Source organism: Mesoplodon densirostris, chromosome 5 (genome assembly GCF_025265405.1).
Source record: "Mesoplodon densirostris isolate mMesDen1 chromosome 5, mMesDen1 primary haplotype, whole genome shotgun sequence".
Classification (NCBI taxonomy): domain Eukaryota; kingdom Metazoa; phylum Chordata; class Mammalia; order Artiodactyla; family Ziphiidae; genus Mesoplodon; species Mesoplodon densirostris.
This window is the reverse complement of record NC_082665.1, coordinates 133,240,244-133,384,422: the sequence shown is the minus strand read 5'-3', so window position 1 is coordinate 133,384,422 and position 144,179 is coordinate 133,240,244. Positions and strand designations below refer to the sequence as shown.

General features: G+C 38.3%; 1 protein-coding gene across 3 annotated transcripts; it reads left to right on the top strand.

Annotated features, from left to right (window-relative positions):
• Positions 1–31,141: 31,141 nt before the first annotated feature.
• Positions 31,142–130,211, top strand: MME (membrane metalloendopeptidase). 3 transcript variants are annotated; one of them, XR_009532653.1, is made up of 24 exons: positions 31,142–31,262; positions 36,269–36,438; positions 37,169–37,204; positions 64,382–64,543; positions 66,231–66,311; positions 66,398–66,493; positions 66,613–66,731; positions 68,680–68,745; positions 76,912–77,046; positions 79,012–79,113; positions 80,785–80,921; positions 81,031–81,124; positions 82,277–82,405; positions 83,173–83,271; positions 86,091–86,171; positions 87,752–87,855; positions 106,607–106,665; positions 112,555–112,674; positions 114,385–114,518; positions 114,626–114,691; positions 117,659–117,754; positions 118,098–118,174; positions 127,678–127,806; positions 128,739–128,828. XR_009532653.1 is itself a non-coding variant. In XM_060100186.1 (23 exons), the coding sequence occupies exons 2-23, from the start codon at positions 36,279–36,281 to the stop codon at positions 128,836–128,838; spliced, it is 2,253 nt and encodes a 750-aa protein (XP_059956169.1). In that variant the 5' UTR covers positions 31,142–31,262; positions 36,269–36,278; the 3' UTR covers positions 128,839–130,211. The 3 variants fall into 3 exon arrangements, 2 of the variants coding, with proteins under 2 accessions (XP_059956169.1, XP_059956170.1); XM_060100186.1 differs by lacking the exon at positions 127,678–127,806 and having other exon boundaries at positions 128,739–130,211; XM_060100187.1 differs by lacking the exons at positions 31,142–31,262; positions 127,678–127,806 and adding an exon at positions 31,464–31,531 and having other exon boundaries at positions 128,739–130,211.
• The last annotated feature ends 13,968 nt before the right edge of the window (positions 130,212–144,179 follow it).

Genomic DNA, 144,179 nt, shown 5'->3' with positions numbered 1-144,179 from the left:
ACAGTGTCCAGTTCTAAATAAATATTTGTGAGTGAATAGATAAACTAATGAATGGGAATGTAATCATAACCAATAAAATATAAATATAGCATGCTAAAACTAGAAAAATAGAAAGGAGAAACATGTCTTCGCCATTTCTTCACACTTTTAAAGCACTTTGCCAGAAAGGTACCAAAAATCAAACTAAACATTTCACTTAATAAGTTAGAAAATTGAAACCCAAGAATAGAAAATAATTTTAAAAGATGACACCAGGAATGAATGGAAAATAAACACATAAAGAATAAGTTGGTGGGCCTCCCTGGTGGCGCAGTGGTTAAGAGTCCGCCTGCCGATGCAGGGGATACGGGTTCGTGCCCCGGTCTGGGAGGATCCCATATGCCGCGGAGCGGCTGGGCCCGTGAGCCATGGCCGCTGGGCCTGCGCATCCGGAGCCTGTGCTCCGCAACGGGAGAGGCCACAACAGTGAGAGGCCCACATACCGCAAAAAGAAAAAAAAAAAAAAAAGAATAAGTTGGTAAACAAAACCATAACCTGACTCTTTGAAAATGCCACAGAATGAACTATTGTTTAAACCTCAACAGGAAAAAGATTGAAAACAAAACTCTATATTGATATATTTGAAACATCTCAATATTTTGTAAATAGTAAGTGTAATTTTCCAGTAAAACACCCATTTCCAAAATTACTCCAAAAAGGGGAAGAAAATATGAATTTGTCAAAGCACTACCCTCTCCAAAAGATACAGCTTCCAGATGATTTCATAACTGAGTTATTTCAAATCCTCAAGGAATAAATAATTCTTCTGCTTTCTAAGTGTTTCCAGATCTAGAAAAAGAACGATCACTTCCAAGTATATTTTATGAGGTTAACATATTGATACCAAAACCTGGCTAGAGAATGATATTAAAATAGCTAATACTCAAAACGACCTTTTAGTATAACAAGCACTATTTAACTGTTCTAGGAAGATAAATCCATTTAATTCTCACAAAATGCTTATGAGATAGATGCATATTATCACCCTTTGCAAATAAGAAAACTTAGACACAGAGATGTTAAGTAACTTCTCGAAGATCTCACAATTAGTAAATGGTGGAACTGGAATGCAAGCCAGGTAACTTGGTTCTAGAAAACAAGCTATTAACCATTACACTTCCTGCCTTCCATAGAAAACAAACTACAGCCCTACCTCATTTATGAATAAAGATGCCACCATCTGAGATAAATTACTAGCAAGTTTAATTCAAAAGTATATTAAATGGTAAAAGAAGAAAACAAACATATATCATGACCAAAGTAGGATTTATATAAGAAAATCAAAGGTCAAGAGTATAAAAACAATTTATATAATTCTTAAATTCTAGGTAAATTAAAATTGTATGTAATCATTCAATCAGAAAAGAGAACAAAATAAATCATATATGAAAGAAGCAAAAATTATTTTTGTTCTTTCACACACATATATGAAAGAAGCAAAAATTATCATTATTAAAAGAAAATATAGGGAACACAAGAAAACAAAATGAAAAAAAGTTAATAATATGAAAATTCAGTAAAGAGGTTGTTGAATAGATTTGACTAGGGGGCAACTAGACCCAGAGTCTCAAAGCAGGAGTTGTTAATCAGTTGATCACTTTCTTGAATGATAAGGATAGGATAGAAGGTGACCATAAATACAATATATGCCACCTAAAATTACTTTGGGCACTCAGTCAGAGGTTACTGACTTAAGGAATAGACCTTCATTCATACTTGCCCTTTGGGAAGCTGGGGCAAAAATAATGTTCTGAGAGATTGCAGCAAAAGTATGTAATTTTGTGTACGTAAAACAGCCTCTTTGATCTGCAAATGTCCCTTTGGGCTAGCTAAAAGCTGAAACCACGTTATAAAGATCCTTCTCTTTAGCTAGAAGCATTCTTAATGTGTTAAGTGAAATGCCTATGGTCATGATGGTTTACTAAGGCATTTCTACCGTAGTGCAGGTAATTTAGAGCAAGTATGTTGGCCTCTTTGGTCTTCAGTTTGCCCATTTGTAAAATGAGAGGGGTTGAACAAGATAATCTAAGATTTTTTCCAGCCCTAACATTCCATGATTCTAAAGCCCTCTCAGATCCTTCCCAGAGGGCAGGTACTGATGGCTGTAATGGAAGGAAAGTCCTGAGGTCCTGATGATATTAAGAGAGAACAAAACAAGGGTGGGATGGGGAGGAGACTTGACGCAAGGAGGGCTAAAGACAAATCCAAGTGTTTCAGAACTTTGTCTAAGGTATGCCTCATAAAAGGATAATTTTTCATGTAACATATAAAAAAATAGATGTGTCAGCCATACAAGTAAAAAGTATCATGCATTCTTAATTCAGCTTTGTTCTGAGATATGAAGTCATGGAGGTGACTCTATTAAATACTATAACAACCATTTATTTCTAAGATCCTGTTACTAATTTCTAGTGTGGGTTTTTTCCCCCATACCAAGAAATTCCCTGGCACCAGCTAGGTGTCTGTAAATTTAACTCAATTCTGACATTGTGTACCTGGAGATAGCATCAGATTCCATAGTTAAGAGCTCAGTCCCACAAGACTGCCCTCCATTTTAGGTGCCAATAGCAAGTCCAAATTATTACCTGTGTTTCTAATGAACTGGGTATAAATCAGAGTTTCCCATGACCCCCCTCCTTGTGTTCAACTAATTTGCTACAGTGACTCACAGAACTCAGGAAACCAGTTTACTCACTAGATTACTAGTTTATTTTAAAAGGATATAATTCAGGAAGAGCCAGATGGAAGAGGTCCACAGGGCAAGGTATGAGGAAAGGATGAGGAGCTTCGATGCCTTCTCTGAGCACTACTCTCCCCAAATCTCCATGTGTTCACAAGCCCAGAACCTCTCCAAACCCTGTTATTTGGGTTTTTTATGGAGACCTCATTACCTAGGCATGATCAATGAAATCTTTGGCCATTGGTTATTAAACTCAGTCTCCAGCATCACCCACTTCCCCAGAAGTCAGGGGTGGAAGTGGGACTGAAAGTTCCAACTCCGGAGTTGGTTTCTCAGGCAACAAGCTTCCATCCTTCAGTGACTAGGGCCTTTCCAAAAGTCACCTCATTAACAAAGATACCTTTATTATGCTCCTCACTTTGGAAATTCCGAGGGTTTTAGTAGTTCTGTGCCAGATAGAAACAAAGATCAAATATGTATTTCTTACTAAAAAATCAGAATATCACAACTACAAACTTGTATTTGTTACAGGTATATAGAAATGCAGTTGATTTTTTAATATTTACTTTTTATGTGTCTTATCCTTACTAAACACATTTATTAATTCTAACAATTTATCTGTAGGTTCTTTTAGATTTTCTAGGTACATATTACATTTGAGAATAACAACAGTTATATTTGTTGCTTTCTAAAACTTGTAACATTTTTATTTCTTCATTCTGCCTTATTGCCCTAGTTAGGATTTTTTTGTTTCATGTTAAATTGAAATGGTGGTAGATGGCATCCTTGTCATATACTGTAATTCTTTTGTACAGTTAATTTTTATACAATTAGCATTTATTTAGATTTACCTATTTACCTTTGTCTTGCACAACATTCCTTCCTGCCTTTCTGAGCTTTCACCTGCATACTTTTCCATACTTTAACATTTCTTTTGGTATGGATCTGTTGGTAACAAATTCCTTGAGTTTTTCTTCCTTTTTGAAGAACCTATTCTTTCAAAACTTTGAAGACTATCTTTCTGTTGCCTTTGGGCTTCCTTTTTTTTTTTTTTTAACGATGTTGGGGGTAGGAGTTTATTAATTAATTAATTTATTTTTGCTGTGTTGGGTCTTCGTTTCTGTGCAAGGACTTTCTCCAGTTGTGGCAAGCAGGGGCCACTCTTCATCACGGTGCGCGGGCCTCTCACTCTCACGGCCTCTCTTGTTGTGGAGCACAGGCTCCAGACGCGCAGGCTCAGTAGTTGTGGCTCACGGGCCTAGTTGCTCCACGGCATGTGGGATCCTCCCAGACCAGGGCTCGAACCCATGTCCCCTGCATTAGCAGGCAGATTCTCAACCACTGCACCACCAGGGAAGCCCTTCCATTCTTCATGTTGAAAATTTAGCTCTCAGCCTAACTGGTCAAGAGAGTTAGTCCCTAGTTACCTGTGAGAAGCAAGCATAAATCTTTGTGGAGAAAGATAATATATTTACAGGCTTGGAATTATATCACAAAATTTTTGTATACAGTCTCCAGCACTCAATCAAAACTAACCAGGCATCTGAGAAGAAAAGAGAACAGAAACAAAACTTTGGAGAAACAGTGGACAAAACTGACAAAACTACAGGTAAAATCCTGCTTCCTCAGCCCCCACTGCTCCTCTGTTAACTGCTTTTGAGATTTTTCTCCTTGACTTTGGCTCTCAACATGGTCACTCTGACGTACCTGGTTATGATTTTCTTCTTTTTTTCTTTTCTTTTTAAATTTAGCTTCAGCTTTCTAAATCTGTGAATGATATCTTTTATCAGTTTGGGAAAATTCTCAGCCACTATCTCCACATAATGTTTCTACCCTACTTGCTCTCCTCCTCTGGGACTTCAGTTACAAGTATGTTAGATCCTCTCAATGTATTCTGTATCCTCCTGCCTTTTACTTCCTTTTCTTTATTGCCCATCCCTTTGTCTCCCGGTGTTTCATTCTGGGTATTTTTTGGTTTTTGCTTTGTTTTGTTTTATTTTACTTTTCTGACTTAGGTTCAAGGTCATTAATCCTATACTTATCTTCAACTTAGTTCCTTATTTTATTTTATTTTTTTTTTCTTTTTGCGGTATGCGGGCCTCTCACTGTCGTGGCCTCTCCCGTTGCGGAGCACAGGCTCCGGACGCGCAGGCCCAGCGGCCATGGCTCACGGGCCCAGCCGCTACGTGGCATATGGGATCCTCCCAGATCGGGGCACGAACCCGTATCCCCTGCATCGGCAGGCGGACTCTCAACCACTGCACCACCAGGGAGGCCCTTCCTTATTTTTTAAAGTTTCCAGTTGTGTGTCAAAATGCTCATGCTTCTCTTTTATGTCTTGTATCATAATAAGCATAATTATTTTAAAATCTATTTCTGATAATTCCAGTATCTATTTCTTCTCAATCACTTCTATTAGAGGTCTACTGTTTATGGAAAGTTTTGTTTCTGTTCTCTTTTTCACTCGTGTGCTTGGTTATTTTTGATTGAATGCTGAAAATTTGTATATAAAAAATTGTGAAATAATTCGAAGCATAGTATAATATTATTTTTCTCCACAGAGGATTTAGATTTGCTTCTTTACTGGTGAGGTAATAACAATCTTGGTTTACCTTAATCCAATTTAAGGGATAGATAGATGTGTTTTACACTGGACTTCAGTTCCTGGAATAAAAACAGATTATTTTTGTACACTCTGATCCTTAAGGTGTGGCCCTTTGGGTCTCAACCCAAAGCACAGAGACATTTACTGTTTTGTTTGTTTGTTTGTTTTCTTTTGACAGGTGCTAGCCTCCATTTTTTTCTGTCTAGCTGTACAAAACTGTTAAAAGTACTGCTCAGTCTCAGGCTCTCAGACATCTCTTCAAGAATTGACATATGACCCTAGAGGAAAAGTGCTCCAAATTGAGGGCTCACTTCCTAGGTTACCTTTTTCTCCTGGATCTTGACCCTGTGACTTTTCACTATTTTATTATATTATCTTCCTTTGTTTTTCTGTTGTTCACAGTGGGAATTTTGTTCTGAATTATGCAGTCTGCTATTATTGATAAATTTATTGATAAATTTTTCTTAACCATAATATAGCTGGATAAAAGTTACTGACTGAGTGATCACAGAAGTACCTTATACATTTTATATTAAAAGAGGTAGAAGGATTTTAAAATTATATTTCTAGTTCTCCAAAGTATAATTCAGGTAGAAACATTTATTTTTCAGGCAGGAAAACATGACCCTGTGTTCATTATGCGATTGATTTTGTTATGCCAACTGATCTCAGCAAATTTTACACTGTATCATCTTCTTACAAGGGATACAATAATTGTTGTCAGGCAAAGGCAACCATACTACAAAATAATATTTAACAGAAAGTCATTTAGAAACACATTGTATCATATGATGACCTTTCTGTCAGTGAGATATTTAGAATGTAGCAGTTAAATGTATAGCCTTTGGCAACAAAAACACCTGTGTTTGAGTTCTAGGCCCATCATTTGCTGGGGCAAATTAATTTCTCCAATCCTAATTTTCTTATTTGTAAAATGGGATTCATAATGCTATGTACCAAATCAGGAATATCTTGAGGATAAAGAAACCACTATTTAGAAATGAATTATTTAGCATAGTGCTTGGCATATGGTAAATTTTAATAAAGATATTTATTATTAGCCATTATACTAGATCACAGTTTTCCAACCTTGGCTCTATTGACATTTTGGGCTGGATAACTCTTTTTCTGTGCAGATATCCTATATATAGTAAAATTTTCAGAGGTATCTTGACCTCTATTCACCAGATGCCAGCAATATCCCCTCAGTGGGACAACCAAAGATGTCTCCAGACATTGTCAAATGTTGCCTGGAAAACAAAAATTTCCTGTTTAAGAACCTCTGTGCTAGAAAATCATGTATATACAATTAGTCATCCTATTTAAGTGGGAAAAATGCTAAATTTGAAATTAGAATATCTGAATTAATATCCTAGATTTTCCCATCATTAATCTATGAACTTCAGAAAATTCCTTAATTTCTCCCATCTGAGCTTCCCCCCTGTTTCTATATACACACATATGCATATATATGTTCATATGTTATATAAATGTGTGCAAATATATGTAGCTATTTAATATACATGGCAGTTCTTTTTATCCTTAAAAGGATCATACATGAACAAACTGTGAAAAATAGCTTTGTAAACTTTCTCAATATTTCATTAGCTTGGTAAAGAAGAAAATAATAATTGCATACCTCCAGTTTTGAGACTTATAGAAACAGAAAACTGGGCATCACCTGTCTTTTACAGTGAAGTAGAATCTTACTGAGAAGTTAGGTCAATTCAGTGGGTAGACAAAAATTAGGAAGAGACAAAATTACCCTTGAAAACCCATTAGAAAGGTGCTAAATTGGAAACCTTTTAATGACCTCTTAGTAATTAAAATATATCCAATGTTTAGTTCATATTGGAATAGATATCTGTTTCTTTAATTGAGTACCAGATGAAGTGTTTGGAGGCACATTTTTTTTTTAGAGGCACATTTTTTTTTAAACTATGTTTAACAACTGTATTAACCCTCCAATTAGCAAAACACTCAATGATGGGAGGCATAAGCGACAGGCTAAAGAAAAAAAAAAAAACAGGCTAAAGTTTGCGTCTCATTTCTCTTGTTCATTCTGAGACAGATATACTCAATTGCATGGCATGATGAGGATCATCACACACTGGTTGTGTATTCATTATTCATTTAACCACACATATCATGTCGAATTTAAGTAACTCAGTTGTATTGATGGGACTCTGAATACTCTTCCATTCCTTTGCCTTTAAACATACTGTTACCTTTACCTGGAAGATCTTTCTCCTCAGTCTACTTAGTGAGCTTCTACGTATCTGGATTAGTTTCCTAGGGCATCTTTAACAAAGTACCACCACTGGCAGCTTAAAACAATCAGAAGTTTATTGTCTTACAGCTCTGGAGGGCAGAAGTCCAAAAGCAAGGTGTAGGTAGGACCAGGCTCCCTCTAAAACTTGTAAGGGAGAATTCATTCTTGCCTCTTCTAACTTCTGGTATTTGTTAGCAACCCTTGGCATTCCTTGGCTTGTAGATGCACCACTCCATTCTCTTCCTTGATTTGTTGCATGGTTGCCTTCTCCCTGTGTGACTCTGCTCTGAGTCTCTTCTCTTTTTATAAGGATACTGAGCATATTAGATTAAGGCTCACTCTACTCTAATATGATCACATCTTAACTAATTGTACCTTCAATGACCCTATTTCCAAATAAATTCACATTCTGAGGTTTCAAGAAAGACATGAATTTGGGAGGAACACTATTAAGCACAGTAGAGTAGCGTTTGGCAGTTTCCTCAAAGATAATCCCTGTGAATTCCTTTTTGTTTTTTTAAATTGACGACTTTGGGCCTTCTTTCATCAGCATACTCAGGTAGCTGCAGCAACTGTTTCTCATTATCACTCTCTCCCCTACCAGACTGAGACTCTTAAGGAGAGAGAACACATTCTGTTTATTTTTATATCTTAAGCACCTACTATATACACTAGCACATGTATGTCCTTAATAAATGTTTGTGAAATGAAATGAATGAATTACCCTTCACCTAGATCCTGAAGACCCTCCAGATAATAAGACAGGTGGAACTGTTGTCCTTTAAATCTCAGCTAAGGTAAAGTAGAATGGAATATAGTAATACACAACTTTCAACAAAGTACAGGCTATAATTATCCTTAATTCATTATAAAATCTATGTCAATAAAGTGAAATTTTGTCTCTTTATCTGTTACTACATAACAAAAAATAGCATAACAGAGTCTCACAAAATTTGAAGGGGCATTGTCTAACTTAAAACATGAGCTATATGACATAAACAAAATCTACTTTGTAGAGCCCTGGGAGGTGCTTTATTTATTTATTTGTTTTATTTAATTTTTTAATTTTTTAATTAATTAATTAATTTTTAAATTTTATTTATTTATTTATGGCTGTGTTGGGTCTTCGTTTCTATGCGAGGGCTTTCTCTAGTTGTGGCAAGTGGGGGCCACTCCTCATCATGGTGCGTGGGCCTCTCACTATCGTGGCCTCTCTTGTTGCGGAGCACAGGCTCCAGACGCGCAGGCTCAGTAATTGTGGCTCACGGGGCCAGCTGCTCCGTGGCATGTGGGATCTTCCCAGGCCAGGGCTCGAACCCGTGTGTCCTGCATTGGCAGGCGGACTCTCAACCACTGCGCCACCAGGGAAGCCCCCTGGGAGGTGCTTTAAATAGACAGGCAGTCATTGTCCAGAGCAGCCAAAGCTGAGGTAAAGTGAGGGCAGTGACTAATTAGAAGAAGCATTCCGTACATAATAAGACACTGTGGTCATAAAAGAACAGTGTTTTCAAATTTGAACCAAACTGTACTGATATGGGCTGATGTTCGAAATTACTGTTGTTGCTGTATATGGAGCTGCTTTCACACAGGCAGCTTCATACGTACGTATAGTGTCTTCCAGGATGAATAAGGAGGGATTGAATTTTTTAAGCCATTTGGGAGCCTCTAGCTGGTTCACTTAACAGAATCAAGGACTGTTAGACCAGGAAAGTATGTTAGATATCATATAGTCCAACTTTCATTTTGTAGAAGTGAAACTGAGGCTCACAGCTTAAATAAATACCTGAGTCTCAAAAATCAACTTTTAAAGACTATTTAAGATGGAAAATAAACATTTCCCAGTATTTATTTCTTAAAGAAGTATATAAAATTATGACATAATCTCATTTATAAAATAATGTATATGAACATAGAAAAAGAGTAGAGGATGTATAGTAAAAGCATACACAAACACAGATGATTATTGTCTTCTTTACATTTTCTGATGTTTCCTATTTCCTATAAATAAATAACATGAGCTGCTGTGGTTGATCCCAAGGCTGGGCTTCCTAAAGTTGTTTGCTCACCTCTCCTTGCTCACCCATTGCCAATAGTGAAGGCACCTCCATGTAAAACTTAGTTTTCTGTGGAGCACAGTTTTAAAGTAATTAGGATAAACTTTAAAGCAGTTTTTCCCAAATTTCAGTCATTTGTATATCATGTTAGTGAGTTTGACATATCTGAGTACCAACTGAATATTACTTACCTTATTGAAAGTTTTTTAAAATTATTTTTGAACAGACACTTTAGCAACAAGATATAAGGATACCAAACAGGCACATGAGAGGTTATTCAAAGTCACTAGTCCTTAAAGAAATGTAAATTGAAACCACAATGAGACACACTACACACCTGTTCCAATGGCTAAAATTAAAAGATTGACCATACCAGTGCTGGCAAGGATGTGAACCAAACGGAACTCTCATACATTACTGGTGAGAATAAAGAAAGCTCAAACCACTTGGAAAACAGTTTGGCAGTTTGTTAAAAAGTTAAATATGACTACCATATCCAGCCATTGGACTCCTAGGTATTTATCCAAGAGAAATGAAAGCATATGTTCATATAAAGACTTGTACATTAATTTTCATAGCAGCTTTATTTGTAATAGCCTAAGTAGGAAACAACACAAATGCTAATGGATAAACAAACTGTGGTGTATCCATACAATGGAACACTACTCAACAATAAAAAAGAATGAACTTTTGCTATTACATGGATGAATATAAGAATAACTATATTAAGTGAAAAAGCCATATGAAAAAGAGTATACTTTTATAAATCTAACTAACTACATATATATGTGTGTGTGTATATATATATATATATATATATATATATATATATATGTAATGATTACATTTACATAAAATTATAGAAAGTGAAAACTATCATATAGTGACAGAGAGCCAAAAATTGTTGCCTGACCATGAGAGAAAGTTAGGGGAGGGCAGGAGAGAAAGATTATCAAGGGGCAGGAGGAATTTTTGGAGAAGGATGGATACATTTATTATCTTGATTGTGGTGATTCTTTCATGGATATGTACATATGTCAAAAGTTATCAAATTGTACACTTAAGTATGTGCAATGAATTATATGTCAACTAACATTTATCATGGTGTTGAAGCCAAAATAATTCCCCCCCAAACTTGTATACTGTAAGCTTGTCTGATACAGTATCTTTGGTGTTATTAATCAGCTACTTTTTTTGAACTCTCTATACTTATAACCACCTTTTCCATTCTAGTTGGACTACCACTCACTTAACAGAACAAGTTTTACTAAATTTAGCTTAGCTGAGTGACATTTGAGACCACAGAATTTTACAGCAGTAGGGAGTAATTGAAAGTTTTTGAACAGCTGAGGAGTGAAATAATCTGAGCTTCTGTTTAAAATAATCAACCAGGGAGTAAAGTGAACAATAAATTGGGATAAAGAAAAGATGAAATTGTGCACTTGTAAGGATAATGATTAAAATGTTAGTATAATAATTCAGAAAAAAATAAGAACATTCATGCTGGTTAATGTTGGCTTTGGGAATGGCACATAGGGGATTCAAGAGATCCTGTGGAGATAAAAATGTTAGTACTTGGAAACTTCCTGTATGGGTAGTAACATAGAAGTCATTAAAGATCACTTGGATGTGTCAAGCCTAGATGAACTTGGACAATGTTGATTCTATAAAATGTATGGGTTCACAAAAGCATGGGTATGTGAAGTGTCCTGCAGATGGAAGGATAGGTGGGTCTACCACTCAGGAAATACACTGGACAAACTGATGTAGACTTGATAGTTGTCTGTCATGAGATCATAGCTGAGATAATGAGAATGGATAAAAATAATCAAGGAAGAAATGGTAGAGAGAGATTGGTTCAAGATGGTGGAGTAGAAGGACATGCGCTCACTCCCACTTGTGAGAGCATTGGAATCACAGTTAATCACTTAACAATCATCAAAGGAAGACACTGGAACTACCAGAAAAGATACGCCACATCCAAAGACAAAGGAGAAGCCGCAATGAGATGGTACGAGGGGCGCAATCACAATAAAATCAAATCCTATAACCACTGGGTGGGTGACTCACAACTGGAGAACAATTATACCACAGAAGTCCACTAACTGGAGTGAAGGTTCTGAGCCCCACATCAGGCTTCCCAACCTGGGGGTCCAGCAATGGGAGGAGGAATTCCCAGAGAATCAGACTTGGAAGCCTAGCAGGATTTGATTGCAGGACTTCGACAGGACTGGGGGAAACTTGAGACTCCACTCTTGGAGGGCACACACAAAGTAGTATGAGCATCAGAACCCAGGGGAAAGGAGCAGTGACCCCACAGGAGACTGAACTAGACCTACCTGCTAGTGTTGGAGGGTCTCCTGCAGAGATAGAGGATGGCTGTGGCTCACGACAGGGACAAGGACACTGGCAGCAGAAGTTCTGGGAAGAAGATGGTGGAGTAGAAGGACGTGCACTCACTCCCTCTTGTGAGAGCACCGGAATCACAACTAACTTCTGAACAGTCATCAATAGGAAGACACTGGGGCCTCCCTGGTGGCGCAAGTGGTTGAGAGTCCGCCTGCCGATGCAGGGGATACGGGTTCGTGCCCCGGTCTGGGAGGATCCCATATGCCGCGGAGCGGCTGGGCCCGTGAGCCATGGCCGCTGAGCCTGCGCGTCCGGAGCCTGCGCGTCCGGAGCCTGTGCTCCGCAATGGGGGAGGCCACAACAGTGAGAGGCCCGCATACCGCAAAAAAAAAAAAAAAAAAAAAAATAGGAAGACACTGGAACTCACCAAAAAAGATACCCCACATCCAAAGACAAAGGAGACACCACAGTGAGATGGTAAGAGGGGCGCAGTCACAATAAAATCAAATCCCATAACTTCTGGGTGGGTGACTCACAAACTGGAGAACACTTATACCACAGAAGTCCACCCACTGGAGTGAAGGTTCTGAGCCCCATGTCAGGCTTCCCAACCTGAGGGTCTGGCAATGGGAGGAGGAATTCCAGGAGAATCAGACTTTGAAGGCTAGCAGGGTTTAATTGCAGGACTTCAACAGAACTGGGGGAAACAGAGACTCCACTCTTGGAGGGCACACACAAAGTAGTGTGCGGATCGGGACCCAGGGGAAAGAGCAGTGACCCCAGGGGAGATTGAACCAGACCTACCTGCTAGTGTTGGAGGGTCTCCTGCAGAGTGGGGGTTGGCTGTGTCTCACTGTGAGGACCAGGACACTGGCAGCAGAGGTTCTGGGAAGTACTCCTCAGCATGAGCCCTCCCAGAGTCTGCCATTAGCCCCATCAAAGAGCCCAGGTAGGCTCCAGTGTTGGGTCGCCTTATACCAAACAACCAACAGGGAGGGAACACAGCCCCACCCATCAGCAGACAAGTGGATTAAAGTTTTACTGAGCTCTGCCTGCCAGAGCAACACCCAGCTCTACCCACCACCACTCCCTTCCATCAGGAAACTTGCACAAGCCTATTAGATAGCATCATCCATCAGAGGGCAGACAGCAGAAGCAAGAAGAACTACAATCCTGCATCCTATGTAACAAAAACCACATTCACGGAAAGATAGACAAGATGAAAAGGCAGAGGGCTATGTACCAGTTGAAGGAAGAAGATAAAATCCTAGAAAAACAACTAAATGAAATGGAGATAGGCAACCTTCCAGAAAAATAATTCAGAGTAATGATAGTGAAGATGATCCAAGACCTTGGAAAAAGAATGGAGGCAAAGATCGAGAAGATGCAAGAAATGTTTAACAAAGACCTAGAAGAATTAAAGAACAAAGACCTAGAAGAATTAAAGAACAAACAAATAGAGATGAACAACACAATAACTGAAATGAAAGTTACACTAGAAGAAATCAATAGCAGAATAACTGAGGCAGAAGAATGGATAAGTGACCTGGAAGACAGAATGGTGGAATTCACTGCCGTGGAACAGAATAAAGAAAAAAGAATGAAAATAAATGAAGAGAGCCTACGAGACCTCTGGGATAACATTAAAGGCAACAACATTCACATTATAGGGTTCCCAGAAGGAGAAGAGGGAGAGAAAAGACCAGAGAAAATATTTGAAGAGATTATAGTCGAAAACTTCCCTAACATGGGAAAGGAAATAGCCACCCAAGTCCAAGAAGTGAAGAGAGTCCCAGGCAGGATAAACGCAAGGAGAAATATGCTGAGACACATAGTAATCAAACTGAAAAAAATTAAAGACAAAGAAAAATTATTGAAAGCAACAAGGGAAAAATAAACAAACAAAAAAAAAAACATACAAGGGAACTCCCATAAGGTTAACAGCAGATTTCTCAGCAAAAACTCTACAAGCCAGAAGGGAGGGGCATGATATATTTAAAGTGATGAAAGGGAAGAACCTACAACCAAGATGACTCTACCCAGCAAGGATCTCATTCATATTCTAAAGACAAATCAAAAGCAAAACCTAAGAGAATTCACCACCACAAAACCAGCTCTACAACAAATGCTAAAGGAACTTCTCTAAGTGGGAAACACAAAAGAAGAAAAGGATCTTCAAAAACAAACCCATAACAATTAAGAAAATGTTAATAGGAATATACATATCAATAATTTCCTTAAACGTGAATGGATTAAATGCTCCAACCAAAAGACACAGGCTCGCTGAATGGATACAAAAACAAGATCCATATATATGCTGTCTACAAGAGACCCACTTCAGACCTAGGGACACATACAGACTGAAAATGAGGGGATGGAAAAAGATATTCAATGCAAATGGAAATCAAAAGAAAGCTTAGTAGCAATACTCACATCAGATAAAATAGACTTTAAAATAAGGACTGTTGCAAGAGACAAAGAAGGCCACTGCATAATGATCAAGGGATCAATCCAAGAAGAAGATATAACAATTATAAATATATATGCATGCAACATAGGAGCACCTCAATACGTAAGACAACTGCTAACAGCTATAAAAGAGGAAATCGACAGTAACACAATAATAATGGGGGACTATTACTATTAATAGTGGGGGACTTTAACACCTCACTTACACCAATGGACAGATCAGCCAAACAGAAAATTAATAAGGAAACACAGCTTTAAATGACACAATAGATGAGATAGTTTTAATTGATATTTATAAAACATTCTATCCAAAAACAGCAGATTACACTTTATTCTCAAGTGCTCATGGAACATTCTCCAGGATAGATCACATCTTGGGTCAGAACTCAAGCCTTGGTAAATTTAAGAAAATTGAGTTCATATCAAGCATCTTTTCTGACCACAACGCTATGAGATTAGAAATCAATTACAGGAAAAAAATGTAAAAAACACAAATACATGGAGGCTAAACAGTATGTTACTAAATAACCAAGAGATTACTGAAGAAATCAAAGAGGAAATGAAAAAATACCTAGAGACAAATGACAAGGAAAACATGACGATCTTAGAACTGCTTTTGCTGCATCTATGGGATGCAGCAAAAGCAGTTCTAACAGGGAAGTTTATAGCAATACAAGCCTATCTCAAGAAACAAGAAAAATCTCAAGTAAACAATCTAACCTTACACCTAAAGGAACTAGAGAAAGAACCAACAAAACCTAAAGTTAGTAGAAAGAAAGAAATCATAAAGATCAGAGCAGAAATAAATGAAATAGAAACAAAGAAAACAATAGCAAAGATCAATAAACTAAAAGCTAGTTCTTTGAGAAGATAAACAAAATTGATAAACCATTAGCCAGACTCATCAAGAAAAAGAGGGAGAGGACTCAAATCAATAAAATTAGAAATAAAAAAGGAGAAGTTACAACAGACACCACAGAAATACAAAGCATCATAAGAGACTACTACAAGCAACTCTATGCCAATAATATGGACAACCTGGAAGAAATGGACAAATTCTTGGAAAGGTATAACCTTCCAAGACTGAGCCAGGAAGAAATAGAAAATATGAACAGACCAATCACAAGTAATGAAATTGAAACTGTGATGAAAAATCTTACAACAAACAAAAGTCCAGGACCAGAAGGCTTCACAGGTGAATTCTATCAAACATTTAGAGAAGAGCTAACATCCATCCTTCTCAAACTCTTCCAAAAAATTGCAGAGGAAAGGAAACACCCAAACTCATTCTATGAGGCCGCCATCACCCTGATACCAAAACCAGACAAACATACTACAAAAAAAGAAAATTACAGACCAATATCACTGATGAATATAGATGCAAAAATCCTCAAGAAAATACTAGCAAACAGAATCCAACAACACATTAAAAGGATCATACGCCGTGATCAAGTGGGATTTATCCCAGGAATGCAAGGATTCTTCAATATATGCAAATCAATCAATGTGATACACCATATTAACAAACTGAAGAATAAAAACCATGTGATCATCTCAATATATGCAGAAAAAACCTATGACAAAATTCAACACCCAATTATGATAAAAACTCTTCAGAAAGTGGGCATAGAGGGAACCTACCTCAACATAATAAAGGTCATATATGATAAACCCACAGCAAACATCATTCTCAATGGTGAAAAACTGAAAGCATTTCATCTAAGATCAGGAACAAGGCAAGGATGTCCACTCTTGTTACTATTATTCAACGTAGTTTTGGAAGTCCCAGCCACAGCCATAAGAGAGGAAAAAGAAATAAAAGGAATACAAATTGGAAAAGAAGAAGTAAAACTGTCACTGTTTCCAGATGACATGCTACTATCCATAGAGAATCCTAAATATGCCACCAGAAAACTACTACAGGTAATCAATGAATCTGGTAAAGTTTCAGGATACAAAACTAACGCACAGAAATCTCTTGCATTCCTATACACTAATGATGAAAAGGCTGAAAGAGAAATTAAGGAAATACTCCCATTTACTATTGCAACAAAAAGAATAAAATACCTAGGAATAAACCTACCTAGGGAGACAAAAGACCTGTATGCAGAAAACTATAAGACACTGATGAAGGAAAGTAAAGTTGATACAAACAGATGGAGAGATATACCATGTTCTTGGATTGGAAGAATCAATATGTCAAAATGACTATACTACCCAAAGCAATCTACAGGTTCAGTGCAATCCCTATCAAATTGCCAATGGCATTTTTTAAAGAACTAGACAAAAAATCTTAAACTTTGTATGGAGACACCCGAATAGCCAAAGCAATGTTGAGAAAGAAAAATGGAGCTGGAGGAATAAGGCTCCCTGACTTCAGACGATAATACAAAGCTACAGTAATCAAGACAATATGATACTGGTACAAGAACAGAAATATAGATCAATGGAACAGGATAGAAAGCCCAGAGATAAACCTGCACACCTATGGTCAACTTATCCATGACAAAAGAGGCAAGGATTTACACTGGAGAAAAGACAGTCTCTTCAATAAGTGGTGCTGGGAAAACTGGACAGCTACATGTAAAAGAATGAAATTAGAGCATCCCTAACACCATACACAAAAATAAGCTCAAAATGGATTAATGACCTAAATGTAAGATGGGACACCATAAAACTCTTAGAGGGAAGAACACTCTTTGACATAAATCACAGCAAGATCTTTTTTGACCCACCTCCTAGAGTAATGGAAATAAAAACAAAAATAAACAAATGGGACCTAATGAAACAAAAGCTTTTGCACAGCAAAGGAAACTATAAACAAGATGAAAAGACAGCCCTCAGAATGGGAGAAAATATTTTCAAATGAATCAACAGACAAAGGATTAATCTCCAAAATATATAAACAGCCCATGCAGCTCAATATTTAAAAAACAAACAACCCAATCAGACATGGGCAGAAGACCTAAATAGACATTTCTCCAAAGAAGACATAAAGATGGCCAAGAAGCACATGAAAAGCTGCTCAACATCACTAATTACTAGAGAAATGCAAATCAGAACTAAAATGAGGTATCACCACTTCACACCAGTTAGAATGGGCATCATCAGAAAATCTACAAACAACAAATGCTGGAGAGGGTGTGGAGAAAAGGGAACCCTCTTTCACTGTTGGTGGGAATGTAAATTGATGCAGCCACTATGGAGAACAGTATGGAGGTTCCTTAAAAAAGTAAGAATAGAATTACCATATGACCCAGCAATCCCACCACTGGGCATATACCCAGAGAAAACCATAATTCATAAAGACACATGTACCCCAGTGTTCATTGGAGCTCTATTTACAATAGCCAGGAGATGGAAGCAACCTAAATGCCCATCAACAGATGAATGGATAAAGAAGTTGTGGTACATATATACAATGGAATATTACTCAGCCATTGAAAAGAACGAAATTGGGTCATCTGTAGAGACGTGGATGGACCTAGAGACTGTCATACAGAGTGAACTAAGAAAGAGAAAAACAGATATTGTATATTAACGCATATATATGGAATCTAGAAAAATGGTACAGATGAACCAGTTTGCAGGGCAGAAATAGAGACGCAGTTGTAGAGAACAGATGTATGGACACCAAGGGGAGAAAGTGGGGTGGGGAGGTGGTGGTGGGATGAATTGGGAATTGGGATTGACATGTATACACTAATATGTGTCAAATAGATAATTAATAAGAACCTGCTGTATGAAAAAATAAATTCAACAAAACAAAAGAAAAAAATAAGAAAAAAGAAAAGAAATGGTAGAGAGATGAAAAGAGAAGAAAAGATGCTTAATTTACTGGACACAGAGAGGGAAAAGAGGACGGGAGGGCTAGTGTAGGCACGATGATAGCATAGTGTTGCAGAAGCTGAGAACTGAAAGTTCAAGAAATATATGTGTTAAAGATTTCAGGACTAGAAATAATGGAGAAAATTAAAGAAGGTTTTCAGTAAGAAGGGTGAGAGTGGACAGCTCAGAGTTAAGAGAGGTTTGTCCAGGCCCAGGATAAGGTTGGAGGGAACATGAGCATCCCTGTAACAGAAGAGCACTAACCTGACACTTTTTTTTTTTTTGAGGCACTTTAGAAGAATATTAATCATTTCTTGCTAGAATGTGAAATGGTGCCCTAGCAATTTATTGAAGATATCGGAGGAGGAGAAAAATTGTACTTTATGGAGAAATCTTTTTTACTTTTATATTAACACCTACTTCAAAGAGTTACTGGAGAAATTAATCTGGCCCTGGATTCCTTAGCAGAAAGAAACTCACTGAGTTTCAATTTAGTCAGTACCATCAGCTTAATGGACTGGGAAGAGGCTCCATTACCTTCAGCTATTTTAATACCCAGATATTGGCTCAATTTAGCAAGAATGTGACTGAACTTATCCCTTATCTTGTGACGTCAGGCAATCCTAGCAAAAACACCTTACTGAGATCTGCCTTCCTACCCAGCTCCAGAAGCAGCCGGAAGTGGGCATAACCGGAGAGATCAGGAAGAGATTATTTTCCCTTGGGAATGTAACTGCCACCTCTACCCAAGGCCAACAGGTATCACAGTTGGACTAAGGGAACAGGCAATAACTCTTCTATAAAAATACAATTTGTTTGATAGGACAGAAAACATGACAAACCACATTGTTTAATAGTTTTGAATCTTTCAGGTACATCAGTTTTGTCCTAGTCAAATTTCTTTAATTTTCCTGGCCTAGTTTTGAAAGTTACAATGTATTAATGTGTATTGAACAAACTATTGTGAAGTAGCATTCCCAAATCACTATACTTGAAAAGATTTTTTACTTTAAAAAGCATCTTGGGGCTTCCCTGGTGGCGCAGTGGTTGAGAGTCCGCCTGCGGATGCATGGGACGCGAGTTTGTGCCCCGGTCCTGGAAGATCCCACATGCCATGGAGCGGCTGGGCCCTTGAGCCATGGCCGCTGAGCTTGCACGTCTGGAGCCTGTGCTCCGCAATGGGAGAGGCCACAACAGTGAGAGGCCCGCGTACGGCAAAAAAAAAAAAAAAAAAAAAAAAAAGCATCTTGCAGTAATGAGCTGTTAGTTTTACTTAGGAACTGGCATTCAAATATTTTAAACATTCTTAAATAATACATGCACTAAAAGCCACTACGTACATACATCTGCATGTACAGATCAGATTGAATTTTAAAAAGTTTTCTTTACAGTTGAACTTAAAGAATGTAGGTAAATGCGGTAAGAATGACTGTCTGGTGGAAAGGATAAAGATTGATGGGGTTAAAATAAGCTTTATCTTTGCAAATGAATTGGTATAGCATAAAGCAGAAAACATAAGAGTCTAAAATCAAGATATTTCTATTTCACTTGGCACTTTTCCTGGAAATATTAGGGATTCAGGAGAAGTTGGGAATCAATTATATTTAAAATATGAGTGTATCAAGGTAAGATGCAAACTTCCCCCTTCAGGGGTTTCTTAGAAGCCACATTTCTTTCCTTTATCTTACTTGTCCTAGTTTTGACTATTTGTAAACAGCCCTCTCTCCGCTCCGCAGTCAGAGTCAGAAAGTACCAGAGATTTAAATGTACACTGTGCCAGGGCTAAACAGCTGTCCCCAATCTGGGTTCTTCCTGTGGCTGCTGCTGTGTAGTACTCAACTCCCTGCTCCTACCCCCAGAGTCAGAGCCACAGATGTCCACAGGAAATGCATCAGAGAGGTCTGATGGGAGTGAATCAGATGCATATGTTTCTTGGTATGTGATGATAGGCATCCTCAAAGTGCCTGTCACAGGCAGTACTCCCTCCAGGCCAGAATTTGTAAATTTAGGCCCCCCATGCTTGTGAATGCCAAGCGTCCACACAAGTTTGCTGTAAAACCACCTCTCCTTCCCCTTCTCTGTACATGACCAGTTACGGAACTTTGGAGAGTTGCTGTGATGAAACGTGTAATCATCTTGGGATGTGGAGGGATGAGCACATCTTTGCAATTGAGCTTAGTCACGTCCTCATGTGAGGGGGGAATGCAGGCTGTCCCCAGAGGGACTTTCCTGCCCCGCAATATCAGAGCACATGGAACAGTTTAGCCAGAGAATAGGCTCAATTCCATGTTTTAAAATGTAATTTTCAGTCAGTTATAGTCAATCAAAAAACTGCTTGATGGGTGAAGCTTGAAGTTACAATATTTCTGAGCCTTATTTGTCCATCATCACAATTAAGTATTGCCTTTGGCACATAACAAATATTTAGATCTTTTGCCAGATTGTCAGAAGCAACAAGCATCCCATTGTTATGTTCTGTCATATGACAGAAATGCTACAATTTCAACAATTTGTTCAACATTCTATCTACAAGTCACCACCACCAGCACCAAATATTCCCTGTCTCAGTGAAGTGTTAGATCCAACTATTTGCCCCAAACTACAGGAGACATTCTAGATTCCTTCTTCTGTACCTGCAATATTAAAAAATCCTAAGGCCTATGGTTTCCACCTCAAAAATCTCTCCTTTGATTGCCTTCAATCATGTGTTTTTAAGACACCTCTCATAAGAATTACTGCGCTCGCTTTCTAACAGATCTCTCTGCCTTCATTTTTGCCTCCTCTGGCCATGCTTCTCATTACCATCAGTGCGGCATAGGTATTCTCATATACAACTCTGACCTTATTGCTCCCTTGCACAAATTTACCATGCTTTCTATTGCATGCATCCAAATGTAAGCAATTTACAGAGCATACAAATTCCTTCATTATCTGGTTCCTACCTCTTCAGTCTTCTCTTGAGAAACTGCTCCCCTCTCTCCTCCCTCCCCATGCCTTTTCTACTTCAGCAGTACCAAACTGCTCAAAGTCAGCAAAAGTTTGCAATGTACCTCATACAATATTCAAGACATAGAGAAGGTTCTCTATGTTCTCTCTGTCTTGAACGTTCTTATCCTCTCCTTTTTCTGCCAAATACCTCAAATCAAATAAGAAATGTGTTAAGTGATGGAGCGTTCTGATGTACCCAGTGGTAAAAAGTTGCCCTCTCACATATTTCAAATGAACTTTGTATATATTACTCAATTATTAAAATAGCCATGTTCTATTGTAAGTGCTTGTTTGCATTTCTCTTACCCACTAAACTATGGCTTCCTTGATTACCTAATCATCTTATCTTTTATTTTCTTTGTATCTACTCAATCTTGCAAAGGATTTGCTTGCTTTTTCACTCAACATTATCTTTCTGAGTCATCCATATTGATTCGTTTAGCTGCAGTTGGTTATTTTGCATTCTGGGTAGTATTCTAGTATTCCATTTTATGAACGTATTACAATATTTTATCCATTCTTCCATCAATGGACTTTTGTGTTCTTTCTAGTTTTTTTTTTCTTATTATTATAGACAATGCTGCTGTGAAGCCTTGCACACATCTCCAGATGCACATGTGCACAAGTATGTATTTGAAGGTAGACTTGCTGGATTGAATCATGTACTTCTTCAATTTTTCTAGATAATGCAAGTATTTTCCAAAGCGATTTGCTAAAGTGTAGTTTTGTTTTTTTCCAAAACTATATTGGCCAGTCAAAATTTTATTGGCCAATGCCAGTTATGTTTGGGGTTATCTTTTCAATGGAAATCAGAAGAATCTCTGTCAGAAAAAGTTTATTTGCATTGTTTTAAAAACAATCATTTCTATTGCTGTCAGTTTCCTACAAATTACTAAATCTTTGAATACATTTACATTACTTTTGATTTCCAGAAAAGGATACCTTTTCAGAGTTGTAAAATAGCATGGCCCATAGAGAGTCAACTGCTGTATAGACCAATAGAATCAGTTAATCCTGGAGGATCTGCTAGCCAGGGATCTGCAAACTATAGCTGGCTGGCCAAATCCAGTAGTAGCCTGCTTTTTAGGCCCAACATACTAAGATTTTTTTTTTTTGTTACATTTTTAAAGAGTTGTAAAAAAAAAGAAAAAGCAACAAACATATGTGGACAAAGCCTAAAACATTAACGATCTGGCCCTTAACAGAGTAAGTTTTCCTACCTTTGTGCTAGCCAATTCCCCAAATTCCATTAAAAATAATCTTTTTTTTTGTAATTTATTTATTTATTTTTCTCAGTTTCCCCATTTTTTAATTTTATTTTTTTAACATACACACTGTATTTTATTTTTACAAGAGATAAATAAACTGACACCAAGCATTGTAAATGGATGACCACAACAAAAGCAACAATGATTGCAATTACAAAACATGAAACACACTCATACTATGTCATAATATTGACATTAAGTCCAGTAATCCTCCACTGTAACAGCTCCTTTACTTTGCAGTGAAAATTGATTTGTATATTTTTTGCCTCTGAGTCCTTGTGGGATCTCTTTTGTCCTTTATACGGACAATTTTTTTTTCTTCCAGGCAGATTGTACAAATTAATATTCTTACCAGTGGTGTGTAAGAAGTCAGGTGAGTAAAATTTGGTTTTATGTTGGAATTTTAATTGGCATTTGCCTATTAATTAGTGAGATTGTGTATCTTATATGCTATGGTCATTTCTATTTAATATTCATTTTAATGCCTGATTATGTCTCTTATTCATTTGGGATGATTATTTGGCCTCCATTTGCGGTTCTTTATATACTCTAATAATTTTCCACTTTTATGTATTGGAGATATCTTTCCCTAGTGCATTGCTTGTCTTTGTATTTTCTTTGCAAAGTTTTTTTGGCAAGCAAATAGAATTTAATTTGTAATTAAATTTATCAGTCTCTTTATGTTTTGAACTTTTTGGGCTTTAAAATCACTCCATATCACAAGGTCATAAAGATATTCTCATATATATTTCTAACACTTTAAACAATTTTGCTTACCACATTTAAATTTCTAATTCATGTATAACTAAGTTTTTGTAATGTGTAGAAATGCAGTATTTTTCCAGCTGAGGTCTTATCACAATTTAAAGAATTTTAAATCCTTTCTCTATCTGTAATATCAACTCTGCATATATCAAGTTTTCTTAAATACATGAATCTACTTTTTCTATCCCTATTTTATTCCACTGATATATTTTCTTTGAACCAATAAACTACTGCTAATTAGTAAATTAGTAAATTACTATTAAAATTACTTTGTAAGTCTTGTCATCTAGAAGGTCAAATCCTTTCTAGTGGTTCTTCTTTTTCAGGGTTGTCTTGGCTATAATTTTCTCTTTGTTCTTTCATGAACATTTTATAATCAGCTTATCATCTTTCAAAAAAATGTTTTGGGCATTTGATTGACATCTAATTTAATCTATAAATTAAGAATAACTGATATTTCTATGATATTGAATATTCAACTCTGAGTTCTTGATTTGTCCCTCAGTTTACCTGGTTTTCTTCAGTAACTTTCAGAAGATTTATAACTTGCATGTCTTTTATGAGATTTATTTCTAGGAAATATCTTTCTGTATCTATAATTATATTTATATCTATCTATACAAATATATGTATTTGTTACTGTAGACAGGTCTTTTTAAGGTTACATTTTCTAAATTTTTATTTCTGTTGTAGAAAAGTGCAATTAACTTTTTAATACTGACCTTATATTCAATGATCATATTACTCTCTTAAAAATACTAATTTTTTTATTGATTGCTTTCATTTTCCAGTATTGACAATCATACTGTTCTCAAACAATGAAAGTTTTGCCATCATTTGCTTAGTTCTTTCCTTCTTTATTCTTTTCTCCTTCCTCCTGCCTTCCTTTCCCTGCCTCCTCTCTTTCTTTCTTTGTTTACTTTCTAACTGTATCGTCTCAGTCCTCTAAATACTGTACTTAATGTTGAACCAAACTTGTATTCCTAGTTTTTGGGTCATTCTTATACATTGCCTGCATTCAGTTTGCTATTATTTTGTTTTTGCTTTGAAACTCATGAGTGAGTCTGATCTTAATTTTCCCTTCAGATACTCTTCTGTTATTGGTGTCAAGGTTATATTAACCCATAAAATGAATTAGGAAATATTCTTCCTTATTATATTCTTCAGGAAAGTTTGTATGAGAATGGAATTGTCCATTAATAAGGTAGAATTTGCCTAAAAAAATGTCTAGGCCCGTTTCTTTTTTCTTTATGGGAAGATTCTTAACTGTTAGTTAATTTTATTTGATGATTATAAGATTATTTAGGTCCTCTATTTCTTCTTGAAACAGTTTTTGTAATTTCCTATGCAACGGTTCATTTTATCCAATTTCTTAAATATATTGGATATAGCAGAATATAACATTTTCATTATCTTTTAATTTCTGCTCTATTTTTTCTTTTATTCTTGCCATATAATGTTCAATTACGACCTCCTGACTCATCCATCTTATTTAGCCTTGCCAGTTTTATTTGTCTTTTCAAAGATCCAACTTTGGATTTGTTGCTCTTCCCTATTATATATATTTCATGAATTTATTATTCTAAGGTAATTATTTCTTTCCTTCCATTTTCTTAGGATTTATTCTGTTCTTCTTCTAACTCCTTAAGTTAGATGCTCACCTCATGAACTTTCAGCATTTTTCTTCTAAAATAAAAACTTTTAAGGCTATAAATCTCCTTCTAAATAAGTCAATTGTTATTGATATGCAGTATTTTCTTTGTCATCCAGTTATGTTTTTTTAACTTTCGCTATGATTTAATCTTTCATTCATGTGTTATTTATTTTAAAACACAGTTCAATTGAGTAAAATATAAAGACCTAATGGTATTTATCCAACGATTCAGGAAAGAGGCAGCATTCAACCTAGCAGGTAGATTGGAGCTCTGAAGAGCTATACAGGGCAAGAGATTTTATAGACATAAGGGAGCAGGAATATGGCAGTTGTACTAGGGGAAGAAAAGCAGATTAGTTATTCCTTTGGAGGATGGCAGCGGTCCACCAGGCAGATTACCTAACTAGTGCTGATCAGGCAATCCTGATTGGCTAGTTTAAAATTCCATTTTGGGAATAGCCAAACCTGTAATTAAGTTCAGTCTCACTTTGGTGTTGTGGGGCTTAACATAAGCTAAACTCTATTTGGGGCCTGTTATCTTGTCTTTAACATATTTAAAAGTGTCTGTGTGCATCATTTAACAGTTTCTAAATGTACCTGTGGTTTTGATTTAGCTTTCCTTAGTTGTGTTAAGTTCCAAGGATGTGTTATTTATAATGAAAACTATTTGAAATTCATTGGACCTTGTTTAATGGCTTGGTGTATAATCAATGTTTATAAATATTCGATGGATGCTTTAAAAACGTGTGTTCTCCAATTCTTGGGTAAAATGTTCAATACATTTCCATTAGACAAGCTTTTAGTATTGTTATTCAGATCTTCTGTATCATTACTGATTTGTGCACATGCTTTATCAAATATTGTGAACATTGTATTAAAATCACCCGTTATCATGGTGAATTATCAGTTTCCTCTTGCAGTTCTTCTGTTATTTTTTATAGTACACAGTTCAACTTTATGCTATTGGATGTAACCAAGTTTAGAATTGTATCACCCTTCTGAACTGATTACTGTCTTTTTTGGTAAATTTTAAGTTTATTTTGTCTGATTACAATATAGCTACACTACACCAGCTCTCTTTTGGTTCATATTTATTTGACATATCTTTTTTCCATCATTTTGCTTCAACCATTCTATATTATTATGTTATAGGGGTGTCTCTTAAACAGAAGATAGCTGGATTTTGTTTATTTGTTGTATTACAATCTTTGTCCTCTAACTGGAGAATTGGATCCAATTATATTTATTGTGATTAATATATTTGGATTTATTTCTACCATCTTATTTCTAATATTTCATTTTTTCTCTTTCCTTATCTTCATTTAGATTGCTTTTTACTTAATTCTAGTTTTTTTCCTTATGCAAAATTTGACCTTATACACTCTATTCCTATTTTTTTGGCGGTTAAACTAGTAATTTTTACATGTGTAATTAATTTAATAAAGTCTAAAATTAATCAGTATCATTATCCTCCTTTGCAACAACATAAGTAAGCACTTTAGAGTGCTTTAACTTAATTAACACTTTCCAAGTTACAATCACCATTGTCCAGTATTTTAGTTGACCTTTTCTCCCCCATACATTTTTCTTAGTCAATGTTTTCTTAGATTTACCTATATTGTTACTGTTTGCTTACCATTCCTTCTTGCATATCAGATCTTCTATCTAGTATTATTTTGTTTCACAAATTCATTCTCAACAAGTTCCGTTAGTGAGAGTCAGGTGGCGATAATTCTCTCAATTTTTGTTTGGCACAGTCTAGATGGGATCACTTTACTATAATTTTTTAACTTGGGAATTTTCAGGTCGCACAATTAATATAAATCTCAGCCCTACATCCATCTGAAGTCTGATCTGATCATGAATTTTCACCGGAAGCTTTTTGGTATAAATTTACCTGCCTGAAGTAGAGGCTAAAAAAGCTAATATATTTATGTTTGGGGAGTGGGAAAGAGTGGAAATGGGATTTGAGTTTTTTCTTTTTTCTAGTTCACCTCTTCACTGCAGATGTTTCTTTTCAGTAGTCTCTGCTTTATGTAGAAATTTCTGACCTGACTTTCACCTTGTTCTGCACTAGGTTTTGTAAGAAGTCCCAAGTTGTGTTAAAATTGAAGCTCTAGGTCACCTAGGTTTGACAAGGCCCCCTGAGATAGGTAAATGTCCCTAGGGCAGCGCCATCTTCATCACTCAAATGCCCTTCTGGATTCCTAGCTCTCCATTTTTTGGCTTCTCATGTTTTCCTTCCCTTTCTTGCTGGCTCAATGGTGCATTTAAAGGGGCTTTAAAAAATACTTTATCAAGCATTTGTAAGTGTTGCATACAAGTACAGCTTTTAAGGATCTACTCTGCATCTTTCTAGAACCAATGCATTCCACTCTTAATAACTTATGCATGGCAGCCAGGAGGACTACTGTTGTTACCAAAAGGGGGACCCCTTCCAGGGCCCGAGAGTGAGATCTCGTCTAACACTTGGAAATGAATTGTCTGAGGAGAAACATGTGCTGACAAAGCAAAAGACTTTATTGGGAAGGGGCACCCAGGTGGAGAGCAGCAGGGTAAGGGAACCCAGGAGAACTGCTCTGCCACGTGGCTTGCAGTCTCACGTTTTATGGTAATGGGGTTACGTTCCGGGTTGTCTCTGGCCAATCATCTTCCCCGTGCCCATATTTAGCCTGATTCAATGCCCTCCCTGGCAGTGCGCAGAGAATTTCTCAGACAGGATGGTTTCCAGCACAAGGATTTCTGGGAGGTCAGTGGGACATATTATGGGCTGACATCTTCTTCCTCCTTTTGGCCTCTCCCGAATTCTCCAAGTTAGTTTTCAGCGGCAGCACTGTGTTCCTTATTGTGACCTCCTGTTGTAAAACAACTTACGCAAGCGGTTATTACCATGCAGGCCAAGGCGGGCAGTTTCAGTCAGCAGTTCCCTAACATTTTCTCCTCCATCCCTGTAACTCACCAAACTGCATGCCTTTGGACAACCTCCGCAAAGCCCAGTTTTCTGAGTTTCCTTATCTGGTGCCTCCTTATTAGATCCGTTAAAAGAGAAATTTTTTCAGTTTACATAACCTCCTTCTGGGAAGAGATTTAGCATTTTTGATAAAACCTTTAAATTTCTGGGGACCTTTAATAAGATTAAGACTTCTTGTAGGAAACATACACTTGCTAACAGGTGAAAGTCTCAGTCTAAAAATAACTTTACACTTTGATTTTCGTTAGCTGTATACTCTATATCCATTCTTTTCCCCTATGAAATACCTTATCAAGAGTGAATCTTTGAATTGGATTCCTGCAGGGTTTTTTTTTTTAATTTTACAATAAGATAGACCTAAAAATATGATATATGCTCAAAACTGAATAGTCTGAAAAGTTTTTATTAGCTAATCTTTAATTTTTAAGAAAATTTAAATGAATTACTTTTGTTTTCATCTTTCAGCTCTAAGTTTAGAGGCACTATAAACAAATCAGACTATCTTAGTTTCTACTGGAAATAAGATATTCCTGAACTGCAAAGATAAATATTACCTTCCAAAGGAACTTTTTCTGTTTAAAAATTTTGTGCACCGCTTCCCTGGTGGCACAGTGGTTGAGAGCCCACCTGCCGAAGCAGGGGACATGGGTTCGTGCCCCGGTCAGGGAACATCCCACATGCCGCGGAGCAGCTGGGCCCGTGAGACATGGCCGCTGAGCCTGCGCATCCAGAGCCTGTGCTCCACAATGGGAGAGGCCACAACAATGAGAGGCCCGCGTACCGCAAAAAAAGAAAAAAATTTTTTGTGCAAATTTGAAAACAGAACCTAGCTTGAAAAGTTTAAACAGAAATGTTAAGACCAAGCCTATAAGTTTTACTTGCATTTCCTGCTGATATGCAAATTTGGTGCTTATTCTGGCCAAGGCACACAAATTTTCATCGTTATGTTAATCAGAAGAAATGTATTAAATTTTTAATGAACATGGCTCCTTATGAAGAAACTAAGGACTGGCTACATGAAAAAAAGAAAAGGCTTTTCTAGCTTATTTTAATTTACTGTTAATTATGTAAGTTTGAAATAACATTTTGTGATTTAGCTGAAAAGTAATAAAAATTAAGTACTGGAGTGTTAGAAAATCTAGATATCTCACAGATTGAATTTGAGTAAATCACCATTCTATGCTTCAATATTTTCTATAAAGTGAGGATAACAGTAACTCAGAATTTGAGTCAAAATGAACTGGATTCAAATTCCTGGCAGTTTTAACTTAGAAGAGCTCCTTATGTTTATTTGTGGGGTAATTATATCCATACTGTAATACTGTAAGGATTAAGTAGTGTCTGCACCATGCACCAAGAAAGAGTAAAGAATAGAGATATGAGGAGAGTACTTTTGTTGCCGGTGAATTTAAGGTTCTTTCCTTGTCGCGAAAGAATTCAGAGACGAAGTGATAGGTAAAAAGTGGATTTATTTAGAGACACCACAGACAGAGCATGGGCCATCTCAGACGGCGAGAAGCCTTGGGGGAAACACATTCCACAGACAGAGTGTGGGCCATCTAGGAAGGCAAGAAGCAAGAGGCCTTGAAATATGGGGTGGTTAGTTTTTAATGGGCTGGATAATTTCATAGGCTAATGAGTAGTATTATTCCAACTATTTTGGGGAAGGGGCGGGGATTTCCAGGAATTGGGCCATTGCCCACTTTTTGACCTTTTATGGTTGACCTCAAAACTGTCATGGCACTGGTGGGTGTGTCATTTAGCTTATGCTAATGGATTACAATGAACATATGAGGCTCAAGGTCTACTGAAAGTCAAATCTTCTGCCATCTTGGATCCAGTTGGTTCTCACTAGTTTTCGTCATGTACTGTGGCTATGTCATTCTTTTAAAGGTTGTGCCCTGCCCCCTTCCCTCCTGTTTCATTTTTGATTTTGCTATATTAATCTAATTATTTAATGATTGTTTTAACTTTTTCTTAATGTTTCTCCACTGTATTCCATTTACCCTTTCATTAGCAAGTACCACTTTTTCTCCTTGCTTTTCAAATTTCTCTACTATAAAAAGGATGCAAAATTTGTCAGTGCAAAGGGACTCCTCTCAAGCACTGCATCATTTTGATGTTAAAAATAGCAATTGCATGTTCAGGAAAACCCACCTGTATTTCCGTATGAATTCCCCAGGGTGTGTGTGTGTGTGTGTGTGTGTGTGTGTGTGAGTGTGTGAGTGTGTGTGTATATGTGTTTGCAAATATATAAGGAAAAGGGGATCAATGTTAAAGCTACTTATATACTTGGCATTGATTCATTGAACCAAAAATCATGGAAGCAAAAAAAAAAAATTCGAAGAGGTTTAGCTCTTCTGAGTTTATAGCTGCTAAAAACAGCTTTTATAAAGGAATCGCCTTTGTGCAAAAAGTATTTTCTTATTTTTTACACCCTTGAAAAGGCATCACATGTCTTACATGAAAATGGTGTGCTGCTTGACTGCATTAAAATGACAAGGGTCCAGCAGACACATTATAGCTAATTTTAGTAGGTAGAGCAGACATACTTGAGCTTATTTTTCTCTGACTTTCTCACTCCCCATTCCAGCCCTTCGGGTACTCACGTTACACGATTCCCTAGAGTCAGAAGATGGGAGTGGAGAGTTTCAGTACAGAATGTATCTCTGGACATCACCAAGAAAAAGAAAGGAAGGGAAGAAAGAGAAGAGAGGGTAAGCAAAAGGGAGGGGGGAAAGGAACGGAAGGAGAGAAGGAAAAAAGGAGGGAGGGAGCGCAAGAAAAGAATGAAAGAAATAAAAACAAAGCAAGGAGAGAAAAAAAATAAAGAAAAACTGAGAAAGGAAGGAAGCTTCGCTGAAGGGAGGAAAAGGAGCGAGGAAGAGGGGAAGGAAGAGTGTGCGAAATGTTTTTGTCTGAGGTCCATTAGAGGGAGAAATAGAACCCTTATCAGCACTACAGAATCTCGAAGAGGCCGTGTATTTTCTTGAAAGCCCCGAAGCTAAGTAATTCCAAGAATGTTTGGCAAAGCCCTTTGGGGAAGGGTGAGGTGGGGGACGGGCGTGGGGGGGGGGCTTTCTCACACCCCCACCCCCGGCCCCCTCACAGGATGTGACAGGATTTGGGAAACCTAGAGGAAACCTTCAGGTCACCCAGGGAACTGCTCCTCTCGCTGGTCCTGCAGTGGCGAGGCGGGGTGAGGGGGGTGAGAGCGCCGAGACGCGCGGGGCGCGGAGATGTGCAAGTGGAGAAGCTGGACCCAGCGCAGGCGGGAGAAGCCGCCCGACTCGCGGCGCGGGATCTGCTGAGAGACCACGGTGAGTCTCTCCGGGTGCGGGTCCGAGGGATGCCCGGGTTCCCAGTCGCCTCCGGGCCCGGGCCGAGGCGGGCCTGGAACCTCCCCGGAGTCCGGCCTGGGCTCGGCGCCGCCGCCCGCCGCCAGGAGCCCGCGCTGCTCCGGACGCGCCTGGGCGGACGCACCGACCGACCAGCGCGCTGCGGCGCTCCCCGCCGCCCGCAGAACCCGTGCGCTCATTGGTCGGGATGTGTCTGCTCAGCAGCCTCCAACTTCTCCCGAATCCCACGGGTGAGTCCCGAGAAAGCGAGCTGGCACCTGGGAGCTGGGGGGAGATGGGTCCAAAGGGCGCGAGATCTCCCCCGGGGGCGGTGGGAGCCGTTGGGACGGGAGCCGGAGGGGAGCGGCGGCCGCGCGGAGCGGCTGCCTGGAAGGCGCACGGAGCAGGGTCCGCGGCTCAGGTCCGGCGAGATCAGAGCGCCCGGGACCCCGCGGCCGTGGGCGAGGGAGGCGTGCCCTGGGAAGAAGCTGCAACTGAGACTTGAAGAGTGAGGGAGTGGGGTTAGAGAGGGTGACCTGGACGAGGGATCTGCAAGTGATGTCAGGTCGACTCTTCAGGTTCATTTCCATAGCTTCCTGCAGCCTCTGCCTCGGAGAGTTACGTCCGGTTACTGAGATCAGCGCTGCGAAACTGCAGCCTGGCTGATTTGGGGGCTGGGAATTTGCCATTCCGCTGTAAAGACACTGTTTCTGTTTGTTTGTTTGTTTTTGTTTTTTGTTTTTTAAAGTAAGGTTTGTTTTCATTTCGGTTCCTGTCAGATTTTCTTCTCATTTGTAACTCACTTGCCTATTTTTACTTTCCCTACCCTGAAGATCTTTTCATTATCCTACCTCTTCATCTAGCTTTAAACCTTAGTTTCCTCTTACATAATTTATGCTGATAGAGTGCTTAAATCTCGAGGGTTGGTTGGTGGGAGTGGTGGTGGGAGTTCTTTTGCAGATGAAAGTTTCCTTAATCGGTCTTAACCTATTTGTATTATTTGAACAAAAGAGTAATTGCAACTGAAGGGTTCTCTTCATTTATTTATTTTTTAATAAATTTATTTATTTTTGGCTGAGTTGGGTTTTGCTTACTACGCGCAGGCTTTCTCTTGTTGTGGAGCACAGGCTCGTGGGCTCAGTAGTTGTGGCTTAAGGGCTCTAGAGCGCAGGCTCAGTAATTGTACAGAACGGGCTTAGTTGCTTCGCAGCATGTGGGATCTTCTCGGACCAGGGCTTGAACCCCTGTCCACTGCATTGGCAGGCGGATTTTTAACCACTGCACCACCAGGGAAATCCCAAACTGTTCTCTTTAGCCGCTTGATCAAGTTTACTCCTCTCCCATATACGATGCAAATGGTAATTTTATTAAACTGAAAAGAAGTACCTCGATTTGCAGTGACAGCATTTGGAAGCTACTAGTCCGCAAACCGGCTATGAAGGCATCTAGCTGGCATTATTGCTGGCTTCCAGCACTTTAAAAAAAACTATCCGACAGTTTCTTGGACTCCATGCTGTGTCTTTTGTTGTATAGAAACACTGTACATGGGAGTAATATGTTTGGGGCTTTGCGTTCAGAACTCCGTATATCAGATCCGGGAAACACCTACAAGTTTCCCTTGTCCGGGGAAACAAGAAGGTGATTCCCCTACCATATGTGCCTCCTCAAATCTGCAGCTATCGTCTAAATATGGAACCTCTTTCTCTCTGTATTTTTTGAATTGAAGTACAGTTGATTTACAATCTTGTGTTAGTTTCAGGTGTATAGCATAGTGATTCAGTGTTTTTGTAGATTGTACTCCATTATAGGTGGAACCTGTTTCTCTTGCTTCCTGTGCCTCAGTTTCCATAATACAAACTGTAATTGCGTAGTGTAACCTCAGAGACTTGCAGAAATGTTAATGTACTAATGTGTTGTGAAGATGAACATTGCTTTGGTTTATAGACTTTTCAACAAACCAGTTATCCTCTGGGTTCTTGGATTTGACGATGTGATAAAGTAATGTGTACACTCAACTGGTATAAAAATTGCTGCTGTTTATTGCTTTGAAGCTCAGTTTCTATTTAGGCAAAATAATCTTTTATTCTTTTGGAGATGTTGTCAAGCTGAAGTTTGCAGTATTCTTGTTAGGGTAGATGTCCTAATCCTCTATCCTCTCTTGCGGAAGTGTCTACTTTTTGGCTTGAACTTTCCAACATGTCTCCAATTGAGGTGGAATACTTTAAGGATGTAGGTATGTTTGGGCATATCCTGCTTTATATGGGACTACAAGTATCGACTTTATAATTTTTGTATTCTTTTGTATAATTGCCTCCTTTTCCCCCTCTCTAAAATGGGGTTGGGTGTGGTTGCATTGGACATCCAAGTATCTGAGGGATGGTGATATGTTTTTTCCTGAGGTTCAAGATTCTGACCCCTATTTTCTTAAAAGAAAATAGCAAATCAATTGGAATTACTGGAAATGAATGACAAACTTAATTAGGAGGTTAAACTTGCCTCATTTCTGCTTTGGTCAGTGCTGTTGAAAAGTGCTTCTTAGGAGCAAAAGACTGAAAATTTGCAGGATGTTTATAGGAGGGGCAGATGGATAGTTTGCAAGTGATTCAAAGATGGTATTATTTTGATTCAGGTATAAGGACTAAACAGCTTCAGTCACTGCCTTCATTTCCCCCTGTAACAATTTCTGCTGTCTAAGGTGCGGAACCATTAAGAGCCCAGCTGCCCCAGTACCCCAATCTCAAGGGTAAGAAGTAGAGCCCAGGGAAAAGTAACCCAGAAGGGAGAAAGACATACCTGCCTACTAGTTTTCCTGCATGGTGAAAACCTGGTGGCACCAATAAGCAGCTTCAATTTAACCCATGGCTGTCCTGGTTCCTGGCCCTAGATTTTACTAGAGAAACTAATTGTTTTTTCTAAGAAAGAACTAAAAAGAGAAGTGGGTCATATTATAATATATCAGGAGAACGTTCCTCTAGATTGTTTTCTGAAATATCATCAGAGCAGGGGGAGAAATACTCAGGAAATGGAAATACTCAAGCAAATGTGATTAATATTCAGATGTTCATGAAGTCAGTCTTGAATTCATCTGGGAGAAGCAGGAAAATTATTCTTTATTGTTTACCTCTCTGTATGGTGTCCAAGCGTTAAGTGTGTTTCCGTCTTTTCTTTCCCCACCCACCTCCCCTATTAAAAATCCAAGGGCTACTATCAATGCAATTCCATATCATAACCCAAGAAAGAGGCTGTGAGACTAAGCCAACATGAGTCATATAACCATTAAAACATTTTAACATTCAGGTACACTACATCCCACTTTTATTGAGCAGATATGGTTTTCATGGTCTAATAAAATATTCTTATTTGATAGTCTGTCCTTGGTTATAGCCTCATGTAATCCCGGGGACAGCATGCTTAAGACTTTGTATCCAGAACTTTAAAGTCCAGTTGTGGCTCACTTATTAATAACTCACTGGGGAAATTAAATTCCTAGTTATCTGCTGATAACTGATGGCCTGATCACCCAGGCCATACTTCAAACGTAGAATCCGTTTCTACTTTATCCTATGCCTCAGTTTCCACAGAACACACTCTCAGAAAATTATGTGTATTCAACAAAGATTTCTAACTATGAGAGCATCTCTGAGCAGTCACTTCATCTAGGAACTAAATTATATGCTTAATTTGCATCAAGCTATAAAGAGCTAATCTGTTAGTTTACAATGCTTTTTTCTACAGTCAGGCAGAAAAGTTGAACTTGTGTGTTCTAAGCTTCGGTGAATGTCTGATAAAGAGTCACTAGGCCTCTAAAAGAAACATAATGAAATCTAATATTTAGGCTAATATCCCCTTAATTTTACCTCCTAGACTTCTGCAATAAGGTTTAAAGTAGCTATCATTGTATGATGATGCAATTTTCTTTCAAAATGTGTTCTTTGTAATTGTATTCTTTGAAATGTGTTCATTGTAAATGTGTTCTTACTTGTGTAGCTTTGGGCAAGTTACCTGGCTTTTCTGTGCCCCACTATCCTAAGGTATAGAACTGGAATATTCAAATCCACCTTACAAAGATTCAGTGAATTAGTGCATGCAAAGCACCAAGAACTGCGAGTGACACATGGGAAGTACTCAATAAATATCAGCTATTATTAGCAGAAGTATTAATATTATTAATTTAAAAACAAGTTAATTATCTTAATTGTTATACTGACCTGCAAGGTTGAATTTTTTTAATCATATTTTCTTCTTCTTCAGTTGCACAAAGAAACAGTACTTGCAGTTAGTACCTTTCATCCCAGATTGTAAACCATGACTTTTGGTCCAGTGAGTGACCATTTTCAAAATGTTGTCTAACCAGTTAATAGATACCCATATTAGCAGTTGTTGTAATTTTGAACTGTAAAATAAAAGATGTTTTTAAGATAAAAAAAAACTACTATAAGTGTTTGTTCCTTTTTGTTTTTATCTGTATTCATATTTAAAATTATTGCTTAGTCAAAACCTCGAAGTGTTAGTCATTGATATCTAAGCTTATAAAGGAAGCCAGTGGAACAAGCTATAAAATTCACCTTTGATGTTGTTCAGAAGGGTGAGTTTAAAGTTCAGAAGGGTGAGTTTAAAACTTTAAAACTTTCCTTAATGATGGTACAGAAGTTATTTGCTTATGAACTGCTGAAGGAATCCTCCGTGAGTATTTAACTGAGTCTCCTTGTCTGATTTTGCTTGGATCTTCAGTGATATGTCAAAAAAATCCAAAAGATTGTGACCAGGATCTGTCTAACTTATGTGACTATATACTCTTTGCTTTCAGAATCAAAATTTTGACTTTCAGCAAAAAACTTTTATTTCTAATTTAAAATGAGTTAAACTTTTACTTTATTCAGCCACATTAAGCATTTAGAAAATTGTATATAGATCTCTTCTTTTTATCTATTGATTAATTTATTATGATTAGTTTGAAAAATATTTTTTAATGTGGTTTTTTTTTTCAGACTTTAGGTAATGGGCAGGTCAGAAAGTCAGATGGATATAACTGATATCAACACTCCAAAGCCAAAGAAGAAACAGCGATGGACCCCACTGGAGATCAGTCTCTCCGTCCTTGTCCTGCTCCTTGCCGTCATTGCAGTGACAATGATAGCTCTCTATGCAACCTATGATGGTGAGTTACTCACACACCTGTGCCCACAAACATGCAGAAGACAGTGAAACCTTCATCTTAGGTTTTTCCCATCTATTAAACAATGTGTTAAGGAAAGAGACACTTAAAGATGGTGATATAAAGATTCATTTATAAAATGTAACATCAGTATGCCAAAACAACTAACTTTGACTAAAGTACAATGTCTTTTATGCTTGAGGTAAGTTATTAATTGCCAAGTATGTTTCATGCACTTGTTTGTATTTTATGAAGATTCTAATGTATAATTTTACTTGATGAAAGTATTCACAATTTTATGGCCAACTTCGATTAGGCAACTTTTGTTGTGTCATTGAAATTCAAAACGGCTTTACAAGAATTTAAGAGGTCTAATTTGATCCTTAGAAGTTTTTCACAATAAGGATTAGAAAAGATTGGTTCATTAATGGAAAAAAAATGATTACCAGACTAAAACAACTGATGTTTTAACTTAATAGACCTAGGGCTTAGTGGTCAGGGATGATATAAGAAATACATTTTTTTCCTTCATTTAAAAAATTTTAAATTTAGGATTTGCTTATTTTATTCCTCTATATTTTCTTCTAACTACTGTCAATGATATATAATACTTAGGTTTTAGTTCTTGCTTTAAGGAATTGATTATTTAATTGGCCGTTTATAAAAGAACGAAAGGTAGGGAGAAAGAATATGTGTATTGAAAATATTTATGCATATATCCTCCTTTTTCTAGATGGTATTTGCAAGTCATCAGACTGCATAAAATCAGGTAAGAAGATAGTTTTTAAATTTAATAGTTTTACAATTAATTTATAACATTTAAAAATCAAATGCTAATAGATCTCTATATTTGCTTTGTGTATGTTTTTATTATAGGTCATTATTTAATAGTCAAAGAACATCAAAATATACTTAAGTAGTAGATTTGTTAATTTATTCATTCCAAAAAAGAATTCACTCCTTTCAACCCCAGAGTATATGGTAGGGTAGAGATGGAGAACTATATCTGTAACTTTATGGAGCTTGCCATGTAATTGGAGAAAAAAAATCAGCACTTGAAATGGCATGCATCATATCATTAAGTGCTAAATTTCTCAATGCAGATCATTAGAGGGGTAAGAATGAAAAAGGGAGTGACATATAGTCCTGTAAAGCAAGGTGGAGAAGTTAGATTTGGGAGGGGTCTTGAAGCAGGGCTAGGATTTGGAAGTGGAGGTACAGAAGAGGGAATTCCAAACTAGGAGAAAGAACAGGAATAAATCGTGTTGAGAAGCAGTGAAAATGTAGGCATGATAGATAGGGACATGTTATGGAGAGCTTTGAAAATTCATGTTTAGCCTTGATTTTGTAGTAAAAGAGAAAAGGATATTTTCCTGAACAGATTACTTGTTAAGGCAAAAGTTGGAAGATGATTCTGGGAATGCTAGGCTGGGTGGATTGAATGAAAAGCTAGGGAGGGAGGGCAGGTAGGGGCTGCTTCTGTAATCCAGGTGTGAGGTTAGGAGGGCTGCCTGCGGTGGGATGAAAGAGCTATGAGACAACCTGAGGGACAATTGGATGGCTTAATAGCACTGACTTGCTAAATGAAAGATATGAATACTTTGAAAATGACACCAACTTGGAAACCTCAAGGGACTCGGGAGACTGTGGCAGCTCATACTGAAATAGCAAAGTTATGAGGTAAGTTTGTTTTAGGGAGGTATGTGATTAATGTGGATTTAGACCTATTGCGTGTAAGTCAGGGGTAACATCTAAGTGGAGATAGACAGTAAGAAAGTAGAGATCGAGTGAATTTAGGATCTGTCAGCCAAGGGGTGATAGCTGAAGCCTTGGGAATATTTGAGTTCCTAAAAGTAGAAGTGTAAGAGCTGAACTTAAGAGGACATCAAGAATTAGAGTAGAAGGAAAAGAAAAGTCAGAGAAGGGAACAGAGAAGTGTATGGAGCTATAGAAGTCACATCAATTAGAATGTGGTGAAAAAAAGAAGAACATTTTGACAAGGAGAAGAAAGGTGGTAGCTGGCATAGCACCTTGGATATGAACACAGTACTTATGCCCTTTGAGAAGAGATTCTAAACTTCCTTTCTGATGTCTACATTTCTTCCAAGAAATAATCTGTCCCAAATGATTTTTAACCACTTTCTGTTGGATTGTCTTATCTGGGTTTTTGTTATTCATTGAACTTTGCAAAATAGTAATGGGAAAATATTGTGGGATTCTAGGTTATTGTCTAATGTCCTTAGTATGTATGTGCTCTTTGTTTTTCTGTATTGCTTTTTGCCTTTTTCCCCCCCCACCGCATCTCAAGTGCACTGGCCACATGTACACTCTGGGACATGATGTGGGTAGCTTGAGGGAGACCTGATTGGGATACTAGCCATTTGCTCCTGAGTGTAATAACATGCACTTTCCCATCCAAGGGCCTTCCCAGAAACAAAAGAAGTTTCTTTATTCCTCAGGGAAATGGCTGCACAGGTGCCTTGACTGGGAGATGTCCAGGGTCTCTGTGCCAGAGTTGGTATGTGCCCAAGTTGTCAAAGTTACCATTTGCTTCTCCCTAAATCCTATCTCTCCTTTCTCTCTACCAGCTGCCCTATTATATGCTCATGCTATTCTGTTTTGAGTAACTCCCACTTATGTGTTGCCCTCCAATTATCTCTAAGTTTCTCAGTCCTCAGTATACTTGATGCATCTATTAAGTCTCTTAATCTGTAGGTTCTCTCAGATTTTTCTCCCTCTCACTCTTTTTTCTTGGATTTTATTTTTGAAGAAACTAGATCCTTTGACTAGGTAGGCATATCTTTGTAAAATCCTACAGGTGATTGTACCCCAGAGATCTGAGCAGGTTCCTTTAGTGGTACCCACCGAAGGAGCAATATGACATTTGGAATCTGGAATCTTACATGTGACTTAATGTTTAGAGATATGACTTTGGCTTTTTTTAAATACTGTTTGGCAAGGCTTAACTCAGTAAAATGTATTTAAACTGTATCCTTTAATTGTAGTTTAGAAATCATACCAAACGTAAAAAGCACCTCACAGAACTATATCTTGGCAGAGAAATGTGTACAATAGAAATAGCTTCAGTGGTAAACAAGGTTGCTGAATAGCTGTGTGTTTTTCTTCATTCTGCTCTGTTGGTTCACAAGCTGCTACAATACTTTCATATTCGTAGTTACTCTTCCTCCCTGGGGGGAAAATGATGAAACTCACTCTTATGGATAAAGTTTTCATGCCCTACACACACACACACACACACACACACACACACACACACACACACACACACAGAATCCTCTACTGGTTAGAAAATATTTTCTGCCACAGAAACCATAACTATTGCTTTTAGAAGTTGCTTCAGATTAAGAAAACTCTAGGGGAAATCTTGGACAGAAAAAAAAGGGAGAGAGTGAAAGAGTGGAGTGGATGGAAAGAAAAGAAAGATGGAATAAAAGATGTTGAAAAAAATATAAAGTCTCCTACCAGCAATTCTATAGATTACTTTAAAAGATTGGGAGAATTCAAACCTGAGCACAGAAATTGTTGAGAATTGGAAAAGTTAGGTATTGATACCCAAGGTGCTTATTTCAAGTGAAAGTTGGTTTTAGCTGAAATCTTTCTCCTCATGGAAGGGAAAGTCATGGCAAGTGTACTTCTCTCTTTGATCCTTTGAAGTCAAGGGATGGAGGTCAAGCCACACCAAGGCAAAAATAAAATATTGCAGAAAGCTGTGGATCAGCTTGAAATTTGTTTGGTGTTGGGTCCTTTAAATCTGAGCCTCTATAAATTTAAATATTTGTAATTACATAAAATGCTGTTTACAATACATACTTTAAGTTAACTTGCCTGTATAAGAAATGCATCCCTCTGAAAGATTACACTGGACCTAAAATGAAACAAACACTTCTTAACAAATAACAAGTTAAGGCAGTGTTCAAAACCCTACTATTAAAGTATGAGTAATACTATTCATCTCTTATTTACTATATAAGATTGTTAAAAACATAGAATTATAGAGCTTGGATGTGATTTCTCAAACGTCTCTGTGTAAATCTAAATCCTGAAACTGGCTTCCATTGCATTGCAACCTTAGTAAGATTTCAAGGAATCATATACTTTAAATCAGGGTTTCTCAGCTTCATCACTGTTGACATTTTGGGCTGGATAATTCTTTGTTATGGGGAAGGGGGCTGTTCTGTGCATGGTAGGATGTTTAACAACATCCTTGGCCTCTACCCACTAGGTGACTATCAGCACCTTCTCCCAGCTGTGACAACCAAAAAGTATCTCCAGACGTTGACAAATGTCTCCTTGGGGCAGCAGAATCATCTCCACTTGGGTACCACTGGCTTAGATAATCTCAAGAGATCATCTAATGCTTTTCCCTTTGTGGTAGACAGAATAACGCCTCCCTAAAGATGCCCACTTCCTATCCCTGGATCTTATGAATATGTTATCTTATAAGGCCAAAGGTACTTTGCCAAGGTGGTTATTAAGTTAAGGATATTGGGGAGATTATCCTGAATGATCTGGATGGTCTTATGTGATCACAAGGTCCTTATAAGGGGAAGGGAACAGGAGGGTCAGAATCAGAGAGAAAAATGTAACAACAGAAGCAGAGGAAGCCAAGTTTGGAGTAATACAGCCATGAGCCAGGGAATGTGTGCAGTCTCTTGAAGCTGGAAAGGGAAAGGAATGGTTCTTCCCTAGAGCATCCAGAAGGAATGCAGCCCTGTTGACCCCTAGAGCCATAAGATAATAAATTTGTGTTGTTTTAAGTCACTGCGTTTGTGGCAATGTGTTGTAGCAGCAATAGGGAACTAATAATACACCCTTCCGTATTTCTTTTATTTGGGGGCTGTCTTTGAAGAGTTAAAACACACACACAGTGTTTCTTGCTAAACTAGTGTTTTATTACTAAATTGAGGTATGTAACATACAATGATAAGGAAGAAATGTTAAATAGGTTAATAGAGGGCTATAACAATACAGGAGGATATTAATAGAATATAAAAAAGTAAAAATAGGAGATAAAATAGAATAATAATAGCTAACACTTACTGAATGTTTATGTGTCTGACACCATTGTAAGCAGTTTACATTTGATCCTCATAGTGACCTTGTGAGGTAGGTACCATTATACATTCCTTTTACAGATGAACAAACTTGAGCTAGGATTGCACTCCAGGCAGCCTGACTCCAGAACCTGTATTCATGACCAACTTTCCCTGTTGCCTCAAAGGACACCAGGAATCTATCAAACTTTTAATACTGTATGCCTGTACGTACAGTATTTGAGAGCAGATTGCCTCCGCTCATGCTAGAACTTGGAACTAAAGGACATAAGATGACAGAGAGTTGAAATAATTAAATACAGACTAAGAAGGAGAATGAATATCTCTCTGACCAAGAAACAGGCTACTTTACTGAGAACAGCGATCAGCTTTATCAGTGATTTTAGTACATCAAACACAACATGGAATTGAGGGGTTTAAAGAGGCAAACATTAGCAGTGTAGTCCTAAACTCTCCAGGGGATAGAGAAACCAAGTTAAGATACATGAGCAATACAGTTCTCAAGAGAGAGCAAGACCATCTGTACAGTTGTGCAGGTTGTACACTGCACAATTGTGGCAGCCCTGAGGGACAGGTTTGTGGAGCATCAGGACCTGGATGAAACTCCTCATAACTATCCATTTCCTTTACTTTAATTCTCTACTCATCAAGCAAACTTTTGATGAGTATTTAAATATTAATACAAGGAAAGGAGGCATTCTGTTCACTTGAAAGATATGTTAAGCTTGATGAGATTATGTACTCATATTCTGATTTATAATCACTTTTGTGTGGCTTGAGCTATAACCCTTGAAGTAAATGAACCTTCCAAATATCTGATCATTTCTTCAAGGACCAGATCCTGGTAGTGCCCTAAGTGAAGTATCTTGTTACCAGCTGGCCTTTTCATGGCAGCAACAAGGAATCTCTGCATTGCTGTGGGCCATGGTCCCTCCTTTCTTGCCTGTTAACACCTCAGAAGCCTCCACGAAGAAAAATGACACAACTAGATGAGTACAGGAAAGACCACAGACAGACTCTTGAGGGCTGCCAGGCATGTAACAGCCTTTCAGAGTGGGAGACGAGGCTACTTCATTATGTAATTTAGCTTGAAAAAATCCTTCAGGCAATAAGAACGCAGCCGGCATCTTAGTGGAAAGGCTGCTGAAGCACACCTTTGTTAATTTAAATGTGGCATGTGGCAATTTGCTTTGGGCGGCTTCCCTGACACCATTCTCCTGACAATTGTGTAGCAATACTTGCTTCAAAAATTCTCCAGTCAAAATTAGCATCTGTCAATCACATCCTTTCCAAGAAAGGGAGTCAGTGATGTGATAAATACACACATATGTAACTTTTTTTTTTTTTTTTTTTTTTTTTTTACCTTCTGGGTAGATTTTAAGCAGTAGTGCACCATCTTTTTTTTTAGTGCAAGGTCAAGGTATTGAAAACATAGATAAGTTGGACTAAGTGGTTAAAGGGAAAGAAAATTAGCAATGCCTGATAAGCTTATTTGGAATCTTAAGGCTTATTTTACAGCTGCAAACATTACCTGCGCGTAAAGGAGTGGATATAAACTCTAGCTTGCGGAGGGGTGGGGTGAGGACCCCAGCTTTATGTTCAACATTGTAGAGTGAGAAATATGGGAAGATCCCTCTGCAGTTGAAGTGTCTTGCTTTGTCCTGCTCACCAAAATCCATGGTGTAGCAAGGTGCTTCCCAATAAGCTTTTGATATAATATGAAGCTCCAGTTAATAATATTGATAGATTTTTAAAGGGGAATTGAAAAATAAAGAGTTAAAAAGTCTGTAAGGGGAAAGTTACGCAAGCCCTTGAATCTTGAAAAGTTTTGTTCTCTGAGATCATTCAGAAAAAGAAATTCTGGGGTGGGGGGGTGGTTTTGATCCGATTTCTGACTGACTGAAAACTGGAATAAATTCTCTTCGTTCAAAACACCCTCACCCCATACCCACTAGAAGAGCTATAATAAAAAAGATAGACAATACCAAGTGTTGGTGAGGATGTGGAGATTAGAACTGTCATACATAACTGGTGGGAATGTAAAATATTTCAGTACATCCCAATGCGATATACAAAAACCATTTTGGAAAACATTTGGCAGTTTATGTGGAAAATTAAACATACACTTTCCATACAACCCAACAATTTCACTCCTAGGTATTTACCTAAGAAAAATGAAAATACATGTCCTCAAAAGGATTTCATGTGATTTTTAAATTACAGCATTATTCATAGTAGCCAAAACATGGAAACAACCCAAATACCCATCAATAGGTGAATAAACAAAATATGGTATGGCTATAAATGGGAATACTACACAACATCAAAAAGGAACAAACTATGATACATGAACAATAAGGAACCTCAAGAATGTTATACTAAATAAAATAAGTCAGATAATAATAAAACCTGCATATTATATAATTTCATTTATATGAATTTACAGAAAAGACAAAACTATAGAGGCAGAAAGTAGAATAGCTATTGCCTAGGGCCTGGGAGTGGAGCAGGGATTCCTGCAAATGGGCACAAGGAAACCTTTTGGGGTGATGGAATTTTTCTAAATTGGATTGTGGTGATCATTGCACAGCTGTATAAATGTATTAAAAGTCATTGTGTGGAGCTTCCCTGGTGGTGCAGTGGTTGAGAGTCCGCCTGCCGATGTAGGGGACACGGGTTCATGCCCCGGTCCGGGAAGATCCCACATGCCGCGGAGCGGCTAGGCCCGTGAGCCATGGCCGCTCAGCCTGCGCGTCCAGAGCCTGTGCTCCGCAACGGGAGAGGCCACAACAGTGAGAGGCCCGTGTACCGCAAAAAAAAAAAAAAAAAAAAAAAGTCATTGTGTGAATTTTATGGTATGCGGATAAAAAGCAACAAAATCACCCTTATCCCTTTTTTTCCCATCTCTCCAGTGTCCATTTGTAAGTAATTATCTTCTGTTTTGATCTTATGCTTGTTATTGTAATTAAACGTTGAGTCCATTGATTCCTATTTCCACAATTCAAAGTGATTATGTGTAGTTTTCAATGCCTACCAAATCACTAAATAACTTAAGCTTCTCAGTTTGAGTGAGTACCTATTATTTGATCATATTCGTGTTATATTGATGAAAAGTCTGTGGAAATTGTAAATCAACTAGGAGGTTGAAATTATTTCGGAATTAGACATTGGAAGCATTGTTTGCATGTGCTGGAGTTTCACTTTCAGAGGAAGTGAGAGATATATGTGGTATGGTAGGGCCAGGTGGACCCATCATCTCTCAGTCAAAGGCAGAATACTGGGTCTACCACAAAGTGGTTACTGGGGATAATCATGCTTCTGGGAAAATGTGTTGGTTTTTCATAAGGGTTCTATGAAATGTTTCCCTTTTCACCTTGACTACTAGTGTGTCAAGAGATTTGTTTTTAACCTATAATTATAATCTTTGTATACATTTGATTCATTAGCATTATTCCTGCCCTCCTCTTTCTTTCTCAGCTAATGTATTTGATTTTATTTCCTGTATCCCTGTAAGGCCACTTTGAATTCTTTTATGAACAATGTATGTTAATAATAAGATGACTAGAATATAGATAAATTCCAACAATAGATACGTGCAGGAGCAAGGCTGTTAAATAGTAAATTTTATTTCAAAGAGTTGCAAGTGTTATGAATAATTAAGGCACAATCTTTTGAAAGATTACAGCTTCTTTTTCCACTAAGCCAACAGCATAGTAGAACTAAGATGTAAGTTCAGGCCACATTCTGTGTTGTTAGTATGCGATCTTAATTGTCAGTTTAGCTCTCTGCATTTCATTTTCCTTACCTACAAAATTGAAATTAAAAGTGTCTTATTTTACAGAGAAACAGCAAAGATTAATGACAGCCCATTTCATGTTATGCATCCTTCAAGGAGATGCACCACAGGTATAATGCACAGATATATCCCATTTAATGTGTTCTTTCATGAAAGTTTACAGATGCACTCTTTAAAGCTATTTATTGAGAAAAAAAAAGCTATTTAGTGAGAATCAAAAGAAGGCAGTCAATATATTTTTTAAGTGGAAGGTGTAGCCAAAAATAGAGAGAGTGTAGGGGGTGGAGGGAGAGAGAGAGAGAGAGAGTAGTACATTTTAGATAGTCTCGGATAAAAATGTGTCATCTCTTATTAACATTTTCCTTGACTACTGTGCTCTATGTTAGCACAGGGAGTGACAGTTCAGCCTGTGAATGAACTGTAAAATGAACACAATCAGAAATGGGCACTTGGATCCATGTTGCCTGTAAAGCAAAATGCTTTTTTTTGTTTGTTTTCTGTAAAGCCAGTCAAGCACAACTTGATTTGAACACGTAGCTATTCTGTGGTCACCCTTGCAGACATTCACTGTCAGCCCTTCCCTCACCAATGATTAACCCCTAAAAGTAAATAAGCCAGAGGCCTGTGGTAAGAGGAGAATAACTAGATTCTTGCTATTCAAAGCGTGGTCCACTGTACCATCAGCATCAGCTGGGAACTTGCAAAAATGCAAATTCTCAGGCCCCACCTCAGACCTATTGAATCTGCAGCTGCATTTTTAGTCAAGTCCCCAGGAGAGGAGAGTGCACAGTAAAGTTTGAAAAGTGCTGAAGACTCGTGATTCTCAACTGTGGCTGCTTATTAGGATAATTGGGGAAGCTTTTAAAATATACCCATGCCAGACCTCCCTCCTCTCTGACACACAGAGTTCCAATTCCTTCAGTGGAGTGGTCTCTGATAAGTGTTGGGGGAAAGGAATTTAAGTAAATAAATAGACATTAAGATATGTAGGGGGCTTCCCTGGTGGCGCAGTGGTTGGGGGTCCGCCTGCTGATGCAGGGGACATGGGTTCGTGCCCCGGTGTGGGAGGATCCCGCATGCCGCTGAGCGGCTGGGCCCGTGAGCTGTGGCCGCTGAGCCTGCGCGTCTGGAGCCTGTGCTCCGCTGCGGGAGAGGCCGCAGCAGTGAGAGGCCCGCGTACCGCAAAAAAAAAAAAAAAAAAAAAAAAAAGATATGTAGGAATTCCCTGGACATTTACATTTACATTTACATTTACATTTACATTTTTAAAAGAAAGTATATGTTAACCAACTGGTTGATTTAACAGGTGCAATTTCAGACTGTGCTGCTCAGTAAAAACTAAGTCACTATGCCTGTTTTTCTACTAATAATGGAGAAGCTGAACGTGGACTGTCCCCCTGAATTTCCCCAGTAGAATGCGGGCACGGATGTTTTCATAGAGACTTCAGAACAATGTCTTTCCTCATCCATTCATCTATTCATTCGGTCATTTTTTTATATTTCTCAAAATCATTAATTGTGCACCTTCTAAACGTTGAGCACTTTTCTAGACACTGGGAGTATGAACTAAGATAAACCCTGCCCTCAGGAAAGTGACAGTCTGGTCAGCATGACAGACCAATAAACAAAATTACCATACGGTTTGGGTAAGTGCTAAGGCAGAGAGAAGCAGTGCTACAGGCACTCTGAGAACAGGGCGCCTAAACCACATCAGTCATTATAGACTGGCAGCTAGAGTGATTGTAATGAACAGGGCCAGGAAAGCATTCACAAGAGCAAATGTCACCTGCTAGTTCAGAAGGCCACTCAGAGGTTGCCAGGCCAGTGGAGCGGAAGGCAGCATGTGCACAGGCTGGATGCAAGATGCATGCAAAGGCTGGGTGGGTGTAGGATCTGCAAGTGGTTCATGATGGCTGGAGTGTAATGTGAAATGCACTGCGTTGTAATTCCTCTTCAAGTCTATAGAAAATGAATAAATATGTTATGGGGAGCATCTAAAGGATTTTAAGCAGAGGTGGAATGTATTCAAGCTTGCCTGCTGGCTAGCGCAGACTTGGTGAAGTGGAGACAAAGATTTACCCACACAAGGGAATACTATTTCCAGGTCCCAGGGATGAGGGAGAGCTTAGCAAGGTTGAAGAACTGGAAGAATGGCTATAGGGCTGAGTCACAGCGGGCATGAATGTGGATGTGAGAGTGGGGGTGAGAAGGGTGTTTGAGTGCTGGCACAAGAGATAGGCAGAAACTGAATCTTGTAGTCTGCGGTAAAGTGTTTGAGTCTTCCTAATAGCAATGGGAAGTTACAGAAGGAAGGGTTTTCAGTGAAACATGACTTGATCAGAATTGTTGAGGAGGATCACTGACTGTACCTAAAGAACGACTCTGGGCAAGGAATTGGGCTACTGTGCACTTAATCTGGATGGGGCAAGGAATTGGGCTACTGCGCACTTAATCTGGATGAGAGCTAAGGGTTGCCTGGATTTGATGGTAACAGGGTGGAGAGAATAGATGGATTTGAGAAATATTTAGGAGGTAGAATTTTTAAGGCATAGTGTTTATGTAAATATGTGAGGTTGTGAAAAAGAAGTGAGTGAAATGTAACTCAAGTTTCTGGCTTGAGAAACTAGGTGGTAAGTGTTGCCAGTCACTGAGCCAGGGAACACGGAGGAAGAGCTGGTTGGATAATAGGCTGGGGCCCATGCAGCGAAAAGGTCCCTTTGAGGCAGTGTAGATTTGAGATACTGGTGAGTCTTCTGTATGGCGAAGTTCAGGAAAGTCAAGGTTGGAGATAAGGATTCAGGAGTCTTCAGCGTAGGGGAGAGGTGGTTGAGATTTCCCAGGAAGGAATGGAGATTTTTTAAAAGAAACTGAAGAGGAGGAGCCAGGGAGGTACAAGGAAAATCAGTAAAGTGTAAAATCACTGAAGCAAAAGTTAGAGGGTACGTTAAAAATCAGAGTCTGATCACTGGAGTTAAATGCAGCTGAGAGGTTGAGTAGGACAAGAAATGAAGGCAGAAAGGAAGAGGTTAAAGATTCCATTGAAGATGGGAAAGGTGATGGATCTTGTTCCTGGGGATGTAAGAGAGGATATATCCAGAGAAAAGATGGCAGGACCACTCTTAAACAGAGGAGGACCCCCTCTTCCTCTCTTACCAGGGGAAAAAGCAGCAATGATAGTGTGCATGCAAGTACGGTTAGAGGCTGAGAAGGATGGGAAGCCATGTGGCTCATCCAGTTACTTCAGTTTTCTCTGTGTAAGAGGAAGTAAGGGTATTGAAGGCTGGAAAGGGCCAGTGTATGGAGTGGAAGGGAAGACTAAGCAGGACCACGTAGAAAGGCTGTGCACAGAATTGATGGCCCTGTTGAAGCTGAAGACCATAATTTGAAATGGCATTAAACCAGGAAGTTATGGGGTTTTCCCAGCATCACAGGTAATATCTTCCACAGATATTTATTGAGTACTGTTCTAGTTGCTGCAGATGCAGAGGTGAACAACACAAAGTCCCTGCTCATAAGGAGCTTGCAATAAAAAAGTCAATCAATAAATCTGCAAAAAACAGTCTTAAATATCTTAGCCTAGAGTTGGAAGGGAAAAGGTAGGCAGCTGGGAAGATTCAGGGTAGGCTCCTGTGCAGGGGCGAGGAAATGAAATACTTTGCTGAGTTGATGGTTTAAATGATGACACCACAGGATGTAGGCTGGATAGAAAGTGAAAGAAAGGCAAAGGAAGAACAGAGTGAGCATGAAGTGAGAATTCTCAGTAAAGTAGCAGAGCAGGTGCAGAGGCAATAAAGAAATGAAAGAACTTCTAAGGATGGGAAGGCCAAAGTGTAGGTTACTCAAGTTGAAGATTTCAAAGGTAGAACTATTCTTGGTGATAACATTAGGACCATAAAAATGCAGGTACAGATATGGAATGGAGGTGAAGGTCATGAGAGTTTCTAAGGTTAAGAAATTCTTAAGCCAGAGAGTAGCAGAGATTGTCCACATAGTCCCTGATGTTACTTGGGAAGATGGTAGAACATTTGTGGAAGGGAAGACTGAGCGAGGTGTTGAGTCTTTCATAAACAAAGTTGAATGTCGAGGAAGTTAGTGGATGACAGAGATAAAGTAGATGAGGTGGGTGGGGATGGTCAGCTGGCAGAAGCCTAAATAAACACAGTGGAGAGGAATGATTTGGAGACTTCAGAGAGTGATAGAAGAAGAGTGGTTTTGTTTTTCAGTGTGCGGAGTGCTGAGGGAGAGAGAGCTTCCCTTTCTTTCATTCTCTAGAGGTAGGTTTGTAGGAGATACCCTTCTGAATGGAGGGAAATGTTTGCTGACAAGAGTCAGATTCTAGAATCATAGTATGTGCCACCCGATCTAGAAATTAGTCCACACGGGGTAGGGTTTTCGACTTCTTTGTTGTCATATGTGATAATATCACTCCAGTGAATCAACAGCAGCCAGTAATAGGTGACACTGGAGGGCTGCCTGTCTTGCATGTTGTGCGGGAACTCCGTTTGATGGAATTAGAATTACTCATGAATTCATTTTTATTTATTGTTTCACCAACCTAGATAAAAACTCAAAGTGAATCAGTGAGTTCTTTTCTCAAAACAAAATGTTTGTTTAAACATTTTTCAGAGGCACGATCTTCCTTCAAAATTAAAAGAAAAAAATGTCCAAACGGAATTATCACATTTCAGATACCACATGTTCTTTTTTTTTTGCGGTACGCGGGCCTCTCACTGTTGTGGCCTCTCCCTTTGCCGAGCACAGGCTCCGGACGCGCAGGCTCAGCGGCCATGACTCACGGGCCCAGCCGCCCCGCAGCATGTGGGTTCTTCCCTGACCGGGGCACGAACCCGTATCCCCTGCATCGGCAGGCGGACTCTCAACCACTGCGCCACCAGGGAAGCCCCACATGTTCTTTTAAAAAAACTTTTCAATCCAGAGAAGTCTGACAGTAGGTACCTTAGCTTGAAACTAATACAGAGGGGTTTGGTCCACAGCACAGACTAAAGGATTAGGAAGTCAAACTGAAATCAATTAGCAGGTAACCAGTAGCTAGCAGTGCATCTGTTTCTTTGTGCTTGATACTTAAAGCAAAAACAAGCAAGCCAACTATAAAATGGTGAAGATGGCTTAGGCCATATCTTTTAAGTAGTTCCCTTTGTTAATCAAGGCTTTCTTGAACTTCATAGAAATTCTTATTTAAAGAACTCCCAAATCATTAAAGATTTATAATAAGATATGCTTCAGGATCTAGTAGTTATTTAAAAATACTTCCAGAAAAGAAAGTTTTTGTAAAATCTAGGGGCTTAATTTTCTGGTATAATGAAATTAATTGAGTGAAATTAGGATGTTTCTGATACCTCTGCCAGTCTGAAGCCAAAATGAATTCATTACTCCTGAACACATGTATATAGCAATTAATGATTTCACTAACTTAGAAGCCAAGAAACAAAGTGTTAATAATTGTATTTGTTCAGAGAAATAATTTAATTATATTTAAGTGAATCAAATAAAAAAAAATATATGAAAAGTCATTAACTGAACAGAATATCTCTCAAAACCCTGTGTATATAGTATTCTGTAGCAAGGCAATGATAATGTGTTGAGAAGAAATGGCACAAGTGAAACCTTGAAAGTCCCCTTAAACTTGTATCCATGCAAATATGAATCTTTAAAAGAGAATATAAGTTAGCAGCTATAGATGCTATGAAACTTTACATAATGTATTTCAACAACTATGTAATAAAATTAAAACAAAGAAAAGAAGTGGGAGGATCTGCAAAGTTGACAAACTGGTTGAGTTCCATGAAGGCCCGTGTTGCAGGATCAGCCCCATTGCAGGCCCAGGCCCTTACTAAGAACAAGGTCAGCGACTCTGGTTCCATCTCCAGTCAGTCTCACGTCTGGTGAGCTGCCTCTGACCCCAGCTCTAGTGAGTGGGTTCCTACCTTGTCTCCTGGGACCTCACTGCTGGCTCATTCCCTAGCTATGGAAATTGAGTTTCTGCTTTTTCTTCCCCATCTTCTGGGACTGAAACCCAGCTTAGTTCTTAACCTCATTGCCTTTTGCCTGAAGAACTTTCTTGGATCACCACACTGTCTGCTGGGTACAGCTCCCTCATCACAGCTGCCTGCTGTTCCTTGTCCCTGTGTAGCTTCTCTCCATTGCTCTGAGCCAGGAACTTCCTCTGTTGCTGATTCCTTGTGGTCTATCTAAAATAGGATTCAGTCTCACTGGATCGGCTCAGACTACTTCTATCTGAGCCCAGTTTATGTACATGACACACATTTTATATGGAAGAAAAATGTTTCTTCATTTGCTGAAGAAGAAACAACTCACTAATGTTGTATGCCAACACAGAAAGCCAAGGATCCGGCTTTTCCCTCAACCATCAGCCAACCACACCTATTAATTTTAAAAACTTAAGGAGGGAGGAATCAGTTCTTTGTCTTGTTTTATTTAAATATAAGAAAATCTAACTAAGTGTTGAAAGTTCAAAATTTTTCAGATACTGCCTATCCAACTTTAAAAGAACAATAAAAGCCATTTTTATTTGAGTGTAGTAACAGGCAAAAGAAACCAGTATCAAAATATTTTAAGATCTGATAAAGTAAAAGTATGGCTTTTAAATAACAGGTGGTGATAATTTCCTAACAGAAGACTTAATTGAGAATGAAGGATTCTTTTGGAGTGTCTATTATGAACTAGTCATTGTGCAAGGTGTTGGAATTAGAATCGTTGCTGCGGGTAAAGGGTGTACCTATAATTATCATTGTTTATTTATCTGTGGATTACCTGGAAATATACTTTGAATTATTTCTTAGAAACTGCACATCTCATACTGATAATTTATTTCATGGTTGTTGGTCTAAGGCTCCATCTCTCACCTAGCCATACAGTCATACAAATGATGCCATGATGTATGAACCTTACAGAAGAGGTCGTCCGGCAGCTTAACATCTGCAGTCCATGAGAACTCTGTCTAGATTCATGGGGAGACCTTGTCCAAGCTAGGGCTCCTGAAAGCCTAAGTTGACTTGGCCAGGGCATGTGTTGAAGAGATGATTTGGAACTTTTTGACCAGCCATACAGATAGATTGAGGATGAAAGGGCCTGCTTCTATTAGATGCCCAAGATAAGGACTTCTAGGACAAGGCTTGCTGTTTCCTGCAAGCTCAGCAATAATAAATCTTTCTTCCCATGATCAGATCTCTTTCCTAAACTGGACAGGGTGACAAAGGCCAAGCCCCTAACTATTAGTTCCCACAGGTCTCTTTCCACCAATCAGAGACAGGTAGGGTTCCTCCTGGGATGCTGAGGCCCTGGGGATCTAGCTCTTCATTCTTTATCCATCCTGTACCCTTCCTTCTGAGAATGGCCTACCTTTCCACACTCACAGAGAGCTGCTCTACACTCCAGTCCTCTTTCGGTTGCCTCTTTTATCAAGGCTGTCACTCACCTTCTTTGCCTGGACCACAACTCTGTTCCTGACTCACATATCTGTTGAATGAATGAAGGAATGAAATGCCTTCCCTCTTCCATCTTTGCCTAGCTAACTGTTTTGCTCCCAGCACATCCTATATGCTTACCCATAACTCATGTCTCACTTGTAGTTAGCTGTGCAATGTCTAGTTTTGCCCCCTATAATAACTATTTCTATCTTACTTATCAGTCTGTTTCCAGCAGCTAGCAAGGTGCATGGCACATAATAAGTTGTCAATAAATATTGGTTGCATACATGAATATTTAATTTATTTTTTATATTTATTCTGTCAGGATCCTTATCTTGGTCACAAAACCAATGTTGTCTAGGCATGGTGTTTGTTAGGGCACCTGATACACAAATACAGCAGCAAAGAAGTGGTCTCATTCGGGCTTTGTCCCACATATGTAAATCAGATTTCTCAGTTCTGTTTCTCCCTCTCAAACTCTTTTCTGTCTGATCTATCTCCTTTGCTAGCAGTAAAGTCAATTACTCTCTTCCTTGGTGGTTTAATTTACCTAGTTAATTCTACCCTCCTAAGCTAGAACTGGGTCCACAAGGAAACAGTTTCTGTATGCATTTCTCTTTCCCACTATTTTCCTGTTTCAGGGAGATTTTTCAACTAATATCCTACTCAGGTAAGCATTTCCAGCTCCTTGCAACCAAAATCTCCACTAGTCTGGCCTTTCTTTTCCAATTCCAGTTCTCTCAGAGCTTCTTCCTTCTCAGTAACTCATCTCTGCTCTCCTTTAATGAGGCCCTGTGCTCACCTTCCCTTGAATGTCTCTATTTGGCTAAGTGCTGCAGGCGTTTGACCATCATCCTCGAAGGTTCCTCTATCCCAGGTTGCTTCACTCATAGTACGCTCATTCAGACTCCTGGTCAGCTCACACATACACGCATAATGAGCTTATTTATAGACACACGCTGCAAGTGACTCCTTACCTCTAAGTTACATAAAATAGGAGCTTTGCTTGTCAACTGAATACTACATAAGTTCAGGAATTGGAAATGAGAATAGAGCATAACAACCCTTCATTTCTAGATATAGTTACATTATAGGACTTCATATGCATCATGAAAGAAACAGTCTTGTGTCAGATGAAGCCCTGCAAATTCTGTGAGGGCAGGGATTATATCTGTTTATTCACCATGACATATATTCAGATCCCAATAGTGTCAGACATGTCGGGGTACTCAAAAATAGTTGTTGAAATGAAATGAAAACTTTCAGAGTCTTTTCATGGTCCACAAGGAAAAAAAATCTTTTTGGAGAAGACAAATGATTTAGCATAACCCTCTGGATCTTCTATAATAGAACAGAGATATGTATTCATTAAAAAAATATAAACATGTGGAGCCTAATACCACCTTGTGTCAACTAAATGCCTAGTTTGTTAATACATACTAAATTTCATAATGCCCACTGGAGAAGAGTTTTTTTGTTGTTGTTTTGTTTTGTTTGTGGTACGCGGGCCTCTCACTGCCGTGGCCTCTCCCGTTGCGGAGCACAGGCTCCGGACACGCAGGCTCAGCGGCCATGGCTCATGGGCCCAGCCGCTCCGCGGCATGTGGGATCTTCCCTGACCGGGGCACGAACCCGTGTCCCCTGCATCAGCAGGCGGACTCTCAACCACTGCGTCACCAAGGAAGCCCAAAGAGTTTTTTGGTTTTGTTTTTACAATTTTGACTTCACTTGAGGTAGCATTCTACAGCACCAGTGACCCAGCTAATCCTTTTGCTGTGATCTTTTTGTATCACGCCCTAACCAAAATTGATGCAAAGGCAGAATGTTTTGAGTTACTCTCAGTAATTACACATTACTGAAGTTGGACTGATCATTTCTGTTCAACAGCGTGATCCAAAATTGCAAAATGTTTAAATGGGAGAAACATGGGTATGTAATTTCATTGCTTCCTCTTCAGAAACATCCACCAGTGTCCAGGAAGCTTGGGATCTAACTGATGAGAGTTACTTAGGGAACAGTGTAGCCTTTTCATAACCTTCTATATCTTTCCTTAAAAAAGGAACATTATTATTCATTAACATTATAATCAACACACAGCCTTGATAACTTATTTTAAGTAATATATTGTATTTAAATTGCAGTATAATCTCTAATAGCTTTTTGCCAGTGAAGACTCTTTTTGGATTTAAAATGCAAATTGGACTTGAAAAAGAAAATTTATTTTTAGACTTACGGCACTTTAACTTAACTGTAACACAGTTTCAGGGCTTCCATTTGTTAACAGAATGTTTTTGGTTGTGAATTTTGGAGGAATCCCTACTGGAAAATTATTGAATGTCCTCTCTTGGCTGTGAGCCATTCATTTAAATGGGCTATGAGGTAAAGCTGAAGAATTTCACTAATTTGGGGAGAGCCAACTACGGATTATTACTGTAGGTCCATTAGACTTGAGATTTCTGTAATTATCTCAACAAGTTCTAAAAATCTAGGGTCAGACGAGGTGAAAAAGTTTATGTAGCTATGCTCATGTTATGGAGCAATAAAATCTTAATTGAGCATCAGAAAGACAGTGATTGCTACATAATTTAACTTGGATTCTCTCTCTCTGTGGAGCTTCCAAAATTTTTTTAATGCTATTTGGAGTTACAGAAGGATGATACTGCAGAAAAACATCAGTTTAAAATTAGACCTAGGCTCTATCTAAACTCATATTGGTGGCTTTGGGCATGTAACCACTCTATGCCTAGGTTTCCTTAAAACAGAGGTAACATGTCCTATTTATAGAGCAATGGGAAGACATTATAAAGAAGAAATATAATTAAAACCAGAGAAGCAGTTTAACATCATAGTTAAGAGCCTAGGCTTTGGCCACCAGACTGCTTGAGGATAAACTTCAGTTTTGCTACTTACCAACTGTGTGACTTTGGGTACAGATTCCTTAACATCAATTTCTATAGCTAGAAAGTGGGGACAAAAATATTGTTACCGTATACAGTTAAATGAGAAACAATGTCAAGGAATTTAGAAAATAGACTAGCGTGAAGTAAGCACTTGGTGCCTGACACAGGTCAAACATTGACTTGTTATTATTATTATGACATAAGCATCTTTGGCTGAACCCTAATGAAAATCCTATAGTTTACATTTTGCCTATAAATCTGACAGTGAGTTTATCTGTAAATCTGATAGCAACTGGATTCCAGGTTAACTATGTATAACTTGTGCCTGTGTGTATGTGGGTGTGAGTTTGCGTTTGTGCCTATGCATTCAAAGTAAATTGGTCACGTGTACATGTAATACAATTGTAAACTACTCCTCAAGCTAAAACACAAACAATAGGTCTCCTTTCCTGAGAATTGCAGCTCTACAGAAAAAATTCACTATCTTGGGACTTCCCTCAAATCTACTTATGTAAATACACAGATAATTTCTGGACAGTTATATAGAGATGACTTTTCTTGGTGCTGACCAATTGGACTAGTGCAAGACTTGACCTTGGCTTAGCTGGAACTTACCCAGTGGCTGACAGGGAGTGTTTGACTAGATGATTAACTAGCAGTCCTGATTACATCCAGCATCGGGTGTTCCCTCCCACTCTTCCCCCCAACCTTTCTTCAACCAAGGTATCACAAAAGCAATTTGAAACAGGGATTTCGTTTAAAAGGGAGGATTGGATTTTGCAAGAATCCAGAATGTTTGTAATGAAAACTGTTTGGTTTTATTAGTACTAGTTGGTGTGCTTGCTAATTTTCAGTCATTTTCTCTTTAGGAATGGTCCCCCAGATTCTAGTTTCCACATTGCTGCCTTCTGAATGGAGTCCTTTGTGACCCATTGTGATTACATTGCATTTTCCTTGTATTTTTTCAAAACGTTCTGACTCTGCCTTAATTTTGGTCAGGGGATGGTGGGAGGAGGGTGGCAGCAGGGGAATGAGGTCAGCAGTACTTTCAGAATGTTGTCAAAGGAGATTTTTAAATTGTCAAAAATTGCCTAGTAAGTCATATCAAGCTTGGTATCTATTAATAAAGCAAACATTTAGGATAGGAGTTTGGGTCAGAAATGAATGTCCTAAGGCATTTGCTCCTGGGTGCCCCAGCATTTCTCTGACCTCTTCTGGACACCTCCATAGCAGTCATAAGCCAGGCTGATGATTACAGTGATTTTTAAGATACCAAAATGAAAATGTTGTGTGAAAATGTTTTGGGAGCAAAAAACCAAGGGCATAGGCCGATTGGGAGAGAACAAGCTGAAAACAGTTTTGCTCATAAAGGCTTCCTTAAACCTTACTTATGCAGGGCTAGAACAATCAGTGAAGAAATTTTGCCACCAAGCCAGATATGTGGCATATATGTTATAAATAGATGCCTAGCCTATTTAAAATGTTCAACACCAAAATATATAGTGGCCAGGATGTTTTAAAAAATACAGTAGTAATTGAGAAAGAAGTGATTTGAAACCATTCCCACTTAATATTGTTGCTTGTTGTGCACATTTTCCTGGATATTTTTTAAAAGCCTCAAAGAAAAAATGAACAAAAGTGTAGTCAATCCTAATCATTTACAAATTTCCTATTTGCTAACTCACCTACTAGCTAAAATTTGTTTGTTACCCCCAAATGAATACTCATGGTGCTTTCGAGGTCATTTACAGACATACACAGATTGATGAAAGATTTCCATCACTCTGCACACATGTACCCAGCTGAGGTCCAACAAGAAGATTGTAAACAAGGGTCCTTCTCTCAGTCTGTTTAGTGCCATGTTTTTCACATATTCTGTGCTTTTTGTTAGTGATCTAACTGTTTAAAATGGCCCCCAAGCCTAGTGCTGAAGTGCTGTCTAGTGTTCCTAAGTGCAAGAAGGCTGTGATGTGCCTTACAGAGAAAAGACATGTGTTGAATAAGCGTCATTCAGGTATGAGTTGTAGTGCTACTGGCTGTGACTTCAATGTTAATGAGTCAATGATATATATTAAATCAGAAATTAAATAGAAACACACATAAAACAAGATTATGTATTGATCAGTTGATGAAAATACTGTGTGATCAGAGGCTCATAGGAACCTAACGCTATTTTCCAAAGGTCAATGATTCAGTATTTGTTAATTCAATGTTAGTGTTGACTTTAGAACAAAACCCCATCAAATAACGAGAATCAGCTCTATTCATAATTCCTGTTAGTTCATTCACATAGGAAAGCATCAGTGATCTACTAAGTAGGGATCCACGTTAAATAAAATTAAACCCACAATTAAGTGCCAGCAGAGAGCTTCATGCTATCCAGTTTATTCATTTGCTGCTTGTGGCAATCATATTTATTTGAGATCTTCATTATTTTACTGAGAGTTTCCCCAGGATTACTTGACACATGCAGAAATCTCTTTAAAACACACATGAACATTCACACACACAGCACCAGAAAAGTAGCCTCTATGGAACGTACATGTATAAACATAGAAATATTTCTTGTGTATAGTGCCTAAAATTCTATTTTCAGTTAGCAAGCTATTGATGCTTTTGGAAAGCATGGCATATAGATAAGAAAGGGGGATCATGTGACATTGGAAGCCATTGGCATTCAAAGACAGACCAAGGATTGCCCCTTCTTGAGGTAGACATGTAGCAGGTTTCCAGTGTATCTGGAATTCTGCCATGTCTAATCATGTCTGGCAATGAGTAGAGTGGTTGTGCCTCTGGTCTGTTGCCTGAGAGGGCCAGGAGCCTCCTAAGATAGAGAGAGGTCATCTCAGAGGAATAAAAAGTCAAGCTCAACAAAAATGTCCCTTGAATAAAGCCTTTCCCATCAGAGAAGTGATTCTGAATATAGTTCAGCTTTTGCTGTTGCAGTCTTCCCCCAAACCAGGCCCATTGGTCCTTGTGGTTCTTGGGAGAGGGAGGCGTGGACATAAAATCTAAGAGAGCTCTTCACCTGGAGGCACCATGAGCCCTCCTGGGAACTCCTCTAGGACAATGATGATAGAAGAGAGGCATTCTCCCTGTATCACACGGCTCCAACCCCAGAGGTTATGGATGAGGTCTGGGGCAGGAGGTCGTAGAGGTAAAGCCAGTATAGAGAGTGGAGACCTGAGGAGAGTGGACTTGTACAGGAGACACGTGTGGGCTCCCTGTTGTGCCAGGGACTCAGAAGGGACAATTGTACTTAGAAATATGGGTTGTCATGACATGGGCCCATTTGTACTTACAGACTGGAAAGGCAAGAAGAAATAGGCCTGATTCATCTAAGTATGGGACCGTCTTTACTTCCTGACATTAGATTCCCTTGTTTTCATTTTCCATGTTTGTCTCTTGTCTAATCTGATAGTTCTCCCCTGGATGGACATTAGAATCACTCAGGAAGCCTTAAAAAATGCCTGGACCACCTCAAAGATTCTGATTTAATTGATCAGGGATCTATCCTTGGCATCTGTATGTTTAAAGGCTTCTAAGGTGATTCACATGGTTAGTCAGGGTTGAAAAATACTGCTGTACAACATATCATGAGAATTTTCACCCTCCATCATCCATCCTGTTCTATCCAGAGGAAGGTTAGGCAAGAACCCTGCTACGTGTCCACCTCAAGAAGATGCACTTCGGGGTGTGCCTTTGAGTACGAAAGGCCTCCATGCCACTTTCCTGTCTGTTTGCCCCACTGTGAAGAATTCACCTGTTTTTTACCCTTTCTTCCCAGCCACTACAGACTCCAAATTCTGATGCTTTCTCCTTCCCTGGACTCAGCACTAGTTGCTGGTGATAAGGCTGACACTGAGGAGGGAGGGACACTGTGGCGACAGAAAGGCAGGGAGCAGACAAAGTAAAGAAGGGGGCATGGCAAGGGGAGAATAAAGGCTAATTGGGAAAGAGTGGAGGAGGAGAAAGCGATGGAGCATGCTCACTGCTTCTCACACACTCCCCCCTTATGTAGCCAAAGTGTGGAGGCGAGAGGGTGAGCTTGGAGCCACACACACCTAAGTGCAAGTCCTGGGTCTCCATCATTTACTAGCTGCTTGATCTTGGGGAAACTATTTATTCTTGTACAACAAAAAAGTGGGGGAGCTCAGGGATTCAAAACAAGTCTGCCTGATTTAAGCACTCCAAACATTTTCTCAGCTTATACAGCATGTCCTAATCCATACCCTCACAATAGACCCTGGTAATGAATACAGTAATTAATAACATCCCAGATGGTAGTTGAGCTTGTTTTTAAATTCCTATGATCAAATAAGTTGGGGAAATGTTACAAGAAGATTAGTTGGGAAAAAAATGGTGTGCCATTTATTATCAACATAGAACATTCAGAATTGTCATTCATAAGAAGTAAGCTCATTATTAATAGATAACTTTTCTTGTCTTTATGTGACTATTGAATTAAAAATAAACTTTTTTCTTATTACAAAAGCAACACATGTTCATCTAATACAAATTGGAAAATAAAGATAAACAAATAAAACAAAATTAAACACACTCATAATCCCTCCACCCGGATATAACTGCTGTAAAGGCCTTTTAGACTTTCTTTGCTTTTATACAGATTTTCAAAAATCGTAATATACACTTTCTTTCACTTTATAAACATCTGGTCAACAGCATTCCACATCAGTACATTGGCCTTTACTACATCATTTTTATGTCTGCTTACTAAGGTGAAATAATTCTATTTGTTTTTAAACCACATTTGTTTACTCAGATGTCAGAAACCCACAGATAAGGAAACATCTGAAGAGCCCAGGTGTGACTATGTGGAGAGGTTGAGTAATTCAAAGTGCAAAATATAAAAACAATTTTAACCAGTTTGACAGTGATGCGTCTGTTTCCTATGGCCCTTCTACCCATGAGTCTACGGCCGACTTCAAAGAAAAGTCAGCACAGAGGGGGTCCAGAGGATAAGGTGCAAAACGAGAATCAAACCCATGATAAGAGATTAAAGGAAGGTTGATCAAAGCCCCAGCATAAAAAAGTGCTAGCCCATGACTTGCCTTGGCCCATGGCCCCCAAATATTCATCAGAGCAGAGCTCTCTTTGAAGTGATTGGAAGCTCCTGTGCTCAGATGAGCTCTCTGGTCAAAGGGCCGTTTTAAAAGTGGCACAGAGAAGGGGTTGGCAGAGTTGCCTCTCCCTCTCTTGTCTTCACATCCCTCACAAATTGCTTGAATGCTGCTTCTTTGGTTTGTTGTCCAGATATAAGTAGTGTAACTGGGTATCAAGTGAGCAATTCAGCCTAAGAGGGGAAAGGATCATCTTTTTCCATTATGGGAGATGTGGGAAGGAGGGCTGCAAGAACGTGGCAGTGGATTTGCGCTCATGAGCATGGAACTGCAGCCACTGCTCGTCCTTTACAGGCAAGGCAGGTGGTACTTCCAGAGAGGCAGTGAGACTTGTTCATTACTCTCCCTGTTCATTCTGCTTGCTCGTTACTTGTTCGCTGCTCTCCCAAATAGGAGTTTTTGACTCTTTCTGGTGTTAGGACATAAACCACCCATTTCCTCAGAGAAGAGGAGAAAACAGAAGTGCTCCCAAAATGGCAGTTGCCTTTACAACATTCAGCTTACATTTTTTTTTTAAATTTTTTTTTGCGGTACGCGGGCCTCTCACTGTTGTGGCCTCTCCCATTGCAGAGCACAGGCTCTGGACGTGCAGGCTCAGTGGCCATGGCTCACGGGCCCAGCTGCTCTGCGGCATGTGGGATCTTCCCAGACTGGGGCATGAACCTGTGTCCCCTGCATCGGCAGGCGGACTCTCAACCACTGCACCACCAGGGAAGCCCTCAGCTTACATTTTTTAAAGTATGTTAAAAGACAAGAGTTATATAAAATTGCTAAAAATGTGTGCTTAGAATGTCTTTAGGTAGCAGTTCTTTCAGGCTCCAATTTTCTGGTTTTTCACTTTACACAATAATCTTCTGTTCTTCAGGGTCTTTATTTTTACCTCCCCTGTCATCAAATCTTCATTTCCTTCAAAGTGCAAGGGATTTGCATTTTCTCTCTACCTTTTTAAGGTCAATTTCTTAATCTTTACTTGAGGTTTCAAGTTAGAAATTTTACTGACAAGTCTTTACTGAGCACAACGTTAGGCCCTGAGAGAAAACTGGAAAATGTATCTCCTCCTTTACGGGAACCACAGTCCAGGTGAAGAGACAATGGATTTTCCAACAAACGAATATGATGTCAGCCGATATGGGCTTTGCAAGGACGGTCCTTCATGAAGAAGGAGAATTTGAACTGGGCCTTGAATATGCCTGAACTATGGTCAAAGTTACAGAAGCAGAGAACTGTAAGGTGTTTCGTAGCAGGAAATGAATACATTCATTAAATTGGGGCAGATGGCTCATGTTAGAAAGTAGTGAAAGAAGCTTCACTAGGTATATTAGGGTTAGAATGTGCTGTGACTCTGGATTTTATTATGAATGCAAGAGGATTATACTGAAAACTTTGGAGTGGAAAATGGCGTGCCGAAATGACAGGACAATGTGAATCTGACTCACACACAGGATGAATGGGGTGGGGAGAGACCTGGGGCCATAGTTTGGTTGAAAGGGCATGAATAGAGCCTGAGAGAGGAGGGCCCAAGAAAGAATAGAAACTGGGACCTCGAAGGATGGATGGACTCTGGAGGCTGTGAAATGAGAGCTGGTCTGACCTGCAGGAGCTGAGGAGGGGGGGCGTGTAGGAGGAGGGAAGAAGAGGGCTCACTGATGATTCAGTAATGTCATCACACATAAACTTAACTGCATGACTTTTACTGAAGTGCTAGGTGATGGGATTACAAAGAGGTTAAGTTCATCAACAGAATGGTTGCAAGACACAGTAGGTATTCACCTGAGAAATTCGAAGTAGCCTCATCTAAAGCCTCTTTTAAGACTGAGTGAGGCAGTGAGCTCTCAGGAGTTCAGAGAAAGAAAGTTTCCCTAAAGTTTAGAGTCATGGGAGCTTCAGGAAGAGATGGGACATACGATGAACCTTGAATAGTGGGTAGAATTTGGAAAGAATGGGAGGAGGAGTTAAAAGGGTGGGGTGTTGGGGAGAGAAACAAAGGCATGAGGTAGAGAAGCACAGGAGTGTTTGTGGCACGTGGAGTTAGCCCATCTGGCTGGAGCAGAGTTTGTATGAAAACTCAGAGAGGAAAAAAAAGAGAAGGTAGAGACTTTTGATTAGCCAAGTTAAAGAGTTTGTAATTTAACCTGGGCGACGTCAAGCCACTGACATTTTTGAGCAAGGGAGTGGCCAGAGCAAAAGGGTATTTGGTGAAGTTTAATCTGTGAAAGATTCACGACATATGTATAAAAGTAGGGAGATAATACTAGCAAGAGGAGTAGTTAGGTGACTTCTGGTCAAAAGGGATGAAGATGTAAAGTAGGTTAACACTGATCATCTAAAGAGTATAGAAAAGAGGCAAAAGAGTTACTGATGAGAACAAGAAATACAGAATTTTACTCGAGATTTCAAACATGGAAGGCTGTGATAACGATTGTGCTGTAGACCAAAGTATAAACATCCAGAGAGGACTGGTTTGGAGGCAGCCCAGAGAGTTTAGTCTTAAAGAGATGGAACCTGAGACTACAGCCAGGCAAACGTGTCCAGAAGCGGTTAGAAACAGGGGCTTGAGGCTCAGCTGAAAGACAGATTTACCATTCCAAGTTGGAAAAATCCACAGAGCTCAGCAATTCTTAAAAGTGTTTAATTAACTTATTTATTCAGAAAGTGAAGTATTTTCAGAAGCTCACTTGAGAATTTATACTCTCTTGATGCAGATGAATTCTCAATTGCTCTTTTGTTTTCCTTGCAAAACAGTTCAACTTGTATGAGAAAGAACGTGGGGAGGGCAGTGGAAGGGTTTCCTCACTATTCCAGGTGTAGAAGTAGTGGGCATTGAGCCTCCTGTACGTAATAGTCTTCTCTTCAGTGATAATACTTTATGAAAATTTTATACATCTTTCTATCAATTGCCACACCCACCACAGTCAGTGTTTTGCACACTGTAAATACTCAGTGCTGGTTGATTTGCACTTTCATCATAAATCTCAAAGATAAAATAGTGGACATAAGAAAAACTAACAAGCTTACAGCTAATCTTATAATGACAGACTCTACATAGACAAATGCAGAGCGGCTATCAAATTTGAATTGCAAAAATTTTGTAAGCGAAGTACAAGAAACAATAACTGAGCTTCAGATCTTTACTAAAAAGATAAAATCCATTAACAGTCCCACATGCCTTGTAGCCAGCCTCCTAGACATTCAAAGGTCACAGCACCTTGAAGAGCGGAGTCAACAACCGAAGTTATCAGAGTGAAGAGTGTGACTCCAGGCCCAGGACGGCTAAGGCAGACCTGCATTCATTTTTTCATCTGACATAGGAACTAGCAAGAACCTCAGTTATTTAAAGGAGGGGGTGAGATATAGGATAGGAGGACCCAGACCTCTCAAGAATAAAACCAACCAACTACAGTAAAGAAAGGAGGACTATACACAGATAATATTCGTCATTCTACCTGAATCCACAGTTACACAAGTAAAAACAAGAGCATCAATCTGGTTGACTAGATCATAAAGAAGCAATGTGTCTCTTTTTTCCCCTTCCAAACTTACAAAGATACACACTTCATTTTATCTCATCCTTTCTCTGGTCTTTCAGCCGCTCGACTGATCCAGAACATGGATGCCACTGCTGAGCCTTGTGCGGACTTTTTCAAATACGCCTGCGGAGGCTGGTTGAAACGCAACGTCATTCCTGAGACCAGCTCCCGTTACAGTAACTTTGACATTCTAAGGGATGAATTAGAAGTCATTTTGAAAGGTTAGTGGAGTTTGTGTCTATGCATCAAAGATTTCTCTCTTAATATATCCATTTCTTAAGATACAGCTCTTAGCGATTACAGGGAGGATCGCAAAAGACTAAAGTCAATCATCCCTCCCAGTTTTGTGGACCACCGCTGAGTCAGTCACTCTGAGGGTGGTAGACGCTGAAATGGATATATTGGCATCTCTTAGCATTCCTGCTTTCATTTGTAGGTACACACGATAAAGCTCTATTATCCCTGGAGATGGCATCTTTATGCCATTTTACAGAAGAAATTAAATTATTGCCAGTAAACACCACCTCCATATTCTTTCTACCCTGGCCCTGTGTTGAGGTCACTGTGAGATGTTACTGAGATTTGCCTTCCCAGAGTAGGTATATCTGTTCTAACCCAGTTAAGGCACTCTCCCTGGGAAGTTGAGAAAGCACTGTCTGGTCCTTTGCTATCCTCCATTCTCTGTTCTTCTCTTTTATTTATTTATTTTTTTTCACATCAAACAAGTATCATATTTATTTATGCATTCATTTATCAAACATTATTGAAAATTTACTAAGTTTAAGATATGATTTTATGTTCTGCACTTTTAAGGTATTAACTCATAATCTTAAAAGACACACTTAAGACATTATATTAGTCAGTAGACCAGATAATGATACTGGATCAGGATGGGAAGGATAGAAATGGTTAAAAAAAAATCCTACATTAAAGGAAAGAGTATTGGTTTAAACAAAATAGAAAATATACATAATATCCCCCATCAGTGAGGATTCCCAGCTTTGTCTTAACTTCCTTCCTAATTGTAATACTATTTTCTAGGTGACAATGGTGGACTAACTAATGTGTATTCTAGTTTAGTTTTGTTTACCATGCTTATTTAAAAGGAAGTGTACAAGCCAATAAAGATATATTTGTATCCTTTATTCAACTGATTTTGCCCTTTCCATTTTATTTCCACTTTACTTTGCCTGGTAATCTTGGTTAATGGGTGGAAACTTTGCCTTTATGAATCAAAAGCTATCTCAAGTATTGGGTTGTAGGTTTTTTGTTTATTTTTTTGCCATTTCTACCTATCCCACTCTGATCCAGCTACCGTCATCTAGTTTCCTGACCAACATAATTAATTCTTTATTTTTTAGCTTCTCAATTTATTATATACGTTTCTCTATTGAAAATCTGTTCTCCTCTTGTAGAAGTTACTTTGTAAAAAAAAAATTTTGCTATTTTCTAATATCCAAACAAGAAGAAAAGTACATTCATTTCATCTGGAGCATGAACAGTACAATCACACAAAGATAGTTATTTTCCAACCATCAAGAAGACTATCACATTAAATTCCAAATTCCTCTGTAGTATTTGTTTTCTTTTTAATCTCAATTTCAAAAAAAGTAACTTCTCTATGGTAGAGCAGTACACATCACTGTTCACACACACACACACACACAAAAAGCTAAGCTAGTCAAAAAGACGTTCATCTAAGCTGGGTAATGAAACTAACTCCCAGTGCTGCACCAGGAATAATGATCTGGTGTAAGGGGTTTGGTTTTTCCTATAGGGTTTTGGAATGGGAAGTGTGTGAACCTATGTACAAAAGTTTTTTTTTTTTACCAAACCTGCATTGAAAATGTTAATTGCAGCTGCAAATAAGCAATTATACTGATGTGTTTTATCAATACCCTATTTCAGATGTCCTTCAGGAACCCAAAACTGAAGATATAGTAGCAGTGCAGAAAGCAAAAACATTGTATAGATCTTGTATAAATGAATGTAAGTGCTCTGTAGTTTATTTTATTAGGAGTGTGCCAAAATATGCATAGTCTTCATAATATATTTATATTCATTATTTTCAAAAGCTGCTATTGATAGCAGAGGTGGAGCTCCTCTACTCAGACTGTTACCAGATATATATGATTGGCCAGTGGTGACAGAAAACTGGGAGCAAACATATGGTAAGGCAATTTTCCTTCTTTAAAAAAAAAATTATTTCCATATAAAATCTGCTATTATTATAGTATCATATTAATGCACTAAAGCATCTAATGATATACTTCACCTTTCATTGCTTTAGATTCTTCTTGGACAGCTGAGAAATCTATTGCACGGCTGAATTCTAAATATGGGAAGAAAATCATTATTAATTTTTTTGTTGGCACTGATGATAAAAACTCTATGAACCATGTAATTCATGTAAGTTTGTGTGGCCAACAGCCAAAGTTACTTTAAATTGCTGTAAAACTTCCACACACATTGTTGTTATTGATATTTAGAAATAATGCATACTCTCATTTGAATTGCATGAGCAAGGTGGTACTAAGTTCAAGGACAGATGCCTGGATTCTCAATTTTGAAAGTGTTTTCTTGATGCTGTGTTTTAGACATTCAACTCTCCTTCCTGCTACCTTTGTTTTAGATACCTCTCCCTTTATAAAAACAAATGATAAGAAAGGAAAGACTTCAGGTCTCTCCTGTTGAGAAAAAGCACCTGATTTCTCTGTATGTTCATGAAAGGAGCATGGTCTGGTTTACATAAGTAATACAGGTCAGAAATCAGAAATTCCTAATGGATTCCAAAAAGATCATGGAAATGGGATTTTTAACACAGTTTTGGTTCTTGCTAAAGAATGTTTGTACTTTTTTCTCAATTAAGGTAAACAGAATCCCATTCTTTTTAAATGGCTTTATTTGATTTTTTTAAAGTGTAAGCCATTCATTTAGGTTTACCTGGGACGAGATTGACTTAACGAGTATGTTCGGAATAGAGTGAAACATTTAGGGACTTTTATTTAGTCTCCTGTAAAAGAAACTAACCAAAAGTTGCAGGTCACAGAAGCCTAATCATGTCACTGTTGCAAAAATCTTTATAGTCATTTTTATTAAAATCATGAAAGAGATTGAACCCAACTCTTGGACCCCTTTCTCTCTTCCTACATTCTCTCCTTTGGCTCTCAAGTGCCAGTGTCCTGCACGATCACCACGAGGGGGTTTCCTAAGGAGGGTCAGGAGGTGGAAGACGGGGCAGGGATCTTCCCGTGGGGATGCCTCCTGGCTCTTTCCTTACCAGTCCTCTGGGTTCTGTTTCTTTTGTATTGGCCTGGCTCTTTACAGCTGCCAGGATTCTCACTCTCACCCCTAAATACTTTAGTTTACCTTATCCATCTTACCATGCGGCGCGTAAGAGGGACTCTCACAAAGCCGTGAGTATGTCCAGAAGTTTTTGCTAGGTATCCAAGGTGGGCTGGACACACTAGAACCGAGATGAGTTACCTCTTTCACACACTCAGCTGGCACCTGGGTCTGCTGGCTTCCTGAGCAGGACAGCTTTGGAGAGAACTGAGGAGGAATCTGCTCTATCCCCTTAGGGTAGAGGATCTCAAAAAAATCAAGATTTCCGCTAGCTTAGAATTTCTTGAGTTACCATAGAGGTTTTCCACCTTTTTTTTTTTTTCTGTCCCAATTAAGGGTGGGAGTAGAAGAGAATGTCCCTCAGGGGAACATATTGGAATCTCAGGAAGCCAAAGTGTCCTGTAAAAGTATAATGCTCCCTAGTCCTAGATTCTAACATGTACTTGTTCACCTCCCCCTTTATTATGCATTAAAAATCCTTCCCCGTGTGTTTTTTTTGGTTCAAGATTTCTTTGGTTTTTCTCAAATATCTGCAGTACAGACTTCCAGATTATCTAGCTACCCATCAGTTTAACACTTGGAAGCAGTAGTGTGGAAACCATTTCCTAACTATGTATTCACTCAGTATCTGCTTGTTACCCTTATAAAGAACAAGAACACTAGGATCTTTTTTTTTTTAAACATCTTTATTGGAGTATAATTGCTTCACAGTGGTGTGTTAGTTTCTGCTGTATAACAAAGTGAATCAGCTATACATATACATATATCCCCATATGCCCTCCCTCTTGCGTCTCCCTCCCTCCTACCCTTCCTATCCCACCCCTCTAGATGGTCACAAAGCACCGAGCTGATCTCCCTGTGCTATGCGGCTGCTTCCCACTAGCTATCGATTTAACATTTGCTAGAAGAACACTAGGATCTTGCTCATACATAGATAAGCATGCTTGTAATTTGTCCAACTGTTCTATATCAACTGAATACTTTATTTTCTTCTTCGCATATTTTTGTATAGATTGACCAGCCTCGACTTGGCCTGCCTTCCAGAGACTACTATGAATGCACTGGAATGTATAAAGAGGTAAAAACAAAAACAAAAATTCAACAAAATAAAATGAAACTACAGAATTTAAACTTAACCCTCTATGTCCCTCACTCAGGCAGATACTGAAAATCACACATAATAGTGAGCTTCCTTTGACTGAATGAATATTCTAAACTAAGAAACAAACTTCAAATTCCTTGTTCGTGTCTTGATCTTAGTACTTAAGTCACGTGACCCATTTTGAAAAGTCAATTTTAAATGTTTTATTTTCTCTATAAGTTTGATCATTTAAAAAATTAACAGGTTAATCATGGACTAAGTCAGTGTCAATGAAGACCAGGGAATGGTCCAGTATCAGACACATCATACTCTGCAGCACTCTTCTAGAGCCTTCTGATTTGACTTTCAGAGGACTACCCAGATAGGGGCATTGGGTTCAGACAAACCTTTGCAGTCACCTTCTGATTCTAACATTCATCATATCCCACAGAACTGCTTCGCTTTGCCTCACAGCCTTGCCTCCTTCAAACTGGTGTTGATGTGCTTTTGCTTCTTGATATAAAGGAACCATAGATGATAAACTTAGCAGTGTAATATATTATTAGGTATTTGGGGAAGGTGTTGGTTCCATAAATGTTTTCCTCATTATTTTGTAGCTCAGAAGTAAGTTAAGTTTACTTTTGATTATTCTAATGGGTCACAATGGTGGTGTGGCTGAAATTACTTCTTAATTAAAATTATTAGCTTTATATGTTTATACTGAGTGTGCCTTTTGCCTCATTATTAAATTCAAAGTAGCATGGAACAAATTCATTGTAAAGTATTTTTTTGAGTGGCTACACAACATTGAAATGAAGAAAAAGATATATTGTAAAAGTCCACAGTTAATAGCACAGACAATCAAATGGGTATGGGATATTTGAGTTCATTACAGGTATTGTGTGGGTTGCAACTATTGGCTTTATGAGCTGTCTAGCTGCTTCCTATTGCAGAGTTGAGGGTGATTGAAGAGTTTTGGCTCATTATACTACATTTTCATTGTCATCAACTAGGATGTTTTTCAAATTTAGGATTTTGTCCTAAAAACATAGCAAATTTGTCCAATCCTAAAAAGATGTGTTTTGTTTGTTTTGTTTTGTTTTTGCGGTATGCGGGCCTCTCACTGTTGTGGCCTCTCCCGTTGCGGAGCACAGGCTCCGGACGCGCAGGCTCAGCGGCCATGGCTCACGGGCCCAGCTGCTCTGCGGCATGTGGGCTCTTCCCGGACCGGGGCACGAACCCACGTCTCCTACATCGGCAGGCGGACTCTCAACCACTGCGCCACCAGGGAAGCCCTATTTTTTTTTTTTTTTTTTTTGTATTTTAACATTCCTGATATCAAAATATACCCGGCAGTTAGTGTGTACATTTAATGTGGTAAAGTTTCTTTTTTGTTTTTTTCTTTTGGAAAGGATCCTGTTGTTAAGATGATGGTGTATTTGTGCATTTTATATTCAACACTATCTCATAATCGAGAAAAGGTATAACCTAGAGCTGTCTTTCATAGGCTTGGGTCATATGGAAGCATTTTGTCTAACCTGTGGCTGTTTTTTCTTTTTTTAAATTTTAGATTAGATTATATTTTGAGAAATGCATAGTATATTCCTCTGGTTATTGTTTTAAACTTGAATACCTCAGTTCCTTTTTGTTTTCTGTACTTTCCTTCCTAAAGAGAGAACAGGCCTTAAGGCAACAGAAACTCAAAGATATATATTCTTATATTTTTTACATGGCAGAATGGTATGTTTTCTTACTAATTAAAGTTACTTATGCACAGACTTTAAGAGCTAAATGGGACATTAGAGAATTTAGTTCAACCCCTCATTTTACAAATGAGAAAACAGAGACCCAAATAAGTAAAATGATTTGCTTAAGTCATGGATTAGAAGATCCATGTGTCAGGAACATTAATTGTAAGCAGTGGAAACCTACTGTAACTTAAATTCTGTTAAAAAAAAAAATGTTTTCTGTTTGTCACACATAAATGTAAAGTTCTAGGGATGAATCAGGCATGGTTGGTCCCAGGGGTTCAACTGAACCATCTTAGCTCTTTTCCTGTTCTCAAGGTGCTACTTTCTTCTGTGTTGGGAGTCCTTCTCTAGCAGGCTTTCTCCATTGTAGCATCAGAGATGATCCCTGGCAGCCTTACAATCCAGAAAAAAGAAATTCTATCTCTCTTATTCCTATCAGTTTCTGAGGAAAGGGCTCTGATTGTTCCTGCTTGAGCCACCTGCCCTTCTCTTGCCCAATCACTGTGTCCAGGGAACTGGGCTCTCTGATTAGGTAGTTGGTACTGCCAACCCATCTCTGCAGCTCAGGAAGGGAGACCCCTTGATCAATAGTTCCACCAAGAGGAAAGAGAATAGAGGGTTCTGTTATGAGCAGGTGAGGAGAAATAGCTACTGTAGCCCTCCTCATCATGATCCTGTCTCCTGGTTCCAAATCTATCTTTCCTTCTAGATGGTACTATTTCTACAGAAAAACCTAGAGAGCAAATCTCATTTAAAATTATGAATTACGCTGGCTCATGTGGATGACACAAGGTGCCAAACAAGACTCCATAAACACTCTTTTTACAGGAGTTTATAATGTAAATTTAATAACACAGTGTTCCTACCAAACGTAAAATCGATAGCTAGTGGGAAGCAGCCACATAGCACAGGGAGATCAGCTCGGTGCTTTCTGACCACCTAGAGGGGTGGGATAGGGAGGGTGGGAGGGAGACGCAAGAGGGAGGAGATATGGTGATATATGTATATGCATAGCTGATTCATTTTGCTATATAGCAGAAACTAACACACCATTGTAAAGCAACTATACTCCAATAAAGATGTTAAAAAACAAAACAAAACACAGTGTTCTATAGGCCAAATATTAGGCAGAAGGCCACATAGCCATCTGTATAAATACTGAACAAATACATACATTTATTTTAAAAATTGGGATTTATCTGTGTGGCACGTTGTTGTGTAAAGTGTCCTTTCCCAGGAAATAAATAGAATTTCCTAAATGTCGTGGCAGAAGAAACTGTTCTCAAAATGGGTTCATCAAGGAGCCACTCATGCTGGATGTCTCTTGTTAAAGAGATAGAACCTTATTTCTGAGGTATTCTGATTATCTGAAGAGGTCACTTGATGATACATTGCTACCTCAAGGACAGAAGTAGTGAGATTTGAAACAGTTCTATCCCATACAAGAGTATACATTTCTATGCTAGGAAAACAATATGAAAGATACATATTGCCCATAAAAAATAATCATCCCATTCATGGAATTTTAAAATGGAACCAACAAACTACTTCATGTGAGAAAGCTCTTGCTTACTGATTCACTGAAAGGAATGACAACCTTAATTTTCTTTAAAAATCATCACCTCCAGAAGAGTCTCTGAACTCTATTGGGATGAATTGGAATTGGTCTCAAAGTTTCCCTTTCTCTACCTCTTTAGCTTTTCAAGGCTGATTGCTGCCTTGTCCTCCTTCATAAGGAATCTGCAGGTTAGGTACCCAAAATATTTGAGCATAATTGGATTATAGATATGTTTATGTTCTGTGTCTGTCTGAAAAGGTAGAATTAGCCAGGGTAGTGGTTTCTGAACCTAAGGACTACTTTGTGTGTGCCAATGACAGTGCTCTGTGTAGCCACACCTTCATGTTTACATTCTTCAAGGTTCATTTTACTTATTTATACATTAACAAAACATTATTTGAACAGAGCATTTCAGAGCTAAAAGAAAAGTGAGGAAAACACTGATCTAGCAAATGAGAGCCCTAGGAGGTAACAAAGGAGTTGAAGATTAGAAGCTATATAGTATAATGCTATGGGGCCTGGCAGGGGTGGAGGAGGCCAGAGTCATGAAGAAATTTAGAGAGCTTAGAAAAATTTGATGTTCATTTAAAAAAAAAAAAAAAAGGGAAACATTTCAGGGATGAAGATAGAGGACTTGGAATATGGCCAGGATGGTGATCCGGGGCCTGTGTCCTAAATAAAACAGTCCAGGGAAATTCTCTACGCTGTACCTGCTCTGGAAAGAACACAAGCTGAGTTTTGCAGTCCTTTAGATGAGCAGGTATTGGAACTGAGGGTAAACCTAGAGAGGATTTTGTTTGCCCACTTACCCAAAATACAAGCTCAGAGAAACTGCTCTGGACTTGGACTGCGATTAGAAGCCTGATGACATAGGAGGTGAGGGAAACTTACTCAATATACTTACAATTTAACTTTATTTTTATTGAGCTTCTACTATGTGACAGACACTTTTCTAGGCAGTAAGGATACCAAGGAAACAAGGCAGAAATGGTCCTTATTCACATGGAACTCATGTTCTAACTGGAGGAGATAGATGATAAAGAAACAAGTAAATAAATTAAAGAAATAAGATAAATGGAGATAGTGTTATAAAAGAAATAAACTGGATGATATGATACAAGGTGAATGACTGGGGGTAGGGGTCGGTGGATAATTTAGATGTGATTTGATTTGGTTTTTAAAAAGATTACTATGACTGCTGCTTGGTTGACTTGGTAAAACGGATTCTGCAAAGGAAACGGCTGACCTCATTTTGTACCTTCTGGGCACCAGGTGACTAATAGTCAGGAGGTTTCACCCAGTCCACAAAGCATAAAGGAGCTTTTGAACTTGGGACTTCCTGGATATGACAAAAGAAATTTTTTAGATCAACTGAACTCAGTTTGTACAAAGAACTACATGCACCTTCCCAAACATATGCAACAAACCTTAGAAGTTACACAATAAGTTCTCTCATGTGAATCTGCAGGCTCTCCCATTAATAACTTGATGAAAGCCCCCACCAGTCCCCATGCTGGCCCATAGTGGATCCTCTTGTATCCTGTGTTTCTCCTACTCCAGAGCCCTGCTAGGATTGGGGGCTGTTTCTCACTTCCTGTCCCCAGGAATGGCTGCGTGATTCTCTGTGTCTGTGCCCATCTTTGGGGAGTAAGCCTCTGAGTTCTGGCAGCTGCATGATCCCTGACATGCTGCTTCAAGTGGGAAAAAATTCCAAACCTTCTGAGAGGAAACATCTCTCTCCTGCTGGGGGCCCCTGTGTGTTCCCTCAGGGAACTTTGCTGTGTAACACTATTAAATAACACCAACAGCATCAGTGGCTAGGAATAAGACAGTTCTGTGACTTTTCAGTCACTTCATGCTCCACATTATGTCTTGGAAAGGGAAGGGCAGAAAATTGGTAAGAGCTAGGTGTCCCGGAACAGAATCTTTCAAAGTGAAACCCCTGGTCCATAGTTGTTGGCACACCAAGGTACACAAATATCGGCCAACCTGTCCAGAGAGCTATCTGTTCCTCCTTCGGACTTGCTGTTACTTATTAACAAAGATACCAAGTGTGAAGGACAATAGTGGAATGGCATCGCTCTCTTGCTTTTTGGCAACTCTAACAAATATCAGCTTTTTTCTAAGCAGGAGAAGTCCAATTTCTGAACAGAGCCAATATATAAATATTATTGCCTGGTCCTGCAATATGAAGATAGTCCTAATTAGAGTAACAATTCATGGTGTTGGGTATTGAAAAATATCATCTCACCAATAGTGTGTAATTTAAGAGCTCACAAAACTGCAATTAGGGATTTTACCCAACCATTTAAAACCAATTAGCATCTTTGAACCTGCTATTATAAGCATTAGGATTTGCAGTGTTTTATTTTTAAAGGAAGGACTACATAGACATTTAGATTTTGGGTTTTTTTCATTTGTTTTTGTTTTTGTTTTGTCACATAAAGGATTCACTGTGTCAAAGCTTCAACTAGGCTACCTTAAGACTGTCAAAAAAGGTAGCTACCTCTGACCCTTGTCGTAATAACTAGTTGCTCTCTTATTGACAGAAAAGAAAAATTGACATCTGATTTTTAAAATATCCTGGCCAATGTACTTTTTTAAATGTTAAAATATGTGTTGATTACTTTGTCCCCAAATTATGACAATTGCTATTATTTGGCATTTTACAAATCTAGAAGTATCTCAAAGAAGAAAATCAGTACCTTAAGGTAGAATCATATCTTGTAGAAAGGATTTAACAGCAGCAGTAAGCCTGGGTTCTGATAGCTACTAGATAAATTTGGAAGCCAGGAAAGATAATCAAGATACTAAGACATGTTTTAATCAGTCACATTGTAATAGGTTGCCAGGTAGTGGAGCTCATTAAAGGAAGTAGTGTATTCCATGTAAGTGTATTAAATATTCAAGCATCTCAGAAGTTCATGGTATAATATGCTTCCAGTTTTCTGGGAAACTTTACCAGCTCAGAAGACTAGAAGCATTTTCCAAAGTTCTTCTGCTTGCCAAATTCTATAGTCTTTAAATAGATCTGTAAGGATAAAGATACTGGAGTTAAAACCAGTTTGCAGAGTCAACGAAATGGAGGAGAACACTCTTTATTATTGTTTTCTCACCTCATTAATGAAAAAGCATCCCATAGAGTAAAAAAAATATCTCAGTAGATTGATACTGGAAAATTTAAATTACCATTTCCTTCATATGCAGTAGTAATTCCCTGCTGAATGCAGATGAATTTATATGATTTGAAATGCAGTTAATTCAAAACACTGCATGCTTGTACTTTGGAATAGTTGGTCCCATGAGGTATGAACTCAGACATATTTGTTTTCTTCAAAGTGAAACAAGAATTCTGATTACTTTTTAATAGGAAAAGAATGGAGTTGGCAAGAATATACATAAAAACATCCTTTTATCCCTGTTACCTTAGTGATTTGGTTTTTAATACAGACACATGGCTGAAAAATAGTTTGTTCTATTGAGTAGCAGATCCAGGGATAGAGATGCCAGCGAGACAGGCTCACAGTCGCTGGGTATCCTTGAAAGAGAGAGCCCTCTCCCTGGGAAATTGTTTACTTAGCATTTAGTAAAGGTCATGGAATGCCAGTATCTAAAGGTGTCCTCTTGAATTTCAAATTAATAATGACTTTGTACATTTTGCTTAGGTTCTTGCTTGATAAAATATTTTCATTTCCCTATAAGTTTTATGTTTGATCCTCTTAATGAGTCACTGTGAATTTAGATGTGCCTTTGCAATCACAGTGACTAGAAGGGTACCCCTTTCACTGATAACCAATTAGTAGGGTTGTAAAAGCCCCTTGAAAGTGTGGAATTGTTAAGCACTCTACAGCTTTCCTTCATATTTACCCTGTGTGGACAAATCTTTGAAGCATAGAACTACCCATCAATCCCAAACTTGTGTGGTATGGCTTTCCTAATTGTGGTAGTCTGCGTGTCACCAAACGGGTGCTGGGACTTGAATTTTGAATAAATTTGAATGTGGTGGGATCGTAATTTATTTTAACTGCTGATAGAAAATAATAGCTAAATAGCAATATTATGAAAGTGGTATTAAATTTCCTGGGTTCAGTGCCACTCTGAACTTGAATAAGATATTTATATATTCTATAAAAGGTCAATAATAAAACTAGTTTATAGCTTATCTTCATAAAGTTAAAATGTGTATGAAGATAAAATGGAAAGAATTTGAGTTCTCAGAAGAAAGCTGATATTCAAATCTATGGTATCTTAGAAATTTCACAGTAATGACAGCCAGCTTTGGAATAAACTAAAACCCACAGATTTGTGTTGGAGGAGCTCATGAGAACGCATTCTCATTAAAAAAAAAAAAATACTGCTTGGCCAGAGAAGACAAATATAAGATGTTCTGATCATGTAATATGTTTGTGGCCATCTCTTCATGGATAGTTGAAAAATATATATATGTGTGTGCAGAGAAAACCTGTTAAAAGGAAATTTGGCAAAAGAATTTATTATTATTTAAGAAAAAAATACTAGGTTATTGCTTACCAAATGTTTTGCATCTGCATTCTTATTAAAGCAATTTGTTTGATTAAAAGTTGAAAGTTATAAAATCTCCGTAACCAAATGGTTATAAGTTACTTAGTACTTTCAGAGTGATCCTTTATTGTTCTGCTATAATTCAAAGACACATTGACTTTCTGAGAATCTGTACAGTTCATTTCTTTTAGGATTCAGGAATGGATTTCTATTTTGTTGTGCTTTATCTGTCACCAAAAATTAATACTGAACTGAAAATAAGTTTTAAGTTAAAGCGCCATGATGAATATTTAGAAGGTTCTTCAACAATGTACTGTCATTTATTTCTTGCAGGCTTGTACAGCATATGTGGATTTTATGATTTCTGTGGCCAAATTGATTCGTCAGGAAAAGGGACTGCCTGTCGATGAAAAACAGCTTTCTTTGGAAATGAATAAAGTTATGGAATTGGAAAAAGAAATTGCCAATGTAAAACACATTTTCTCTGATACACTGAACAATGTCAACCACTTTTTATTTCTTTCTCTTCTCTATCGTATTTTAAGGGTAAAAGGTACATTTCCTTAACCAAGTGATAAAAATGCATAGCTCGGTAATGGATCATTGACTTCAAGAGGACCTCTAAAACTGGAATTTTACAGTAAAGCAGGTTCCAGACATCCAGGAGACATACTTAATTTGACAAATATTAAACTAGATGTACTTAATGACCTATTATAAGTGGATTATATCAATATCCTAACTATTTACAGTCAAACTGTTGTTGAGATGCCCTTGAGATTCAGGACACACTTGATTGTTAGCTATTCAGCAAAGCTGTTTTAGTTTTGATATGTACAATTTTACTTTATTTTAAAGTTTAAGGTGACCACAGAAATTGTCTCTATCCCTTTGCTAAGAAGTATTAGCCTCTGAACATGGCCACACTACAGTACGATATCACTGAGTTCAAACTGTCAGGCTGCTTATTAGCTCAGGGGAGATCCAAGAGGAGGAGTTTATCAGCAAAGCCCAAGGGTGTGTTCCTGAGTTTCCTCTAGTTCCAGGTCAATCCTTAGAGTCTGAGTTGGCACATTCTTGTCTGAAGTTTCTCTGACGGGGTCTGCAGTCTCAAGCGAGCGAACTCTGTAAACAGCATCCGGGTTATTGATTGAACTCACGGTCAGTTTCAGTCTAGGATCCACAGAGCTCTCTGACATTGCAGACAGCAACCTGCACTCCTAAATCCCCGTCTGCTTGTCACTTTATCATCAGAATCTTGAAGACTGAAGGGCAATTTTGGCTTTCCTGGGGCTACATGAGACCAAAAGTCTAGAATCAGAACCAGACTTTGCTTGGAGTTACAGCTGGATGAATGGCAGTTTGATGGGTTACATGTGGTTCTGTGTTGGAAACAGAATTTTTAGAGGAGAACAGTTTATTACCCTGGGTTTTTACCTCTGGCACCTTCCAAGACCATGTTCTCCTTTGATCAGCCTCAGCTTCTGTAGTAGTTGTATCTTACCTCAGAACTCTTTGTGTCTACATTTTCTCTCCCCTCTGACACTCTGAGATTGTAGTGGGGTCTCAGTGCTCCCTGAATCACCTATGTGTCTCTAACAAGGTCCAGCACATTATTGCGTGCAGATGTTACAAACATAATTTTTAAATGAATAAATAAGTGACCTAAAGGGGAAATTGGAGCCGTTGTCACTTGAGAAATAATTCCCATTTTTACATTTTGTTTCTTTTCACTTAAAATTGCTTTTACTCCTTTCAACCACTAGTTGGGCAGTTGTTATTGAAATTTTCTTTTTTGATTCAATGGAAAAAATAATACTGGATGCTGTTGATAACACTGAACTCGTTAGGCCAGATGAGCGGACAGTCACAAAAGTAGATGCTAGAACTCTCTTCAGATAATTTGCCACCTACCTGTGTTATGTACTAAAGTCTTACTTGCTTTAAATTCTTGTAGAAATCATTGTGCTTTTTTCTGCTCTTTTTCCTGTCTGAATTTTAACTGGGACACTGAATGGTGGTAGGTGAGAGAAAGAGTATTTGAGAGATAAACTGGAAATGACTATATTCAAGAAAGTCATTATCATATGAAATAGCCACAGACACAACTGAGTTGCGCATTTAGCCATAGAAGGAAAGAGGCCTGTAAATATTGCTGATGTGGTTTGGCAGTTATAAAAATATAAAAAGATCTTCGAAAAATTTTATGCTTGACACTGCAGCCAAATCTTGATAATTGTTACTGAATATACTTAAAATCTCTTATATTTCTCTCTTCTTCTTGATAGGACAAAATAAATTATAACACAAATACAGAATAGAACTTAAATATAATTATGTTGTACCTATGCCATATTTCTTTTTCCCTTGTATATAGTTATATTTTTTAAAGAGTTCTTGACCTAAAATAATGATAAGAAATTAAATCCATAGGCTACAACTAAATCTGAAGATCGAAATGATCCAATGCTTCTTTATAACAAAATGACATTAGCCCAGATCCAAAATAACTTTTCACTAGAGATCGGTGGGAAGGTAAGTAGCAGTTTTATGTACTCTCTTATTGTGCCATTTCTAAAATTATAATATTAAAATGCAGTTTGTTAAAATTTAATGATTTTTTTATTTATTGAAATAAATTGAACATCAAAATGGATTTAGACATCAACCATTTGACTTCATGAAAAGACTTGAAAAAAACTATTTGACATAATTATATTTATATTTACTTAGAGTGAATTTCAAAGGTAAAAGTCCTTTCAGGGCAGCTATGTAATAATATTAGAAATTATCATAGAAAAGGGTTTGGAAACATTAAAAGCAAAAATCCTTCTGAAAGATCATTATATAGCCATTGGACTTGGACAGTCAAATAATATAAGTACCAGATTTCTTTTTAACTCTGAAAAAGGATAATTTATTCATAGAACTTGCCATGTTCTCATCAAGGCCATCTATGGAAGTGTTCAGAGCAATAATGGAGAAATAGAACACAAGAAACAGAAAAATCTATAGGTTCCATTTATAAACATCAATTGACATCTTTTTGCTTAGTTGTAATTCCTTAGCTAGTATTTAATAATCTCTTTTAAGGCTATGAATGTATTCTGTGTATTAGTTGATGCACACAGTCAGGTAATGAAGCAACATTCATGGAAAAATCTACAAACCACCACATTCAGTGATGGAATTCTCTTTGGCACTAATTGCTGAAAACAAGGACTTTTTAAAGGCATAACCTACTGAGTTAGGAATTTCTTACATAGAGCTTTTTAATATAATAAGTGTTTAATAAATGTGTTTTGAAATAATGGGCCAAACTGCCAAAGGAAATCAAGAAAAGTACATAGCGTCTCACACTTAGTAAGTGATCAGTGTATTTATATACTTCTAGGCATATATATATAAAATTACAGAGTCTAAGATATTGGTAATCTTAAACATTCTCAAACATTGAAATGTGGCATTTCAGCAAGATCTGCATAATCTCCACTTCTGCTGTTTTTTCTTATATCCATTGGTGGTTGAATACCACAATTCCCATTTAAAGAATAATAGATAAGACTCCATCTTCTGGCAACTCCAAATCCAGCTTCCGAAGTGTGAGAACTGCATGCCTGTAGACCTGATATTGATAGCTTAAAGTACATTTTGTTCATCTTTATTGGACCATCTGTGTTGTATCTATACATTTACTGTACCTCTGCTAGGACAACAGTGTGCTTTCGTTTACAACACGAGCTCCACTGAGATGTATTACTGTGTTCAAATGGATTGTTTATTAATATCCACCTTTAAGAGATAAACATTTTATACCCATTTAAATTTTTGCATAAACCTAGGAAACTTTATGTTTACAACTAAATTTATTTTTCTTTTTCTTTCATATTGGTTAGACCAAGAATTTGACACTGAGCCTAGTTTCTAGCATATGTTCACTACACTTAGAAGCTTAGCTTTTGCTCTTAAATGGTTGGTTTAATTCTTTTATTTAAATAATTATGCTACAGAATTAATTTTTATTCAAAAGTTGATTGAAGCAATTAGAGAAAAAGCCCAAACAGATATCAAACTGACCATTGTGATAATTATATAGTGATGCAACTGACACTGTAACCATGTCTGACCCTGTAACCATAACTGAGTCTTGGAACCGAGAAGAGAAATCCATAATTACTGAATGTTTTTGTGCCTGCTTTTTTCCAGCCATTCAGCTGGTCAAATTTCACAAACGAAATCATGTCAACTGTGAATATTAATATTCCAAATGAGGAAGATGTGATTGTTTATGCTCCAGAATACTTAACCAAACTTAAGCTCATTCTTACCAAATATTCTGCCAGGTAGGTATGTCAGAGTGCCCATGTCCCCAAAGTTTACATTTAATATCACTCTTTAGAAGCTTTGCAGCCTCATCTTTTCTGTTGCTGGGTGGTGGGTTTTTTTATGCAGAGATCTTCAAAATTTAATGTCCTGGCGGTTCATAATGGATCTTGTAAGCAGCCTCAGCCGAACCTACAAGGAGTCCAGAAATGCTTTCCGCAAGGTGAAGAAAAAATCTCTCTTTTCTTAAGACTTAAAGCATAAAGCTATCCATGGTTATGAAGGCTTGCCATGTACATTACTAGAAGTGGTAAACTTTGCCAAGAGACAAAATGCCAAATGCTTGGTATGCTGCCTGTATTTAAGCCATGTTGCCTAGGAAAGCCAGTTTTCGGGTGCTCTGTGGTCCTATGATTGTCTACTCTGGCACCGTGATTGAATTGCCCGGGAAGGGCATGTATTGGTTATTTGAGCAGTTCATGGAAGAATACTAGCTTGGTTTTTTGTTATGTTCAAAGTAATCTCAGGGGTATCTATCTCAATTAATTTGATTTTTCTGGTGATTATAAGATACTAGACATTGAGACAGTTGGACTACATTGATGTGGACAATCCCCTGAGAATATACCTACCTGGAGATAGCCTTAAGACCTTTTATTAGACTGTACCTGCATTATTTAAAGAATCATCATTTTCGTCCTATTGTGAGGGGAGAGGGCAGGAGGGATTGAGGAAGGAGAAATTCTCACAAATGTATTGGTTCGTGTCCTGGAAAAGAAATAACTCCCTGATTGATTGAAATTTTTAGTTTTTACCCTTTAAAAGAAAATGTAGACATATTTTTTAAATTAGAGAATGTAAAAATGGTGTTTTGCTAAATTTCCCTTCCGTAAGTTAATCCCTTTATTGGTTCTTAAATTTGTACACATGCAGTTCTTCTAAGTACTGGAACTTCAGCAAAAACTTTAGAAAACAGGAATGTGTTTTCTTGTATACCAGATTTCTCCCGTTACATTTATTGAATATTACTTCACATTTATGTTTATACAGTGACAACAGTGTTATTTTGTTTGTTTGGTGGAGAGGGTTGTTTTTTCTAACCCTGTCTAGAAAGATATTAACTTGCAATAGCCAACAGTTTTTCTAGGACATGCTACTGAAAATATACCTTATTTCCAGATCATAGTAAGTAATAATTCAATTGGATTACATTTTATCCTATGCAAGGACATCCTGACATGTGAGGAGAAGCAATGAATATTGCAAGAATTTAGGAGACATAAAGAACAGAGTCCTATGAAATTTGTGCTCTTACCACGCTTCGGCCATCTACTCCTGGTCAAATGCCATTTCCTTTACTTTTTCTCTCCCATAGGCTCTTTATGGCACAACATCAGAAACAGCGACTTGGAGACGTTGTGCAAACTATGTCAATGGGAATATGGAAAATGCTGTGGGAAGGCTCTATGTGGAAGCAGCATTTTCTGGAGACAGTAAACATGTGGTAATGTTTTCTGCACAATACTCTATCAGCATGTGTTTGCACTGATGGGCAATTACAATAGTCCATCATTTCGTTAAAATTTTATTAATTGGCAGAGAACTTCTGAATCACAATTTGCCATTATTTCCCAATAAGTCTTATTCTCCCTCCCCCACGGGTCTGGTTATGTTTCTGATCCTAATATTGTTTAACCCAAAACCAATTGTGCATTTTCCAGAAGCAATGTATTCACAATACCCAGTCACATGTTCTAATGATATAGTCATTTGTAATCTCTTCTGTTATCAAAATTGACTAAGAATTAGTATTTTCTTAAAAAACAGAAAGTAAACCAGGGTTTATTTGAAGTGTAAGACATGTACTTTATTTTTTATTGTTACTGAAATGAAGACAAGGGAACTTAAAGACATGGTGAAAGAATCTATTGAAATGCTACCTCATGCTTAACTAAACTACTAATGGTAATGACAGTATTACATGTTAGTTCGTCTTTCATGATAATGGAAACCATACATTCTGAAGATGATTTTTAAAAATGTATGCATTAAGACCTATTTAATCATTAGTGTTGATAGTAGCAGTGTTGCTTTAAAAATATAATTACCCACATATATCCATTTGTTTAGATCACCAGTTTGTTTATAAATTTACATTTATTAACATATCATTGAATCACATAAAGACAGCTTATAGCTCTATTTTTTTTAATTTGTTTTAGAAAAAATTAATTCATGGCCTAAATTTGCCTTCTGCTCTTTTGGTTTAAGGTTGAGGATTTAATTGCACAGATCCGGAAAGTTTTTATTCAGACTTTAGATGACCTTACTTGGATGGATGCTGAAACGAAAAAGAAAGCTGAAGAAAAGGTAAAGAGCAAGGCCGGGTGGATTATCAAAGAAAAATCTATAGGAAAAGATTAGCTTTTAAGAAATTTGGGGAAAACATAGTATTCAAAGATTGCATAAAATAAAAGCTAGCTCCTTCAAGATGTAATGTTTCCAGGAACACTTTTCATGGATGAAGATTTTTTTTCTATGATTTTCATCTTTTATTATCTCTTTGTAACTAGCTCCTACTCTCTATGTTTGGCTCCAAACTTTGAAAGATCTCCAATTTTCCTTTTTTTTTTTTTTTTAAAGGAAGTCTTCACAAAACAAGAGGAAAATCTTGTGTGAACCAGAAAGCATTAAAAGATATTATCAGTGGTTCATATTTTTCCTCCTTTTATGAAAAATATTTAAAAGACCTCTAGGGCCTCCCTGGTGGCGCAAGTGGTTGAGAGTCCGCCTGCCGATGCAGGGGATGCGGGTTCGTGCCCCGGTCTGGGAGGATCCCATATGCCGCGGAGCGGCTGGGCCCGTGAGCCATGGCCGCTGAGCCTGCGCGTCCGGAGCCTGCGCGTCCGGAGCCTGTGCTCCGCGACGGGGGAGGCCACAACAGTGAGAGGCCCGCATACCGCAAAAAAAAAAAAAAAAAAAAAAGACCTCTACCAATATGTAAAAATATCCCCTAATCTTTCATGTAAATTTCTAGCTAAATTTTTTTTAAGCATGCACTATTTAGTTTTTTTTTTTTTAATGACCTAGGGAGAAAACTACTAAATTTCTATTCAAGCAAATGTAAGGTAGTGCATTATTTGAGTACTATAAGGTGACCTACAGTTAGAGGGATGTTGAAGGAGCTTTTTATAACTATTCTTATTTACCCCCATTGTGCACCTTTTATTGGGACTCTTAGTATCTTGCATTAGAATAAAAGTGAGATGTCTAAGGAAATCTCAGGTTTAAATTTACTATGTCATTGTGTTGATAACTATATAAACCTAAAAGGAACAGGTCCAATGAAAACTGTATGTGTTTATGAGCAGTATTCACATGCAGCCTGATTATTCCTCTGTAGTTAGGGTAACAGGAAGAACAGACCATTCTTTGAACTAACACAGAAAGAGTCCATAAATCTATTATAATAAGAGAATCAAGCTGTAGTCTAGTTCTCTTTCAGGATTAGATCACATGGAAGGATTATCTTTTTCAGCTATCACAGAGCCCTGAGTGGGTCAGGTCTAGAACTTGGCACCCCAGTATAGCTGTCTTTCCATCATTCTGTAGGTCCTCAGAAGTTCAGGCTGGATTTGCTCCTTTCATGTTCTAGCTATCACAACATGGAACTATTTGATGTAGCCAATCAAATTGTTCTAGGTAATCATTTCCCAAGGTGGTGTCATGAAACTCTGGACCTGCCAAGTAGCTCTATGAAAGATTCTCATGGTCAAAAAGAGTTCAGGAAACATTTCCTGCAGGAAGGCTTCTCTGATCCCACCCTCGACTAGGTTATATACCTATAGGGTGTGATCTTATGGCACCATACATCACACTTGAGAGTTAATATTCATTTTATTGCCTACCATTGACCTTTATAGTAAACTCTCCAGGGGTAGAAATTTTTGCCTAGCATTGTATCCTCAGCCCCTTACAAAGTATGTGGCTTGTTGTATACCCTTGAAGACAAATTGAATGAATAAATAGACAAATTAATTCATCCCATTGGACACTTACAATTACTTAATTTTAAACTCTAAGTAGTCTTTCAATGAAGAAGCCTGCTTAACGTCTTTGTCACAGTATTTACGCCAAATATTTGACAATATATCCTTTTCATGTATTACTTCCTATTTCTGTAAATTTTGTATCCCTTAGAACACCTTTTGGGGAAATATCTTCTAGAAAATAAAGTGCCATTGAGAGGGAGATGATTCGTTATGGGCTGATGGTATGGAAAGGAAATGGGCTTGGCCAAACTGATTTAGTGACACATCTGTCTGATCCACTGAGGAAATCCTAGGCTTATGAAACAGATTTATAACAAAACCACATCCATTTGATGGTAAAACAAATAATTCAGAGATGCAAGCTTAATATCCCATGAAAATATTAAACTAGTTAAATTATTTAAGAGCAATGTGATATGATAAAATCAAAAGTCAACTATCTTTGAGAAAAATGAGAGAAATAAAAATAGCAAGTAGTAAACAAGTGGTACTGATGAAATAATTACAATAAGCTAACAATTTTAAAATAATAAAAATAGAAATAGTAGTAAGGTAGTGGTAAATATGAGATGGTATAACAAGGAAAACCCTGTTTTCTATTTGTTTAACTAATGCCATTCATTTAACTGCGGGAAGTTAGGTACACTAGCTCTGGAGACCAAAGGAGGACATAAAAACTCCAGGAACCAATATTTAGGAAGAATATTAGCATTAAACCTGTAAGCCCACGTCTGTTTTCTCAGCCAAATCAGTGAAGTGGAAAGATAATTATAAGCTGCTAGAATGGAAGTTCTAAATATTACCCCTCCTGTAAAATTGAAGAAAAAAGCCTTTCAGAGAAAAAGTTCATAAAAGTACAATACATGTGGAACAATGACTTGTCAGTTTTCATTTTGGTTTTCCTGGGAAAGCTGCACCCTATGAGAATAGGGTATTAGAAGCTAAATTTCAGAACTATTTTTTGTTTATTGTGAACTCCAGGGAAAAGCCAGTGCAAAGATCTCTGTTTAAACGTTGTCAGATACTCATCTTGTAAACATATGGATCAGGTTATTCAACTGTTGTCAAGGGCAAATTATAATGCTTGCATTTGAAAGTTCATAATCATGCTCACATTCAATATTCTAATTTTCATAGGCCTTAGCAATTAAAGAAAGGATCGGCTATCCTGATGACATTATTTCAAATGACAACAAACTGAATAATGAATACCTTGAGGTAAGTCTTTATAAAGACTGCACTGATGATGCCTGGGGCTGGTGGCAATGTCATTTCTAGCTATGAGGGGGGCCAGAAATTATGTGAAATAGCCTACACCCAGAGGTCTTATTATGTTGATAGTAAGCCTTTAACACTGAAGCCAGAACTATGTTTGTTTTAGTTTTAACCCATTGTTTCATGGGCTGGTCTGTATTTGGTTTTGTTATTTTGCTTTCCATATATTCCATTTTAAGAGTAGTGATGGGCCTCCCTGGTGGCGCAAGTGGTTGGGAGTCCGCCTGCCGATGCAGGGGATACGGGTTCGTGCCCCGGTCTGGGAGGATCCCATATGCCGCGGAGCGGCTGGGCCCGTGAGCCATGGCCGCTGAGCCTGCGCGTCCGGAGCCTGCGCGTCCGGAGCCTGTGCTCCGCAACGGGGGAGGCCACAGCAGTGAGAGGCCCGCATACCGCAAAAAAAAAAAAAAAAAAAAGAGTAGTGATAAAAATCTGGTGTTTTTTAAAGAGCATTAAGACATAGACATTTAAGTGATGAACAGGCAGTACTCAGGCTTCTTATCTCATTTTATACATGCCTGAAAAGTCAAATCTTCAGCTTTCCTTCCACTTTCTAATTATTCCTCCACTGGGTAAACCAGGTCATGCCTTCTCTATTTGAAAGAAAATCTACTATTTGAGAATGGGGAACTATTTTATTCCCCTTTGGTAATGTAACAATGAAAAGAAAACAGAGTTGATTGAAGTCACTACAGTATTGATTTCAGACTCAGCTAAAGGTCCTGTTATTAACCTTGCAGTCACCACAACTACTTGAAACCCTGGTGACAAGGTGACCCTTGCCTAGATCTGGGGATGATAGCGATTCCTAATCTGTTGATTACTAGCGTAACACGGGAGTTTGCAAGGCACAGTGTCCTCTTTTCTTTTTCCACTTGCAGAAAAGCTTGACTTTTTATAAAATGAGCTGGCTGTAGCATGTGAGTCCCCAGGGCCCTTGTGGCAGGAGTCTAGTGGCTGAGCACATAGTCTCACAGCTGAATTGCTTGGGTTCAAATCTCAGCTGCACCTCTCACTAGCTGGCTAAGAGCATAAGCTCAAAGTCAGACTGCTAGGGTTCAAATCTCAGCTCCATCACTCATTAACTTGGGCAAGTGACTTAATTGTGCTTCAGTCTCCTCAGCTTTAAAATGGTGGTAACAGCCCATCTTCATAAGATTATTATGGGGATTAAAAAATGTGATATATGAAGTTCTTATAACATAGTAGGTACTAAATATGAATGCTTTTATCTTGTCTGTCCTGTAAGGATTAATATGAATATAGAAAAGCTTGTTTAACATTTAGTTTCATTTGATTAATTACAAAAGAATAGACTGAAGTAGTGATTCAGCCAGCGCAGCAGTGACCTGTAATATAGAACTAAGCTAGTTGGAACTTAACTTTTCTTTGGCAAGTTTTAATGTTCTCTGTTAACTTTATTAAGTGATAGAATTTAAGAAAATACTTCTTAATGTTATTTAGCAAAAACTTTGAAGATACCGGTTTTAATATTTTTCCCCAAATCTTTTAAATTAATATAGTTGAGCTACAAGGAAGACGAATACTTTGAGAACATAATTCAAAACTTGAAGTTCAGCCAAAATAAACAGCTAAAGAAGCTTCGAGAAAAGGTGGACAAGGATGAGTATGTATATTCCAGTTTTCTAATATGTTCATTCAGAAGAGGGCCTTTGTTGGATTAAGAGAAAGAACCTGACTTAGAATAATGTTAAAAGGTGTAATGTTCTCTTTCTATTGAGTACTTCTAAGAGCATCTAAGAATATACTAAAGATGAGTCAGGGATTTAATCAAAATTTAAACTTTTTTCATTAAGGTGTCCTTAGACTACCTTTGGTTTCTTCTCATATTATTGTCTATCCCCTCTACTTTGTTTGTGGACAGGGCTCTCAAGAACACCTTAGCCTAAGTAATCCATAGCTCCTTCAAGCCTTCTCTGAGGTTGTATTACTGTACTCAGCATTATCACCTGCCCTCAGCCCCACCTGTTTTCTATCAGTCCATCATCCTGCAGCTCCATGCCCTTCCTAGATTGCTCCAGGTAACACTTCTGTCAACCTTGTGGTAGCCAAATATGAGATATCAGGAATCACTCTCATTCATAGTTTTCAAATGCTCTTAATCTCTGCTTACTAGTGGCATTAGTACATTGTAGTAACTATTAGTTTAATGTTCATTTTTCAGTTAAATGGATGTGTCTAACATATTTATCAACATAAGTGTTTATGCACTTAAATCCCTAGAATTGCTTGTCCTTTTAGCTCCTAAAGAGCAAGGGACCGTTCAACACAGTGCTGAACACATAGGAGGTTTTCAGTTAAAACTAAATTAATGAATGAGTGAGCAAGTGAAAAGTAAATATACTAATTTGATTTTTGTGGTAACTGACACAATACCATACCAAGTCCAGGTGTCACTGGGAACTGGGAGAATCAAAGGTGAACTTTGATTGTATTACATTACATGACAACAGCAGAGGGTGTGAAAGATGTGTTATAATAAACTGTATCACCAGGAGGAAAATGTGCCAAGAAAGGTACAAAGTGCAGAAGGACTATTTGATAACAGGACTCTTCTATTAGTAAACCAAGTCCAGGTTGGACAAAATTCCTAATATGGAAATGCAGTTTATTTCAATCCCTGTACGACATTTTGAGCCCTTAAGGTACCCTAAAATAGAGATTGATTTCTTTTGCTGACCTCTATGTTTACACTGGAGCAAATGTTACATTGTCTGGTGCTAAAAATGAGACAGCAAATGTCACAGAATGTTTAGTGTCCCAGGTGGGAAAGAAAGATGGAGAATGGGCACGTATGGTTTGTGTTATAATCGGTTGTTAGTCCTATCTCTAGAAACAAACAAAAAGTCATCAAAAATAATATCCTGTGGGAAAATTTATAATCTGAGAATCCTTATAAGTCTGAATATTTTTATTTCTTTAAAACTACATATAGTTACACTTAATGGTTGTTAGCACTGAGTAAAATATCTACATACAAATATCATCGAATATTCTTTCTGAAAATAGATAATATAACCTGCACCCACCTGACACCAGAAGATGTCTTCATAATTTTAAAAATAGTTGTTGAATTATTGCTTGATGTTTTCTTTAGAAGTTAATGTAGTCCCAGCTCCATAATCATTTTGTAATATGGTGTGCAGTTTTCATTCCTTTTTACCATATGTGTTGACTTTCTCTGAGTCTTTTTCTCTTTACTATAGATAATCGAAAGTGACAATTGTATACAATATTTAAATGAATATTTGCTCAGTAGCATGCATAGCTCAGTAGTACTGTTAATCACAAGTGCAATATGACGTATAAGGTCTTCTCTGCCATACCAGGCTAGATTTTCTTCCTTCCCCATCTTCTACCTGTATGCTGAGTACAAGAGTTCAAAACTCAGGCTGTACTTTAGAGTCACCTGGGGCAGAAACAGAGACACAGATATAGAGAACAAACGTATGGACAGCAAGGGGGGAAAGTGGCAGGGCGGGGGTGTGGTGGGATGAATTGGGAGATTAGGATTGACATGTATACACTAATATGTATAAAATAGATAACTAATAAGAACCTGCTGTATAAAAAATAAATAAAGTTCCAAAAAAAAGAAATAGTACTGATTCCCCAGCTCTACACCACCCTAGATTGTGATGTACATACCTGTAGGTGGGGACCCAGGTATTGGTATTCTTTTTAAGTCCCACGCCCCCTTCTCAAGTCAGAACCCCTGCTTTAGTGTTTGTTCCTTTTTGTGTTGACTCATACTTGCTCATATTCAATTTTGTGAAATATTTTTACAAGGTGATGTCTTTAATTTGGCAATTTAGCTTTAAAATTTTGTGTTTGTCTTCCAAAATATTGGAAGTACTTTTGACAGTGATTGCATTAAATCATTAGGACTGTACCCTGTAGATTACAACATAATAAAAGTTCTTCTATTTTATTGAGTTTTCTTATAGTGAAAGTTTTTGACTTAATTTGTACCTGCTTAATAGCAATAAAGTCACTATGTTTTCTTTCCTTTTTTATATAGCATCAAGTTCAAGTCCTCACTGTGTATGTTCAGGCAGATAACATCTATTGCTTCTACTTTATCCATGTAACCTGCAGTTAACACAGAGAATTACATTTCCAGATGCTCAAGTCCTCACTCCTAGGGTCTTGCAGGACAAACAGGTGTCCATATCCACAGTAGATGAGACAGAGACGAGAAAAGCTATTGATTATAGTAGGGTTATATTGTAGGGTATTATAGAGAAATGATGATGCATTAAATTTTCAAGGCAGCAATTAATTTAAATAAATTCAGTCAATTAACCAAATAGTAAACTTCAGGACTTTTTCTTTTCTCACTCCACATTCTCTCACCGGGCAAACTCGTATACTTATTTGCATCTTCTACTATCATTATGACCACTGAATACATGTATCTGGCCCAGGTCTGTTTGCTGCGCTCCAGATCCAAATGTCTAGCTGTCAATGAAACATCTCCATGCAGGTGTTCCATTGACCCTACAAACACAGCATTTGCCTTTTTGAGCAAAAACTTACCATCTTTCTCCCTTGATCCCCCTAGTTTCCAACTTCTATCTTATTGCTACCAAGACAGAAACCAGGGGTTCATCATCCTAGACCAATCCCTTTCTATCATCTCTGATATCTACAGTGATACCTACTTCAAATCTCATCCAAAAAAAAAAAAAGTTTCATCCACCAGCTGCTAATTAAATATTTAATAGGCATGAGGGGGTGTGGATCTCCATCTTAACCATCTCCATTGCCATGCCCTAATTCAGACATTTCTCATTGTTCACCAGAGTGATGATAATATTTTCCTAATCTTATCATCAATCATCTCACAGTCCTTCAGCTAACTCTCCATGCTACTGCCTTAGAGAGCTTTTACAGACACAAATTGAGTCATGTCATTTTCTGATGAAAACCTTTCCATACGTTTGTTTTGCCCATCTCATGAAGCGTGTACAGGGCTCTGCATACCTCCCTGTAACAGCACTCCAGAATTCCTTTAGAGTCACCCTACCCCACAGCATTGCCCCAAATCTCCACCCGTAGGAATTACTGTAAAGTCATCGCTGCATCTCTTCCTCCTCCTTATCCCTTACCAGGGCCACCCTTTCTGCCTTGTTCATTTAACAGAAACCAACACATGGTGTGATTCAACTTGAGCGTTATCTCCTTACTCATAGCACCCCCTTACATGATCCTCTTCATCTTGTCCCTGTGCTATCCCTTACACACATTTTAGTCACAGCACCAGTACATCTGATTACATTTAGCTGGACTAGGCCTTGTTGAAAGCAGAAACCGTGTATTTGTGTCACCAGAGATTGAACATTGATGAGCAGAATGTCAACCTTCCCTCAGTGATGATGGAGTGAATGATTGATAAAATTGCCAGTTTGCAATAATGCTTATAAAGTGAACTCAGTAAATTTACTAAAGTAAATGTTGACACATCCAAGTATTTCACCATCACTGTTGGTGAAGATGTCCAACATGATCTCTGCTGTTCTCTCTGCTTAAAAATTCAAAAACTTAAGGAGGTCAGGAAGTCTGCATGTGATATGCCTGAGTTAATCATCTGGCTAAAAGGACTTCTGCCCATTTGAGCCCCTGGCGACTGTAAAGGACAAAGATTTAAATTTAAAAGGCTCTTGGCTCATGTGGTTTCTGAGTGCCTAGCTTGTGTTTCCAAAATTATCTCAAACATCATGTTCTCTGGGGACTTAATGACAGTTTGTAAAGAGTTTCAAACACATCATGTTATCAAACAGTAATAATGTTAAATTGAGATTGTAATATCCGTTGGCAAAATTACTTAGTGATATATCTAAAATGATTTACTTCCAGTAACATGATTATTCACTTAGACTCCATGGAACAAACGTAAAGCTCTGAAAAGAAACAATGTACAAGAACAAAATAAAATGAATTCCTTTTCTTATTTTTAGACTTGATATTATCTTGTTAGTTTCTCAGGACAGAATTTTCTGTAATACAGTTGGGACAGATAGTGCCAGTGTTTGTGAATTATGACCATTGAGCATGTGGAGTTGCATTTTGTAAACTACGAAGACTTATTTCATTGCTGCTTCTTTCCTGCTGTTGTACATCAAAATAAAAACAAGCTGACATTAACAGCAGCCAGCTCAAGAAACATTTTATCCAGCAGCTACAGTGTGCAAAGCACTGTGCTAAGGATATGGCACAGTAAAGTAATGAGTAAGGATAAAAAGGATAAAGTAATGAGTAAGACTCATAGCTTGTAATCTAGTAGAAGAGGCAGGTGACCAGCAATGAAAGCTGATAGAAAGCAGAGTTGGTTGGTGCTATTACAAGACAACAAAGTGCTAAGATAACACTATTTTTTAAACCACAATTAAACCTTTACTTATTAGTAAAACATTCCCTGGAAACAACATGTCAGCATTTAAATTAATATTGAGGTGAACAGAGGATTCAGTTAAAACAAAACCAGACAAAATGGTTGGTTCATTTCTGTCTTCTCCTTCATTGCTTCAAGTCTGCTGTCTTTTCTAATCTGGGCTAATTGAATGTTTGCAAGCCCCTGAAATAAGTGGTGGTACTGAGGTTGGCAGCCCAACAGCTGTGGCTTTATGTGGTTCTTCCTGAAAGGCCAACACCACCAAAAATAGCAGGGTGGCTGGGACCACCATAGTTTTGCCACTGCCTTGAGTTACTGTCACTTTTTCGTGTCTCAGTTCTGCCAGTTACTATCTATGGCCTTTTAAAAGCCATGAAGTTTCCTTATTTATAACATGAGCAGGTTGATTTAGACTTCATAACATCTCTAAGGTTCTTTCCAGCACTAAAATTTTTTGGCTCTTACTGTGAAGTTTTGACAAGAGCCAGGATGTTTTACTCCCTGGCTTCTCCACATCAAGTGACCCAAGAGGAAAAAAACATATTCTTGGTAGGTAGGGAAGCACCTCACTTCTTTCTAAAATATCTCTTCTGATATTTACCCTTCACTAATGTTTCTAGATTCAATCTTGTAACTAAGTCTGTATCATTGAACTTAAAGAAGAATAGTTATAGAGGACTTATGTGGGTAAATGAAATCGCACACAGGTGGAGAGTTGATAGGACCTGTCCAGAGTGGGCACGCAGACTGCTGGAGACTTGGGACACAAGTGACTCTTCATGATGTAGATGTATGGGGAAGATACACAAGACAGATTATTCGGCTCATCAAGTACTCTCAGCCAGAAAGACAGAATAACAGATAAACTAAATTTGGACAAGTCACTCTAATTCCCTATGGCAGTATCTGCCCTGGTGTGCCCATGTTCTACACATATTATAATAGATTAAAATGTTAGAGTTCCATCTTTTAGATTCCCATTAGGCCAACAGACTATGCAATTTTTCAACATGTTTTTGGGTTATAAGCAAAATACATTTTACCAGTAAAAACATTTCTGCATTTTAATTAGCACCCAAGCAGGGTTTTATTTTCAGAGGGGGAAGAAGAGGTAGGGAGGGAAGATAAAAGTTAAAAGGTTTAAACAGGAAGAACTTTGCAAAAGAAGTCTAGAACTTTATACCAGTGAACCCTCTTGAGAGGGCAATGTCCAGAGAGTACATGACTTCCAGTTTCCATGGCTCTCTACAGCCTGCATAACACCTAGGCTTAGTGCCCTCCACCCTCCCAGGGTCCCAAGGATGAGAAGGGTCAGTACTCTTGGGGCTTGGAAGGACCCACTGATATGCCAAGACCCAAATATGTATTGAGTGCCTATCATGTTCTCAACACTGTGCTAAGCCCCAGAGATATTATTAAGAACAAAATATGAAATACACAATTGGGACTACATTGAGATTAAAAGCTTCTGCACAGTAGAAGAAATGAAAAGGCAACCTAAGGAATGGTAGAAAATATTTGCAAATCGCATATCTGGTAAGGGGTTAATCTCCAAAATATATGTCACTCCTATAATTCAATAGCAAAAAAATTAATAACCCAATTAAAAAATGAGCTAAGAATTTGAATAGACGTTTCTCCAAAGAAGACATACAAATGGCCACCAGGTATATGAAAAGATGCTCAACATCACTAATCATCAAGAAAATGCAAATCAAAACCCCAATGAGTTATCACATCACTACCGTTAGGATTGCATATTGTTTTTTTTAAAAAAAAAAAAACAAAAAGTGTTGGTGATGATATCGAGAAATTTGAACCCTTGCACAAATGGTGGGAATGCAAAAGGGTGCAGTAGCTATGGAGAACAATATGGAAGTTCTTCAAAAAATTAGATATAGAACCACATGACCCAGTAATCCCACTTCTGGGCATATAGCCAAAAGAATTGAAATCAGGATCTCAGAGAGATATTAGCACTCCCATGTTCATTGCAGCACCATTCATGTTAGCTAGGATGTGGCAACAACTTGTTTCCATCGACAGATGAAAGGTGAAAGAAAACGTGGTCTATATATGAAATGGAATACTACTCAGCCTTTAAGAAGGAGATTCTGCAGTATGCAACAACATGGATGAACTTAAGAACATTATGCTAAGCGAAATAAGCCGGACACAGGGCCATGCTGCTTATAGTGGCCCTTTGTCCTACTGTAAGTGCCCCAAAACAAGAATAAGATTACCTGACAAAATTATGTCTCAGAAATTTAAAATAAAGTTTGCTTACTTCTTGCTTCCCCACCCTTCACTTTATACCACACACACCCATACTCCTACGCACATACCGGAGGCAGGAAGAGAATTCAAAAAACAGGGTGATATCTACTCCATCTCTCAGGTTCAACACCTGCTCTAGGAGATGCTCGTGTCTGGCCTCCATACTTTAAAGGTATCTTCAGATAACCTGCACTATCCATTATGTTAGTGGATACTTGGTTTTCTCTTTAGTTGTGCAATTTCTCTTTTCTATTCTGCTATTCAGGGTCAGATTGGTCTGTTTTCCATAAATGAAAGCTTCTCCTGAAACTTTGAGGCTGCATCCAAATCGAAAGAACTTACATATTTTGTTACATCACCATTTACTTTGAAAAATATTTTCTTTGTCCTATTAATTTAGCTTTTATAGTAACATAGTGAAATATTTCATGATTGACCACAAATATTAGACATTGAGTCTGTAGCTGTTATCATCACTTTAAGATGTAATGATCCAATCACAGTATCTCAAGTTCTGATCATTCCCAGGGACAAAGTGCCCTGTACTTTTGAATCTGGGTAATTACCCAGGGGTAGTCTGAGGACGCACCGTGAAAGATCTCAAGGAAGAAAAGGCAAACACTACACACTAGTGCTCTGTGAACCTAACCACCATAATTCTAATTTTATTTGAGTGTCCTGTGGTCATAAATAGCTACCTATTTTTGTGAAGGTGTAATTCACAGTGGACATTTTAATATGTAAAACCCTCTCTGCTGGAAAGTTACAAACATTAATCAAAGTGCAATCTTAAACCCCCTCAAAGTAATGTAACAGAAGAGCAGAAAAATCACTAAAACAAAAGGTGTGACATTTATTTTTACAAAAGCAATAAACATGAGATGGGTAATATAAACTTCATTCATCTGTGTCCTACTTCTGAGATCTGTTGCTATCTGAAACATTAGTTTCCTGTATCTAGTTCCTTTCCTCTGTAATATAATCATTTAAAAAAAACATTTTGAATTGGCACCTTTTGTATTTCATTATTAGCATTGTGCCTGAGTCCAGAACCAGCAATTTGCATATTATTTATTATTACCCATTAAAGTCCATGCGAGTATACCATCACTAAATCAGAAGTTCATAATTGAACAAATGAGACCTGAAAATATGTTAATTTTTATAACAATTGAAATTTAATAATTTTAATAATTATAAGCTGTTAATGCATAAAATTTACTGCCATATTTGCTATTACAAGGGAGGAAGAAATTTTCCTCTACCCTTCTAGGATCTTCTGGCTGGTCTAAGAATTAAATTGACATGAGACAGATTAACAGGAGAAAAGTCAAACAAAGTTTAATAACAGGTATACATGGGAGAGACTCAGGAAAACTGAGTAACTTGCCAAGATGGCTGAATCCCTCACCTTAAATACCATCTTCAGCTAAAGACAAAAGGAGGTTGGGGTAGTGGCTGGAGACTTCAAAGGGGAGGAGGGCCATTCACACGGAGATGGAAAAGCAAATGTTTGGTAAATACTTGTTCTCTGGGTCATGCTGAGACAATGGAATACAGAGTGGACTCTGATCTCTGGGCTCTGTCAAGTTTCTCCCACCACACCTGGCCCATATTCTTTGAACTTACCTCTGGTGATGGCTCTATTCCAGGAACAGGACCTCTATCTAAAAAATTTTTAGGCAGTTAGAGGGCAGATCAAAGTCTCTTCCTGAGTCTTTTGGGCTTTGATTTGTTTTCAGGTCAAAATAATCCTCATACCAAAGAGACATTTTGGGGTGGCAAGTGTTGCTCTCCTACACTATCAGAATGTCGACGACACATCAAAAATATTTCTAAAGTCACTGCAAGGAACAGCATTTCTCCTCAGGAGCCGTATGAGCACATTTCCTATTTTGCCCCTCCTGCCAGACAACCTTGAACCATACTTGAGTCACAATAACTGTGTGAATATATATAAACAGAGTCCTAATACATCATTTCCCCTGATCCTGAGTTTTATTTATACAAATATTTTCTTTCATAATCTTTTGGGTCACACAAACAAAATCTACCTGTCCTATGTAGTTTCTGACCTCTAGATTTTAGTCTAACACCCCTGGGATTACAAGTATATGTTTTTGTTGTGAGTCACCACAAAGCATGTGGGAAAAGGTGGAGTTTAATTAAAATAAATTAAATTATATGCTTATACTCAACAACCTGCAAGAAATTAAAATATTGATGACTCAGCTGTGATGAAATTAGGGAGAACTGAGCTGTCACACCATCCTGTCTGAAAATGTTTTCTGTTTGCAACAACAAAATCAAACCAACGAAGAAACACATTGATCAACTATTCCCCCACCCGCACCCTCCATCTTCAAAGTTATTTTCTTCCTAAAGAAAAATTCACAGAAATTATATCTGGGTTTTCTTTTCAAGTCCCAAATCCTTTATATGAATATCTTAGTCATGTTATTGGAGACAGAATTCATGCTTAATTAGAATTTATCAGATAGTTGTTATATGTGGCCCTCCCTGAGTTATTTTTAAGAGATCAAAATAGGACTCACATATGAAATCCGACAGTAGTTATTGAAATTGTAGCTAAAATGCTGATTTAGGGGTGCTGACTTTGTATTGCTTACCTTGAAAAGCAGGGTCTGGAAACAGTTCTGATTTAACCTCATTGCACTAATTACTATAAACTCCTTCCATGAGTAGGATAATAATTGCCATTCTAATTGTTGCCCTAAAAGTGGAATAACTACAATGCCGCTATTACATAATAATATATGATTGTCTTAAGTGTATGCATGTGTGCTGACATTTAAGGAGGTATCTGAAGTCAAGCAGTACCCATTTTTCAATGAGTATATAAGGATATGTGTAATAGTCTTAAGATTGTAATATTACTCCTGTTGCACAGAAGTGTTTAACAGTGATTATTGATGTGCGGTCTTCATAACATCTGAGCAGAAAGACATGGGAACACTGGCACCGTCCTTTAGCTTAATGCTGGCTGGGTTGCTATTGTTGTTTTTCTCATTCTGTCTTTTTTTTTTTTTTTTTTTTTATGTTTCTGCCTTATAACAAAGTAAATCAGTCATACATATACATCTGTTCCCACATCCCTTCCCTCATGCATCTCCCTCCCTCCCACCCTTCCCGTCCCACCCCTCCAGGCGGTCACAAAGCACCGAGCTGATCTCCCTGTGCTCTGCGGCTGCTTCCCACTATCTATCTACCTTACGTTTGGTAGTGTATATATGTCCATGCCTCTCTTTCGCTTTGTCACAGCTTACCCTTCCCCCTCCCCATATCCTCAAGTCCATTCTCAAGTAGGTCTGTGTCTTTATTCCCGTTTTACCCCTAGGTTCTTCATGACATTTCTTTTTAAATTCCATATATATGTGTTAGAATACGGTATTTGTCTTTCTCTTTCTGACTTACTTCACTCTGTATGACAGACTCTAGGTCTATCCACCTCATTACAAATAGCTCAGTTTTGTTTCTTTTTATGGCTGAGTAATATTCCATTGTATATATGTGCCACATCTTCTTTATCCATTCATCCGATGATGGACACTTAGGTTGTTTCCAGCTCCGGGCTATTGTGAACAGAGCTGCAATGAACATTTTGGTACATGTCTCTTTTTGAATTATGGTTTTCTCAGGATATATGCCTAGTAGTGGAATTGCTGGATCATATGGTAGTTCTATTTTTAGTTTTTTAAAGAACCTCCATACTGTTCTCCATAGTGGCTGTACCAATTCACATTCCCACCAGCAGTGCAAGAGTGTTCCCTTTTCTCCACACCCTCTCCAGCATTTATTGTTTCTAGATTTCTTGATGATGGCCATTCTGACTGGTGTGAGATGATATCTCATTGTAGTTTTGATTTGCATTTCTCTAATGATTAATGATGTTGAGCATTCTTTCATGTGTTTGTTGGCAGTCTGTATATCTTCTTTGGAGAAATGCCTATTTAAGTCTTCTGCCCATTTTTGGATTGTGTTGTTTGTTTTTTTGCTATTGAGCTGCATGAGCTGTTTATAAATTTTGGAGATTAATCCTTTGTCAGTTGCTTAATTTGCAAATATTTTCTCCCATTCTGAGCGTTGTCTTTTGGTCTTCTTTATGGTTTCCTTTGCTGTGCAAAAGCTTTGAAGTTTCATTAGGTCCCATTTGTTTATCTTTGTTTTTATTTCCATTTCTCTAGGAGGTGGGTCCAAAAGGATCTTGCTGTGATTTATGTCATAGAGTGTTCTGCCTATGTTTTCCTCTAAGAGTTTGATAGTTTCTGGCCTTACATTTAGGTCTTTAATCCATTTTGAGCTTATTTTTGTGTATGGTGTTAGGGAATGATCTAATCTCATACTTTTACATATCCCTGTCCAGTTTTCCCAGCACCACTTATTGAAGAGGCTGTCCTTTCTCCACTGTACCTTCCTGCCTCCTTTATCAAAGACAAGTTGACCATATGTGCGTGGGTTTATCTCTGGGCTTTCTATCCTGTTCCATTGATCTATCTTTCTGTTTTTGTGCCAGTACCATACTGTCTTGATTACTGTAGCTTTGTAGTATAGTCTGAAGTCAGGGAGCCTGATTCCTCAAGCTCCGTTTTTCGTTCTCAAGATTGCTTTGGCTATTCGGGGTCTTTTGTTTTTCCAAACAAATTTTGAAATTTTTTGTTCCAGTTCTGTGAAAAATGCCAGTGGTAGTTTGATAGGGATTGCATTGAATCTGTAGATTGCTTTGGGTGGTAGAGTCATTTTCACAATATTGATTCTTCCAATCCAGGAGCATGGTATATCTCTCCATCTATTTGTATCATCTTTAGTTTCTTTCATCAGTGTCTTATAATTTTCTGCATACAGGTCTTTTGTCTCCTTAGGTAGGTTTATTCCTAGATATTATTTTATTCTTTTTGTTGCAATGGTAAATGGGAGTGTTTTCTTGATTTCATTTTCAGATTTTTCATCATTAGTGTACAGGAATGCCAGAGATTTCAGTGCATTAATTTTGTATCCTGCTACTTTACCAAATTCATTGATTAGCTCTAGTAGTTTTCTGGTAGCATCTTTAGGATTCTCTAAGTATAGTATCATGTCATCTGCAAACAGTGACAGCTTTACTTCTTGTTTTCCAATTTGGATTCCTTTTATTTCCTTTTCTTCTCTGATTGCTGTGGCTAAAACTTCCAAAACTAAGTTGAATAAGAGTGGTGAGAGTGGGCAGCCTTGTCTTGTTCCTGATCTTAGTGGAAATGGTTTCAGTTTTTCACCATTGAGGACGATGTTGGCTGTGGGTTTGTCATATATGGCCTTTATTATGTTGAGGAAAGTTCCCTCTATGCCTACTTTCTGCAGGGTTTTTATCATAAATGGGTGTTGAATTTTGTCGAAAGCTTTCTCTGCATCTATTGAGATGATCATATGGTTTTTCTCCTTCAACTTGTTAATATGGTGTATCACATTGATTGATTTGCGTATATTGAAGAATCCTTGCATTCCTGGAATAAACCCCACTTGATCATGGTGTATGATCCTTTTAATGTGCTGTTGGATTCTGTTTGCTAGTATTTTGTTGAGGATTTTTGCATCTATGTTCATCAGTGATATTGGCCTGTAGTTTTCTTTCTTTGTGACATCCTTGCCTCGTTTTGGTATCAAGGTGATGGTGGCCTCATAGAATGAGTTTGGGAGTGTTCCTTCCTCTGAAATTGTTTGGAAGAGTTTGAGAAGAATGGGTGTTAGCTCTTCTCTAAATGTTTGATAGAATTCGCCTGTGAAGCCATCTGGTCCTGGGCTTTTGTTTGTTGGAAGATTTTTAATCACAGTTTCAATTTCAGTGCTTGTGATTGGTCTGTTCATATTTTCTATTTCTTCCTGAGTCAGTCTTGGCAGGTTGTGCATTTCTAAGAATTTGTCCATTTCTTCCAGGTTGTCCATTTTATTGGCATAGAGTTGCTTGTAGTAATCTCTCATGATCTTTTGTATTTCTGCAGTGTCAGTTGTTACTTCTCCTTTTTCATGTCTAATTCTATTGATTTGAGTCTCCTCCCTTTTTTTCTTGATGAGTCTGGCTAATGGTTTGTCTATTTTGTTTATCTTCTCAAAGAACCAGCTTTTAGTTTTATTCATCTTTGCTATCGTTTCCTTCATTTCTTTTTCATTTATTTCTGATCTGATCTTTATGATTTCTTTCCTTCTGCTAACTTTGGGGGTTTTTTGTTCTTCTTTCTCTAATTGCTTTAGGTGCAGGGTCAGGTTGTTTGCTCGAGATGTTTCCTGTTTCTTAAGGTGGGATTGTATTGCTATAAACTTCCCCCTTAGAACTGCTTTTGCTGCGTCCCATAGGTTTTGGGTCGTCGTGTCTCCATTGTCATTTGTTTCTAGGTATTTTTTGATTTCCTCTTTGATTTCTTCAGTGATCACTTCGTTATTGAGTAGTGTATTGTTTAGCCTCCATGTGTGTGTATTTTTTACAGATCTTTTCCTGTAATTGATGTCTAGTCTCATAGCATTGTGATCGGAAAAGATACTTGATACAATTTCAATTTTCTTAAATTTACCAAGGCTTGATTTGTGACCCAAGATATGATCTATCCTGGAGAATGTTCCATGAGCACTTGAGAAAAATGTGTATTCTGTTGTTTTTGGATGGAATGTCCTATAAATATCAATTAAGTCCGTCTTGTTTAATGTATCATTTAAAGCTTGTGTTTCCTTATTTATTTTCATTTTGGATGATCTGTCCATTGGTGAAAGTGGGGTGTTAAAGTCCCCTACTATGATTGTGTTACTGTCGATTTCCCCTTTTATGGCTGTTAGTATTTGCCTTATGTATTGAGGTGCTCCTATGTTGGGTGCATAAATATTTACAATTGTTATATCTTCTTCTTGGATCGATCCCTTGATCATTATGTAGTGTCCTTCTTTGTCTCTTCTAATAGTCTTTATTTTAAAGTCTATTTTGTCTGATATAAGAATTGCTACTCCAGCTTTCTTTTGATTTCCATTTGCATGGAATATCTTTTTCCATCCCCTTTACTTTCAATCTGTATGTGTCTCTAGGTCTGAAGTGGGTCTCTTGTAGACAGCATATATATGGGTCTTGTTTTTGTATCCATTCAGCCAATCTGTGGTTTTTGGTGGGAGCATTTAGTCCATTTACATTTAAGGTAATTATTGATATGTATGTTCCTATTCCCATTTCGTTAATTGCTTTGGGTTCGTTATTGTAGGTATATTCCTTCTGTTGTGTTTCTTGCCTAGAGAAGTTCCTTTAGCATTTGTTGTAAAGCTGGTTTGGTGGTGCTGAACTCTCTCAGCTTTTGCTTGTCGGTAAAGGTTTTCATTTCTCCATCAAATCTGAATGAGGTCCTTGCTGGGTAGAGTAATCTTGGTTGCAGGTTTTTCTCCTTCATCACTTTAATTATGTCCTGCCACTCCCTTCTGGCTTGTAGAGTTTCTGCTGAGAGATCAGCTGTTGTCCTGATGGGGATTCCCTTGTGTGTTATTTGTTGTTTTTGCCTTGCTGCTTTTAATATGATTTCTTTGTGTTTAATTTTTGACAGTTTGATTAATATGTGTCTTGGCGTATTTCTCCTTGGATTTATTCTGTATGGGACTCTCTGTGCCTCCTGGACTTGATTAACTATTTCCTTTCCCATATTAGGGAAGTTTTCAACTATAATCTCTTCAAATATTTTCTCAGTCCCTTTCTTTTTCTCTTCTTCTTCTGGAACCCCTATAATTCGAATGTTGGTGCATTTAATGTTGTCCCAGAGGTCTCTGAGACTGTCCTCTGTTCTTTTCATTCTCTTTTCTTTATTTTGCTCTGCATCAGTTATTTCCACTATTTTATCTTCCACCTCACTTATCCATTCTTCTGCCTCAGTTATTCTGCTATTGATCCCATCTACAGTATTTTTCATTTCATTTATTGTGTTTTTAATCGATGCTTGATTCATCTTTAGTTCTTCTAGGTCCTTGTTAACTGTTTCTTGCATTTTGTCTATTCTATTTCCAAGATTTTGGATCTTGGAAATAGAATCTTGGATCATCTTTACTATCATTATTCTGAATTCTTTTTCAGGCAGACTGCCTATTACCTCTTCATTTGTTAGGTCTGGTAGGTTTTTATCTTGCTCCTTCTCCTGCTGTGTGTTTTTCTGTCTTCTCATTTTGCTTATGTTACTGTGTTTGGGGTCTCCTTTTTGCAGGCTGCAGATTCGTAGTTCCCGTTGTTTTTGGTGTCTGTCCCCAGTGGCCAAGGTTGTTTCAGTAGGTTGTGTAGGCTTCCTGGTGGGGGGAACTAGAGCCTGTGTTCTGGTGGTTGAGGCTCGATCTTGTCTTTCTGGTGGACAGGTCCACGTCTGGTGGTGTGTTTTGGGGTGCCTGTGGTCTTATTATGTTTTTAGGCAGCCTCTCTGTTAATGGGTGGGGTTGTGTTCCTGCCTTGCTAGTTGCTTGGCATAGGGTGACCAGCACTGTAGTTTGCTGGTCGTTGACTGAAGCTGGGTGCTGGTGTTGAGATGGAGATCTCTGGGAGATTTTTGCCGCTTGATCTTATGTGGAGCTGGGAGGTCTCTTGTGGACCCGTGTCCTGAAGTTGGCTCTCCCACTTCAGAGGCACAGCACTGACTCCTGGCTGCAGCACCAAGAGCCTTTCATCTACCCGGCTCAGAATAAAAGGGAGAAAAAGTAGAAAGAAAGAATTAGTAGAAGAAAGAAAGAGAGAGAGAAAGAAAGGAAGAAGGAAAGAAAGGAAGGAAGGAAGAAAGGAAGAAAGGAGGGAGGGAGGGAGGAAGCATGGAAAGAAAGAAAGAAAGGAGGGAGAATGGGAGGAATGAAAGAAAAAGGAAGAGTGAATGGAAGAAGGGAGGGAGGGAGGGAGGAAGGAAAGAAAGAAAGAAAGACGGGAGGGAGGAAGGAAAGAAAAAGAAAGTGAAAGGAAGAGGTGTGGGAGGGAGGGAGGAAGGAAAGAAAGAAGGAGGGAGGGAGGGAGGAAGGAAAGAAAAAGAAAGAGTGAAAGGAAGCAGGCAGGGAGGGAGGGAGGAAGGAAAGAAAAAGAAAGTGAAAGGAAGAGGGGTGGGAGGGAGGGAGGAAGGAAAGAAAAAGAAAGAGTGAAAGGAAGCAGGGAGGGAGGGAGGAAGGAAAGAGAAAGAGTGAAAGGAAGCAGGGAGGGAGGGAGGAAGGAAAGAAAAAGAAAGTGAAAGGAAGAGGGGTGGGAGGGAGGGAGGAAGGAAAGATAGACAGGAGGGAGGGAGGGAGGAAAGAAAGAGAGAAAGAAGGAAAGGAGGGGAGGAGGGAGGGAGGGAGGGAGGGAAGGTAGGAAAAAAAGAAACAGCAGGTAAAGTAAAATAGAATAAAGTATGAAATATAGTAGCGTTATTAAAATTTAAAAGTAATTATTAAAAAAAAAACGGACCGATAGAACCCTGGGACATATGGTGGAAGCAAAGCTATACAGAGAGAATCTTACACAGAAGAATACACATACACATTCACAAAGAGAGCAGGGGGAAAAATCAAAAATCTTGCTCTGCAAGTCCATCTCCTCAATTTGGGTTACTTCGTTGTAAAAAGAGGAAAAGGGCGAGAAGTCTGAAATCTTGCTAAGTCCACCTCCTTAATTTGGGATAATTCGTTGTAAAAAGAGGGAAAAGGGGGGAAAGTCTTAAATCTTGTCCTCAAAGTCCACTTCCTCAATTTGGGATGATTCGCTGTCTATTCATGCACTCCACAGACGCAGGGCACATCAAGTGGACCGTGGAGCTTTAATCCGCTGCCTCCGAGGCTGCACAGAGCGATTTCCCTGTCTCTTCTCTGCTCTCACAGCTCCCGGGTCTCAGCCTTGGACCGGCCCCGCCTCTGCGCGTAGGTCGCTGGAGGGTGTCCGTTCTTCGCTCAGACAGGACGGGTTTAAAGGAGCCGCTGATGTGGGGGCTCTGGCTCACTCAGGCAGAGGGGAGGGAGGAGCGCGCAGAGTGGGGCGGGCCTGCGGCGGCAGAGGCCGGCGTGACGTTGCAGCAGCCCGAGGCGCTCCGTGCGCTTTCCCGGGAAAGCCGTCCCCGGGTTCCAGGACCCCGGCAGTGGCGGGGTGCACAGGCCCCCCGGAAGGCGGGGCGGACAGTGACCCACGCTCGCACACAGGCCCCGCGGCGGCGGCGGCAGCAGCAGCAGCCCCAGCGTCCCACGCCCGTCTCCGGGGTCCGCGCCTTTAGCCACGGCTCGCACCCGTCTCCGGCGCTTCCCAAAGCAGCCCTCTTAATGCCCTCTCCTCGCGCACCAGAAAACAAAAGGGAAGACAAAGCCTCTTGCCTCTTCGGCAGCTCCAGACCCTTTCCCCGGACTCCCTCCGGGCTAGCCGTGGTGCACTAACCCCTTCAGGCTCTCTTCCTGCCGCCAGCCCCAGTCCTCTCCCTGCGCTCCGACTGAAAGCCGATACCCGAGCCTCAGCTCCCAGCCCCGCCCGCCCCGGCGGCCGAGCAGACAAGCCTCTCGGGCTGGTGTGTGCCTGAGGGCACCGATCCTCTGTGCCGGAATCTCTCCGCTTTGCCCTCCACGCCCCTGTTGCTGTGCTCTCCTCCGCTACTACTCCGAAGCTTTCCCCCTCCGCCACCTGCAGTCTCCGCCCGCGAAGGGGCTTGTAGTGTGTGGAAACCTTTCCTCCTTCACGGCTCCCTCCCACTGGTGCAGGTCCCGTCCCTATCCTTTTGTCTCTGTTTATTCTTTTTTCTTTTGCCCTATCCAGGTATGTGGGGAGTTTCTTGCCTTTTGGGGGCGTCTGAGGTCTTCTGTCAGCGTTCAGTAGGTGTTCTGTAGGAGTTGTTCCACGTGTAGATGAATTTCTGATGTATCTGTGGGGAGGAAGGTGATCTCCGCGTCTTACTCTTCCGCCATCTTCCCAGGGTCCCCCTCATTCTGTCTTGTATTATAGTTATTTATGCCTCTTTATCATCTTCTCAACTAGAGTTTTCTAAAGTCAGGAATTGTATTTTATAAAATCTTTAGATTCAATATAGAGCCTAATTCATGGCATACACAGACAAATCTACTTAAGATCCACCTGGATTTCATTTTACAGTCATTATACAAAAATAATACCTTTGCTCTGGTAGCTGGTATGCCATATTTTAAAGACATAATTTTAAATGGCAATAATCAGAGGAGGCACATTACCCAAAACTAAATACCTGCCAAAGGGACCTCTTAGTCCCCAAAAAGGCTCCTCGTAAACTATGAATTTTAAAAAATTTAATTCATAGTTTACAGAGAGTCTGAAATTTTAGCAACCTGCATTTCGATATTCTGTCAACTGCTCCAGAATTGTTGGCATAGTTTACCTAGTATCAGGAACACGGAGCTAACTAAACACATTTCAATATAATTTTAATCCATTGCAGTTTCCAAAGAGATACATTAGAATGGGTTTTGTACTGTCAATTGCCTCCATTAAAACTTTATGCAAATTAAAAAACAGATTGCAGACCTGGATATATTCCTATATTTCAAGAAGTGGAAAGACTTTCAATGAACTCTCTCACCTGGTGAGCTAATTTTAATTTGTTGATCATATTTCAAACAGAAAGTTAAGATTCATCTAGGAAGAGTGATAGTGCTTTTATTGTGGTGAGCAGATTAAATCAGATAATGCAGTATCGTTTGTAACAAGTTCTTATGTTTTCTATAGGTGGATAAGCGGAGCAGCTGTAGTCAATGCGTTTTATTCTTCAGGCAGAAATCAGATAGGTAAGGTCTACTCCTAAATAATTATTTAATATTCCTCTGTTGTTCCCAAGCGGTAGTGCTTTGCGTGACCAATTTATTATACTCCCCGTAAAAGCACAGCGAGGCTGAGTTACGGATTTATTTAATATCCTCCTTGAAAGTAAATGCATCCATGTACCTCTTTTCACTATAATAGCAAAATTTAAATCAGTATAAATCACATTAAGTAGTTTTGTTTCTTTTACAATATTCTCATTTATAGTTGAATGGTTTATCTTATTTCTAACTACTTTTATTTTATTTTTAAATACTTTTTAAAAGTCCCTTATATCGCCATAAAGTTATATTAACTTTAGGACTTTCTAAGCGTCAGCATCTTAGGTGGTTTAAAACTCCAAGAACCAAATTTTCAGAAATCCAATTTTTCTGTCGATTTTGTACACTGGCACTGGTAGAGATGGTCCTGTTCGGTATCATCTTTTTTCTAGAAGATTCCAAGAGGCTCAGAAAGTTGAAAAGTCAATTATACTAGGTTGAACCATATGAAATTTTATTTATTAACCACTTTTGATCAAAAAACTTTTGTATGTTCCCTAGTAGTAGTATCACAGAAATATGCATAGAAATTAATACATGAGTGAATAATATAATGAATAATGAAATGGCTTAATATAACAAAGATATATTTTTTTCTCTTCCTGGGAATACTGCGACATCTTGAAACTCTCTCTTAAGTATCTCACAGATTGACCCATTTTTTCCCAAGGGTTTTTAGTATGTAGAAAGGCAACCAACTGATTCAGTACTTCAGTGGGAGTATTCTAAACAAACAGTACAACCAGCTTCTCCAGATGTACTCAGTCCAGCCCTTCATTTCTCAGTGTAGTCAAGAATCAAGAGGGAAGATTAAATTTGATGACACTTTTCCCCGTTGCTTTTATTTTATTTTTATTTTATTTATTTATTTATTTGGCCACGCCATGCAGCTTGTGGAATCTAAGTTCCCCGACAAGGGATTGAATCCGGGCCCTTGGCAGTGAAAGCTGTTGAGTCCTGACCACTGGACCACCAGGGAATTCCCCCCCACACCCCCATTGCTTTTAAACCTAGGAAGTGTTAAATTAAGAAATCATCCACATTTTCTTCTAGTTTTTTTTTTTGCGGTATGCGGGCCTCTCACTGCTGTGGCCTCTCCCGTTGCGGAGCACAGGCTCTGGACGCGCAGGCTCAGCGGCCATGGCTCACAGGCCCAGTTACTCTGCGGCATGTGGGATCTTCCCGGATCGGGGCACGAACCCGTGTCCCCTGCATCGGCAGGTGGACTCTCAACCACTGCGCCACCAGGGAAGCCCCTCTTCTAGTATTTTTATAGATTTTTATTTTTGGAGCAGATCTTTAGTCTACCTGGAGCTTATTTTGGTACATGAGATGAAAATGAATTATGATCAGAGAAGTTTTCTTTATATAACAAATAGGTAGTAATTAAGGCATGTGTACTGGCTTAAAGTCAGTTAGTTCAAAGTCTAGGGTAATACATCTCCCAGCTAGTGAAATGATTACCTAAACCTAGATCAGAGCCTGTTTAATGATCAACTCAGAACCCATGCAGACTATCCTTTATAATGTATTATAAGACAGCATTCAGACCTTTTCTTAGAAGCGCCATTATCTCGGGAGAGTTTTCACTTTGAAAACCTCTTGAGGTCTGTCAGTGTAAGATCTAGTTCATTGTAGACTTGGACAGAACAGGCTAATTGACTTTTAATGGAATCCCAGGGCAAATTGAGGTGGCCTTGACTTGAATTCTGCATTAGGGCAGACTAAGGGATATTGCTTTATTTTAATCCAGCTCAGGATCCTGTCAGACCTGACACTGATTCATCCCCATAAGAAGAGCCATACGGACCTTCTGTGGGACCGTTCTGGCATGTTCATCCTTTCATTTCTTCTCTAGAGCAGGTCCACCCAGTTTAGGTCAAGATGGGCCTAGTTTGGCTTTGAATTACCCCATATCCCTGAGGCTGGATCAAAATTGGCCCGTCTCAGAGATTCCCTGATCTGAGAAGACCTGGGAATGTTCTCATTTTGAATTTAATACCCTCAAACCAAACAAGCATCCAGCAAAAGGAAAAAGAAGGTAAAAATGTGCCAACATTTCACAAAGTAGACAAATATCCTCTGAATAGTCAAGAAATGGCTCTGATAAGCATTCTTAATATATAAGAAAGACCTTTTAAAGATACTCAAGATAAATTCATATGATGGAAATAAGAAATCCAAAAAATTGCTAACCTCTTTTTATATGCTTTTCATATGCTTATCTGCTAATAAAAGCAGTTCAGAGAAAGGGAAAGTGTCATGCAAGAGGAGAAATATTTGACATGTGTACGTTTTCTCCTCAACGATTCATTTAAATCTCCAGAGTGGGGATTGTCTTAACTAAAAACAATTGAAGATCCAGATCTGTATCTTTCTTCTTGATAAAAGTGTATTTGTGTGTCTATCTATACCTAGAGATATAACTTTTGCAGCACTATCTTAATGAACTTGATATGATGTGCATTACAGAATTAGAATTGGTATAGAATAACATGTTTCATAAGTGATCCTCCCACCTTCACACAAATACCCTAAGCTAGATTACATACAATTTCTAATGCGATTGGTCTTTTTATGTTATGGTGAAAGATAACCTGTTTTATTATTGTGTAGGGAGTTATTCATATTAGTAATTTCTACTGTTTAATTCAATTCCCACCACTTTTGTCATAACTCACACATGTAGGCTACATTCCAATTTTTATGTACCCTCACCACTTCACATAAATAAAAAAAGCCAACCTCCAGGACAGGAAGGCATGCTGAAAGTGTTAAATTCACTGGTTCCTATTCCTTGCATAGTTACTCCATGGAGCTTTAGGAATCTTTCATGCCCTTAAGAAAGCTGTGCTTGAGGGCCTCCCTGGTGGCGCAGTGGTTAAGAGTCCGCCTGCCGATGCAGGGGATACGGGTTCGTGCCCCGGTCTGGGAGGATCCCATATGGGCCCGTGAGCCATGGCCGCTGGGCCTGCGCATCCGGAGCCTGTGCTCCGCAACGGGAGAGGCCACAACAGTGAGAGGCCCGCATACCGCAAAAAGAAAAAAAAAAAAAAAAAAAAAAGAAAGCTGTGCTTGAAAGTTTTGTCAAATGTTTCTCTGTAAGTTTCAGACATCACTCAATCATCCTATTAAACTTTCAAGTCGTTTCCAAGGAAATGATCAAGTCATTTGGGAAGTCTTACTACTGCTGCATTCTCCTTTTTCATTAACAAGAAAATTTTTTTCAATTTTAGGAAATTTATGGATTATTTAGTGTATTCAGTCTGGGTGATCTATGACTACCTTGACATAATTAAATTTTCTAAACTTGTCTTAGTCATTCTTAGGAGTCTTATTTTCAGACTTAAGAATTAAGAGTAAATGTTTCTGAACATATTGCTATTTCATTTAATATGAAAAACAATGTTTACTTTTTTCCACCAAAATTGAGTTTATCTGAATGCACTCTTGAGCTTTATATCAAAGAATCTAAAGTCGAATTGCTTGCAGCCTTAAAAAACAGGGCAGTGAGGGGCTGGGGGTGGGGAGAAACAGCCTTTTGTTTCATGGACCAATGACTTATTTAATTAACTAACTTGTTGACAATCATGAACATAAAAAGTGCACAACTAAGCAGTTGGTTATTATCAAGAGTTGTGATATCTACTAGTAACAGTGATAAGGCTAATGGGGAAAATCCTCATCATAGACATTTAGCTGACAGAGTAAAAGGAGAAATCATAATTTGCAAAGTTGAACTTGAAGACTAGTATTTAATATGAGCCATAAAAATCTTATCACTTGCCTGAAGAATGGCATATCAGGGTATAATTAAAGCAGCAGGATCTTTACAGTTAATGTTTAGTCTTGATAGCACATTTCATAAGAGTATTTTATATAATGGATGGATTTTCGTCAAAGTACATAGTGTGGGAGATAGTGTTCACTTTAAGTTAATAAAGTACTGCACGTAATTTTTATACTTCAAGCTAAAAATAATTTCTTGGCACTGTTGATAGCTCAGGCGGCTACATGTGAGGTATAACGTTCATCAAAATTCTCCAAGGACAAAAGTATTTTTTTTTGTAATTTTGTCATTTTGAATGTTATGGCAACTTTCCAGATTTTTTTTAAAGATCTGGAGAGCCCTTAAATTGCCCAGTGTATTTTAAAGTCTCCTCTGTAAATATCTAATATTTATCCCTGAAACCCTTGCCAAGGTTATGTCATACTCACCCCACCTGAATGACAAAGAAACAACATTTGCTACTCTGTATTAACTAGGTCTTAAATTTCTTAAGGTCAGGGCCTTTCTCTTGTATTCTTGATATCCCATGTAGCAATGGCCCGGGGCTTTGCATGCATAGTAGGTGTTGAAACTAATGATTTTTTTTTCGATTACAGAACATAATGCTTCAGTGGATACTAGAATTGTAGAACATGAAAGATAAAATTACAAAACCATGGACGTTATGAGGGAAGGGGAGAGTATGGGGGAGGCGGAGAAATAGAAGACCATAGAGACAAAGGCCAAGAAGAAGAGGCTGTATCTAGTTAGGGAGCAATGATAAGCCATCAATGGTATTTTAGCAGAGGAGAGATAATGACTACAGTGGCACTTTAATTGGCAGACAAGATAGGTTGGATTTAGGATAGATTGTAGTCGGGTGAGACTGAAAGTAAGAAGACCGATTAGGAAATTAAGTTCTTGAGGCAAGGAATGAGAGTGTGAACTAGGAAGGTGGCAGTAGGACTGATAGGAGGAGATAAACAGAAGAGATGATACTGGAAAGAAGGTACATGACCTGATCTTTTCCTAAATAGATCATACGAGACTTTGTAAAAGAAAGGAGACATTGAAGATAGACAGAAAAATGTTCAGTTTGGGTGACTGAGAACCTTCACACGCTGTTAGCAAAAATAATAAAGTCAGAGTGATGGCTTCGAAGGGAAAATGATGAGTTTGATGTTTGACACATGAAATTTAAATAGTGTGAGACACCTAAGTGTAGAAAGTTAGCAAGTTAAGACAGATGTCAGGGTAGACATAAAAATTACAGTTTATTTATTTGCAAAGTCTTTAGGACACCGTAGGAAATTCACTCATTCATTCATTCATTCATCATCATTGATTATTCATTTATTCAGCACATTTCCTGAGCACCTGTTATGTTCCAGGCACCATCCAGTTTTAGGTGCTGGAGATAATGAACTGAGAATTCAAATGGACTCAAAAACAAGCAAACACATGTATGTACAAACAAATCTCTGCTCTCAAGGAGCTAATATTTGAGGTGCCACGGGGACAGACAAGAAAAAGAAGGACCAAACAACCGTAAATAAATAAATAAACAGTCACACATGCCTTGATGAAAATAAATAAGGGTGGTGTAATTGGGGGATACTTTCGATTGAGTGGCTCTGTTTATTTACTAAGCTATTGTAGTTGGATAAAATGTTAGACACGTTAAAAGTAATACTTCCATTATTAAGTAACTATTTCTCCCAAATATTTGCAGTGGGGAAAAGACCTTCTGAATGAAGATGATTATTTTCCTTTGCTCTAAACTCCTTACAGTGGGAAAACAATCTTAATAGATGTTACAAAGTCAATTATGATTATAAATCACAGATGTGGTGCCACTCTGGGATGAACTCTTTACTGTCATCAACAATAAAAGACCTGCATTTGTTTCTATCACAGAAGATTTTTGTACACAATTAAGTGAAACTGACATACTGGAAAACAGCTTAGCAGACAAGAAGCCAGCCCCAGGCCTGTCATCACAGAATAAAACCACAAGTAGTCTTAACTGTCTTCTTTCCTCATAGTCTTCCCAGCTGGCATTCTGCAGCCCCCGTTCTTCAGTGCCCAGCAGTCTAACTCATTGAACTATGGGGGCATCGGCATGGTCATAGGACACGAAATCACCCATGGCTTCGATGACAATGGTAAAGTGCAACTGATGCTTTTCTTTGGCTGAGATATACCCTAGTAAACCTCATTAGGAGTTATTATAATTTATCAATACAAAAACACATTTATTCATCAGCATATCATTGATCTAATAATCACCACACTTTTATTGTTCCTTTTAAATTATTGCTTAAGAAGATCAGAATTTTCTATTAGTGAGGTTAGCAATGTGTGCTTGTTACTCTAACAGAATAAAACAAATATTCACATTGAGAAAACATTGTGATATTTGTCAACACCAATGATAATATTTGGTCTTACTTCATGATTGTTTATGTCTTATCTCTCTAGACTTTTAGAGGGCAGAGTCCGTGTCTTAAAAATCAGATGTAAACTCAGAAAGTAAGGTGCCCACAGGACTTTTAACTGCTTGTGGTCAGAGACATATTTTTTGCTTCATCTTACACCTACTACCTAGTTCAGGGCCTTGAAAACAGTAGGCAATTAAATGTTTACATGCTGCCCAAAATGCAAAATAGTTTTAGAAATGAAATTTGAGAGGAATAGAAGTAAGGATGTGAAATATGTAAAGAGGTAATAGTTGAAGTTATAACAAAGATCGATTCACAAGTGGAAAGAAAATAACAAGAGTAGAGGGAAAATAATGAAGCCTTAATCCAACTTTAGAGAGCCAGAGGAAGAAAAGGAGACAGGAAGGACTTAACTAAGCTTCTGTTAACTCAAACTATACAACAAACTTCACAGGTAGGTATTAATACTATTTCCATTTTTCAAACAGAAAAATATAGATGCACATAAGACTTGCTCCAAATTACAAAACTGGGAATTGGTGGAACCAGGATGTGGGTTCAGGTAGCTTGTCTTTATAGCCCTTTTCTTATTCATTACATCATAGATAACTGTTTAAAAGATAATAAAATCAAGTATCAAACATATGATGTATATAAGCGCTGCTAAAGCTCAAAAGGAGAAAGATCAGTGTAGTTAAGATTAGCATCAGGCAAGGGTTGGGCAGAAGGGATAGTTAGGGAGTTTGGGATTCACATGTACACACTGCTATATTTAGAACAGATAACCAACAAGAACCTGCTGTATAGCACAGGGAATTCTGCTCAATATTATGTAACAACCTAAATAGGAAATGAATCTGAAAAAGAATAGATACATGTATAACTGGATCACTTTGCTGTACACCTGAAACTATCATAACATTGTTAATCAACTATACTCCAATATAAAATAAAAAGTAAAAAAAAAAAAAAATTAGCAAGAAAGCTCCAGGAGAAAAGGTGACTTTTTCTTTGTACTTGAAGTATGGCAAAACTATGAACCTGCAATGTCTAATGAAGGGTTTGAGATATGAAATGAATGCCAGAGTGAAATATTTTCATCTTTACAATCTCAGAACACCAAATTAAACAGATTTGGTTCAGGTGAAAACCATCCAACAGAAGCAAGTCATGTTTGTCTGGTGGCCTCGGCTGAGACATCAGCAGCCAAGTGGGTGAAATACCTGGATTAATACTAAGGCATATCAGCAAAGAGAATCCCAGCAGCCTGGGTTTCATCAATTCTGGATCAGAAAGCAGAACAGTTTATCTCATCATCTGTCCAGTTTAATGTTCTCTCACATACTGGTATTTCAGTCCTTGCACTTTGAATTAAAGATATCTTATTGCAATTGTAGTAAGTTCCCATTTTAGTTAAATAAATATATATTCCAGGCAGAAACTTTAACAAGGATGGAGACCTTGTTGACTGGTGGACTCAACAATCTGCAAATAATTTTAAAGACCTATCCCAATGCATGGTGTACCAGTATGGAAACTTCTCCTGGGACCTAGCAAATGGAGAGCATGTATGTCATCAGCATTCTCTTGAAAAGTTATATTCAATCTTAAGTGAATTATTGATGCTTTCTTAACAATCCAATTAAGGGTCTTTAAGTGTCTTTTTTTTGAACAGCTCAATGGAATTAACACACTAGGAGAAAACATTGCTGATAATGGTGGTATTGGCCAAGCATACAGAGTGAGTAATAATATTTTCTTCCCCTTTTAGTGATTGGAGTGTATATTGATCATATTTAATCACTCGTTTAAAGCCTTTTGCAAAAGACATATAATGTAAGCAATAAATGGATGACTAGAAAATTGAAAATTCACAAGGAGAAAGGGGATTGTAAATATGCTAACCAGAAGGGGCAATACAGTTGATATGATTGAGCTGAATACCAGTCTCTAAGCTTTGAAGAAGCCAAGGAGAAAAGGAAACAGAATATTTTAATGATAGAATTGAGATAAACAAGTTCCACAGAGGAGGCGATAGTTTTCTAAGAAATAACCTCTGAAATAGTTTTTTTTAGAAAAGATAGTATATAGAAAGGTTTATTTCACAGTCATTGATTGATGTACTGAGCATGACCCTCAGTTTCATGGCAGATGAAGCAGTATTTGGGAACAATAATCAACATAAACCACAGGCATAATATTAAACTACAGTCCATTACAATGATAGTGAGGGACTGAAGTGATATGGTCCCAGCATGTAGCCTTGTAATGGTCTAAACCATTAGATTCAGAGGAGTGTAGTGTTGGAGCATCCCTTAGAATCTCATTTGGACTTCCCTTCATTCTTAGCATTCGACGATACTTTCTGAGGGCTTAACTATGTTTGGCACTTGGTACTGGAGATCCAGCTTCGCATCCTCCATAAAATATGCCATTATTTGATGATTTGAACAAGGATTAAAGATGGTCTAGTGGATACTATGTGCACAAGAAAAAGGAGTTTTCACATAACAGAGGAGGAATAATGGTCTTGGAAGCAGCAAGGAGTGAGCATGATTTTGAGTTGTTTTCCCAACGCTGAGGTAGCCCACATGTGGGAGAAAAAACAGAGTCTACTTGAGAGGGTACAGGGGACAAGGTGTCCACAGGATAGAATCAGGCTACTGACATAAAGATGGATGGAATATTCATTGGAGTGGGGGAGGATATAGGGTTATTTGTTCTCCATCGAGATGTTTGGGTTGGAGGGGAGGAGGGAATTATCAGAGCAATGCGGGAGAGTTGACTGGTGGGGCCTGAGACTTGGCAGTGACCCTGGATGATCAAAGTGTGAGGCTTGGGAGATTAATCTGGCTGCAAAGTTTCCAAAAGAATGAGTTCCAGCCAAGTCCTGGGAGATGGTAGATTACTGCTTCTTTGAATACTTGGAAATTTTTTTACAGGATGCCAGACATTGTGCATTTTACCTTTTTGGGTGGTGGATACTTTTGTTTTCCTCTAAATATTCTTGAGCTTTATTCTAGGATGCCATTAAATTCCTCAGAAATGGCTTGGTCCTTTTAGATCTTGCTTTTACAATTTGTTAGGCATGTCTGGGATAGTGCTCAGTCTAGGGATAATTATTCTTCACTGCTGAGGCAAAAACCTACAGTGTGAATCTTGAGGTCTTTCGTTCTTGTCTTGTGTGATACCAGACATTTTTATCTCTAATCCTTTTCTGTAGTTCCTTCCCTAGCCTTGGGTAGTTTGCTCACATGCATACTCAGGTACTCAGCTGAATAGCTGAGGGGCCACTGATCTCTGAGAGTCTCTTTCTCTGCAGCTTTCTCCTCTTCATTACCCTTTCCTTGGTGTCCCTGATTTCTCAGCACCTTCTCACCCTCTCAAGGAGTCTGCCAGGCTCCCACTGGGGTTTCCTGCTCTATTTTGTTGGCCTGGAAATGCTCAAGTCAAAAAGCTTGGGCAATCGTAAGGCTCCTCCTATTTGTTTACCATCTCCCAGAGATGAATTTCCTTTTTGCCTGATGTCTAGTGTCATGCAAACCATTGTTTAATATATTTTGTCTATCATTTGGTCATTTCAGTGGTAGGGTAAATTCAGTCCCTGTCACTCCATCTTGCCTGGAAGTGGAAGGCATTGGGTCTTTTAAACTCCATGGTGATTCTAATACACAACCAGATTGAGAATCACTGCTGTAAAAATTCGGCCAAAGTCTGGGTTAAGGGTACTTGCATGGAGATCCTCATGTAGAACAAGTACAGATTTATAATAATGAAGCAAATTACAATTGTACAAATATGTTATTATACATGAAATCTTGACTTGTAACGCTCCCTGCTAGATTATGAGCTCCCTAAGAGGAGTAGGCTCAAGTCTTTCCCATATCCCCAGCATCTTTACACATTACAGACTCAATAAATCTATGTTGATGGCAAGTAAGAAGAAAAGAAATATATCTTCTGTGTATCTAATATCACCTTTCTTTGTATTAAACTGAAACTAACACATCTCAGAAAATTTATTGTCAATCCATTTCTTAAGTGTATTTAGTAGAGGAAAACTACATTTTTCAATAGTGTCTATAGATCCTTAAGAATTAAGAAAATTTCCTGATGTTCAAGTAATCTAAATTCCTTCTTCTTAATGTGACTGAGGTTCAATCTATTTTGCCCTGTCTTCAGGGGGCCATAATAATTGCACATCCTTATTCTTAGAATCATAGGGTGCTAGGCCTCTAAGTGCTGTTAAGAGACTCCTTTGACTTTTGTCAGGAATCACTCATATGAAGTCTGGTGTGAGTCTCTTTTGCTGAGAGTAGTAACCAAGCCAAGTACAGCAATTACAGACTCCCTTGGCAATCTTTTCTTCCAACTGGCTAGACTCACCCATCTATACAACAACATTTAGATAAGTTTTTCATCACTATTTAAGTCATCCATTCATTCAGCTAACATTTGCTGATCATCTGACATATGCTAGGCTTTTTATCATCTGTTAATCATGAATCTTGTTCTTTTCAGAGCATTTGTAAGTAAATTCTAGTTTTCTTTCTAATCCATTAAATAATTGTAGGTTGCCATAACTAAATATATTATTATGATGATTCTGATATAAAAGGTTAATTACTTGGTTATATGATCTTTGCATAGATTTATATATAAATTTGGAAATTATAAGCATCATGTTTCTCTTTCATTAACTGCCTAGGCCTATCAAAATTATGTTAAAAAGCATGGTGAAGAAAAATTACTTCCTGGACTTGACCTAAATCACAAACAACTGTTCTTCTTGAATTTTGCCCAGGTATTGTACCTTTCTTGATTGATAGATATGAAAATCATCTTGAGTTATAATTTCATAGTAAGTTAGGTATTGCATGCTGAGTTTTCTTGTTTTAATCGATTGTGGCAGAGCATTTGATTGACTAACTTTCATTGTGTGTAACAGACTGTCAGACCGTATTAATGATAATTATGTTCCTGGCTGCCTATTATTGAACATTATTTGAAGAGTAATTGGTTGAGGAATGCAGAATTCCAATTTAATTTTTGCAATAGAAAGTTTGCTTTTCCTCCAGATTGCCCAAACCAATAATCCTTGATGGAACCTAAGTATGCTGCTTTCTTTTTTCTATTTCTGTCCCTAGGTGTGGTGTGGGACCTATAGGCCAGAGTATGCAGTCAACTCCATTAAAACAGATGTGCACAGTCCAGGCAATTTTAGGTGCGTGGTTATGAATATCTGTTGAGGTGCTCCAATATTGGCTCCATTATTTCAAATTTGGAGGGTTTTTTCTAACTCTGATTCTGTAAAATTTGGAAATCCAGTACTTTTCTTTTTCCTTCTTTTTTTTTCTTTTCTTTTTTCTTTTTGAGTGTCTCAGAAAGGAGTAACAGAACACTTCAGGATAAATGTCATGTTTACACAAGCATAGCTGTGACTGCTGTTATCCTCAGAATGTATGTGACCTAGGCCCAGTGCTTGATGAATTCCAACAAAGATGTCACCTCAGAAGAGTGGCTCTATTTAAAGCTAGAGAGACATTTCTAAGAGGTTGCAAAAGGCTTAGGCCTAGAACCAATGAGTAGCTGTTCCAAAGAAAGATTTCCATTCAACACAGAGGGAAACTTTCCAGTAATTAGAGGTCCCAACCTCTAATAACTTTGAAGCAAAGTTATCCCCAAAGCTCCAGGAGAGAGTACCATGAAGAAGAGGTCAGAGAACAATCTGCTAGGGATGCCAGAGAAAAATTCTGTGCAGAGTGGAAAGTTGAGTTATAAGATATCTAAAATCCATCCCAAATCAAAAAACCTAAGAGAACACTGGATTGAAAGAGAATCAACCAGCCAGCATTTGAATGTCAAATTCTAGACCCCCATATATCTATTTTAGGACTGAATTCCTAATTCCTACCTCTTCTGCAGGCACAACAGCAGCACCTCTCAGTCATGAGTGTGTGAAAAACAAGTTAACAATTTTGTAGGTTTGTTGGAAAACAGAGTTTGAGAACAAAAGAAAACTAATGGGCCAATTTTAAAAGATCTTCCTAAAATAGATATGAACATACTGGCAAGATCATTCACTCCTGGGGAAAAAACTCATGCAATTGTGAAACAATAAAATAGCACATTTAAAATTAAAGAATTTACTCAGCTTGTTCTAGTATCATCATCATCATCATCATCATTTGGTGTTTGCCTTAAGAGTTTTTTTAAAATTCATTCACTCAACAATTGATTATTGTACGCCTATTATATGTATAGTGCAAGCTAAATTTAGTCTTGCTAGGATATACAAATTAGCTTCTTTTTCGGTAATGAGCAACGAAAGTCCCTGGATCAATTGTCATTATGGTTTTGTAACTTTTTGTTTTAATTTTTCTTTTCTTTTTAAAATTTGTCTTCCAGTTTTACTGAGATAATTAACATACAGCACTGTATAAGTTTAAGAGGTAGAGTATAAGGGTTTGACTTGCATACATCATGAATTGATTACCATAATAACTTTATTGAACATCCATCATCTCATACAGATACAAAATTAGATGAAAAAAACATTTTTTCTTTGTAATGAGAACTCATAGGTTTTACTCTGTTAACTGTCATATATAACATACAGCAGTGTTAATTATATGTATCATGTCATACATTACATCCCTGGTACTTATTTATCTTATAACTGGAAGTTTGTACCTTAAGTTTGTACCTTTTGACTACCTTTAGCCAATTCCCCTCCTCCCCACCTCCCACTTCTGGTAACCACAAATCTGATACCGTTTTCTCTGAGTGTATTTGTTTGTTTGTTTGTTTTTGAGTATAATTGACTTACAACATCATGTTAATTCCTGGTGTACAACAATGATTCAATAGCTTTAATTTTTTAAAGTTGTCTTTTTCCTTACTAAAGTTTCAGAGGTTAAGATCTAACAATCTGAGGATAACAGAGTATTTATAAGCTCACACAAATGACCATAACAATTTGTCAAAGGTCTGCCCTACATATCCTCATGAACCAAAGCATATATCCATAAAAAGCCTAGGTGAATTTAAGTGATATTAATATAGTACCTTCTACATCTGGCATCCTCAGAGAACAAGAGGTGGCACATTAATTTTTGACAGCTAACATTTGTCTCTTGAGTATTAACATTTTTATCTTAACCCGTGGATTAAAATTTCTCTGTTTAAAATAACATTTCTAACTTCCTGCCTTATTAACACAGTATCCTGAAGAAAACCTAAGTTTTCTTTTTTTGATGACACAGACTTCTGTTATGACTCTTACTTATGGTTTCACTGTTTTATTAGGTTAGTGAAAGCCTCAGAAGCTATAACATGTGGAGTTATTTATTCCTACACTACCGAGCCATTAATGGTGACTTTCTTGACTTTTCAGTTTAGTTTTTTATTAGAGTTTTTCTATTTGTCTCTTCCCTAGTTCTCTTTCTTGTTAAGGTATTGCCTGCATTCAGCTGTGCCATTCCTCCATTCCAATTATCTCAGAAAACATATCATTATACTTTATGGTAAAAAATGAATGCAAGCTTTGAAGTAAGAAACCCTTGAGTTCCATCAATGGCTCTGCCGTTTATGAGATATTCCTTAACCTCTGGGTCTCAATTTCTTGATATATAAAGTGAGGATTAAATTATCCTGAGAGCTGCTAGGAGGATTAATGTTAATATATATGAAGTGCTTATTACATATATGTGTTTGAAAATTAGTACTTGAATTACTTTTACATGAGAGAGATATGAACAGAATAAGAGTTCCTGTGAATAAAGTATATGGATTTTGCAACATTCCATATTAGCTGACAGTTAAAGGATTTTTTTTTCCCTCATTTCTTATGTCTGCATAGCTCAAAATGTCAGTAACTGATCACTGGTTAAGTGATCATGTAGGTAAATATGTAATTGTTCTCTACCCCCAATTTTAAATTGAAAAAAGTATTTTATTAGAAAAATGTAGAATTATTTGTAACTTTTATTTTCTTTGTTCTGGTCCAAAAGATGCCTCTTCGACTATTTTTCATTCATACTAAGAGAAGTATGTGTTGATTTTTTAAAAGGGTAAATGGAATGCCAACCTTTTGTCAAGGAAATTATTATTTTCTCTGGATGTAAAAGGATTTCCTTGGCAAAAGGTTGAGGTCACACTTAGTTTTTGAAAAAAAGCTGCTTCCTGGCTGTACAAAGTAAAACACACTTTTTTAAAGAACACTAAAAACTAATAGACACTGAGTTGCTATTGAAAAATTGTGCATGGTGGTTTCTGTAGAAACATTTCTGAAACAAAGGGCAATTTTGTAACCTTATGCTTAAATAACCACAGTATCAAAAGCAAAAGGCAGAGTATAACTATAAAGAATCTATAAAACCATATAAAGCTGAATCTATAAAACCATGTTAGGTCTAAGCTATAATTATTTTATTCTTCCTAACTAAAGTTTTTTGTACTTTAAAATAAACTTCTAGGGCTTCCCTGGTGGCGCAGTGGTTGAGAGTCCGCCTGCCGATGCAGGGGACACAGGTTCGTGCCCCGGTCCGGGAAGATCCCACATGCCCTGGAGCGGCTAGGCCCATGAGCAATGGCCGCTGAACCTGTGCGTCCGGAGCCTGTGCTCCGCAACGGGAGAGGCCACAACAGTGAGAGACCCACATAACGCAAAAAAAAAAAAAAAAAAAAAAAAATTAAACTTCTAAAACTTTAGTATTTAAAGCAAAACCATTTCTCTCTCATATTCTAGAAATTTAAACGACTTCATTTTGGAAATCCAGCTTCTGTTAGCTGTCTACAGTCACTTCAGGGAACGGTTGTTATGATAATATTTACTATGTGATCTATAAATGTGTTTCTAAAGTTATTTAGACATAATATTTCTTTTTTTAACATCTTTATTGGAGTATAATTGCTTTACAATGGTGTGTTAGTTTCTGCTTTATAACAAGTGAATTAGCTGTACATATACATATATCCCCATATCTCCTCCCTCTTGCGTCTCCCTCCCACCCTCCCTATCCCACCCCTCTAGGTGGTCACAAAGCACCGAGCTGATCTCCCTGTGCTATGTGGCTGCTTCCCAGTAGCTATCTATTTTACATTTGGTAGTGTATATATGTCCGTGCCACTCTCTCACTTCATCCCACCTTACCCTTCCCCCTCCCCACATCCTCAAGTCCATTTTCTATGTCTGCGTCTTTATTCCTTTACGGCCCCAGGTTCTTCATAACCATTTTTTTTTATTCCATATATATGTGTTAGCATACAGTATTTGTTTTTCTCTTTCTGACTTACTTCACTCTGTATGACAGACTCTAGGTCCATCCACCTCACTACAGATAACTCAATTTCATTTCATTTTATGGCTGAGTAATATTCCATTGTATATATGTGCCACATCTTGTTTATCCATTCATCTGTCGATGGACACTTAGGTTGCTTCCATGTCCTGGCTATTGTAAATAGAGCTGCAATGAACATTGTGGTACATGACTCTTTTTGAATTATGGTTTTCTCAGGGCATATGACCAGTAGTGGGATTGCTGGGTGGTATGGTAGTTCTATTTGTTCTTTTTTAAGGAGCCTCCATACTGTTCTCCATAGTGGCTGTATCAATTTACATTCCCACCAACAGTGCAAGATGGTTCCCTTTTCTCCACACCCTCTCCAGCATTTATTGTTTGTAGAATTTTTGATGATGGCCATTCTGACTGGTGTGAGGTGATACCTCATTGTAGTTTTGATTTGCATTTCTCTAATGATTAATGATGTTGAGCATTCTTTCATGGGTTTGTTGGCAATCTGTATATCTTCTTTGGAAAAATGTCTGTTTAGGTCTTCTGCCCATTTTTGGATGGGGTTTTTTGTTTTTTTTTGATATTGAGCTGCATGACCTGCTTGTAAATTTTGGAGATTAATCCTCTGTCAGCTGCTTCATTTGCAAATATTTTCTCCCATTCTGTAGGTTGTCTTTTCATTTTGTTTATGCTTTCCTTTGCTGTGCAAAAGCTTTTACATTTCATTAGGTCCTATTTGTTTATTTTTGTTTTTACTTCCATTTCTCTAGGAGGTGGGTCAAAAAGGATCTTGCTGTAATTTATGTCATAGAGTGTTCTGCCTGTGTTTTCCTCTAAGAGTTTGATAGTTTCTGGCCTTACATTCAGGTCTTTAATCCATTTTGAGTTTATTTTTGTGTATGGTGTTAGGGAGTGTTCTAATTTCATTCTTTTACATGTAGCTGTCCAGTTTTCCCAGCACCACTTATTGTAGAGACTGTCTTTGCTCCATTGTATATTCTTGCCTCCTTTATCAAAAATAAGGTGACCATAGGTGCGTGGGTTTATCTCTGGCCTTTCTATCCTGTTCCCTTCATCTATATTTCTGGTTTTGTGCTAGTACCATACTGTCTTGACTACTGTAGCTTTGTAGTATAGTCTGAAGTCCAGGAACCTGATTCCTCCAGCTCCGTTTTTCTTCCTCAAGACTGCTTTGGCTATCTGGAGTCCTTTGTGTTTCCATACAAATTGTGAAATTTTTTGTTCTAGTTCTGTGAAAAATGCCATTGGTAGTTTGATAGGGATTGCATTGAATCTGTAGATTGCTTTGGATTGTATAGTCATTTTCACAATATTGATTCTTACAATCCAAGAACATGGCACATCTCTCCATCTGTTTGTATCATCTTTAGTTTCCTTCATCACGGTCTTATAGTTTTCTGCATACAGGTATTTTGGCTCCTTAGGTAGGCTTATTCCTGGGTATTTTATTCTTTTTGTTGCAATGGTAAATGGGAGTGTTTCCTTAATTTCTCTTTCAGATTTTTCATCATTAGTGTATAGAAATGCAAGAGATTTCTGTGCATTAATTTTGTATCCTGCTACTTTAACAAATTCATTGATTAGCTCTAGTAGTTTTCTGGCAGCATCTTTAGGATTCTCTATGTATAGTATCATGTCATCTGCAAGCAGTGACAGCTTAACTTCTTTACTGATTTGGATTCGTTTTATTTCTTTTTCTTCTCTGATTGCTGTGGCTAAAACTTCCAAAAGTATGTTGAATAATAGTGGTGAGAGTGGACAACCTTGTCTTGTTCCTGATCTTAGAGGAAATGGTTTCAGCTTTTCACCATTGAGAATGATGTTGGCTGTGGGTTTGTCATATACGGCCTTTATTATGTTGAGGTAAGTTCCCTCTATGCCTACTTTATGGAGGGTTCTTATCATAAATGGGTGTTGAATTTTGTCGAAAGATTTTTCTGCATCTATTGAGATGATCATATGGTCTTTCTCCTTCAGTTTGTTAATATGGTGTATCACTGACTGGTTTGCATATATTGAAGAATGCTTGCATTCCTGGGATAAACCTCACTTGATCATGGTGTATAGATATAATATTTCTGTATAAGATGTAAGGGTCTGATCATTTTTTAAAATAAATTTACTTATTTATTTATTTATTTATATTTTTTATTTTTGGCTGCATTGGGTGTTTGTTGCTGTGTGCAGGCTTTCTCTAGTTGCGGTGATTGGGGGCTGCTCTTCGTTGTGGTGTGCGGACTGCTCTTCGTTGAGGTGTGCAGGCTTCTCATCATGCTGGCTTCTCTTGTTGCAGAGCACGAGCTCTACTCACGCGGTCTTCCATAGTTGTGGCATGAGGGCTCAATAGCTGTGGCTCATGGGCTCTAGAGCACAGGCTTAGTAGTTGTGGCTCACAGGCTTTGTTGCTCTGTGGCATGTGGGATCTTCCCAGACTAGGGTTCAAACCCATGTCTCTTGCATTGGCAGGCAGATTCTTACCCACTGCGCCACCAGGGAAGTCCCTGATAATTTTTTAAAGTAAATCCAAATAGACAAAATGATATCAGTGTCTGCTACCTGAATAGTAATGGTGCTAATTTAGATACCTATATTGCTTGAGATCATCTTCCAGTCAGAATAAAGGACACTTTATAGAACCTACACCACTAATAATGCTAGAAATGTTTTCCACAGCTTAATATCTAATACTTTTAAAAAATATTCTTTCTAGTGTTTTATTTAGACATTTTAAAGTAATATGGCTATTTTGTTCCTTATTATTCTATGATTTAGCATGCCTAAGCTAAACCCTCTTTGAAATACTGATGTTTCCTCCATTTTCCTTAAATATTAGCATTAGTTTCTGATATTTTATAAATGGTGTGGATTTTGGTGGGCCTTGTAGAATTTCTATTAGCACTTATTAATCTTTAGCCCATACCTGGGAATCTATTCAGGCATTTATTTCTTCATGAATTTTTAGAGGAACATGTGTAGACCAATGTGACCTTACTTTAAAAGAATCCTGAACATCAGTTAATGATAAAAATTGGACAGTTTACTCATGAATGAAGCTGGTTAACCTTGTAGCCCAGTTGTTTATTTAAGAGACGTAGCAAAAGATTGTCAGAGAACTCATTCATTGTAAAAAGCTCATTCGGTAATGAAAAAGAAAAAAAAACAGTTAAATTCAAGCAGGAGTTGTCAGATATAAAGTTCATTGTTGGTTACATGATGTTCAACTCCACATATCTTAGGTATTTTCAATACAAGTGATTATTTGCCATGGGAATAAATAGCAGTAGTATGATAAAACAGCAACAGTATATATTTTATATATTAAAGTAAAATTTTCAAGTAACTTACTTTAGGAAATAATCAATAAAAACCTTTATTATCTTCTGTTATTATAAACAAAACACAAAAACTACATAGCTTTCATATAGCATGAAATTCATGTAAAAATGTTAATGAAATATGATCCCACTCTTAGTGAAGGGATTCACTTTAATAATGTATCCACATTTTGAAATAGATTATGTCATCCATCCAAAGATTTGATGTTATAAACAACCAAACACTAATTAGAGTCCTAGGAAAATAAGTGAAGCCCTGGTACATTGTTGACCTAATTATTCAGAATCATATTATCTAAATGGAAGCTTTTGGATGGAAAGAGAGGAGCTGGAATGGAGACAGAGGGCTGAGTGTGCATTAGTTTGGGTGTTGCTGCACGGCCAAATCCCAGTGGTGTCTTGTGAAGACTTTCTTGTTTGAAGGTTTGTGTGTTTTTTTTTAATTTCTTTAATATTTTTAAGAGAAATGTAGAATTAAGTCTTGGGTTTGGACATTTTTACTGAAGTATTTATCTCCATATGGTGATACCTAAGACAACAATCCCTTGAAAAAATGTTAATAAAGTAAAAAAAAAAAGAGCAGCTCTTTCAGCCAATGACCCTCAAATGCTTACCCTGTCCATCAGGGAGCTTGCTCCCAAGCTAGAGGAACAGTCAGACCACCAGAATACTGTCCCTCAGCCAGTGTATAGGGCTTCCTAAATTAGGAAGAGGATTAGATTAAATGAATCAAAGCACCTCTGTAACTCAGAGTCTGTGAGCCTAGAACCTTAAAGACTAGGTACTAATATAAATCCCCGATGTCTAAAATCTTTATATTCTTACATATATGATCACTTTGACCATGTATCAAGTGAACTTGTTCGAACTTTCAGGTGTAAGAAATGACACATTATTATTATTATTATTATTAATCAAATTAATTCAAACTCTAGGCTCCCACCCTAAGCCAAGAGGTGAGAAATTTAATTTCAGTCATTTTCAGTGTACTCCTTTCTAGGGTTATACTGGAATCCAAAGGTATCTCATGAGCCTAGAAATTAGGGAATAACCTCCTTTCCCAGCCTGCGATGGGTGCTGACATCCTTGCAGTCTGATCGCCCTATCGGAAGTTGGGTGGCTCCATTTCCTTCCATTGGTCATGGTCAAGGGAGGCAAGAACCGCCCCTCTGGACGTTCAGCCTCCTCGACAGCCACGTACCATCCTATCAGAAGTCCTCTCGGGGCCCTGCTCAGAGTGACAGGCACGTCCTTGTAATTCATATAACCTGCCTTTACTGGGCCCCTCTTCAGTCTTGGGGAGGCCAGTCTTCTCCCTCTCCAGCCAGTGGATGAATAGATGTAAATTCCTCTGCTCTACCCTCCCCAACCTCAACCCCCCAGCCCTTCATACCAGAGAGATTCCTTTCCGTCTTTAAGACTCCTCTAGGAGTCCTCAAAAACGTACAACCAAAAAAGTTTTCCTCCCTGAAGGATAGGGGAGTTGAGAAAGAGCTGATGTGATGGGTGACACAGTAGGAAGAACTTCTAGAAATTCGACATGGAATGGAGATAGGGAAAGCAAATGCTTTCTTCCTCTCTCTGGTTGGTCCATAGTAGCAAATAAACCAAAAACACTGAGCAGTGTTTTTCTTCGTAATGCCCTGTTACTCTCTGCATATAATCACCATGGCCAGGTGACGGGCTCATTCGTTACTTCTGGAGTCCTGCAATAAGCAAAGCACTGTGCTGGGCTTTGGTGGTGCAGCCGGGAACAAGGTATACACAGTATTTTGTCCTCATAGAGATTATAGTGTAGAGAGTATGTCAGGAAGTAAAGAAGGAGAGAAAAATCATTGCACATCGTGATAAGTGCTGTGACAGGCTAGCACAGGTGGGAGAGACTCACGTGGACTGTATTCCAAGAAGACCTCTGAGGAAGTGTGTTGAAGCAGGGGCATGAAGGCTGAGAAAGAGTTAGCCATGTAGGCACTAGGGAGTAACTTTGCAGGGAGTGTGCTTGGCAGGAACAGCAGGTCCAGAAGAGGGCAAGAGCTTGGTGAGTTTGCATAATGGAAAGTGAATCTGTGTAGTTTCAGCTTCATGAGGAACAGGAGGAGAGACAGACCATGAGGAGGCCTGGAAGGTAGGCTCGAGCCATAAGGACGCTGGAGACCATGGAGAGGAGTTTGAATATCCTTCAAGCCCCTGGAGGGTTTTAAGTAAGAGAATGACTGAACTTGATTTAAATTTTAAAGCTCACTCTGACTGCTGTGTGGAGAAGGGGTCAGAGGGGAGAGAAGCGCTAGGACATATACATGTCCACACCTCTACCATGTAGGGAGATCTCAGTAAGCCCAAGGTGGCTGAGGTGGGATGGTCCCAGTGGGAAGAGAAGGGAAGGAGCCGGTTCAGGGTTGATGGGAAAACATCACCTCTGCATCACTGTACTGACCTGTCCGCCCCTCAAATGCTGCTTGGTGCCAGTAATGGGCTGGACAGTGTTGTTTTTGCCTACTGGGGTTAGAGTTAAGAGGAAATTGACATTTTGCCAACGCTTTCAGGCTGAATCCAGTTTCTGATATCTATGGGGTTCTTTTGGGAAAAACGAAAATAATTGTTAGCTTCCCTATTCAATCAAACATCTATTTAAAGTCTATTATATTGAAAGGTATTGTTTGAAGCCTTTCAAGATACAGTAAGAAATCATAATTTTATTCTTTAACCAAATTCTTCTTAAAATAACTGCAATTCCAAATATGAATTATTCACTTATCTTACAAACACATATGAGTGTTTATAAATTGACTCCCCATACCAAGCCTAAGATGCAGGTAATATTATTATATGCATTTTACCAAAAAGGAAACTGAGGCACAGAGAAGCTAAATAAATACAACTCATAACCAGGATTCAAACCATGCAATCTGTCTTCAAAATCTGCTTTTAACTCCTGTAGTTTGCTACCTCTCCATTTAAACATTCTGTTAATGAAAAGGAATGGGCTCATTCTACCAGTTTTTTTGTTTTTGTTTTTTTTAAACTGAAAGTTCCAAACCCACACAGCTGGCCTACATAAAAAAATTCTGTAGAGCTCCTGCATGGTATGGACATGAGTATCAAATGCTGATGGTGACTTTTGTTTGTTTCACAGGATTATTGGGACTTTGCAGAACTCTCCTGAGTTTTCAGAAGCCTTTCATTGCCGCAAGGACTCATACATGAATCCAGAAAATAAATGCCGGGTTTGGTAATCTTCTGAAGAAGCGGTGCAGTCCTTGGCTAGACTTGCCCACATCACAGAAGTGGGGAACTCTGTCTGAGAGAAAAAGGGCCAGAGAGGTCACTGATTACGTGGAGGTAGTTCACGGGGATGAGAGCAATAAAAATGAAGCTAGGTTACTCTGGAAAAATGTGGAGGGAGGAGAGGTCTAACGTCTGTCAAATCAATCACTTCTCACTGTGTATATAATGCTTAATCTCTAAAGAGAATATTGCCATTCATTTCTGTTTCTCATATGATCTGCCAGTTTGATGTTTTTTCTTGGTGTAGACTGGCATTTCTAATCAAAGGGAGAAAGAAGAGGTGGAAGAATTCAGTTGGCACCAAAAGCACAGCAGTGACGTGAGAGTTAAAAACATGTTGCCGATGTACTTATTTTTACTCTTATTTGCAAAATTTATGCTCCTTCAAAACTCTTCCAAAGAATTCTTATACATATTGGGGCCTTGGGACTTAACGTAGTTTTAATCTAATTTTGCCAATCATCAGTTATTCATTCTGAGCGCATTGTATTTTAAGCACTCTTAGGGCAAAAATGAGTGTCTAAAACTGTTTTTTGTTGTACCTGCTTTGACTGATAATGAGATTCTTGAGGCTCCCTGCAATTTTCTAAGCAATTTCTTGTTCTCTGTCTCTCAAAACTTTGTCTTTTTAAGGGATTTGTAGTAATGTGTAAATAATAACTTTTATATTTAATTATTAATTACACTTATGACTAAGTAATGTTATTATAGGTAATCATTGAATATTGAAGCTTCAGACCAAGATAAATAGTTATAAACCAAGATCTGTAAAGTGATGTACAGATGAAGATTTGAGACTTTTTAAACTTATAAATCATATTGATGAAAAGCTTTAAGCACAAACTTTGGGTTAAAAATTGCCATTGGACAGTGGTCTAAAGATACCTAAGAGTTGTGGTTTACAAGCAGGATTTTCAAAATTAAATCTGTCCCTGAAGGTGGCCATGATAAAAGGGCAAAACTGCATCTATGTAGCTCTGCATCTCCTTATCTTTTCAGGTTTGTCATCTGATGGAAATATTTTGATAATAAATTGAAATTGTGAAGCCATTACTCACTAAGCTTATTGTGCCAGCCGTCTAGCTTTGGAAACCACATTTCTGAACAGAAATGAGAGGCTTCTACACATCCAATGGACTTGCTTCTAAAATTCTAACTCATCTAGAGTTCTGGGAGGGGGAGGTCTAGTCCCTGATAGCAACTCAGCTCTTAAGGCTTTTATGTTCTGTTTTCCTGTCCTGTATGCAAGTTTAGTTCATTTCATTACTTGATTAATATTTTACAAAAGGAGTCCAAAATCCTTATTTTTCCTAACAAAACATGAAAATGAAGGAACGTCCAAAATATGAGTGTTGGCTTTCCTGCCTCTTGAAAAATATCCATTTACATGTTTTTTTAAAAATGGTATTAAAATATAACATATATACCAAAATTTAAAAGCATAAGTGTACAGCTCAATGAACTTTCTCCCACTGAACATGTCCCTGTAGCCAGGACTTCTGAGAAACAGCACATTAGTAGCGCCATAGAAGCCCCTTCTCCCAACTACCACTTCACTCTTCCAAAGACAGCTACTGTCCTGACTTCTAATATCATCCATTAGTTTTGCCTGTTTTTGTCTTTTATGTAAATAGAATCATTCAGCACGTATTCTTTTGTGTCTGGCTTCTTTCACTCAGCTTTCCATTTGTGAGATTCATCTGTATCACTGCATGTGATTGTGGATTCTTTGTTCTCATTGCTGAACAATATTCTGTTGTGTGACTACACTACAATTCATCCCTTCCACTGTTGATCCACTTGAGAAGTTTCCAGTTTGGGGCTGTTACAAATAGTGCAGTTATGAACATCCTTGTGTATTATCATCTTTATGTACTTGAGATTTTAATGGACTCATTTCCACAAATCCTTCCTAAAATTATTATAAATATTGAAAATACACTTTCAAGCTATTCATGGATAAAACTTTATCTTTTTCCCCTTTATCACTACCACCTTTATTGTGGATAATTCAAAGTATACTTATGTGTCTATTTCCTTAAAGTAAACTTAAGACATTCCTAAGTAGTATTAATAGTTGGAGCATCCAGTGCTGAAGAGAAAAGCTATCTCTGAATTATTTAATTTCCATCCTGTCAGAGCAGCTGAAGAACCAGAACTGTAGAGTGACTAGTACAGATTAGAAAAAGACACTAAACTCCCCACTGCCAGCTCTATAAAACATCTGGCTCCCATCCTTATGAAATAATCTGAGTGAAGTTTTCTGGAAAAAACAGTTTCTCCAGGGCCTGGATCTTTTATCTCTAGAAATATAAGACTTTCTTAGGCCAAGGGCTAGACCAAAGTCAGAATACCAATACCTCCCCAGCCCTCAAGCGTGCGGACATCAGTAAGTATACACGGCACAGTTGTAGAGTTGTATGGGATGTTATGGTCTCTCATAACCACTCCCAATCACTTGGTGTTATCCCATCAGTTAAAACCTATCTGTAATGATCTCACACGTTAAGTCTAACCATGCCCGACTCTGGGTCAAGAAAAGAGTTAATAAGCTGAGACACCAAGGGTTGGGAGCTGATGTCACTCAGGGATGAAGATAGAAAAAGTCCTTGGCAACATCACTGGTAAGGTGTCTGCTCCATGCTGCACCGTCTATGTAAATTCTAGGTGCAAGGTGGAAAGGACGCTATCCTGGGAGAAGAGTCTTTTCTTATTCTAATCTGATTCTGCCACTAATGACAGAGTGACCTTGGACATTTGATCTCTTCTCTTGGGCCTCTGCTTTCCCCACTTGCAATAAAGAGAATTAGGTTTTGTTAGTAGTTCTTAGTAAAAGAAGGAGAATACGTCCAGTGCTGTATTAATCTATTCCCCAGTTAAGACCCATTGGATAAAATAATCTCAAAACTCCCATGTAAATGTCTGAGTCCAATTAAACCACATTATAATCCAAAGAACAAAGACCAAAGTTTCATCGAGTTTGGGTCTGTGCTCTTGTTAGGGTTTCCTCAAAAGCCTTTATCATTCCTGTTGTCCCAGATGTAGTTCTCCAAGTAGACGATAACTGTTAGTTTGGAAATAAGACTCCACCCTGCCAAAGATGGAAAATCAGGAAGTTTTATCAGGTTCCAGTCTTAAAAATGCAAAATAAAATCAAATATTTTTCATACTATTGCTTTTATTCCTAGTCGGCTCTGTTCCAGCCTCCCCACCACCATCCCTCCCACCCCACCACCCCCCATGTAAATCCTCACAGCATTTATGTCTTGAAAAATGTTAAGGCCAAATGGAGCTTTTATCTCTGTAACCTTACACTTCCTGCTAGCTTCACATTGAATCTTTTAAAAATGAATGATAGGGCTTCCCTGGTGGTGCAGCAGTTAAGAATCCTCCTGCCAATGCAGGGGACACGGGTTCGAGCCCTGGTCTGGGAAGATCCCACATGCCACGGAGCAACTAAGCTCATGTGCCACAACTACTGAGCCTGTATGCCCAGAGCCCATGCTCTGCAACAAGAGAAGCCACCACAATGAGAAGCCCGCGCACCGCAACAGAGAATAGCCCCCGCTCGCTACAACTGGAGAAAGCCCATGTGCAGCAACAAAGACCCAACACAGCAAAAATAAAATAAATAAATTTATTTTAAAAAAAAGAATGATAGAAACTATTTGACCAATATTTTCTTGTTTTCACCACCCCATTCTTGCAAAGATACCACAGTTTTCTGATCTGATTTGTTTTCAAAAGTTAAGAAAAAAAGGTGGCCAAAAGCTATAGGGAATTACAGGCATAATCACATGACTTAGGCGGGAGCCAAAACTGTTTTTGTGCACTGTGCCTGGGGACTTTTGGTTGATCAGGTGAAGAGAGGAGCCACATGTGACTGGTGTCCAAGTGGCACATGTTTATTGCATTCTATTCTTTAACAGTGTTGTCTTAATTTCAACTCCTTTTTTTTTTTTTTTTTTTTACATTTCCTCTAAAACAGTGAGAAACTCCACTAGCGTTTTCATCCTCATAGCCAAACTGCTTCTATTTTGTTTGATAAAGCAGATCCTCTAGGTTGTGCAAGTGAAGTCTGGCAGAAGAATGAGCATTGGCTCTTGCTGGAAACAAGGTTGAGCTCTCATCCTGGGCAGTGAAGAAAGACGAAGTTCAGCCATTGTGACTAATTTTTATACTTCTGGATTTCCTTTCTAGCCAAAACTAACAATTTTTTCAGGTCTATCAGGCATATTAACATCTGATTCCACTTCTGTAAGTACACTTGCTGTCATTTCTGACTTGATCATCTCAAATTATAATGCATCCTGAAAGTTTACTCTACATCCAGAAGACAAAAATGGGGTCACCTATATTATCAATTACCTTGGTGTTAATCCTTCAACACATATGCTATCCAAGCTCTATGTTCCCTACAGTACGTCGTCAAAGATGTAATGGCAAGATGGTCACAGCAGCTTTATCCATGATATCAAAGAAAAAACTAAACAGCAGAAAATGTTCAGATTTGTTCAAAGAAAGTATGAAAAGGACATAGTGCTGAGTATGCATAATGATTTCAATCATGTTAAAATACTGTTGCATAGGAAAAGAGTTGGAAGAATATATGCGAAAAATTAATAGGGAATATCTCTGGTGATACTACAGGTGATTCTTATTTCCCTTCTTTCCTGAATTTTAAATATTTCTATAATGTGAAAACAATACATTTTTAGAACCATTTTAAAAATGTCATTTTGGAAGAAAAGAGGAAGCATGGGAGAAAAGATGGAAGGGAGGGAATGATGGAAAAGTTGACCAAAAAGAGAAATAGAATTCCCCTGGGTTTAAGCTGTGTTGATTTATTTTAGAAGCTATTCACTTTGGTATCTCAGTCTACTTAGATTCAAGGAATTCAGGGCAGAGAATTTGGGTCAGGAGCCTCCCCCCAACCCCACGACAGGCCAGATCTCAGATTTATGGGGTGGCTTTTATACACACAGCTTAACGTAGGGCAGAGGGATTTGGTGGACTTCCCACTGACTACTCGAAGTGGTTCTATGAGAACAGAGCCTGTACTCTAGAGGGGTCTGTTTGGGTTCTTTTACCCCTGAAAATGCTAAAGGGCTGAACTGATCCAGCCACACTCTTCCATTGGTCTCCCTCCATACAAAACCCTAGCATTTGCCAAACACTGATAAAATTTAAGGATACAGTCTATGACTGTGAAACAGAAACCAGTAAATTATACAGTGATCAGACCTAAATGCTCCACCTGGTAGGCACCATGATTTACCTGGGGGTCAGATGCTAACGTTTAGAGGTGGATCAGGGAGGAGGGAGCAGGATACAGCTAATTCTAGGCGATTCACTGCTTATATTTGACTTCGGTTACAAATGTGAAAATCAAACTCATGCTAGTTTAGCCAAAACTGGAGATTGTGTTGATCCCCATAACTAAATTTGGGGCAAGTAAGAGTAACTGGGCCTTCTTTCCATGTGGTCTACTTTATGATTGCCGGTTGACTTTCTCCAAAAGGAAGCCATGCTGGTCAACCATGACAGGCTCAAAGATTCTCTGCTTCCTTCCCAGGGGAAGCACAGCCTCTAACTGCAGTACCTTTGACAAATCCTGGAGAAAAACCAATTAGCCCATTTTGGAAACATGCCTACCCATGTGAATAGGCCATGGGGAAATGAGAAGGTTGTAGAAATTATGATCATTGATCCCCTACAGAGTAGGAGAAGGGCAATTTCCCCAAAGAAGAAAAGCACCATTCCTAGAAGAGAAAGGAAAAGACACAGATGTACAAAACACCAAGTTATACTAGATATTTCTTAAAAGCTTTGCAAAACATCTCAGTTTGGATTACATTGTGCATATTAAATTTCAAATGTGTCAATTTTAATTTTGTTTGACCAAAATGAAGATATCATGCATTTTACTTAGATTTAATTTTTAATAAAAAAAGTTTTTAATAAAAAGGGGTGGGGCTTCCCTGGTGGCGCAGTGGTTGAGAGTCCACCTGCCAATGCAGGGGACACGGGTTTGTGCCCCGGTCCGGGAGGATCCCACATGCCACGGAGCAACTGGGCCCGTGAGCCGTGGCCGCTGAGCCTGCGTGTCCAGAGGAGACAGCAACGGGAGAGGCCACAACAGTGAGAGGCCCACGTACCGCAAAAAAAAATAAAAATAATAAAGGGTGGGAAGGAAGGAAATAATACATTTTATTTATTGTGAGTAAGGCCCATGATTTAGGTTGTTTGTATAAAGTTTCCATTTAATGTGACTTTCCTGTGAGTTAATGTTAGTACTCCTATTTTACAGATGGTGAATTTGAGTTTCAGAGAGGTTAACTGATTTGCCCAGATTCACAAAGATAGTAAATGACAAGGGACCAAATCAAGGTATGTTGAAGTCCAAAATCTATATAAATTTACTATCAGAGTTTTCTATGTCACTAAAAAATGCATTTTAGCCTATCAGAATCAACTCATTTGTAGCTAATAATTCCCAAAACATACCTTTTATAAGAAACAATATATTTTCTAATTTATTACTTTACATAAGCCTTTGTTATTTTTAAAAGGATGTTTAGTGTTTTAAACAATTATAACAGTGAACACACTGAGCATCTGCTATGTTCAAGGTACTATATTAAAAGGAAAAATAAAAATAGCTAGAAAAGAAAAACAAGATAAACTGATATTTTTGGTTGGCACTACAATTGTCCACTATACCCATTCACTTACTCATTGACCAAATGTTTGGCACCTTTTATGTGTGATGCACTATATCACATATAAAAGAGTCCTTAGAAGATTATATTCTACTGGGGTCATTGGAAGATAAAAATAAATGAAAACAGCTGGGCTTTTAATTTAGTAGAGACATTAAAATGTACACAGACACATTATACAGCTGAGTGTGTGATGTGTCAAGAGATACAGAGAAAACACAATTTGAGAATTCAGGAGAATTTCCTAGTATGGCAAAGACATCCGATGGAAGTAACACGTTGCATTTGACAGTATGGATGGGGTTTTGACAATTGAAGAAGGGGATAAGGAAATATTGCTGTGTACACCTCATATACAAAATTAGGCAACTAAAGAGCAAGAACCAAATTAGTCTAGGTAGAAATGCTAATTCTGGAAGGAGACAGCCAAGGGGAGTATGCACTCTGAGATTGACACAATTGTTCATTATTCACAGTTGGCTCTTAACATGTCTTATACCAAGAAAAGCTTTTTAAATTTTTTCAAGTATCTTATGCTGTTCTCAAAGCTTATGCATTATCATTTTACTTTGAAAGAAGTTCTGTGCATTTCTTGCATTTGCTAGGAGTTGGGTGATAGGATAACGTTTGTTTCTATTCTTGGGAATTTAGAATACGACTCTTATTCCAGTCCTGTTGCTAAGTCACTGCATTGAGCAAATAACTAATTTCTCTGCATTTTCATTGACTCAGAATTAAAATCAGAATAAAGATCAAGCCCTTTTCCAAACCAGAAGGCAGGCAGTTGAAATGTTTTGCAAATCGAACCTTTTGGAGATGGTGAAAGATATCAGAGTGCAGAACTAGGGCACAGTGTCATGGAAAAACTTGAATCCGGAGTGATCCATATAGACCCAGGGACACGCAGGGTCAAAGCAAAGACCAGCCACATGGCTACATGGCAAGCATTTGACTCCTCTAAGCTTCAATTTCCTCCTCTTCAGAATGGTCATAATCACTGTACCTCTCTGGAAAGGGTATTGTACCAGTTGCCAGCAAATTGTATTTTCAACCACATTGAAGTTTAATATCTTGATTAAGCCTGTAGGTCTTTAAAAACATGAGGACTTTTGGCTTAAAGACTAGAATTTTATTTTTTTCTTTTTACCATATTGTCTGTTCTGTTGCTCTAGGTGAGTTGCTTACTTAATCCCTGTTGAATCATTTTTCTCACTAGACACTCTTGAAACAGAAAAGGCACAAAACGTGCAATCCTTTAAATAGCAGAGGATTTCTTCAAAAGTAAAAAAAGCAAAAGCAGCACACTCAAAACAAAATTGAGGGCTTCCCTGGTGGCGCAGTGGTTGAGTGTCCACCTGCCGATGCAGGGGACACGGGTTCGTGCCCCGGCCCAGGAAGATCCCACATGCTGCGGAGCGGCTGGGCCCATGAGCCATGGCCGCTGAGCCTGCGCGTCCAGGGCCTGTGCTCCGCAACGGGAGAGGCCACAACAGTGAGAGGCCCGCGTACCGCAAAAAAAAAAAAAAAAAAAAAAAAAAAAAAGAAGTTTTCAGCGAGATGACAATTTGGGGGAAAACAGTTTATGCAAGTACCTTTACTTTGCTCAGAAAATGACATTGGCCCAGAGATCTTGGGAAAGCTATTTAACCCCTTTGAAACTTAGTTTGCTCAGAAGTAAAGTGTAAAAATGTACATGTATTTTTGTCATGTGATTATGTAGTAGGTAGAATAATGCCCCCCTCCCCACTCAAAGATATCCACATCCTGATTCCCAGAACCTGTGAATATGTTAGGGCACGAGGTAAAAGGTGATTAAAGCTTGCAGATGCAATTAAGGTTGCTGATCAGCTGACCTTAAGGTGAGAGTATCCCAGCTTATCCAGGTGGGTCCAATGTAATCATAAGGGTTCTTAAAAGTGAAGAGAGAGGTAGAAGTCAGAGCCATGTGATGTGAGAAAACAACCAGCTGTGGCTGATTTTGAAGATGAAAGAAGCAGGTCACAATCCAAAGAGTGCAGGCAGCCTCTAGAAGCTGGAAAAGGTGAGGGAGCAGATTCTTCCCTAAAGCCTCCGAAAGGAACCAGCCCTGCCAAGACCTTTATTTTGGCCAAAGGAGACCACTGTCCGATTTCTGATCTACAGAACTGTAACGTAATGAATTTATGTTAAGTCATTAACTTCATGGTAATTTGTTGCAGCAGCTGTAGAAAATACACGATATAAATAAATATTCACTGTATAATACTTCAGAATTATTTAAACTTTTTGAAAATTATGCCAAGCTTAGATATTATCTTCTAATGGTAAAATATATGCAACTATAAAAAGTTGGTCAAAAATATTTATTATTCTTCACTTATCTATTATTAGATTGTGAAGTATATGGATACACCACCAGTTTGAGATAACTAGATATGAGTTACCAGTATTTTCAACTAATGTGAGTAGTCATAATTGATTCACTCATGCAAAGACTAAAACATTGGCCTTTATAAAATAAACATAATCCATCTTACAGAAGTTAGGTATTTGACACTTAACGAACCTTGCCTATCACCCACCTTTCATCTCAGCATGCAAACTAACCCCAAAGAGGACCTTACTTGTATAAGCATTAATATGCCAGGAAAATATTTATAGCTTTATCTACTAAAGTAGCTAAAATATAAATTGTTTGGGCAAAGCTTTGAGAAAATAGAAACCCAGGACCATGGAAGTACTAACAAAGCAACCTTAAGATTTTACTGTACTTGGCACGTTGCATTTTCCTGAATGATTATTTATAGGTATTATTTTTACCTTAGGCAAGCTAATGAATTGCTATATTCTCAGGAACTTCTGTACTTCAGCCTCAGAAGTGTGTCGTAAAAAAGATATGTTGCCCCAATGCTCAAATATTAAAGAAATAGTTACACTGGCAAGTGCTGTTGTCCTTGGTAGCAATACCAAGAATGTTCCTAATTTTTTAATGTACAATACCTGTAAGTTTCATATTTATGTTACTTAGGGCTTCTTCAATATTTATTGAGTTCTGTAGATAGCAAAAATGAATGAACAAAGCCCAACCCATGATGTGCAGGAGTCAGCTCTTACTAGCTCATGAGAGCCCATTTTTATTTATTTTTTTGTTTTGTTTTGTTTTTTTTGTGGTATGCGGCCCTCTCACTGTTGTGGCCTATCCCGTTGCGGAGCACAGGCTCCGGACACGCAGGCTCAGTGGCCATGACTCACGGGCCCAGCCACTCCGCAGCATGTGGCATCTTCCCGGACCGGGGGCATGAACCCATGTCCCCTGCATCTGCAGGTGGACTCTCAACCACTGTGCCACCAGGGAAGCCCGAGAGCCCATTTTTAAATTTGCACGGCTTTTGCAAGCCAGTTGATGTCATCTTGGTAGTCTGACATCAGCCAACACTACAAATCAGGGTTGTTTGGTTGGTTAGTTGGTTGGTTGATTGGTTGATTTTCCCAGAGAGCCAGCTATTCAAAATTTACCAGCACACCACTGACCATGACCAATGGCAAATCACAACCTAGTAAGTAAAACCAGAGTGACCATCTAAAGGCCAACACTATCTAGGGGACTTCTCACATGTCTTAGATATAGTAGATTTGTATAGTGGTAACTTTTTCCACAGATGGCTGTATTTTTTTTTATTCTAACATGTAACAACAATATTCTAATAGATGAAAGTAAAGTATCTTGAGGAAGGGGAACTTTTTTCTAATTCACCCAGTGGCAATGTGTGGGCTAATGGTCATTTAAGGGAGTTAAGTCAGAATAACTGTGGTATAGGATTTAATCATGATACAAATGCTGAAGGAGTTCCAATGAGGAGACCACATCTATTTGCAAATATTTGCAAAGGCTTTAGGAAGATGCATCATTGAGCTAGGTTTTAAAGATGGAGAGACCTTCCTCAGGGAAAGTAGCAAGACAGGAATTCCAAGAGAATAGAACAACCTGGATCAAGGTTGGTAGGTGGGACAGTTCTTCAAAGAGCCAGTTGGGTTGTCTCAAACTAACCAGAAGAAAATTCGCTTCTCAAGGTAGTTTGTGGTCTAATTGTCGGGATCTAGAATTCCAAACAAAGAAGTTTAAACTTGGAAGTGCATTTGTGTTTTAAAAGCCTGATTTTCTGCCAGAAAGGGGGTTGTACTAACATGAAACAAGAGACCTAGTAAACAACATGAGAATTCACATCTGTTTTACTCACCATTGTACCTTCAGGGCTTGGTATAGCACCCAGTTCATCACCGCACTCAATTTTTTTTCTGTTTGGGTACCATGAGCTGAGTTTATGCCATTGTCCTTAATTCTTCTACCACAAAACACACTTGTTAAAATACTTTTAATACATCCCAACTAATCCAATACTAAACCATTTCTTAAGTCATTTTATAAAGTGACTTTTACATTCTTTCCTCTGGTAAGGTATTTTGCCAAATTAAAATTAAGAGGTTAAAATTAAGATGCAAGACTAATGATAAGGAGACATAATTAGCATAGAAAATTGTGACAAAAAGCTAGAATGAGGGAGACTTGCTTAATAGTGTGGTCCTCATTCTGTCACTAGAGCCTTGAATCAGAACCAGCAAAATGGTACTCAAAGAGTGGCCAAGACAACAGAAGAAACAATGGAATTCAGTGAAATGGGAGGATACTTTAGTAAACAGGATCATTTAATTTCAGCCTCAGGATCATTTGTTCCTTGAATAGAAAGTGTTTTAGGCTGGAGCCCTTCCGTCTTCTGATAGTCCAAGCAAATCAATAACAAAGACCAAGGGTGGTAGGGTAGCAAGGTTTGGAGCTCTACCAGATAAGGCCTCAAGCCCTAGATCAAATAGATCAAGAACATTAGCTGTGAGGTCCCTATTTATAAAACAGGGAGAGATGGTAGAGAAAGTGTCACAGGAAGTGTCACTAAGCAGTCTCCCTGTCTTCACTCCCATCCATCATGTAGGAACAAATTCCTGATCCCCTCAACTTCCTCTCAAATATTTCTGAGAGTCCTATAGGGACCTCACACATGTACCATGTCAAACCAAGTTCAGTACTCTTGACCACTCAAGAATTCTCTCTGGCTCCACTTTTCTGCAAAGGCTTCTGTTAATGCCAATTCCTTATGCAGCAGCTATGCTCCTATGATCACAGAGGGGGCTGCTGCTGCTAACCCCCACAAAGGCACAGCCGTGTCCCCAGTGATACAGCTCTCAGAGTGTTGAGTCAGACACTGAGGACATTGTCATCTGACTGAAGGGCTCTGTCTCTTGTTACTGCCAAAGACTCCAGCATGGAATCTTTCCATTGCATCAACTACCATGTTATTGACATCTTGTGTTCCCACATCCCACAAAGACTTTTATTTTTATTGGGGAAGAGGGAAAAAAATATATATATATACATATATATATATATATATATATGTATATATATATATATATATATGTATATATATATATATATATATATATATATATATATAAAATGATGCCGTATAATATAGTTGCTATCTATATAGTATTTGCCCTGTTATTGCAGACCCCTTGACTTAGGACTTAAAATTTGAACTCATGACAACATTCTGAGTGACAGATAATGCACAATCTCCCTTCTTCCAAGCCAAACTTTTGAATCTTGACTCCCACTTCCCTGAGGATAAATTATTTCTATGAGGCTCTTCACTTCACTCTAAACAAACTCCTGTTGAGCTTTCCACATCCTAGACAGGGCTAACAGTCAGCTGATAGGTGTCTATATGGGTGTGCCATCTGTTTACAGCTGGCACCCATCCTGATTGATTAGTAAGAAATATTTTGGCTAGTCTCCTGCTTCCAGAACTGCTTAAATCCGAGGGAAAATACAGTGGAGGCTCACAGAATGACACTTTAAAAAATATCACAGGAAAGTATATTTTCCATGTCTTCATCCCTTAATAATGGGAAAAAAAGATAAGATTGCTGTATGATAAAGGTATTGATTAATTTCAGGGAACGTCAATGCTTCTCATTTGTAAGGGTATTTACTATAGAACAGTACAAAATATGGCAAACAGATCCCTTCTGATACTGAAACATGGCCAAAGGTCCCAATGTGGTTAGGTAAAAACTGCTGTGTTCCCATGTCCCTTCTCCTCTTCTTCCTTTTCATAAAAGAATTTCTGAGTTTTGTCTGGGCACATGGCTACTCATCTTGAGACACACTTTCCAGCCAGGGGTGGACATGTGACTATTTTTCAGCAAATAGAATGTGAACAGAAGCCATATATACAATTTCTGGGTCATGTAGTTTAGGAAGGAGATTGCTTGCACTCCATGGTGCAGACTCAGACATACAGACGTGATGCTGATGAGCTAGAATCCACCTAGGATGGAAAAGTAACAAGATGGATAGAGCCTGGGCCCCTGGGCAACCTCACTCTGAGCCTATTCTGGACTATTTAATGAGAGAGAAATAAACTCCTATCTTGTTTGAATCAGAGCATTTGGGGGTGAAGAAGAGGACTCTGTTACAGCAGGTTAGTCTGTGTGCAAACAAATACAAGGAGTCATTATAAAGTCATCAGCCTCTGGAAGGAAGACACAAAGGTTTAAATATCTGTATTTGAATGACCAGAGAAACTATATCATACAACCTCAGGGACTGTGCAGTCTATGTGGGAATAATAGCTACTGAGGAAACAAACTGTGGACTTAAACTTTAGATGTACAATATTACATTACAAACTACACAATAGTCTGGAAATCTGCATTTAATATGACAAAAGAGAATTATATTAGAGAAATTTTCTGATATCCTCTAAAGCCACCACTTCATATTAATTCCTAGGTCATCATAGTCAAATGAATACATAACTAAAATTTAAAAGACAGTTAGATGTGTCTAGGTAATTAATACGAGCTACTGTAACAAACACTCCCCAACCTGGAGAGCACAATCACAGAACTTCTCCTTCACATGAAATCCACTGGAGCTGGGCAGTTTTACTGGGTGTCTCTTCTCTTACCCATGACTGTTACCTGGCTCCTTTTTGTATTTTTACCCACTGTCTTAGAATTCTTTGCTTCCCACCACATGGATGGGGGTTGGGGGATGGGGATGTAGAGAGAGGGCCTGAGGAGGATACACAGAATACACTATCACCCAGGCCTAGAAGTGAGAGCCAGAATTTTCACTCACATTTTATTGACCAGAACTAGTCAAATAGAAGACTGGGAAATATAGGGAGCTCATCAATATTCATGAGTATTTTCAGTCTCTTCCACAACAGCCATTTTGAAAGCAACAGCCCAAAACATATTGGTTATAATCTGGTGTCCCCTTAAACAATTGATCCCCTCAACTCTGTGAAGTATACCCTGAAGTGTAGTCTATAACATATGTCAGAGTTAGGAAGGATTCAGAATAGCCCCCATTCTACAATATTGGTCCTAATTTTATGAGAGCTGAGAGATTAAAATTTATTTTCTCATTATTTCATTTGAAACCCTTGTTGAAATGCTGAAATTACATCTTAACTTAGTTCCAACTCAGAATTTAATTGGCCTTTTCAAGTTATACCCATAACCTGTTGTGGGCAGTGATAAACCACCTTGAAAAAAAAAGCTGTGTCAGGAGACAGAAGACTTGTGCTGTCAATCAAGATGTGTCCCTAAGTGGCTCTGTGGATTTGGGAGAATCACCCTGTCTGGGCTCCCTTTTCTCATCTGTGAGAAAATAAGTGAGTAAAACATTAAAGGCTAGAGAGAAAGGAATTGAAATTAATGATTTCTGTGGTGTCTGCCACATTCAGTATTCCATGGATCACTAATGTTTTTTTATTAAAAAAATTTTTTTATACAATTTTTCAAGGTACTTCCACTTATAGCTATTACAGAATTATTGGCTATATTCCCCGTGTTTTACAATACATCCTTGAGCCTATTGTAAACCCAGTAGCTTGTACCTCCTACTCCCCCAACCCCTGTATTGCCCAGCATCCCACCCCCAACTGGTAACCACTATTTTGTTCTCTATACCTGTGAGTCTGCTGCTTTTTGTTATATTCACTGTTTTGTTGTATTTTTTAGATTCCACATACAAGTGATATCATACAGAATTTTTCTTTCTCTATCTGACTTATTTCACTTAGCATAATGCCCTCCAAATCCATCCATGTTCCTGCAAGTGGCAAAATTTCATTCTTTTTTATGGCTGAGTAATATTCCATTGTATATAAATACCACATTTTCTTTATCCATTCATCTGTCAATGGACATTTAGGTTGCTTCCATGTCTTGGCTATTGTAAACAGTGCTACAATGGACTTTGGGGTGCGTGTTTCTATTCAAATTATGGCTATCTCCAGATACATGCCCTGAAGTGGGACTGCAGGATCATATGGTAGCTCTATTTTTTGATTTTGAAGGAACCCCCATACTGTTCTTCACAGTGGCTGCCCCAATTTACATTCCCACCAACAGTGTAAGAGGGTTCCCTTTTCTCCACACCCTCTCCAGCATTTATCATTTGTAGACTTTTTGATGATGGCCATTCTGACTGGTGTGAGGTGATACCTCATTGTAGT

Bases quoted from the DNA above. Each gene is read 5' to 3' on its own strand.
- MME (XM_060100186.1), top strand. From the start codon at position 36,279: ATGGGCAGGTCAGAAAGTCAGATGGATATAACTGATATCAACACTCCA. The intron at 36,439-37,168 runs GTGAGTTACTCA...TCCTTTTTCTAG, and splicing joins TCTCTATGCAACCTATGATG to ATGGTATTTGCAAGTCATCA. The intron at 37,205-64,381 runs GTAAGAAGATAG...CTGGTCTTTCAG, and splicing joins ATCAGACTGCATAAAATCAG to CCGCTCGACTGATCCAGAAC.